At 48.3% G+C, this 101,586-nt stretch overlaps 4 protein-coding genes across 4 annotated transcripts; 3 read left to right on the plus strand and 1 right to left on the minus strand.

Moving 5' to 3' along the window:
• Positions 1-9,022: 9,022 nt before the first annotated feature.
• Positions 9,023-19,473, plus strand: RAD51AP1 (RAD51 associated protein 1). Its single transcript, XM_048515152.1, has 8 exons — positions 9,023-9,182; positions 10,429-10,481; positions 11,346-11,475; positions 11,889-11,998; positions 13,080-13,220; positions 15,197-15,349; positions 15,926-16,042; positions 16,706-19,473. Exons 1-8 carry the CDS (start codon positions 9,172-9,174, stop codon positions 16,831-16,833), a joined length of 843 nt encoding a protein of 280 aa, XP_048371109.1. The 5' UTR covers positions 9,023-9,171; the 3' UTR covers positions 16,834-19,473.
• Positions 19,474-20,396: 923 nt separating this feature from the next.
• DYRK4 (dual specificity tyrosine phosphorylation regulated kinase 4) lies at positions 20,397-58,946 on the plus strand. The gene is given in 28 exon segments (XM_048515977.1): positions 20,397-20,695; positions 22,250-22,352; positions 23,936-24,020; positions 25,293-25,384; positions 25,584-25,721; positions 30,133-30,276; positions 33,136-33,207; positions 35,517-35,660; positions 36,574-36,691; positions 38,651-38,660; positions 39,110-39,161; positions 39,163-39,201; positions 39,203-39,279; positions 40,044-40,048; positions 40,051-40,115; positions 40,117-40,149; positions 40,152-40,177; positions 42,709-42,810; positions 42,812-42,850; positions 43,304-43,326; positions 43,329-43,406; positions 43,409-43,443; positions 50,404-50,491; positions 52,168-52,340; positions 53,583-53,643; positions 54,681-54,810; positions 57,207-57,388; positions 58,247-58,946. Coding segments are annotated over 28 exon segments (2,670 nt in total). The 3' UTR covers positions 58,504-58,946.
• Positions 58,947-60,601: 1,655 nt separating this feature from the next.
• AKAP3 (A-kinase anchoring protein 3) lies at positions 60,602-72,468 on the minus strand. Its single transcript, XM_048515903.1, has 5 exons — positions 72,238-72,468; positions 68,310-68,418; positions 66,537-66,629; positions 63,271-65,376; positions 60,602-60,883 (listed from the first exon to the last, which is right to left on the minus strand). Exons 3-5 carry the CDS (start codon positions 66,627-66,629, stop codon positions 60,728-60,730), a joined length of 2,355 nt encoding a protein of 784 aa, XP_048371860.1. The 5' UTR covers positions 68,310-68,418; positions 72,238-72,468; the 3' UTR covers positions 60,602-60,727.
• Positions 72,469-74,411: 1,943 nt separating this feature from the next.
• Positions 74,412-91,732, plus strand: NDUFA9 (NADH:ubiquinone oxidoreductase subunit A9). Its single transcript, XM_048515742.1, has 11 exons — positions 74,412-74,563; positions 77,689-77,853; positions 78,335-78,432; positions 79,500-79,591; positions 80,689-80,830; positions 82,913-83,015; positions 85,271-85,338; positions 85,443-85,519; positions 88,242-88,337; positions 89,644-89,710; positions 91,474-91,732. The coding sequence occupies exons 1-11, from the start codon at positions 74,503-74,505 to the stop codon at positions 91,645-91,647; spliced, it is 1,143 nt and encodes a 380-aa protein (XP_048371699.1). The 5' UTR covers positions 74,412-74,502; the 3' UTR covers positions 91,648-91,732.
• The last annotated feature ends 9,854 nt before the right edge of the window (positions 91,733-101,586 follow it).

The following is a 101,586-nucleotide window of genomic DNA, read 5'->3' on the forward strand; positions in this document are numbered from 1 at the left end:
CCCCCCCCCACCCCCCCCCCCCCCCACCCCCCCCCCCCCCCACCCCCCCCCCCCCCCACCCCCCCCCCCCCCCACCCCCCCCCCCCCCCACCCCCCCCCCCCCCCACCCCCCCCCCCCCCCACCCCCCCCCCCCCCCACCCCCCCCCCCCCCCACCCCCCCCCCCCCCCACCCCCCCCCCCCCCCACCCCCCCCCCCCCCCACCCCCCCCCCCCCCCACCCCCCCCCCCCCCCACCCCCCCCCCCCCCCACCCCCCCCCCCCCCCACCCCCCCCCCCCCCCACCCCCCCCCCCCCCCACCCCCCCCCCCCCCCACCCCCCCCCCCCCCCACCCCCCCCCCCCCCCACCCCCCCCCCCCCCCACCCCCCCCCCCCCCCACCCCCCCCCCCCCCCACCCCCCCCCCCCCCCACCCCCCCCCCCCCCCACCCCCCCCCCCCCCCACCCCCCCCCCCCCCCACCCCCCCCCCCCCCCACCCCCCCCCCCCCCCACCCCCCCCCCCCCCCACCCCCCCCCCCCCCCACCCCCCCCCCCCCCCACCCCCCCCCCCCCCCACCCCCCCCCCCCCCCACCCCCCCCCCCCCCCACCCCCCCCCCCCCCCACCCCCCCCCCCCCCCACCCCCCCCCCCCCCCACCCCCCCCCCCCCCCACCCCCCCCCCCCCCCACCCCCCCCCCCCCCCACCCCCCCCCCCCCCCACCCCCCCCCCCCCCCACCCCCCCCCCCCCCCACCCCCCCCCCCCCCCACCCCCCCCCCCCCCCACCCCCCCCCCCCCCCACCCCCCCCCCCCCCCACCCCCCCCCCCCCCCACCCCCCCCCCCCCCCACCCCCCCCCCCCCCCACCCCCCCCCCCCCCCACCCCCCCCCCCCCCCACCCCCCCCCCCCCCCACCCCCCCCCCCCCCCACCCCCCCCCCCCCCCACCCCCCCCCCCCCCCACCCCCCCCCCCCCCCACCCCCCCCCCCCCCCACCCCCCCCCCCCCCCACCCCCCCCCCCCCCCACCCCCCCCCCCCCCCACCCCCCCCCCCCCCCACCCCCCCCCCCCCCCACCCCCCCCCCCCCCCACCCCCCCCCCCCCCCACCCCCCCCCCCCCCCACCCCCCCCCCCCCCCACCCCCCCCCCCCCCCACCCCCCCCCCCCCCCACCCCCCCCCCCCCCCACCCCCCCCCCCCCCCACCCCCCCCCCCCCCCACCCCCCCCCCCCCCCACCCCCCCCCCCCCCCACCCCCCCCCCCCCCCACCCCCCCCCCCCCCCACCCCCCCCCCCCCCCACCCCCCCCCCCCCCCACCCCCCCCCCCCCCCACCCCCCCCCCCCCCCACCCCCCCCCCCCCCCACCCCCCCCCCCCCCCACCCCCCCCCCCCCCCACCCCCCCCCCCCCCCACCCCCCCCCCCCCCCACCCCCCCCCCCCCCCACCCCCCCCCCCCCCCACCCCCCCCCCCCCCCACCCCCCCCCCCCCCCACCCCCCCCCCCCCCCACCCCCCCCCCCCCCCACCCCCCCCCCCCCCCACCCCCCCCCCCCCCCACCCCCCCCCCCCCCCACCCCCCCCCCCCCCCACCCCCCCCCCCCCCCACCCCCCCCCCCCCCCACCCCCCCCCCCCCCCACCCCCCCCCCCCCCCACCCCCCCCCCCCCCCACCCCCCCCCCCCCCCACCCCCCCCCCCCCCCACCCCCCCCCCCCCCCACCCCCCCCCCCCCCCACCCCCCCCCCCCCCCACCCCCCCCCCCCCCCACCCCCCCCCCCCCCCACCCCCCCCCCCCCCCACCCCCCCCCCCCCCCACCCCCCCCCCCCCCCACCCCCCCCCCCCCCCACCCCCCCCCCCCCCCACCCCCCCCCCCCCCCACCCCCCCCCCCCCCCACCCCCCCCCCCCCCCACCCCCCCCCCCCCCCACCCCCCCCCCCCCCCACCCCCCCCCCCCCCCACCCCCCCCCCCCCCCACCCCCCCCCCCCCCCACCCCCCCCCCCCCCCACCCCCCCCCCCCCCCACCCCCCCCCCCCCCCACCCCCCCCCCCCCCCACCCCCCCCCCCCCCCACCCCCCCCCCCCCCCACCCCCCCCCCCCCCCACCCCCCCCCCCCCCCACCCCCCCCCCCCCCCACCCCCCCCCCCCCCCACCCCCCCCCCCCCCCACCCCCCCCCCCCCCCACCCCCCCCCCCCCCCACCCCCCCCCCCCCCCACCCCCCCCCCCCCCCACCCCCCCCCCCCCCCACCCCCCCCCCCCCCCACCCCCCCCCCCCCCCACCCCCCCCCCCCCCCACCCCCCCCCCCCCCCACCCCCCCCCCCCCCCACCCCCCCCCCCCCCCACCCCCCCCCCCCCCCACCCCCCCCCCCCCCCACCCCCCCCCCCCCCCACCCCCCCCCCCCCCCACCCCCCCCCCCCCCCACCCCCCCCCCCCCCCACCCCCCCCCCCCCCCACCCCCCCCCCCCCCCACCCCCCCCCCCCCCCACCCCCCCCCCCCCCCACCCCCCCCCCCCCCCACCCCCCCCCCCCCCCACCCCCCCCCCCCCCCACCCCCCCCCCCCCCCACCCCCCCCCCCCCCCACCCCCCCCCCCCCCCACCCCCCCCCCCCCCCACCCCCCCCCCCCCCCACCCCCCCCCCCCCCCACCCCCCCCCCCCCCCACCCCCCCCCCCCCCCACCCCCCCCCCCCCCCACCCCCCCCCCCCCCCACCCCCCCCCCCCCCCACCCCCCCCCCCCCCCACCCCCCCCCCCCCCCACCCCCCCCCCCCCCCACCCCCCCCCCCCCCCACCCCCCCCCCCCCCCACCCCCCCCCCCCCCCACCCCCCCCCCCCCCCACCCCCCCCCCCCCCCACCCCCCCCCCCCCCCACCCCCCCCCCCCCCCACCCCCCCCCCCCCCCACCCCCCCCCCCCCCCACCCCCCCCCCCCCCCACCCCCCCCCCCCCCCACCCCCCCCCCCCCCCACCCCCCCCCCCCCCCACCCCCCCCCCCCCCCACCCCCCCCCCCCCCCACCCCCCCCCCCCCCCACCCCCCCCCCCCCCCACCCCCCCCCCCCCCCACCCCCCCCCCCCCCCACCCCCCCCCCCCCCCACCCCCCCCCCCCCCCACCCCCCCCCCCCCCCACCCCCCCCCCCCCCCACCCCCCCCCCCCCCCACCCCCCCCCCCCCCCACCCCCCCCCCCCCCCACCCCCCCCCCCCCCCACCCCCCCCCCCCCCCACCCCCCCCCCCCCCCACCCCCCCCCCCCCCCACCCCCCCCCCCCCCCACCCCCCCCCCCCCCCACCCCCCCCCCCCCCCACCCCCCCCCCCCCCCACCCCCCCCCCCCCCCACCCCCCCCCCCCCCCACCCCCCCCCCCCCCCACCCCCCCCCCCCCCCACCCCCCCCCCCCCCCACCCCCCCCCCCCCCCACCCCCCCCCCCCCCCACCCCCCCCCCCCCCCACCCCCCCCCCCCCCCACCCCCCCCCCCCCCCACCCCCCCCCCCCCCCACCCCCCCCCCCCCCCACCCCCCCCCCCCCCCACCCCCCCCCCCCCCCACCCCCCCCCCCCCCCACCCCCCCCCCCCCCCACCCCCCCCCCCCCCCACCCCCCCCCCCCCCCACCCCCCCCCCCCCCCACCCCCCCCCCCCCCCACCCCCCCCCCCCCCCACCCCCCCCCCCCCCCACCCCCCCCCCCCCCCACCCCCCCCCCCCCCCACCCCCCCCCCCCCCCACCCCCCCCCCCCCCCACCCCCCCCCCCCCCCACCCCCCCCCCCCCCCACCCCCCCCCCCCCCCACCCCCCCCCCCCCCCACCCCCCCCCCCCCCCACCCCCCCCCCCCCCCACCCCCCCCCCCCCCCACCCCCCCCCCCCCCCACCCCCCCCCCCCCCCACCCCCCCCCCCCCCCACCCCCCCCCCCCCCCACCCCCCCCCCCCCCCACCCCCCCCCCCCCCCACCCCCCCCCCCCCCCACCCCCCCCCCCCCCCACCCCCCCCCCCCCCCACCCCCCCCCCCCCCCACCCCCCCCCCCCCCCACCCCCCCCCCCCCCCACCCCCCCCCCCCCCCACCCCCCCCCCCCCCCACCCCCCCCCCCCCCCACCCCCCCCCCCCCCCACCCCCCCCCCCCCCCACCCCCCCCCCCCCCCACCCCCCCCCCCCCCCACCCCCCCCCCCCCCCACCCCCCCCCCCCCCCACCCCCCCCCCCCCCCACCCCCCCCCCCCCCCACCCCCCCCCCCCCCCACCCCCCCCCCCCCCCACCCCCCCCCCCCCCCACCCCCCCCCCCCCCCACCCCCCCCCCCCCCCACCCCCCCCCCCCCCCACCCCCCCCCCCCCCCACCCCCCCCCCCCCCCACCCCCCCCCCCCCCCACCCCCCCCCCCCCCCACCCCCCCCCCCCCCCACCCCCCCCCCCCCCCACCCCCCCCCCCCCCCACCCCCCCCCCCCCCCACCCCCCCCCCCCCCCACCCCCCCCCCCCCCCACCCCCCCCCCCCCCCACCCCCCCCCCCCCCCACCCCCCCCCCCCCCCACCCCCCCCCCCCCCCACCCCCCCCCCCCCCCACCCCCCCCCCCCCCCACCCCCCCCCCCCCCCACCCCCCCCCCCCCCCACCCCCCCCCCCCCCCACCCCCCCCCCCCCCCACCCCCCCCCCCCCCCACCCCCCCCCCCCCCCACCCCCCCCCCCCCCCACCCCCCCCCCCCCCCACCCCCCCCCCCCCCCACCCCCCCCCCCCCCCACCCCCCCCCCCCCCCACCCCCCCCCCCCCCCACCCCCCCCCCCCCCCACCCCCCCCCCCCCCCACCCCCCCCCCCCCCCACCCCCCCCCCCCCCCACCCCCCCCCCCCCCCACCCCCCCCCCCCCCCACCCCCCCCCCCCCCCACCCCCCCCCCCCCCCACCCCCCCCCCCCCCCACCCCCCCCCCCCCCCACCCCCCCCCCCCCCCACCCCCCCCCCCCCCCACCCCCCCCCCCCCCCACCCCCCCCCCCCCCCACCCCCCCCCCCCCCCACCCCCCCCCCCCCCCACCCCCCCCCCCCCCCACCCCCCCCCCCCCCCACCCCCCCCCCCCCCCACCCCCCCCCCCCCCCACCCCCCCCCCCCCCCACCCCCCCCCCCCCCCACCCCCCCCCCCCCCCACCCCCCCCCCCCCCCACCCCCCCCCCCCCCCACCCCCCCCCCCCCCCACCCCCCCCCCCCCCCACCCCCCCCCCCCCCCACCCCCCCCCCCCCCCACCCCCCCCCCCCCCCACCCCCCCCCCCCCCCACCCCCCCCCCCCCCCACCCCCCCCCCCCCCCACCCCCCCCCCCCCCCACCCCCCCCCCCCCCCACCCCCCCCCCCCCCCACCCCCCCCCCCCCCCACCCCCCCCCCCCCCCACCCCCCCCCCCCCCCACCCCCCCCCCCCCCCACCCCCCCCCCCCCCCACCCCCCCCCCCCCCCACCCCCCCCCCCCCCCACCCCCCCCCCCCCCCACCCCCCCCCCCCCCCACCCCCCCCCCCCCCCACCCCCCCCCCCCCCCACCCCCCCCCCCCCCCACCCCCCCCCCCCCCCACCCCCCCCCCCCCCCACCCCCCCCCCCCCCCACCCCCCCCCCCCCCCACCCCCCCCCCCCCCCACCCCCCCCCCCCCCCACCCCCCCCCCCCCCCACCCCCCCCCCCCCCCACCCCCCCCCCCCCCCACCCCCCCCCCCCCCCACCCCCCCCCCCCCCCACCCCCCCCCCCCCCCACCCCCCCCCCCCCCCACCCCCCCCCCCCCCCACCCCCCCCCCCCCCCACCCCCCCCCCCCCCCACCCCCCCCCCCCCCCACCCCCCCCCCCCCCCACCCCCCCCCCCCCCCACCCCCCCCCCCCCCCACCCCCCCCCCCCCCCACCCCCCCCCCCCCCCACCCCCCCCCCCCCCCACCCCCCCCCCCCCCCACCCCCCCCCCCCCCCACCCCCCCCCCCCCCCACCCCCCCCCCCCCCCACCCCCCCCCCCCCCCACCCCCCCCCCCCCCCACCCCCCCCCCCCCCCACCCCCCCCCCCCCCCACCCCCCCCCCCCCCCACCCCCCCCCCCCCCCACCCCCCCCCCCCCCCACCCCCCCCCCCCCCCACCCCCCCCCCCCCCCACCCCCCCCCCCCCCCACCCCCCCCCCCCCCCACCCCCCCCCCCCCCCACCCCCCCCCCCCCCCACCCCCCCCCCCCCCCACCCCCCCCCCCCCCCACCCCCCCCCCCCCCCACCCCCCCCCCCCCCCACCCCCCCCCCCCCCCACCCCCCCCCCCCCCCACCCCCCCCCCCCCCCACCCCCCCCCCCCCCCACCCCCCCCCCCCCCCACCCCCCCCCCCCCCCACCCCCCCCCCCCCCCACCCCCCCCCCCCCCCACCCCCCCCCCCCCCCACCCCCCCCCCCCCCCACCCCCCCCCCCCCCCACCCCCCCCCCCCCCCACCCCCCCCCCCCCCCACCCCCCCCCCCCCCCACCCCCCCCCCCCCCCACCCCCCCCCCCCCCCACCCCCCCCCCCCCCCACCCCCCCCCCCCCCCACCCCCCCCCCCCCCCACCCCCCCCCCCCCCCACCCCCCCCCCCCCCCACCCCCCCCCCCCCCCACCCCCCCCCCCCCCCACCCCCCCCCCCCCCCACCCCCCCCCCCCCCCACCCCCCCCCCCCCCCACCCCCCCCCCCCCCCACCCCCCCCCCCCCCCACCCCCCCCCCCCCCCACCCCCCCCCCCCCCCACCCCCCCCCCCCCCCACCCCCCCCCCCCCCCACCCCCCCCCCCCCCCACCCCCCCCCCCCCCCACCCCCCCCCCCCCCCACCCCCCCCCCCCCCCACCCCCCCCCCCCCCCACCCCCCCCCCCCCCCACCCCCCCCCCCCCCCACCCCCCCCCCCCCCCACCCCCCCCCCCCCCCACCCCCCCCCCCCCCCACCCCCCCCCCCCCCCACCCCCCCCCCCCCCCACCCCCCCCCCCCCCCACCCCCCCCCCCCCCCACCCCCCCCCCCCCCCACCCCCCCCCCCCCCCACCCCCCCCCCCCCCCACCCCCCCCCCCCCCCACCCCCCCCCCCCCCCACCCCCCCCCCCCCCCACCCCCCCCCCCCCCCACCCCCCCCCCCCCCCACCCCCCCCCCCCCCCACCCCCCCCCCCCCCCACCCCCCCCCCCCCCCACCCCCCCCCCCCCCCACCCCCCCCCCCCCCCACCCCCCCCCCCCCCCACCCCCCCCCCCCCCCACCCCCCCCCCCCCCCACCCCCCCCCCCCCCCACCCCCCCCCCCCCCCACCCCCCCCCCCCCCCACCCCCCCCCCCCCCCACCCCCCCCCCCCCCCACCCCCCCCCCCCCCCACCCCCCCCCCCCCCCACCCCCCCCCCCCCCCACCCCCCCCCCCCCCCACCCCCCCCCCCCCCCACCCCCCCCCCCCCCCACCCCCCCCCCCCCCCACCCCCCCCCCCCCCCACCCCCCCCCCCCCCCACCCCCCCCCCCCCCCACCCCCCCCCCCCCCCACCCCCCCCCCCCCCCACCCCCCCCCCCCCCCACCCCCCCCCCCCCCCACCCCCCCCCCCCCCCACCCCCCCCCCCCCCCACCCCCCCCCCCCCCCACCCCCCCCCCCCCCCACCCCCCCCCCCCCCCACCCCCCCCCCCCCCCACCCCCCCCCCCCCCCACCCCCCCCCCCCCCCACCCCCCCCCCCCCCCACCCCCCCCCCCCCCCACCCCCCCCCCCCCCCACCCCCCCCCCCCCCCACCCCCCCCCCCCCCCACCCCCCCCATGTGAGTCCATTTATTTGAACTTACTTTCATATCAGCTCATATTGAACTGCTGCCTTAATTTATTCAAGCATCAATTAGTCCAGACCACAGCAAGCCTTACCAATTACGTCAAAAGTATTTTATTATAGCACATTAACAAACAGTCAAGCAATGTATGGTAAAAGAGGCATTGATATAAATACCACAATATCATCTTTTAAATGATTTTTCCTAGTTCTTACTGTTAGAGAAAACGTTGAAAATATGGCAAGTATATCCAAAACACTAAGGCTGTTGCAATTTCATGCAAACTGAAGGTAAAGTCCATTGTCATGTTAAACTGTTTCAAAGTAAACAAACTAGCCTGCACATCACACACAACAAAATTGACATCTTGGCATGTAAAATTATGAACTGGTTTAATGTTTTCATTCGCCAAGCAATCACAACCTTCCACTTTTACTCTTGTATGCCAGCAGCTGCCCACTCAAAGACAAACATGTATGAGTCTGGTTATGTACACAAGAAACCCTTACCATTTTCAATAAAGCATGGCAATTCATGAAGGAGCATCAAACGTCCATGAAGATGGTTGGCATTTTCTTGCACTGGGAATTGCAGTGGAACTGTCAGGACAAAATGCTGGTTTCCAGCAGTGAACTGATACACAAATTCTCTCTCCTTAGTGCTAAGTTTTTCTTGGTCACCTTTTTCTTGGTCACCTTTCATGTTAAATGCTTCCTGCATTCTAGACAGACAGTTATGATCCTTAACCTACGAACTTTCCAACCTGCAGTTGTCAGTCAGACAGAGAAACAAGGAAGGGGGGAGATAACCCTTTCTTTAAATTCACGGGGAAAAAAGAGCTTAGTAGAGGTTATTTAACCTCAGTGGCTTAATTCTGTTGCTAGGGAAAGTGAGACCGTCTAGTCTACACAGAGCCCTTCGTCCAGTTCCTTGAACTCTACTTTCTCTTCTGTCACCTCCAGCAGCCACCTGTCTAACCTCATACCCAGGACTTCGTCATCAGCAGATCCATTCTCTGTAACGGTTTAGACAACCCAATTCATTTGTTTATTTCCGCTTTCTCACACGTCTGCGCTTCACTTCCGGCGGGAGGGACCAGAAAGGCGCAGCCCAAAGGCGCGCGCATACAAGGTGTTGAGACAGGAACCGTCCTATATGCTTTTACGTCACCATCACTTTTCCAGCTCCTGTCCAATAGAAACGAATGAAGCTTTCCCGGTTGCTTCTCCGTCCCGAGACCTTTGAAACGGTGCCTCGATCGGGAAAGCGTCATACGCCCCGCCCACTCCCATTCCTGAGACTGCGCAGTACGAATGGTCAGTTCCTCACCCGCCGCGCTCGGAGAGAGCGTTAGTTCAGCTCTGGGCGCATGCGCCCTGTAACTGTATGTCCGGCTTTGGCAGTTTGCGCGGGAGATACGAACTGGCAGCTGCCTGAAAAGGGTTGGGGATGACGCGGAGGTGGGTACATGTCTTCTCGGAGGGAGTGGGGAAATTGATCGCAGCCCGTCATATATATGGAGGCGAAAAAGGGGTTGTTTTTAATGAGGGCTAAAGAGTGTCATGTCTGAGCATGTGCAGAGTTCTTTCCTCCCAAGGCAGAAAGGCTTTTACTTAAAAGTGGGGACTAAAGAATGTCATGTTTCTGAGCATATGCAAAGTTTTTCCCTTACAAGGAAGTGAGGCGTGGAGTTTGGGCAGGACCTGAAGTATTGTGTTCTGCAGGAGGAAAGTGCCCCTCATCAAAGCACCTTAGGGCAAGGAACTTTGTTGTGGGGGTGGGGGGGTTGACCCTGTGAGCACAACAGCCAGAAAGCCTACATTGCCTAAGGATTAAATGCAAAGAATTGACAGCTATCAGAAAGCAAAACTGTATGAGTGCTTGGCAAGGCCACTGAAGGTCTTTGGGAAGAGTTGTCCAGCAACACTCATACCTGGACAATGGAAAGACATTTTGGAAGGAAGGGCAGAACTCTGAATGTTAATGCTAGGAGGCAGCATATCTTTCAAGGGTAGATAAGTATGTAATCATGAGTATTCTCCTGCCCCATTTATCTGGCAAGAGGCTGTGGCTTGCTGTCGATGTGCTACCCATGCTATTTTTTTGCCTACCTTTCTAAAAGACACCAAAAACCTCTTTTGTGCTTCCGACTATTGAATCACTGTTATTGTGTGTTGTGTTTAGAGTTCTGTCCTTGTTTAAAGCAACAGAGAAAGTTGTGTTGACTTGTTCATTCTGTGGTACCCAATATTTTTGTTACCAAATATCAAGCCAACAATTCCAGGTCAATTTTTGACTTCAGAATCAGTTCATCTTGCTCCATTTGAATTTTGAATAGTTATTGAAAACAACCAGCTCAATGCATACCCATGTTGTTTATAATTCTATGTTTATAATGTTGTGTTTATTGATTCTCTGTTTATTGATGTTTTGTTGCTTGATGTTATGATTACTGATGTTTGCTACTATGCTGTTGTTGTTCACCGCCCTGAGCCCTTCGGGGGAGGGCGGTATACAAATCAAATAATACAATACAATACAATACATGTGCAAATTGTGATGCTATTAAAATATTACCTAGGGTCCTAGGCTATTAACATTAAACATTAATAGCACCTGTCTTTGAGGATGGCCAACTAAGTGCGATTTTTAAAGAAACTTCATATAATCTCAGGATTCTGAATGTGATGTGTCTGTTCTTCCTAGGAGCAAAAAAGCAGTAGATTATTCTCAGTTTGGAGATGGCGATGATAGTGATGGTAAGTGTCACTTTCACTTTGTGTCACTGATGGGTCCTTTGTGCTGTAGGGGGTTGGGTATTAAGAACATAAGAAAGAACCTGCTGGATCAGACCAGAGTCTATCTAGTCCAGCACTCTGCTACTCGCAGTAGCCCACCAGATGCCTTTGGGAGCTCACATGCAGGATGTGAAAGCAATGGCCTTCTGCGGCTGTTGCTCCCGAGCACCTGGTCTGTTAAGGCATTTGCAATCTCAGATCAAGGAGGATCAAGATTGGAAGCCATAGATCAACTTTTCCTCCATAAATCTGTCCAAGCCCCTTTTAAAGCTATTCCAGGTTAGTGGCCATCACCACCTCCTGTGGCAGCATATTCCAAATACCAATCACGCATTGCATGAAGAAATGTTTCCTTTTGGTACTGGACTGGGAAGTAACTTCAAGTGTGAGGCAGCTAACAGATTTAAAACATGCATAATAAAATACTTGCTTTAAATACTGTCAAAACAAAAACACATAATTAAAACAATTAAAATCAAAGCTGGGAAACGTATACAAAAATTAAAAACAGGGCAGAAAAAAGGAATCTGTGTGAGAATGGCAGTGGAAACAAAACAGTCTTCTCCTGATAGTGCAAGATGGCAACAGAAGAGGACTGTCTTTTGTGGGTATGTGTTAATCTTACAATAGGCATTTCTCCCCTACAGCAAATTCTCCTCGTCAGTTTAATGTAATCATATCAAATTACATTAAGAAGAACTGAAGCTCTAGACTATTTAACATGCTACATTTTGTGTAAATATGGGATTCATGGTGGGTGAAAGAACTACCGGTAGTTATTGCATTGAATGGAGGCATTACTAAAGTACTTTTTAAAAAAAACAGATGAAGACTTTACAAGTATTGCTGCACCATCACACAAAAAGTCAAAGCGGGAGACAAAGAAGAAAAAGGAACCACAAAATAAACTCCCCAAAGAGGAAGTTCAGTTGCAGAAAAGAGCACCAAACAAAAGGTAAGATGAAGCAAGAAAAAAATCCCTTGCATGACAAAACACTGACAATCATTCATGTTCTTTTAAGTATTTGAAAGAACTCAGTGGGAATACGGTGCAGTGATTTTTTTCAAAGATTTGTTAGTATGTTTGGAGCCTTGTTACTTATAGTTAAAAGTTAAGTGCCAACCTCAGGGATGGGTTTACCTTTGCTGGTGAAAATTCTCTTCATCTGCCTTAACTGAAATCAAACATTTTGTCGACATTGTTGTTAACAGTAGTTAACACTGACTAAGGGGTTCCCTTTGACCAGGTTCTGAAATTGTGGTAAATTGGCTCCAGTATGAAGATAAGCTATTTGCTTTCCTTGAGGGTTGTAGGAAATACAAATATATTGGAAATGTGTTCCTAAATTATTGTTTGAAATATTTCAGGGTTGCCTTGGATGACAAGCTTTATCATAGAGATTTAGAAGTTGCCTTAGCTCTGGCAGTGAATGAACCAGCGTTAGGCACCTGCAAAGTAAAAGATTCACAGGAGCAAGGTTAGTGAAGTTTTCTTACAAAGAAAACTCCTATTGTCTGTGCTTCTTGTAATGATGTTTCCTATTGGGACTGTTTCATTCCTTGTCCTGGCATTGCATTCTTACAGCAGTGGCGTAGGAGCAGCAGTGGCGTAGGAGGTTAAGAGCTCGTGTATCTAATTTGGAGGAACCGGGTTTGATTCCCAGCTCTGCTGCCTGAGCTGCGGAGCCTTATCTGGGGAATTCAAATTAGCCTGTGCACTCCCACACATGCCAGCTGGGTGACCTTGGGCTAGTCACAGCTTCTCAGAGCTCTCTCAGCCCCGCCTACCTCACTGGGTGTTTGTTGTGAGGGGGGTAGGGCAAGGAGACTGTAAGCCCCTTTGAGAATCCTGCAGGAGAGAAAGGGCATATAAATCCAAACTCTTCTTCTTCTTACACTGAAGCGCAAACTATATGTTATCGTGAGCATATAGCAACTGCTGCCATTTCTTCCATGTTTCCCCGATAACATTTGGGTAAAGATAATGCGTCAAGCATCTTTAAATATCATTGAGGAGGTATGCACTGTCAGTAGCCGTTCATAAATATGCAGTTCTGGATTCAGTGAGTGAATGCAAACTTAGTCTAATTTATTTATTTCATTTATGTCCTCCTTTTTCCCCAGCGGGGACCCAAATGAATTTGCATCACTCTCCTTGCAACAGCCCTGCAAGGTAGGTTAGGCTGAGTTTGTGACTAGAACAAGACAGAGTGAGGGACTGAAACTTAGTCCGCCGTTTTGAAACAGCAGTTTTATCCAAAGTGCAACTCCTTTCCTCACTGAAGGTATTTTAATATATTGGTGTTGGAGGGTGCAGTGGAAGAACTAGCAGCACAGACCATATAAGCATAAAGCACCATGGAACAGGAAAGGGTAAATTAGTGTTCTGTTTAAAGAATTTCCTGTTGGGTGAGCAAATATGGCAACTTCTGCCAGTACTGAACTTACGGAGGCTGAGTTAATTGTTTGGAAAAGTTGTAACAAAGCATAAAACTGGGATGTTTTCTCCCATTTTCTCCATGGTATTTGGTGTGTGATTAGTGAAATGTTCAATTTCAGTCCTGCATGAAAGCGCAAATCGACGTGATGGGACTGTAAAGGATTCTCAACAAAGAACAGCAGCATCCCAACAGAAGCCACTGAGTGAGAGTCAAGGTAGCGGAAGTTCTGCTCACAGCTATGAGCCAGAAGCCATTTCAAGTAAGCCCTTCCTTTTATGTTCTTTCCAGAATACACATTCTAAAAATTCAACTGTATTGTGCAAGAACCACACATTAACACAACTTCTAAATGCTGTGCTTTCAGTTCCTATTCACCAAATTATGGTATCTGTAATATTTTCCTCTTAATTATATTTTATTTACTTAATTGGAACATGCTGTCTTTCGCCATGCTATCCTCACAACAGTGACCTTGTGAAGTAGGCTAGGCTGAGCGTAAGCCGCTCTGAGCCCTTGTGGGGAGGGCAGCATACAAATCGAATTGAATAAATATGTGACTGATTCAAGGTCACTCAGCAAGTTTCTGTGGCAGAGCACTCTAATAGTATTCATCTTATTTTGTAGCATGTTGAAACACACTATTCATAGTTTTGAAAACACAACTGTATGCTTAAGCTACCTTTCCCCTTGGTCCCAGTCTGTATTTGGTGCTTATATAAGCCTGGGAATTAATCTCTAGGCTAAATAAAACAACCCTAGAGCACCTCAAGCAGGAGCCAGACACCTGGAAGACACCTGGGGCCAGACACCGGGAAGGCACGAGGCACGAGATTGCCCGCTCTGCGCTAGTAATAAGAGAGCCAGTGTGGTATAGTAGGTAGAGGATGTGGGTGGCCAGGTTCAGAATCCTCACTCTGCTGTGAAAGCTTGTTGGGTGATCTTGGGCCAGTCACACACAGGGCTGTTGTGGGGGTGAAATGGAGAGGAGACCAACGTAAGATGCTCCAGATCCCCATTAGAAAGAAAAATGGGATACAAAGGAAGTTAAAAATAGCTTTCCAAGGGAGATTTTAGCTCATCATGTGGAGAAATGTAAAAGACAGTTCAGGAGAAAGGAGAGAGAGATGGGTTGTAAACAGTTTATCTTGTTTCAGAGTTTAAATGTTCCGTAATTAATCAAAGCAGCTAGGCCTACAGGGACTGCCGGTCCTTGACTAAGAGCAAGGAGGAGGTGTCTTGCCTTGCCAAAGATCTTCACCACCCTTAGTTACTGCAGCGGACCAATAGCAAGCAGCTTTTATAAACAGATGTTCAGAACCGATTTGAGAACTGTGTTACCAACAGGATTTATGCTCCTTTCTGATAAAATAAAAATGGCTAAGCTTCTAAATAGCTCTAGTGTTGAAATATCTGAAGCTGTTGCTATGTTTTTGCTCTGTGTACTGCAAGTAGAGCAATAATGATCTTTTATTGTATTTGAAATTCTTGGCACTGGTTTTATGCCTAATAAAGGTTTTTTGGATTTGATAAACAGATGTTATAGATGGGCCTGACAATGCAAAGGAGCTCATGGTAGCATCTGGGGGGCAAGGTGAGAAAGGAAGAATGTCGCAGACAAACTGGGATTTATGAACAGGCCAGTCTGTTGTAAACTAACTAGGATTGGTTGTGGTGGGTTTTCCGGGTTGTGTGGCCGTGGTCTGGTGGATCTTGTTCCTAATGTTTTGCCTGCATCTGTGGCTGGCATCATCAGAGGTGTATCAGAGAGGGAAGTCTATTACACACTGTGTCCAGTGAGAAGGGAATGTTTCAGTGGGGTATAAATTGTCATGTCCCCAGGTGGGGAACCAATCAGGTGGGGATAGTATAGTATTGCAGGTGGGTTTTTTCAGTCCAGGGAGTGATTCACATTTGCATTCCCTGCAGCAGAAGCAGTATTGGTGAATGCAAATCCTGTGTTTGGGTGGAGTCCATAACTATGAAGATGGCAAGGTCAATAGGTGAGGGCATCTGAATAGAAGTAGCCTGGCCTTTGTTCCCTTTGATTGTTTATTGTCTATGTGTTTGTGTGGAGCTGATTAGTCACTGTCTCGACTCTAGTGTTTTTCAATACTGGCAGCCAAGTTCTGTTCATTTTTTCCTGTTGTCCATATCTTACCATTGCTAAATCTTAAGGCAGCACTGTCTGTCCGTAACCACTTTCACCATTCACCTGTATATTTTCTGTGTTTTCAGCTGAAGAATCAAAAGCTAATTCCAGTTTTAGTGAAGACAGCGATGATGAATTTCTTGAGAAGGCAACTAAAGAAAATGGAAAGAGAGGAAAGATGCTAAGTGCTCAAAGTGAACAAGCAAAGACAACTTCCAAATTGAAAACAAGCTCTGTGGGTGAGCAAATTTGTTTCATGTCTTCCCGAACTCTGTTGTAGCACTAAGCTTTTTCCCATGGGGTTTCAAAAAAGTTCCATAATTTTGGTTTTGTGCCAGGTGTCCCCTGGTTCTAACACTGTAGGATGCCAGCTCACTTGTGATGGCTTCACATGTTTTGGTGCACTTGTAGTCATGCATCTTTCTAGCATTTTTATTTCTTAACATTTTTGCTAGTTTTCCAGTGTCACTGATGTTGAAGTGCAGTCCAGAGAAATTTAGACATGCATGTAGAAATCCCGCTGACATGAATTTGATTTTTGTGCAGGTGTTAAAACTGCCTTCAAAGGGATTAAAGTGTTAAATTGCTACTGGAGTGTAAGTGTGGGAACTCACTGAAATAAGGCATCTGTAGCTGGTAGATTCATTGATGGAAATATCAGAGAAATGTTTTAGTTTTTGCATTTAAACCATCAAATTAATCCACTGTTTTAAAAAGTAACTTCTGAACTAACTACAGAATTCATTCTGTTGCTAATCCATGAAAGGCTGGGAGGAAAAACAGTTTTTTTCTTTTTTCTTTGACCACGCCATTAGTTCAAGCAAAACCTCAGCCAACTTTGAAAAGAGACCCAAGATCTTCAGAGCCAATGGGAAAGCCTTTAAAAACATCAAGCCCCACAGCACCCAAGAGGCCCAGCTGGAAACCACCAGGTATATTTTGTATATAGCAATTGAACTCTCCTACCTGTGCAGTTTATAGCACAAACACAGTGGGTTGCATCCAACCCGTTTTTCTCCTGGTGAAAAAAGAAGGAAGGGGTCTTACTGGACCACCCATAAAGGCTCAGCTGAGGGTCTTGGGACTTTCCTGGACAAAAGCTTCATTAAGGAGGGGAATTGGGCAAGGCTGAGTAAAAGCTGGCTCGGTCCAACCTGATAATACAGAATGCAGTCTTGATGAAACCTTCCTTTTATCTTAGGAAGTGTCTTGTGTTTACTAAGATCTAGTTTGCTAAGAACGCACGTATTCTCACAAATTCCTTAGCTTTGTCTACATCATTGGTTATGATTTGGGCAACGATTTTAAAAAGAATCAGCTTTGAATAAGGCTTACAGGAGCTTGATTAAATTGAGTAATACTAGTTGGGATGCAGAGAGCCCTTTAACATGGATCTATTTCTAGAGATGCAGGGTTCAGCTCTGAAACCGCCTCTAGAGATATGCCTTGTGTTAAGATTGGGCATTAGAAGTGAGCCATGCATCTTGCTTGGTCTTGAGTACTGAGTATCACCAGGAACAAAATTGTTGAGTAAAGAAGAGATTGTCTAAGAAGCCTGGAATTTTTCTTAATACACATCTTCACCCATCTTTTAGCTGCATCAGGAAGAAGTAATAACCCACTGGGAGGAGTCCTTGTGAAATCACCCACTCAGAGTCTCAGACTTGGCCTTTCCAGATTGGCAAGAGTGAAGCCCCTGCACCCCAGCGTTACCAGTATCTGAATCGCCCTGTGATGACTTTAGAGGTTGCAAACTCAGATTTTAAAGAATTGGTGGAGGTGGGGAACATTCCTAATTTTATAAAACAAGAAATTGGAAAACCCATGGACCACAGACTGATAATTCAAGGCCAGAAGAAGTATTTGTAAAGGTTTCGTAAGATGTAAAGTGACGACAACAATTAGAACCTTGTGTGATCTTGCATTTGTGATCGCTCCTTAACAACTGAAATTTTTACATTGTTGACCCATTCACTCATTGTTATGAGTGGGTGGCAGACAATTGTGGTCTGTGGAAGTCACTGAGCCACCACCACCAGGCTGGGCCAGATTCCTCAAGACCTGCAATATCTGTCAACAGATCTACGGGTTGGATCCAGAGTGGAGCTTCGCAGATGGAACTGAACTTTCCTGTCCCCCAGAATTCTGTTCTTGGGCAACAGTTGATCCTCAAGAAGTATTGGTGGTAAAAGTGTGGATCTACAGCTGGGACAGTATTGCTAAAAAATCACCCCGTCTGTTGACAGAATGGCCTTCCACCAGTTGAAGACAATCTTCGGGTGTAGTTCATGATTTTTCAACATTGCAGGGGCTCAGTACACACAAAGAAGCTTATTTGGATATCTTGGTATTTAAGTAAAGGCCAGCTTCCAATCACAATCTGGTATTTTCTTCATGCCACTGGAGTTCATTCTACTAAATCTGTTCTGCTTGATTCAACTCAGCAAGCATTACTCCTGCTCAGATCTTGGCAAGAACTATTGACACGTCTGCCTTTACGTATTCATTGATGGATGTGTGTGTCACTGACTTTTATAAAATAAATGTTTTTTTTTTAAATAGCACAAAGCTTAGCTGCTTCCTTCAGTTCTAAGGCTTTTGTTTTTCATAGAATTCAACACTGAGCCCTAAAAGTAAACTGGTTCAGGTTACAGTTGGGTCTCTGGGAAAAGTACCCAAACTGGCCCATGTAAAACAAACTCAGGAGCTATTTAGAACAACCAAAACGTTATTACTGCTGTGGTCTTTTGTCATTTTTTAAAAGTGAGGGAAGTGGGTGTTCCATTAAAGGTTAAGTGAGATCAGCTTCCCAGCACCACTCCTTGCCCAAGTTCATGAAGTTCAAAGCCATTCCAAAGGGTTCAGAAACTTGGGTGGATACCTGGAAAGGTGGAGGGCGCACAGCTGTCTTTCACAGAGTAGTTCTGCTGGGACCCTTGACGGAAGGATTGGTCATCAGCATCAACTATAGGTGATTCTCCTCCATCCTTGCATGTAGGCCTGTCTGACTTAGGGTGAACTCATAGGGTTTTCAAGGCAAGAGATGGAGCAAAAGTGGTTTTGCAACTGCCTGTCTTTGTAACCATCCTGGATGGCCTGGGTGGTCTTCCATTCAAGCATGAACCTGGCGTGACCCTGTTTCGCTTCTGAGATCCGATGAGATCAAACAATCAGCCTGGGATTGTTAGGGCCGATTCCTCAGCCCTGTATGTGTGTGAAGTGCTGTCAATTCACATTTGACCAATGGCAACCCTGTGAATCAATGACCTCCGAAAGGTCCTATTGCTAGCAGCCTTGCTCAGGTCTTGCAGACTGAGCCTTCTATTTCTGTGAAGCCATTGATATCAGAGCTAGAGCTGATGCATCCTTTGCAAGGGCAGTGCTCAGTGCTCTCTTGAACGCATGGACTGATCTTAGAGCGGGTTAGATCACTGGTATATCACAGTCAGTTTTGTCCATTCTAACTGGTTGCAGATGCTCCATTGCTGTTGCATTGTGCCTTTAGTTGAGGCTGCTGTTGAATCTGGAATCTTGAACAGGTGCAGAATGTATCCGCTAGATGACTGACTGGGATGAAATGTTAGGAATGCTTATTAAAACCTTGAATTCCCACTAATGGTACACGTGGTAGACCTAGGTCCTAGAAGATGAAAATTGCTGAGGGTTAGCGATTGAGGATCACTTTGTCAAAGGCTTCATTGCATCGATTTTGTCCAGTTGATTCACATACTCTTCGTTTCATCGAAGCTGCATATGGTGCCCGTATAGGTTTGCCACCCACCAAATGGAGATGGAGTTCTCCTAGAATTGCAGCTGATCTCCCAACAACAGAGTTCAGTTACCCCAAAGGAAATGACAGTTTTGGAAGGCAGACTCTATGGCAGTGGTGGCGAACCTATGGCACGCATGCCAGACGGGGCACTCTTTGTGGGCACTCGGCAGTGACATAGCGGCAAGGGGGCGGCGATGCACCAGGAGGTGTTCAGGGCGGGGCGGATGGGGGCATGGCAGGGGCACAGGGCGCATTCATGTCCCTCTCAGTTCCCCCTCACTCTGTCCCTGGTACTTGGTCTCTAAAAGGTTCGCCATCACTGCTCTATGGCATATCCCTGGCAACCCTGCCTTCCCCAGTAATTTCTCAACCTAGAGTTGGCAACCCTATGCCCAGAGTGCCATGGTGCACCCCTTCACCTTTCCTGGGCACTCCAGCCAAGTGCTTGTTTTTTAAGTGGATGGGGCTTTTGCTTGGGGGCGGGGGGGCTATGACTGTCATTTTGGAGATCAGGCTGGTTGTGCAAACTTTTAAATACATTGCTTTGGATTTTCACTGATTGTGTGTTGCAGAATAAACAAATAAAAGGCATACTGAGTAGAGCTTCTTCCTGAAACAAAGATTTACAAAGACCGGCAAATGTCATCTCACTCCCTGGCATGTTGTGGTTGCCCTTGGCCTGCTGAGGCAACCATTTTGTGGTTGTGTGTGTGCCCACTGCCATGTGTCAGAACTCCTAAGGTGCCCATAGGCTTACCACTGTGCTAGCTAGGTAAAGGTTTGGTCCTTCGTGGTTGGTACCTCCCTGATTGACAGCCATAAAATAAAAGACCTCTGTGTTCAGAGAATTTATAATCTTCCCTTGGGAGAGTCAGTCATTCAACCCCACCTGGCTCAAGAGAAAGGGTTTAGAATCTAACAGTTTGGCTTTTAGTAGTCTACATTCCTGATATTCTAATATGGTGAGAGATGATAAACCATGGTCTTCAGCCAGAGTAATTAAGCACCCTGGACTTGAAGCAGGCTGGCTCCCCCCTCTGTCCTGTCAGCTCTAAGGCTGCAGCTGCATTTGATCACAGAGACGGAGTGCAGTCACAGTGACTGAAATATGGGGGTGAATTCTTGGGCAGAAGGCATTCCTCCGCAAAAAGATCAAGCAGAGCTGGATCTGCTATGCATCTATAGAGCCCTGCTGATGGAACTTGGTTCTTCTGTGAAGCTTCATCGACACATTTCCAGGCATTCCAGTCTCTCATACACGACACTGTTGCATCACAGATGGCATCATCAGTAAAGTTCCATTGGCCCATCATGTACCCACGGTGTTCCATTGTAGCGTCTGGGTGCTGTAAATACTGAAAAAAAATTGGCCAAACTCAAAAGATTACAATAGGATGCTACTGCTGTGACTTGTTCACACATCAGGTTGGTTGCCTTCCTTCAGCGGCCCACCTGTTTACGCCTCAGTGGAGATTGCTGTTCTTGTGATGAACTCTCCTTGAGTATTGTGGGAAATGCCACAAAAGAGGAAACATTCTCTGTTGGAGTCAAGCAAGCAGAAGCCTGGTGCGGAGCACAAGTTAGAGACGGGCGATTATCAAGACAGAATCGCATGTTCAGGTGCTACGGGGCCTCTTGTTTGTCCTTCACCATGCAATCCAAGTCTCCCTGGGGCTTCTGTAGAAACAGGTGATTCACTAGAAATTTCTTGGAAGACATTTCTGTCTGTGTTAAGATCCATGGAGGAATGTTCGGAAAGCAAGATGAGCACCTTGGTTCCGCAGCTAATAACATCGCAACCAATTCTATTGAGGTAGGGGAATCAACAATCATTCATTACTTACAGATTGTGCCAAAAGAACGTGAGTATCTCAGGAAAGGCCTTTTCCCTGTAGGACTTCCCCCACCCTCTTTGAGATGCCGACTGGAGCTCCATTTAAGGGTTATCAGCCATTAGAAAAAGGGCTCTGTTGGGTCTCTGTTGGCATTTCTGGAATTCTCTCTGGAAAGAACCTGCTCATTTAACCAGGCGAGTCAGGTGTAATCCTTTGGTTTTATCAAGTCTGGGAGCTCCTGTTTTGTTGAAATTAATTTTTACAATCAGCCATGCTTAATGACATCACAATACTACTGTTTTATTCTTTAATGATTTTTAACACTGTTGAACAGGAAGTCAAATAAACTGAAACCAGTGAGCCTTGTTTTTTTTTTGTACAACATAAATGAATGGGGACGCCCTAAAACCCAAAGTGAAATGAATGAAAGACTCTCATCCACATTTAGGTTTCCATTCATTTTTTGGTAATTCAGAACAGAACAACATTTCAAATTCCCAGAAAGGGATACAGGGAAGTGTGAGAACATCTAAACTGAGAAACTCACAAGCTCTGAAATTGCTCCAGAGTCCCTTCTCTCACTGGCTTTTCTTCGGTTGCCCCACTCTGTTGAGAACATCCCTGGGAGGGATGCTAACCTCTAGAGCAGTGGTTCTCAACCTGTGGGTCGGGACCCCTTTGGGGGTCAAACGACCCTTTTACAGGGGCTGCCTCTCTGCATCAGTGTTCTCCATCTGTAAAATGGATCAATGTTAGGGTTGGGGGTCATCACAACATGAGGAACTGTATTAAAGGGTCGCGGCATTAGGAAGGTTGAGAACCACTGCTCTAGAGGGGACCTGGGGAACCCGGAATTACAGCTAATCTCTGGAAGTCAGTTCTGGGGGAAATGGATACTTTGAAGGGTCGACTTTCTGGCATTGAACCCCACTGAGGTCCCTGTCCTCCCCAGCCTCCATTCCTGAATCTCCTGGAATTTCCCATCCTGAATCTGGCAACCCCCCCCCCCCCCCCCCCAGTAGCTGGAGGGACCTGGATACTGTAATCTCTGTTAGATTACATGTGGTCCTGTTATTTTTTTTCCAACTATGGCCTACCAAAATGCCCTTGGAAAGACTCACCAGCAAGGATATAGGGGCCAAAATCTTTGCAAATAACATTGTGGTTTTCAGTACTTGTGCCAAAACAGTTGTCTACCCTGCATTGGATGTTTCTGTTCTTCAAATCCCACCCCCCTTCACCCTGCTGTAGAAATGTAGATACTTGACAATATCAGTGCTTCATTCTCATGGGGTTTTCCTTGTGATTTTGGTAGCCATTAGACAAGTATGTATAATCCTTCCTAAAATCTTCCCCTGGACTTGGTATATAATGATCAAACATCACTTTAGGTCATTTCACTGATAATTTTGTCCCCTGCAACATCAAAAAATAGAATGACCTAAATAATTTTCCATGCCTATATTGCCTTTGTTATCAGTTCATACAGGTAATGTTTTCTCCATGCGTATTTCTCTGTTGTAATTCTCTAGGAAAAAAATTGCCACAAAACCTGAAAAAATAAGAAAAGGCCGATCAAGTGCTTTCCCTGTTATACTGAGACCTGGTGAAAAATCAAATGCAGTACTCCAAAAGGTGAGCAAAAGGTATTTTAGGGCAGGTGCATGCTTGTCTTTTCCCACTTGTAGTACAGAATATGATGATGGTGAGGGTTGTGTCTTCCTAAAAATCTTAACAAGATTTTAAAAATCCAGTCTGGGGGGTGGGTGGGGGATTGGGTGGGTGTTTAGCCTGTTCCCTGCTTTAAGTGACACAAAGTAGAATTAGACAACTGGTATCTGGTTCTCTTCTCAGTTTTGGGGGAATGAGTAATTTCATCTTGCTAAGGGATGATTTGGTTAAATGCTAAATCCAGTAAATAACTAATCCTGGACTTGGTCCTGGAAGGAAAAGGTGACTTAGCTAAGCATCTATTGCTGAAGACTTTACTGATCCTCTTTGGTGCGGCTGATATTGGCTAGATAGTTGGTGCAGTATGGGGATGGGATACAGGTAAAAAAGGTAAAGTTTTCCCTTCAGTCGTGTCCGACCTTGGGGTACCACTGCAAGCAGTGATTTCATAGGCAAGCCGTTTTTGTGGGTTACCGACCAAGGAATGGATGGATGGCTGAGTTGACCATGAGCTAGCTGCCAGGATATCTGACCCACAGGGGCTCGAACTCCTGACCGTGTGAGTGGCAGTGCAAGCACTTAACCACTACGCCACACAGCTCCTGGGACAGAGGTAGAGTAGCTATAAATTTACACAGATTCCATCTGATATGTCACATACCAGATCTAATAAAGCCATTTTGGAGAGTGCATACATAAATAGTTTGCTTATGAGGGATATGTTGCCATACAATTCTGTTGCCATACAACCACCCACCTTGCTGCCTGATTGAGCTTATGAAGGTGGTCTTGGGTTTCGTATGGAAACTGGTTCTTAGTCCCAGGAGAATGCCCCTTCCAGCACCAAGGCCCCTTGAGCAGAATAGCTCAAGACTTTGTGGCTGTCACAGCAACCATGGGGCTGACCATGTATGTTCGAAGGTCATAGTAGATATTTTGTACTTGGTTGGAAGAGGGTGGACCATGGACAAGGAAGTCTTCAATGTCACCCGTGTCATGGGCAGATCATTACCTGCTGACACCTGTAGAACTTCATTAATTCAAGAGCAGCAGTGGCATAGTGGTTAAGAGCAGGTGTACTCTAATCTGGAGGAACCGGGTTTGATTCCCTGCTCTGCCGCCTGAGCTGTGGAGGTTTATCTGGGGAATTCAGATTAGCCTGTGCACCCCAACACATGCCAGCTGGGTGACCTTGGGCTAGTCACAGTTCTTCGGAGCTCTCTCAGCCCCACCTACCTCACAGGGTGTTTGTTGTGAGGGGGAAAAAGAGATCGTAATCCTCTTTGAGTCTCCTTACAGGAGAGAAATGGGGGGGGGGGGTGTATAAATCCAAACTCTTCTTTTACTGCAAGCCAACTTGGCTACCCACCTGAAACTATGTAGATGTTTAAAAGCCTAACAAGCAACCTGTTTCCTTCCCTGCAATAGTGATTTGGAAACTGCTGCTCTGGCACTCTCCCTGTACTTTTCCACTTGATTCTTATTTCCAAATTATATTTCTCCGTAGCATCCTGTGCTTCTTTTCTCCCTTCTGTCCTTTTCCTTAGGAAAGGGAACTGAGTGCTGTCGTTCACAACTCAAAGCAAGACATGGAGAAAATTAGAATTGGCTCTGGTCAACCTGATTCTTGTGGTAAGCACAAGATTTAATCAGCATTCTTCTCAGCAAAGGGGAGAGAACAATGTCTTGTTTGCAGGTCAGGTGGGTGACCGCACAGGCCAGGTGTTGCTCAGAGCATCAAAACAAGATGACACTTGGCAAGATCTGCTACTTTACCCATCCTCCTTGGAAGATGTAACTTACTTATTGGCAGGCTGACAAGACATTCCTCTAGAGCCAGCGTGGTGTAGTGGTTAAGAGCAGGCGCACTCTAATCTGGGTTTGATTCCCTGCTCTGCTACTTGAGCTGTGGAAGCTTATCTGGTGAACTAGATTAGCTTGTGCACTCCAGCACATGCCAGCTGGGTGACCATGGGCTAGTCACCGTTCGTCAGAGCTCTCTCAGCCCCACCTACCTCACAGGGTGTTTGTTGTGAGAGGGGAAGGAAATGGAGATTGTAAGCCCCCTTGAATCTCCTTACAGGAGAGAAAGGGGGGATATAAATCCAAACTCTTCTTCTTCTTGGTAGCTTCAGAGACAGACTCAGGGTCATGTGGTTTCTTTACCACACTATTGTAAAGGTTCAAGACAGATTGACATTTAGTGTTGTTAGTGGTAATGAATATGGCCAGCCCCATTCAAAAACTGGGTGCCCTGCCATGGTCCCTGGCCACTGTTCCCAAAGAGGGTTCCCAGTGGTGTGGGGAGACTCAAAAAGTTTTTTTAAAAGCTATGTAATAATAAAGTGGTGTTAGCTATTCCCTTCTTTCAGGAGCAGTGGCGTAGGAGGTTAAGAGCTCGTGTATCTAATCTGGAGGAACCGGGTTTGATTCCCTGCTCTGCCGCCTGAGCTGTAAAGGAAATATCTGGGGGGGTCAGGTTAGCCTGTACACTCCACACACGCCAGCTGGGTGACCTTGGGCTAATCCTGCAGCTTCTGAGTCTCTCAGCCCACCTACCTCACCGGGGTGTTGTGAGGGCAAGGGAAGATTATCAGCCTTTGAGTCTCTGGGGAGGGGGGGATATAAATCCAAACTCTTCTTCTTCTTCTTCTTCTTCTTCTTCTTCTTCTTCTTCTTCTTCTTCTTCTTCTTCTTCTTCTTCTTCTTCTTCTTCTTCTTCTTCTTCTTCTTCTTCTTCTTCTTCTTCTTCTTCTTCTTCTTCTTCTTCTTCTTCTTCTTCTTCTTCTTCTTCTTCTTCTTCTTCTTCTTCTTCTTCTTTCAGGGATGCCATAATACTGAACTGGTTTAAAAATGCTACGCGTGTAGTGTAAATATACCCTCTGCTTCTCTTCTTCCAAACAGGAAAAAATTCTAAAGGAGACATATGTCACTCAGCAAGCAAAACTAAGGGAGAGCAAACCTCAAATGAAACAAGTTACACTCAGCTACCGTTGGTAAGCCACCAGATTGTAGCCATTCATATCCACTCCATATAGCCTAAGTGATTTTCAATACTGCATGTATGTGAGAGGCCACTTTCATAGGTATAAAATCTCGTCAATTTCAACTGTTTAATACACACCGAGATACAGATTAGAACCTATAGAGAGAAGAGATTTTAATACTCAAAGTACTTTGGCTTGCTTGTTGCAGACTCTACCTGAGCCCAAATCTACAGTCCAAAGACAACGTGAAGTACCTCCTCTCATTGCACAAGAAAACACAGCCTTGCCACACAAGTTCAAAAAAGGCAACTTAGGGCTGGCAAATCACAAAGAGTGGCATCAACAGGTGAGAGGAACATTAAGCATTTTCATTTATTTTAGTTGTATCCTCTGTGTCAGTGAGATGCTAATAGGGCAAGAAAGGCCCAGACAGTACCATACTTACTGCCCAAGATCATGGGCTGCACCCTTTGGCAGTTCAGTGCATTCACTGCCTGACACGCCCGCCCCCCTGGTCTCTCCTGCCCTGGAGCTGAAGCAGGAAATGCTGTTTTCCTTTTCCTTTTTCTGATGTCTTGAAACACTGTGTGGCAAGTCACTCATTCCCAGCAGTCTTTATTGAACTCTTGCCTCTCATGTTTGGGAATCTTGATTGAGTGTTATATCTAATTTAAGAGTTGGTACAGACACAGGCAAGGAGCCCCGTGGTGCAGAGTGGTAAACTGTGGTACTGCAGTCAAAAGCTGTGCTCATGGCCTGTGTTGGATCATGATGGAAGTCGGTTTCAGGTAGTCAGTTCAAGGTTGACTCAGCCTTCCATCCTTCCGCAGTTGGTAAAATGAGTGCCCAGCTTGCTGGGGGTAAAGTGACTGGGGAAGGCAATGGCAAACCACCCTGTAAACATAGTCTGCCTAGTAAATGTTGAGATGTGACATCACCCTATGGGCAGTCATGACCTGGTGCTTGCATGGGGGACTACCTTTACAGACACAGATGTTCTTATAATATACAGAGTATATTAGTGGTGAATTTTGTTGGTAGACCAGAGGAGGCGATAGAGTACTCACTCTCTGTAGAAGGTCTAGTTCTGGGGTCTGCAACCTGTGACTCTCCAGATGTTTATGGACTACATCAGGCAGGGGCTGATGGGAATTGTAATCCATGGACATCTGGAGAGGCACAGGTTGCAGACCCCTGGTCCAGTTCAAAATGAACAAGTTGTTCTGTTACTGAGGCCTGGTGGTTCACACTTCTTTATGAGACCAGATACATTATAGCCTCCATTAGCCTATGATAGCTCCTTAAAGTTTTATTGTAAGGTCATTTATGGGTCCAGGATCTCAGAGTAGGAATGTATCTAGTGCAGGGGTAGGGAACCTGCGGCTCTCCAGATGTTCAGGAACTACAATTCCCATCAGCCCCTACCAGCATGGCCAATTGGCCATGCTGACGAAAACTGATAAGGAAGTATAGTTCTGGAAAACTTGCGATTCCTGATCTAATCTCCCCTTACAATAGAGGGAGTTTAAAGACATGGGGGGAAAGGAGCAGAGTAAAGGTGTGGCATTAATTGCCATGGTGTGACTCAGGTGTGGCTTTAATTGCCATGGTGTGACTCAGTTCATGCTATGGCAGTGAAAACCCAGTTGCAGAATAAGGGTTCCTGTGCTATTCACTTGCCTGCTCTTTCATGGTGCAGAAACACTCCGAAGCATTTTAGGACATTGTTAAAAGGAAGATTCACAAAAAGAAGTGAGACCTATTTAAAGTCCTTGCTTTGACAAACCCCTGTGGGAAAAGCAGGCTGGTCTTTTTTGAGCCATTACAGCATGAAAAATGACACTGGCCACTTCTCATTTGTTAAATCTTCCTTACAAGGTGGCAAGTGGTCGGTAAGGTTGCTGAAATAACTGAAATACTTTGTGATTCATAGTGAAAGAAAAATACTAAAGGGGTCAGTAGATGGTTCAGCTATTGATCTTTAGCCATCAGAAGACACAGGAAACCTGAGAGTTTTGTTTTTCTTTTGACAGGGTGACGTTGGACGCAGTTGGTTGCATAGGGCCACATATGTTGGGTTGGGCCAGTGGATCCCAAACCTCTAAGCCCAAGCTACATTTTTATAAGGAATTAAAATCCAGAAATACTTTCATGCCTGTGCTAAAAAAAGGATGACTTTTATAGTATGCATGAGAATTAATCTCCCTCAGAGAAGACCACAGCCTTTTGGTTTTTGCATCTGCACTTTCTCTGAGGGCAGAGAATTCTCCAGCAATCACTGTAACAGGAATTACAGTGTCATCCACTCACAGCCAGTGCACAGGAATTTACAACCCCTGAGTGGAAGATGGTTAAAGAAATGTCAAGTGTTAAGAATGTTGTGAAATTCTTGCTTTGGTTATAACTTGGAGGAACCATCAGCAACAGGTTTCTTTGACCTTTGAAAAGCGCAATGAGACAAGGTTAAAATACTGGGGCAAGAGGCATGGCGTAAGAGGAAGAGCTAATGGACCATTCCGAAGCAGGTCTTGGTGACAGTCAACATATAGGCATCTGTTGTTCTATGTATTGTCAAAGTCTTCCATGGCCGGAATCACTGGGGGGCTGTATGGCCGTGTCCTAGCAGCATTCTCTCCTGACGTTTCGCCTGCATCTGTGGCTGGCATCTTCAGAGGATCCTCTGAAGATGCCAGCCATCTGCAAACAAAACTTATCAGGAGAAAATACTATTAGAACAACCCTTTAGCCTGGTTTCTTTATATATTATTCCTGTTTCCTACAACTACTTAGGATTGCTCTGTGGTCTGGACAGCAATACCACCAATGTTCTTTCTATGATAGAAACGTCAAAGTCCCAATAGTTCCAGCTATATCTATCTTGCACACTGACATGGGAGGTGGAAATTCAGTTTTTAAAAACATAAAATCCCCCAATATTGTGATACAGTCCTGCCTGAGACCTTAATCTAGCCCACTCATCTGTCTTGAGCAGCCCAAGGGCTCCCTATGTTTTGTCCCTTCTCCCTTAATGCCCCTTATGACTGGTTTTATGTTCTGTCTGTCAAAACCTTCAGGCTGCCCCCTGTCCCTCAGTCACAAAACTCTGTCTTTTCATGAAGCCTCATGGGCTTAACCTCTTAATCTTCACCTTTGACCAAACTGAAGTCTCTTTCTTGTTCAAACCACCTTTCATTTCCCTCAAGCCTTCATTCTCAGGTAAAATGAAGTCTTGTTATGCCAGATCTTTGGGACAGGGATTCATCTTTTATTCATATATCATGGGCACTAGAGCCATTTCTCTGTTGTATCATACAGAGGAGTTACCTTAAACCTAGCTGGTTTGCTATTAATGTAGTACTGTCAATGTACCATACGACTTTACAATAGACGGATCTATGAGGAAAACCTTAATTTTTAGCTTATTCCACAGACACTAGAATACACATACTGTTAGAGCTGGTAAGAAGCTTCTAGAAGTTTGTTAGTCCGTGAGGAAATTAGTGATTTTTTTCCATTTCTTTGAAGTCCACCTGGAAACACCTCTCCTTAACAAGGGATGTTAGTTATAGCCCTGCTGTTGGAATAATATTGTCAACACCAGCTTGGGAAATTCCTAAAGATACTGGCGTAGAGCCTGAGGAGATTGGGGCTGAAGGGGTATAAAGCCACAGAATCAACCCTCTGAGGCTGCCATTTTCTCTAGGGCAGAGATGTCCAACTCTGGTGCTTGAGATGTTCATGGACTACAATCTCCTACAGGGGCTGATGGACATTGTAGTCCATAAACATCTGAAGCGCCAGAGTTGGACACCCCTGCTCTAGGGCCGTGGTGGTGAACCTTTGGCACTCCAGATGTTATGGACTACAATTCCCATCAGCCCCAATTGGCCATGCTGGCAGGGGCTGATGGGAATTGTAGTCATAACATCTGGAGTGCCAAAGGTTTGCCACCACTGCTCTAGGGGAACTGATTGCTGGAGATCAGCTGTAATTCTGAGAGACGCCCAGCCACTAATGTGGGGCTGGCAACCCTGTGTTGGAACTCCACCTCCATACATTTGAAATGACCTCAAATTAGGAGAAGGTAGATTTAACAAGGGAAAAAGCGATATAAAATAAGCCTTGGGAATCTGGCTGCAAATTTCCGCTGGCAGAAGGGGTTTTTGTTAGTGGAGCAGTATTTCCTTCCCTTCTAAAGCTGCTCCTGGGGGATGGGGGTCACCAGGAACAGGATGGAGGAAACTGGTAGTCTGCAGCAGGAGGGGATAATCATCAAAGATTGCACCCCACTTCACCCCCTTGCAGCACTGAATAAACAAGTGTTACTGAGTTTCTCAAAGTGCATCTGACTGCAGTCGGGTCATGCACCCGTGACCCAACTTGTCAGTTGTATCTTGGCCCTTAGTCAAAATGCTGTAGTTTTTACAGGGTGGGGGGAATCTCTCTCTCTTTCCTCTTCTTTCTCTCTTTCAGAACTGTACACTTTATTCCTCAGGAGATAGCTTTACAGAAACGAGTCTCACTGATGAATTGTGTTGTGTTACCAGTTAATTCCTCAAAGAATTCAGCACGTCAGCAAATGGGCTCATTTCATACTTAGCTTTGTAGCTACTGCAGTCTTAAGGGTGTATCGAAACCAGCATTTTTAACTGCGCTGTGAAAATGGTCTATGACTTTGTGCTTGTCGTATTTGTAGAGGCAATCCCACTTTTGATGCCTTTGGATTAGACAGAGTGGTGTTGGATTTAACTTTTCAGAGTGAACATTTTAATGGAGACAGGTCTAAATCATGGAGCTCTATCATTATGGGGGGTGAGAGACGCACGCAAATCTGTTGTGATCTCAATTTCTTCAGCATCTGTTGTTTGCCTATGAGAAGAAACCGAAGAATTCAGCCGAAGGTAACTCTTATGGGAATTTCAGTGTTTTTCACCCTGCAAAATGAGTTCATGGCCACTGGCTAATAAGAATGTTGCATTACAGTCACAAGGCAGAAGTGAATTTGAGCTGATATATTTTAATCAAATGAGTTCTGTGTTAAGTTGCTTGTTAGAGTAATCTGTGAAATTTGTTAATCTGAGATGGAGAAGGGAGACATCCCTTGGGAATAGGAAATATATAAGCCAACATTTAAAACACCCAGAATGCATTGTTGTAAGCAGTGAGACTTTAAAAAATACATTTGGTTATTTCTAAAGGGTAACTATCATGGTACTTAACCCAAACTACAATAAAATTGATTTGGATGCTTTTAAATATGTTATTCACCGACTCTGGAATTAAATAAATTAGAGACTTGGTTTAAATAGTTGCTTCAGTGAATCTTGTTGGACTGGATCATTTGGGATATTTGGGATAATAGGTAGTCTTCAAATGTCAGGATTATGTTTATGATCATCACTTGTAGTCACCAGGTGATTGATCCTTACAGATTCCTGAATGTTACACTTCTCTTCCCTCACCCAATGCAGTGAAGGGGTAGCAGTGTTTTCCCCACACTATAGCAACACAAACATGAGCAGATTTCGGATTCTTTAATCGTGTCGCTGTAGCTTCACGGACATCCCCCTCAAAACAAAAAGAAAGATAAAACGACATGTGCATCGAGTCACTATGCAAAACAAATTTTATCCATCTACTTTTTATAGTGAAATAGTAAACAAATGTGTTGCAAGCAGTGGAAACCTCCATGGAGAATCTCCATGGAGAATCTGCTGCACCACATAAAATGGCATATGCACTACTGTGAAACTGACAAGAACTCCATGCAGCAGGCGGGAAAAAAGATCTGTTTTGACTGGCAACATTTGTGTTCTCCCGTGCCGTGGGAACACAAAATGCCAAAACACATTTTTTATAACACCCTAAAAACATTCCATTTATGCAGTGTGGAGTCTATTATTGTCTGTCTTGTCAAGAAGTTGCAAGTCTTCTGTATTTGACAATCCAGAGGGTTTTCAAATTAATCTCTCTCTCTCTCTCTCTCTCTCTCTCTCTCTCTCTCTCTCACTCACTCACTCATTCTCTCTCACTCTCTCTCTCACTCACACACACTCACACACACACACCCCCCTTTGAGGTTCATCGGCTAGAGCAGGGCCACTAAAACATAAACATATCAGCTTATTGTGGACTTGTACTTGTGTACTGTTTGTTGGCTAGAGAGACTGAGTTTGCTAGGAACTACAAAGCCCAGGAGACATCTCTGTAGGTCTAAAACAATAAATTATTCCCAGAGCATGAACCTGAAGTTGCTGTTTGTTCTTGGGCAAGCATGAGCTGTGGATGCTTAAAGGAAAATATAAACTAGGTGAATGTGGAAAAAAATGTTGTGGTATGGTGGTAGTTCATCAGTGTAACCACCATAGATTTAAGTTTCAGATAAAGTAACAACAGAGGGTAACCAACTATACTGCTCAAGAGCACCATGTGTCTGACGTTTATACAGTTAGGTGGCCCAGAACTATGCGGCTCATCCGTCCTTTGTATAATAGAAAGATGAGCAGAGGAAGTTTCTTAACAGAACAAAAGACCCCTCACAGCAAAGCCATCTGAGTGGTGGTCCCACAGATATGAAGGCTTCAGCCTGTTTAGGGCTTTAAACGTTAATACCTAAACTTTGAACCTTATTCCACCTGACGCCAACGTGGCTAATGGATCTGTGCTCACCGCGGTGCGGTAAGGACCCATGCAGCTGCATTTTGAACCAGTTGGAGTTTCTGGATCAGTTTCAAGGGCAGCCCTGCACATAGTAGTTTCGAAGTCTGTTGCATGAATCACTGTAGCTAGGTCAGCATGGGACAGGTAAGGGGCCAATACCTTCACCAGACCTGGCGAAGATGGTAAAACACCAGCTTAGCCCCATTTACAACCTGTGCCACCTTGGATAAGGAGTAATCAAGATTCACCTGGCATAGATGGGCACCCTATCAAAAATTGCTTTTTGAATTCCTTCAGCATTGCTGATAATTAATGCAGATCCATCTTTTATGTGTTTGTACATTATTATTTTACTTTCTTTTTTATGTTATGTTCCATTACAGGGATGATCTCTCTCTCTCTCTCTCTCTCTCTCTCCCTCCCTCCCTCTCTCTCCTTTCCTCTATCTTCAGGAGGCAGGTGCTTTAAAAAAATCACTTCCTGTGCTGCCCCTCTCCCCCTCACACTCCAGTTGCGTTCCTGCTTCTATCAGGAGAGCAGTGCTTTGCAGAGCTCCACAGAAGTTGCTTTCAGTTATAGCGAGCTTAACATTTTCTCATTCACTCTTTCAGAACTGTACACTTGGCCCCGCCCTGTCAGGCTGCTCCTTTGGCCAGCAGAGGCTCCGCTGGCTGAAGAAGCAGCCTGGCGGGGGGGGGGGGGCGGCGGCGAGGGGAGCTGGCATGCACCTGGGGACAAATTACCCTGTGAGTGCTCCACCTCTGACAGTGAGCTGCCTATTGCAGAAGTTCATGTGACCTCAAGATCTATACCAGAAGTCCATGTGACCTCAAGATCTTGTTCCTGAGCAGGACTTGGGGTATCAGGCACACTGAGCTCTGTTTTGTCATCTTGAAATAGGAATCCTTGGGCAAGAAAAGATTCTATCTTTTAAAATCATAATCCCTTTGGTTCCCCTTGCATCCAGAATCTCTTAAACGTGTGAGCAAGATCCATCTCTTTATTTTAGGTGCAGATCGTAGCCACTGTGGGTGCTTTAGGAGTAATAACAACAGAAGTTTCACTTTTACTGAGCTTAATCATGACACTGTGTTTTCCAGTCATCCCAAACAGAGACTCAGCTGTCATCTCGGGAGAGCAATTGCGTGGGATCAAACAAAGTTTTCCGTCAGGTACCTGTACCATAAATACCTTGGAAAGAAGGTTCCATCAGTGTGAACTTCCAAGGACCACCCAATTACTGAAAAATAGGCCTAGTCTCAGCTGGCCTACTCTTTAGGTAGGGTGAAGTGGATTGGAACATGTGGCTGGTCTTGGAATACTATAAAAGGACAGCCAATTATCAATCACTGTTGGGTTTGGTTTAACTATCTTTTTACTGCTGGGGAGGAAACTGTTGAATTTGCATCCCCAGTTATGAAAGTCTTCAGGGCTATCTTGCTGATGTTGCTCTCTTCTCACTGGATATGAAAGTTTCCCCTGTGTACCCAGCACTTCTGATCCAATCCATTGCATGAAGTTGTTTTCTGAAACCTAAAATCTTCCCATCAGTTTGTGGTCTTAAAGGGGGAGAAGATTATCTAGGAGAAGAGTTTTTGGTCATGATAAACTAAAACAGCGTATCAAATGCCATCTATTTGAAAAAGGGAGTTTAATTTTTAACTATTTTAAATTAATTTTTATCCACATATATATGTGTGTGTGTGTACAAAGATATATATCCCCAAATCAAAATAGAAAAACAAATAAAAGAAAAAATAACTGACCGCATAACAAACAATACAACAACAGGATGGATCTTAATATTCCATAAAATATAAACATGATACAATTTTGAGAGATAACCTTCTATCCTACTTATTTCATCCAGCATTCTGCTAATTTATTAATTAACGGCTACTGATATATATCAACTTGACAATTACTTACAGCCTTAACTTAACAGAGCTCTCTGTGGGTGGGCGGTATATTAAATTGAACCAATAAATAAATAAATAAACTACTGATATGTTAATAACATATTAATCTGTTCAATCAGTTCCTCTGAATCCAATTTTGATCTCCATTGATACCTAATGTTTATATAACAAATAAAAAAGAAGGAAAATGATGGATACAATCCAAAGGTATTACTTCTAAGCTGTTGCAAAGATGCCTTATGAGTGATGGAAAATATTAACAAACAGACATTTTGCACCAGAAACAGTACCAGACACTTATAGGAGGCAGAAGATTAGATGTGTCCACAGATTGAAAGCCCTCAGGAGCAGTTTCTACCACATTAAGAGAATCTACCAAAATTTTGCTGCGGGAGGGAATTCCACAGTCTTGGCATCAAGGCTGAAAGAAACTAATATGGACGTCTACAAAAATGGTTTGAGCTATTCCCCTCCCAAATAGAGCTGCCAATCACCAGGAGCTCTTCTGAGATTACAACTGATCTCTCAATGACAGAGATCAGTTCACTTGCAGAAAATGGCTGCTTTGCGAGGTGGACTCTGTGGCATTATATCTCATTGGGCCTTTCCCCACTTACCGTTCGCGGCACGCTACTCTCAGCGCGAGTGATTTCTGCCGCGGGGTCGTGTTCAGAGCGCGAGGCAGTCAGAAGGTGCCGTTTCTTCAGCGCCGGAAATTACGTGTGCTGAGGGGCATGATGAGGCGGCAGAGTCGGGGCAGCTGCGTTGTCGCCGCCCGGACTCGTGGGGAGCGCCGCTGGACCACATGCTATTTGGGGAGAGTAGCGCGCAGCAAACGGTAAGTGGGGAAAGGGCCTTTGAAGTCCCTCCCCTTTCTAAGCCTTTGGGCGTTTCCACACCCATGGCTTTGGGCGTTTCCACACCCATGGCTGGTAATCCTATCCCCAGAGAGGTAGTACCAGAAAGAAATTGAAGTTGCTTTCACACATCTTGGTGCCGCTACTACTATGAAAGGTCCTTTCTGCCCACATGCCAAACATTTGAAGGTGGTAGAGTCCAAAGCAACATATCATCTCAGCATTAGGACAGGTTTGTGTTGGGGAACAGGGGTGGACTAGTTGTTATAGCCACTGGGACTTTTCCTGGTGGGCTGAATGGAAAAATGAGAAGACTGCTTCCATCTTCCTAGCTAAGTGGCCCAAGGTAAGTGGAGCAGCAACAACCATAAATAATGCTTGGCTATAAAGGGCAGCTAAAACTTTTTTTAAAAATCAATTTGCTTTATCATTTCCTTTATGTGCCTTTTGGGCAAATATATTTTAATATATTGTCAAAGGCTTTCACGGCCAGAATTACTAGGATGTTGTGGTTTTCTGGGCTGCAAGGCTGTGTTCTAGTAGTATTTTCTCCTGGCGTTTTGTCAGGAGAACATATTCCTGGACATGGCCGTATGACCTGGAAAACCCACAACATTCTACACATTTTAATATTTTGTGTACGTCATAAAACCAAATCCACGCTATTGGTGGCTGGACTAATTTTCTTTTCTTTGTTCCCTCTAGAAAGTAAATAGCAATGTTAGTGCACTCCCTCACTTGGAATGCCAAACGAAACCCAATTTTCTGTCCAGTGCTGTGAAGCACCAGCCACAAGATGGTACCCTGCCACAAATAGCTACTAAGAACTCACAAAACACATTGCATCAGGTAAACTGAAAACATTTTACTGTTAGGCTTTTGTATTGCATTATTGTAATTCATCATGCTTTTGGATCAGCATCAAAAATTTGGTGCATGTTGACATTTAAGAGCTGCAGAGGGAGGTGGCAGACAGTTTTGTCATTTACCTGTGAATATGGTAGTCAGTTGAGCGCCTGCAGCGGATGACCAAGTGTTGCCACTAATTCACATCATTTACCAGAAGAAAAAAATTCCCTTGCCATGCTATGATCATAACATAGCCAGAAGCTTCATGATGGCTGCAGAAATGGATTTATATCTACTCCTTCTCTCCTGTAAGAAGACTCAAGGCAGCTTACAAACACCTTTCTTTTCCTCTCCCTGCAACAGATACTTCGTGAGGTAGGTGGGACTGAGAGAGTTCTGAACAAACTGTGACTAGCCCAAGTCACCCAGCAGGAATGTAGGTGTGGGAAAACAAATCTGGTTTACAGGATACGAGTCTGCAGCTCATGTGGATGAGCGGGAAAGCAAACTAGTTCTCCAGATTAGAGTCCACCTGCTCTAAACCGCTGCATCACTCTGTAGCTCACCTACAGAAGAAAAACTGGAACTTACAAACCAATACTGCTAGTGGAGGCACTTTATGCCGGCAGGAGGAAAGGAGCAAAATATTTTGCATCGGATTATGGTTCCTTCCACTGGAGCAAACCACCTTTGTCTGCAAAATGGATTCACATGATCCAACCCATCCTAAGATGCCCTAGGAATATATACTACTGTACTAGAGATGGCGAATGAGACTATTCCTCTAGAATTGTTTTATGTTTGTGTTTTAGAATGGGGGGTGGGTGGGAAGCAGGAGATGGGAAAAGAAGCACATAGGCTGAGGTGTCCCTTATAAATAATATAATATAATGTGTGTGTGTGTGTTTCTTAGCAGGAAAACAAAGCCCCGCCATTTTCTTCAGCATTACCTGAAAGCAGCAACCGAGTGCTGTCTAGCAAAGCAGAACTAGAAAAAGCCCATAATCTCAAACTTCCTCTGACTGCAGCAGGTACAGTGTGGACTCTGGAAACTGAGGATAGTCTTGTAGCAGACACTTGTGCTTTTAAAGGGTCTTCTATAAGAGTAGGGGTCTTTATAGTGTAAATGGGTAAAAACATGTAAATGCGTAAAAACGTGGGAATGTCTAAAAACGTGGGAATGTCTAAAAACGTGGGAATGTCTGTGACCTGGGGGTCCACCTGGATTCGTCTCTTTCCATGGAGACCCAGGTGGCCCATGTAACCCGGGTCGCGTTTTACCATCTCCGACAGGCCCGGCGGCTGGCCCCCTTCCTCTCCCAAGCTGACCTGGCCACTGTGGTCCATGCAACGGTCACCTCCAGGTTAGAGCTAATTGCAGCTCTTTCGCTCTCTGCTTGGAGCCTTCCCTTGCGTCTGATTAGGAAACTAGAAAATAATGGTCCAGGAGAATGCAGCTGCATTTCGTATGCCCACAGGAGGTGCAGCTAGAGACCACATCACACCTGCAATGCTCCGCCCGTCTGCACTTTGGATTTACCACGACGTGGAATTCTGAATCATTTTCAAGGTGTTGGTGTTAACCTTCCCAAAGGCCTTGCGCGGCCTGGGACCTCCGTACCTGCGGGACCGTCTTACCCCATATGTCCCAAATCGGTCTCTGCGGCTCAGCAGAGAGCCAATTTACTGGTGATCCCTGGCCCTTCCAATGAATGCGGCTGTAGCCTCCACCCGGGCCAGAGAGGCAGCTTTACAGCTCCTGGCCCGGCCTGGTGGGCAGCTCTTCCCTCCCAGCTGTCCGGGCCCCTGCCGGGATCTTAATGAGTTCAGCGGGGGGGCCTGCAAGGACTGAGCTGTTCCGCCCAGGCCTTTGGGGGAGAACCCTAGCGCTGAGGGGGCCCTCCCTCTTTATACTATCAAATGGATCCTGCCGCCCCTTCCACTCCTGGTTTTAAAAAGGGAATTTGATAGTAGAAGCCATGCGCTCTTTTATAGTAGTGGATTTTAATAATGCTGCATTAATGGGGTGGGTTTATTTTATTAGAGCCTATATTATTTGATACTGAACAGATTTTAAAGTTGACATATGTGCTCTATTTTATTGTTCACCGCCCTGAGCCCTCTGGGGGAGGGCGGTATATAAACCTAACCAATAAATAAATAAATAAATAAAAACTGGTTCAAACCTCCGTGCAGCCCTGAACTGACTTATTTCTCAGGTATTTACATGGATTTTATTTATTGCGCTTATGCCAGCATAATTCTCTTAGACCTTCTCCACAGAAGTTACATGCTTTGGGTTCGATACTGTTGAGAAGCAGAATTTGTGTACCTCTTGAGATTTCCCCAGCTTTTCTCTGATCTTTCCCAAACCTATTTTGCTGTGAAGGCTTGAGGGAGATTGCAGCAAAGCTTAGGTGGTGGTTGTAAAGCTTGGGTGGTTGGGCAAAAAAGTTTGGATGTCCTTGTTTCCACCCCAAGGCAGTCATTTTCTCTTCCTCCAGTTCTATGTCAACCATCCGCCACTTTACCTGGGACTTTTTTGTTGGTGTAATCAGCAGCTATGTTATAACAACGTGACATGTTTCCCCCTAACATCTCTGCTTTGAAAGTGGCCCGAGCCTTCCGTTAAAAACAGACAGACATGAAAACTGGGAATTCAGTTTTGTTAACAACTGAACAACCAACTGAATTCCCAGTTTTCCTATTTGTTTTTAATGTAATGGTAGTGAAAAGTGTGATTTAGTCACAGTTGGCTGATGGTTGACCCTGTAGAGGCAAGAAACGTTCAGAGGTGGTTGCCTCTGCATAAAAACCTTGAACTTCATTGACGGTTTCCCATCTAACCAGGGGCGATCTTGTTTAGCTTCTGAGATTTGATGTGGTTGGACTACCTGAGCTAGGGGTCTGCAACCTGTGGCTCTCCAGATGTTCATGGACTACAAATCCCATCAGCCCCTGCCAGCATGGCCAATTGGCCATGCTGGCAGAGAGCTTGAAATAAGTTGGCAATCCATGGAAAGCCAGGTCTGAAGCAACCCTAGGCACCATCCAAGGGCCAGGACACATATTGCTATAATGATACTCAGTTCCTGAGCAAAAACAACGACAACAGCTTCAAGAGAGTCTTGAGTGGCACAGGAGGGGAAAGGCCCTGCCAAAAGGTACGTGGCTGTGAAAGTGCAGAGAAATAGCCAGCCCAATGGGGGGGCTCCATTGCCATTAATATTAGCAACAGGGCCTGTTCGATATGGAAAAAACTCTGTAGCTCCCCTTCTACACTGTACGAATAATATTGGCCTTTTTGATGCTAACAAAGGCCTTTCAGCTCAGCGGCATTAGAGGTGTTACTTCCTGCATTCTGATTTATTCCAGTTGCTACAATAAGCCAGTCATGTTCACATTCAATGAATTGTCTTCTTCTCCTAAACCAGAAGCCTTGGGGAGACATTTTTTAGAAGTCAACTAGCTCTGTATGAACAACAAGTTAAAGACTACAAGGGCTGTAGTATCTGCCGGGCTAGGAGCTAAGAAGATCGAAGACAGGACACCCTGGCCCTTGAGAGAACAATAATTCCCTATGGCCTGGCGATCACGAGCTCTTACAAAAAAAAAGTAGGTGAAAGCAGCAATTGTGGCTGGGTTTGGGGTTTTGTTTGCCTTGCCTTTGTGCATGGTGGATGGAAGAACTCTCTGACCTTCATCTCTAGCGCTGCTTAGTAATTAATGTATCAAAGATTTCCAAGGAGAAGTTGTAGATGTAACAATTCCCCTCCAACCCCTTGGAGTTAATCCCATTTCTCTTTGCTTCTGCAACAGCCAGAGCGCAACCAAAAGCTGAGCTTTTCAGAGGTTGAATAAAGAGATTTACCAGAACAAAGCCTCTGTTGTTCTTTGTGGGAATTATTTTGCTCGCGTAAGCAGGGGCTGGAGCAAGGGAACTGTGCCCGGGCATCGCTGCCCTACGCTTGCCCAGCCCTACCACACTCCCACGATCCTGGCAGTGCCTGGTGCATCGCGCATCCCTTGCGCCTTGCTGGCTCATGCCACTGTCGCCAAGAGGTTGGTGTCAGTATAGTGTAGAGGTAAAGAGTGATGAATAGAGTATTTGGAAGAGCCAAGGAGTTCAAGTCTTTGCCTCTACCATGGGAAGCTCGCTGTAGGTGATCTTAGCCCAGTCGCACTCTCTCGAAAACTTAACCTACCTCCTAAGGGGAATTGATTCACGAGAGATAGCACAAAAAAGAGAAGGATGATGTAAGCTGCTTAAGATTCCCTTTGGGGAGAGAAGTCACGGTATACATGAATTGAATAAATACATGAAAGTATCATGAAACAGAAATGCACAACGCAACCTCTGGTTTCCCCGTTTAGATTATAAAGTGACCATGTGCATACAGATCTGAAATATTGGCTATCGTTGGGGAAAGAGATCGTTTAGGCAATATGGTAAGAGTGTCTGGATCACAAGACAGGTGAGAAAATTGGCCGATGAAAATAATCTGGAATAAAGAGAAGTGGAGCCATGACCACCATTTTTAGTGTCCAAAATCGAGGACAGTTTATGGGAGCAAAGAAGGCGGCTGTCATGTTTAAGTAATCTGTTGGAAGTGTTTGATTATTTTAACTGTTGGTTTCTAAAATCCAAATGTCATATATAGGTATATCCAAAACAATCCTTTTAACTGGGATAGAAATCTGGCTATAAAGAGGATAGGATTCACAAGCTGAACTAGTAAAAGGCGAATAGTTAAGCATTGAAAACATAACATGTAAGCTGCTCTAATTTAGGCTGAATTGAAGACCTCAATGGATCTTATTAACCTAAAAGCAAAGAAAGATGCGTGTACAATGCAAAGAAGGCCTGAATGAGGAGGGCTACAAAATGGCGCCCTCTGTTGTTATATCAAGGGGCATACTTGCCCAGGAGGACATATAAGGTCAAATGTTCGGGCTGCAGCCATTTAATCTTGTAGAGTGAGGAGAATTACCCTCACCCCTCCTCTCCCTCCCGCCCCCCCGACTTTGAGATGACCTAGTGCAAAAATGTTGTTTTGAACATGTAGTGGGGAGGGCAGCCATACACAGGGGCAGCGGGAGGCGGAGCCGGAAAACTAAGATTTTATGCACCGAGCTACATTTTCCCCTAGATATGCCTAGTTGTTATAATATAGGGTGCCGCACTGGTAAGAAGTGAGATTACCAGCTCCAAGGTTAGGAAACTCCAGGTGAAGCTAGGTAGGGACAATCCCATAGAGACCTTCCTCAAAACCGGCCCTTTTCTCCTGGAGAACTGATCTTATCAAGTCACAAATCAGTTGTCATTCAGCGAGGGGATTCCCAAGGTTTTCTCCTGGAGGGTGGCATCCCTATTATATGAGGGCTATCCAGTTCTGCTGTATACACACTGGATTGGATCCAGGCTAAAATTTACCAACAGCAGCACAGAACTTTCCTTCCCTCCCACTGTGAAGAAAGTTTATGCTTATGCCTTCAGTTTTTCTCAGAATGCATTCATCCCAGTGCTTGCAAACAATTTGGATCTTCCCTTGGTATTGCTAGGTTATAAACAATGCAACCTGTTTGGCCCTCATTAAGGGTATGAAACTATGTTTGTGTTTTACACAAACTGAAGTCAACTTTGCAATGGCAACATCTAAAATCTGACAGATAGGTATTAATCACAAAGAATGATTGGGGGTGGTGGTGAGGGTAATCTGCCTCTTCCTGAACTAGAGAAGAGATGCCATAAAAACCCCTGACTTGTGACTTAAGATTCATTCATTCATTCATTCATTCATTCATTCATTCATTCATTCATTCATTCATTCATTCATTCATTCATTCATTCATTCATTCATTCATTCATTCATTCATTCATTCATTCATACTCCAGTCTTAGAGAGACTTTCTACATTCTAAAACTTATGCCTTCAACTGTATCGGTTTTTCCAGTGGTGGGATTCAAATAATTTAACAACCGGTTCCGAAAAGGGCTCAGTGGTGGGACTACAACCAGTTGTCCGAACTAGACAAAAAATTTAGCTACCGGTTCTACCGAACTACAGATGCTTGAGAATGGAACTGAATCCACCACTTCTTGGAACAGCTTAAAGCTGGGAGATAAATCTGTTTGTATTTTCTTTTCTTTTCTTTTTTAATAAAAGAATTTTTAATAAATTCCAGCCATATGATAGCATCTGGATTAAAAGGACCTGTTTCTCGGCGTAAGGAAAAGAGCAACCAGCCCCTTTTTCCTTCACCCCATCTGCCTGCAGCCCGCAATTTCACAAAATACCTGCTCCTGCAGGTAGCCACAATTATCAAACTTCGTGCCTCCAGATGTTATGGACTACAGCTCCCATCATCCCCAGCATCATGCTGGCGAGAGGATGATAGCAAAGAGCTGTAGTCCCTGGAAGATGCGGAAGACCCATTTCTCTGAGAATGACTTACAGGAGAATTACGGCAACAAGAAGGAAAGTCAGTTAGGCGGCCCATCTTAGTATGGCTCCAGCGTTTTCACAGGTGTGTGACGAGGGCTGTCAAATCCTGCAGCCTGACTGATGGTGATCTCTTAAGGTTTCAAGCTCAACAAATGTTCAGAGGTGGTTTTGCCATTGTCTTCCCTCTGCGCTGGCAGCTCTGCTATTTCTTAACCCGAGTGGTCTCCCATTTACATATTGGCCCGCACTGAAGGCCCTGCTTGGCTTCATAGATCACAACCAAGATCAGGTTAGCCTGGAGCCATCCAAATCAGGCCAGCCATACAAGCATTAACATTTTGTATTGATTAAAAGGTTGGCTATGGTCTGGGGCCAAGGTGCTTTCCTCCGGCAGAGGTCATCTTCCACTGACCGCATGAGAGACTCTTACCTAGGCAGTAAGTAGCCTTCTGCCAGTGGCAGCAGCACCTCCACTAATGGAACAAGATTCACAGGATCAAAAGCGCTGCTTAACGTTAATTCAGCAGTAGTAACATACTTAGGAAGATCTGGCTTCTTGCATCAGCTTACGTGTAACCTTGCTTCCTGATCTTGTGTTTTAGATTTTATAGCCAGGCCCTGGTGGGGAAGTCAGCATTCTTGACACCCTTAGCGAGGATGAAGATTAATCACGTACAACGTATGATCCACATGAAAGAATATTTTACTTCCGTATCACTTCTGCATTTCTTTTGAACTATTAGGGTAAAGCATGTTTTTTATTATCTGTACCTTCGGGGTTAAAGTGTTGAGAAGTGAGGGGGGGGTGTTCTTTACACACTGTCAAAAATTCTTTCATTTCCCCATAAGATAGAAGCGGTATTCTCCAATTAGATTAGGAATATTTGTGTTCAAAGCTGGGACATCTCAACACTGGAATGCTGATCTATTTTGTTGCGTGTCGCATCGCATAATTGTTCATCCGGACATTGTATCTGATCACTGATAGCAGACAGAAGGGAAGTTTCATTCAGTCTTCACTTTCTCCTTTCCTGCCAGTCTCCTTGCTTACCAGTGCCTGGGGGGGGGCCAGGGCAGGTCACAGAAGGCAGCTGGGGAAGAAACCGAAACTCATTTTCCCGAGCAGAAGTCCCTAGGGAAAGGGTTTCAGGGTATATTGTCCACAGAGTAAAATATATGCTTGTTCTCATCCCACAGTATAAATCTGTATGAATTAATCAAGAAAATAATTTCCAAGGCTTCACCTTGAGTCTGGGATTAAAACCGGTTCCTCAGTGTATATTAAGATGTTTACAATTTGCTGTATACAGAAAATTATCCACTGTGATCTAAAATACGTAAGTATGGCTTTTCAATGCTGGTAAAATTTCAGATGTCTGTCTGTGATTAGGTGGCGGCTTGGTTATGTTGATGATGGGTGAAAGAGCTTTTCTGCCCTACTGAAGTCTTACAGGATTATAGAACTGTGCAGTGGAAGCATAGTTGGCTTTAGGAAAGCTTAGAAAAATGCATCTTGGTGTGCTAGTGACCACTCCACAGTTACAATTATTTCTCATTTCTATATTCCTGGTGGGGATGGGAAATCCCACCTTCTGGCATTTCCACCGCTGGTCATGGCTTTGGTAGGAGAAATATAGCTCAGGTATTTGGGAAAACTGGAGACGGCATCGTGCTGCAGGATTGAACTGGCAGGACGGCGGACAACGGGCGCGGCTCGCTCAAAATTGTTTGGAAGGATAAAGCCTTATCTGAAAGTACGGTTTGCTGGAAGGTCAATGCGAAGTTGCCACGATAAAACTATTCCGTTGTTCGGAATTGGGACAGAGTCGCGTACGGGTTTCGCGTACCGTATTTAACGTTTGAAGCGGGCTTTAGAAGGCGGGATGTTTGTTGGTGAACATTTTGCCTGCACACTAACCCCATGGGTTGGAGAATTTGCTGGGCTAACACTTCCGGCAGCGTCATTGGAAGCAGGATAGGCGGCTGCCAGGAGCATAAGACCGTTAGTCACATTAGGGCATACGAAGGATGTAGTCACACGTGCAGAGGTGGGATGCAACCGGCTCCGAAGGTGGTTACTCATTTTTTTTTCAGTGCCGTGAAGGGGTTGCTAAGAGGGCTAGCCACCGAACTCCCCTTCCCCATCACCAGCCCGCTCGCATCCCTGCCCTGCTCAAGAACGGGCTTTGGCGGCACCTTCAGGGGGGTTTGGGAGCAGCAAAGAAGGAAGTTGAAGGTAAACAAAGGAGGGTGCCGAGGCAGCGGAGTGTGAGTCGACTCAACAGTCGACTTTCAACTCCTCCACCCTTTCCTTCCACGGGGCTCTTTGGAAGCGGAGGCGGCCGAAGCTGCGCCTGGCATCGATAGATTGAGAAAGATTACAAAAAAGGGAAGGAACAGAGGTGGCAGAACTTCGGTGATTGAAGCCGAGAGATTTGCTTTTCCTTTCAGGCAAAGTTGCTTTCCTCGGTTGCAAAATCCCCGCACCTGCCCATCTCTGCATGCTGGACGCTGCATTTTGCCGCGGGACGAGGGCGGCGGAGATGCGGACTCGAGGTGGTGGCAAACCGAGACGAAGGCGACTGCACTCCAGTGACGCCTGCAACAGGCAGAAACTCCGCATGAAAAAAGTTTCCATTTCGGGCCGCGGCATTGCTTCACGGAAGGATCATACGCCCTTCCCGCTGCTGTTGCTCAAGATGGGCTGCTGTCAGCGGGTCTGGAGGAAGGATTGTGGCATCGACCTGGATTTTTGCTGATCGTCATCAACGATTGGGTTTCCATTTCTGTTACCGCATTCTGGAAAAAGCCTGCTAAATCCATTTGAATTGCTTGCTTTCAAAACAAATTTTTTTAAAATACTCGACTATAGGAACTGCCAAAAGGTTGCAAAATGGGAAAGGAAGGTTAAGAAGGCGACCTTTAAAACCAGAATAAAATTCTCGCCAGGAAAAACGGCATTTCTAAACTTTGCTTGTTTGCTATTTGGAAAAGAATTTAATTCGTGCCTGAAGAGCTTTCCTCGGACGGTAGGACTGGCCGCGCCCGACGGGGGGGTGGGTGAGGATGGCGGCGGCGTTGGAGGCAGCGCGGGCCGTGCGGGTGGGTGGAAAGCAGGTAGCGGGATTTTGCCGGGCGGGGTTGGAGTGCGGCATCAGACTGGGATGGGGCGGGATGGAGGGATGTTGGTGGGGCTGAAGGTTTCTCTGCGGCTGCGGTGGGATTTCTGTTGGTGAGGAAAATAACAGTTCATTTGGGGACTTTTGTACCTGGATTTCTGTTAATGTAATGGGTCTAAAATTCACTCTTTAGTTGTTGTCCTTGCAGTGGGTATTCACAAGGTGATGGCTATCACTAAACATTCTACTTCTGGTTGTAGTGGGTTTTCCAGACTGTGTGGCCTTGGTCTGGTAGATCTTGTTCCTAGTTTCACCAGCATCTGTGGCTGGCATCTTCAGAGAGGTGTATCCAGAGAGCCTTTAGTTGTTGTAAGGTTTTCTGGAGAAACATTGTGGCGTGGTCTGGTAGATCTTGTTCCTAATGTTTATTACCATCTGTGGCTGGCATCTTCAGAAGGTGTATCTGGAGAGCTGAAGTTGTGAAGTAGGTTTTTCCAGGTACAATGTGGCGTGGTCTGAAGTGAATCTAGTGAATGAGCCTATAAGGTATTATAGTGGATGAGCCTAATGGCTTAATTAATATCGCTACGATGTATCTGTGCCTGAGCCTGTGTGTGAATTAGCGATCTCGCGCGTTTTTCCTGTTTATCCACTGCTGCACATCGCCCACCATTGTTTGGTTGTTGGTATTATTGAACAATTGTAAACGAAAACTTTTGGTTTCTCTCATACTTAGAACATAAGAACCCAATATAGCTGGATCGGACCAAGTCCATCTAGTCCAGCATCTGCTACCATGATGTACCAGGTGCCTTTAAGGAGCTCTCTCATGCAGGAGGTGAAAGCAATGGCCTTCTCGGCTGCTGCTCCTAAGCACCTGAGTCTGCTAAGGCATTGCAATCTGAGATCAGGAGGATCAAGATTGAAATAAATAAATCGACTTCTCCTCCATAAATCTGTCAACCTTAAAATATCCAGGTTGAAGTGGCCATCACACCTCCTGTAGCGGCATATTCAAACACCAATCACCGTTGCATGAAGAAGTGTTTCCTTTTATTAGTCCTAATTCTTCCCCAGCATTTTCAATGAATGCCCCTAGTTCCTGGAAATATTGTGAAGAGATTTCATCTCTGTCAACATTTTCTACCCCATGCATGAATTTTATAGACTTCAATCCATATCCTCCCTCAGCCGTCTCTACCAAAATAATAAAGGAGAGTCCCAAAGCGGCCTCTCCTCATAAAAGGAAGGTGCTGCAGTCCCTCAATCATCCTCGTTGCCCTTCTCTGCCTTTTCTGTCTCTTAGATATCCTTTTGAGATGGCAATTAAGAGACTAGACACAATTACTCAAAGTCTTGGTGGCACCGCGTGTCTTTATATAAAGGGCATGACAATCCTTGTAGTTTTATTATCAACTCCTTTCCTAATTATCCCATAGAGTTGCCTTTCAAGCTGCCATGCATTGAGTTGAGCATTCAATGGGACTATCAGCTTCAGGCGCCCAAAATCCCTTTCCTGGTCTGTGACTGATGCTTTTTTGAAGCCCTTATGTAATAATGAAGTTTGGATTTTTTTGCCCTATGTGCATCCTTTGCATTTTCCTACATTGAACTGCATTTGCCATTTCTTAGCCCACTCACCTAGTTATCAAAGATCGCTTGGGCTCTTAATCCTTTGTGGTTCTCACCACCCTACATAATTTATTTATCATCTGCAAACTTAGCCACCACACTACCCATACCCCTACTTCCAGGTCATTTATGAATAGGTTAAAGAGCACTGGTCCCATATAGCGGATCCTTGGGAGGACACCACTCCCTATATCTCTTCATTGTGAGAACTTCCCATTTATACCCACCCTTTGTTTCCTGTTCCTCAACCAGTTTTTTAATCCATAGGAGGACTTCCCCTCTTATTCCTTCATTGCTAGGTTCCTGTTGATCTCTGAGTGAGGAGCACTGTCAAAAGCCTTTTAAATCAAGAGTAGACAATGTCCACTGGTTCCCCATTATCCACATGCCTGTTTACACCCTCAAAGAACTCACAAAGTAGAAGTTTGTAAAGACAGGACTTGCCTCTGCAAAAGCCATGCTGACTCTCTTCCTCAGCGGAGTCTCTTGCTTTCTATGTGTAATAATTTTATCTGTAATGATAGATTCTACTAATTTACGGAACAGATGTAAACTGACTGGCCTGTAATTTCCTGAGTCCCCTAGGCCTTTCTTAAAGATTAATTGTGACTTCGGCCATCTTCCAGTCTTATTTATTTATTTATTTATTGTTTAAACTTTTATACGCTCCCATCCCGAAGTCTGGAGTCTTCAGGGATGGAGGCTGATTTCAGGGATAAGTTGCATATTAAAGTGAAGATCAACTTGATTTTATTAGCGAAATCTTTAAGAACTCTTGGATGAATGCAATCTGGGCCAGGATTTGAAGTAGCATTTAGTTTATCAATGGCACATAGAACTTCTTCCTTGTCTACCACTATCTTAAGCTAGTTCCTGGATTCCCCCCCCTCCTAAAGCTTGGTTCAGGTGCAGGAATTTTCCTCCACCCTCTTCTTGGTGAAGACGGATCTAAAAGAATTTGTTCAGCTTCTCTGCAATCTCCCTGTCATCTTTAGCGCACCTTTTATTCCTTGTCATCTATGAATGGCCTACCTTCCTAGCTGGCTTCCTGCTTTTGATGCCATGAAGAACTGTTTGTTACTGGTCTTGATGTTACGCGTATCGCGTTCCTCATAATTCTTTTGTCTCCTTACAGCTAACTTGGCTTCTCTTTTGCCACCATTTGTATTTCTCTCCACCGTTATTCTTCATCAGTTAAGTTGGACTTCCATTTTTTCTAAAGACATCTTTTTCCCCTAATAATTTCCTCAACCTCCTTGTTAACCATGGTGGCTTTCTTTTGGACTATGCGCTGCCTTTTCCATTCCTGGAACACATTCAGCTGAGCTTTGAAGACTGTATTTTTTAAATAACCTCCAAACATCTTGGACAGTTTGATTCTCTTGATTTTTCCTTTCAGCTTCCTAAGCACTATCCCCTCATCTTTGAAATTTCCTTTCTGAAGCAAATGTAAACTACATTAGTAGTTGTCCTTGTTCACATGCAGAGATACTGAATCTGTTGACAGCGTGTAGTGCTTCTGTTCCCCTGCTCGGCTCAACAGCACTGACTTCCATACCCAGGTCCTGGGTACCACGCCGAATTAGATCTAGGATCACCTCTCCCACATAGTTGGTTCCACAACCATCTGCTCTAAGTCACAGACATTTAGCATATCAAGGAATGTTCTCTCATACTATGACCTGAGGGATGCATTTTTCCTGTTTATATAGGGATAGTTAAAATCGCCCATTACCACTACATTTTTGCTTTATTGGCCTCTCCTGATTTCTTTTTCCATCTCAGAATCCTCTTGTGTGCACTTTGGTCCAGGGGGGGCGATAATATATTCCCTAATGTTAAACTATGCTTCACCCTGATATTGATATCCCACAGTGCTTCTGTAGAGGAATCAAGCTCCCCTGCATTGTCTATTTTATGTGACACTATGCTCTCTTTGATGTAGAGGCCACCCCACCCCAATACGCCCTGTCCTATCCTTCCTGTAAGAATGTAACCTGGGATAACAGCATCCCACTGGTTCTCCTCATTCCACCATGTCTCTGTGATGCCCACTATATCAATGTCACTCCTTCAAAACTCTGTACTCCAGCTCCCCATTTTAGGTGAAGAAAGCTTCTACTAATAGCATAGAGACGCGTATATTCTGTCTCTGTCCTAACCTGGGATTTATGTGTTTTTCCCTCTAGCCTTTGTAGACACTATCACTTATCACATTGCTATGTCTCCTTGCTTGTATGTGGTTGATTTAGAAAAACCTCTCTCTCTGTCTGCATCCCCATAGATACTGTATTCTGACCGAAGTCACCCTCTGCTCCTGTGGCTTTCCCCAGGGATCAATTTAAAAGCTGTTCTGCCACCTTTTTTTAATGTTGGCCAGCTCTAGTTCCTCTTTGGTTGGAATGAAGCCCGTCCCTTTGTACAGGCCTGCCTTTGTCCCAAAAGGTTCCCAGTTCTGAACAAATCTGAAACCCTCTGCACCTTACACCACCTTCTCATCCCACACACATTGAGACCCTGTATCTCCGGCTTGCCCTGGCTAAGCCTGCTTGGCGTGGAACAGGTAGCATTTAGGAGAATGCCACCTTGGGGTCCTGGATTTTAACCTGTTTCCTAGCAGCCTAGAATTGGCTTCAGAACCTCCGGCTGCATTTCCCAATGTCATTGATGCCATGTGGATACAACTGCTGGCTCAGCTAGCACTGTCACAACAGCCTATCCTGGAGGACAGGCGTGACATCGCAACCTTCGCACCAGGCAGGCAAGTCACCATCTTGGTCATCATGCCTCTCACAAACCCAACTCTCCTATATTCCTAATGATCAAATCACCCACTACAAGGGCCCCCCCCTCCCGAGGGGGTATCCTCAATCGCGAGGATATCTGACTACCAGCTAAGGAAGGGGTCCATCTAAAGAGACTTCTTCCACCACCTCAGACTGGCACCCTCTGTCTCCGCAGGGCAGCTATTTCCAAAGACTAAGTTATTGTTGTTGTATTTTCTAAAAGTTATTTTCCCACCAAAGCACTTTTCACAGTAAAAAAATTTTTTTTAAAGCATTTTTTATTTCTGCTGTGTTGCATGGCCCATTGCTGTGCTCAGATTTGTGAGTTGGGGCATATTCTATAATGTGATGATTTAGAAATGACCTGGTGCAAAATTAGTGCGTGGTGGGAATTTGGCGCGGGGCATACAACTCAGGAAGAGTTTGCCCAGGGCCTGAGACAGTTTGCCTGAGATTCGCCCTGTGACTGGCCCAAGATCACTCAGCAGGCTTTAGGCGGAGGAGTGGGGAATTGAACCCAGTTCTCCAGATTAGAATCTGCCGCTCTTAACCTCTACACCACACAGGCTCTCTTGAGCTTTCGCTTAGATACTAAGAAACACCTTTTCACATGTGACATAGTAAACACTCCACAAAACCAACACACTTCAACACAGGACTATGCCCTGTCCTGCATCTGCCTCTCAATTGCGCTTGGCTCATTTTTTCCCCTTTTGTTTGCTAACCTGTTAAAATTTTCTCTTTCCTTTTTTCCATTTAGGAGAACATACTTATAAACCAACCACAACCAGGGCAAATTTCGTTTAAAGTTATCGACTTTGGATCAAGCTGCTTTGAGCACCAAAGAGGTTTGCAGAAAAGTCAAGTAGATGTAATTTCCTTCATTAGATTTCTTAACCTTTTAACTGTCTGAGTATTTACGATATAGCATACGCACAGATCGTGTGTGACGTATGGCACTCTCTCTTCAGGACAAGAGAAGCTGCTTAGTTTGGACAAGTTAACAAAAGCACCCCACCCCTTCTTTAAATAATAAACCCACTTCCGATCCACTTAACAGTTGCCCAGCTTCTGTTGTGGACAAGTGACTGGGCCAATGGCGGGGCACAAGAACATAGGTGGATCAGTCCAAAGATCTGTCTAGCATGCTGTTTCCAACAAAATTCAATTATGTGCCTCCAAACTGGGCTGCAGTGGCATAGCTATAAGGGGTTGGGGGGCTGCACTGTGCCCTGGGCATGCCTGTGGATCACATGGGGGAGGGGGGAAACCTTACAAGAGAGAAAGGGGGGATATAAACCCAAACTCCTCCTCCTCCTCCTCCTCCTGCTGTTCTTCTTCTTGTTGTTGTTGTTGTTGTTGTTGTTGTTGTTGTTGTTGTTGTTGTTGTTGTTGTTGTTCTTCTTCTTCTTCTTCTTCTTCTTCTTCTTCTTCTTCTTCTTCTTCTTCTTCTTCTTCTTCTTCTTCTTCTTCTTCTTCTTCTTCTTCTTCTTCTTCTTCTTCTTCTTCTTCTTCTTCTTCTCCTTCGTTCATATCATGAGACTGTAACTGTTGGTAAAATAACCAGGGAGAGATATTAATACGCAATCAGCTGAAGGACCACAAGCAAACTGTCTAATTTTCACAGCAACACAAAGATACAAATAAACCAAAAATCTCTGGTGATGTTCCAAAAACCCAAGTACTCTGTAATATCTTTTGATGGAAATTCCAATGCGGTCTTCCCCTTTCCCGGGACCTGCACTGTCCTGGTGAAATTGACATGAATATGCTGAACTTGTAAATATCACAGAACACAACCTGCAGTAAGCAGTGTTTCTGGGAACAGCCTTCCTCAGTGTGTAGGTTAATTCAGTCAGATTAATTACAGGATTCTGATGATAAATAAGGATTTAGCCCATACCCACAACTATAAATAGTTTTAAAAAGTCAATGATAAATATCCAATGAATAGTTATAAGTTAATACATAGAAAAGGCTGGAGTTATAAATAGCACAATGTACATTATAATAAATATTGTTGGTAAAATAATGTGACTATATGAATAGCACTTACAAGTTTATAGGATAAAACTCTCACGATCCTGCTATGGCTGAAGTTCTGCCATTATGTGCACACCTGTTTTTAATTAAGGTCTTTAAATGGATTTGTGGCCGGGGAGGGGGGCATTACTTGGATGAAAGGCCAGTGGAAGCCGACTAAAGTTAGCTCTATCCCTGGCCCCCTCCCCTCTGTGCTGGCGTGCTCTCCATGTTGGCATAGCTTCGGAGTAGTGGGCCTTTCTGGGTTTGGGCGCCGCACAATTGTGCAGTGCCTGTCCGCCACTGTGTTTGCTCTCTCCACTGGCATAGGTGCCCCTTACACTGATGGGGTGGGCAAACACGACTCAGTTCATCTCACCCCCGGATTGGGCTGCAAGGAACAGTAATTGCATTGCTTTTGCACTGTACCGTTCCACTGATCACCACATTTTGGTTACTGTTGTCCCACTGGGGTTCCCCCCTTTTGTTCTTTCTCTTCCAGTGTACACGTATGTCCAGAGTCGGTTTTATCGTTCCCCGGAAGTGATTCTTGGCCACCCTTATGCAACTTCCATTGACATGTGGAGTCTGGGCTGCATCATGGCTGAGCTCTACACAGGGTACCCCCTCTTTCCCGGAGAGAATGAAGCGGAGCAGCTTGCCTGCATCATGGAGGTAGCTTTGGCTGTTAAATTTGGCAAGGGTGCTAGTAACTGAAAATATATTGTATTGATTAAATTTATGCCCGGTCTTTCTGTCCTCATCAAGGCCGCTGAGGAGGCTAACAAAATTGCAAATGCGCACAATGAAGGCACATCTTAAAAACCATTTAAATCACCCCGAACCCCATTATTAAAACTATAGTTTGGAAATTTTCTCCTGCTGCTGAAGAGCATGAAGCTGTAAAAATCTGCTGCGTGATGTTCATTATCTTTTTAAAAATTATAAATGGCAATTTTTGAAGTTTAACATCTGTAGTGAATTAACAATGTACATCTGTCTAGCATGCTGTTTCCAACAAAATTCAATTATGTGCCTCCAAACTGGGCTGCAGTGGCATAGCTATAAGGGGTTGGGGGGCTGCACTGTGCCCTGGGCATGCCTGTGGATCACATGGGGGAGGGGGGAAACCTTACAAGAGAGAACAATGTACATCTGTCTAGCATGCTGTTTCCAACAAAATTCAATTATGTGCCTCCAAACTGGGCTGCAGTGGCATAGCTATAAGGGGTTGGGGGGCTGCACTGTGCCCTGGGCATGCCTGTGGATCACATGGGGGAGGGGGGAAACCTTACAAGAGAGAAAGGTGATGTTGCGAACCATGATGTTGCGAAGTGGAGACCAAACTACATCCCAATATTCAGGTGGCTGAGCTTGAAGGCTCTAGTGACCATCTTTTTACTGCAATGGGGGGGGGGTCTTATTTATTAATTATTCAGATGGCTTCAGAATTATTCAGAAGCTGCTGGCCGGCCCAAGCACATGGCCGGCACAAAGGCTGACCAGGACCTTTATAGGTTCAGGCCAGCGTCCTTTCCTGATGACGTCACGGGGTAAGCGCCGCGATGCCAGTCTGCCCTGCCATGGCATGGCTAAAAACCCACTTCTGCCCTTACCAGGGCTGAAGCCGGGGACTCCTTCCTGCCCATCCCAAGCAGCAACTGCGGCCGCGCTGATTCACAGCCGCTCTTTATTAATTATGCAGATGGGTTCAGCAGCTCTGTGTAAACCTATCTTACAGTTTTATCCCACCCTCCTTCATGTTATTCTCACAGTCCTGTGAAGTACCTCAGTTTTTAATTATCACGTGTATTCCCTTATTTTGAAATTTTGCATTGATGTTGCACCAAGTGAGTTCAGCAGTGATACCACAACTGTTCATTTTTCATGTTTTTTTTTTTTTGGTGTGTGTTAAAGATACTTGGCCTCCCACCAACCGATTTCATTCAGACGGCATCAAGAAGGAGAAACTTCTTTGGTAAGCACTTGTGATTGACTGTCTGAAGAGTTCTACTAACTCTGGATCGAGAGAGCGAAAAAACGTGATTTTCCCTCTCTCACATTGGACTGTTTCTCTTCAGCTGAGGTAACGTGTTATTCTGGTGTGGTCTGTCCAAAGAGTTGGCTCTCTGTTTGTCCACTACCAATTTTTTGTAGGGCAAAAAAACCCTGCCAGTTTCAGAGAGCCTTTTGTGGGGGCTAAGAAGTGATAATAAAAACAGAGACCCTTTCTGCATGTTTTGCAACATTTTCAAAACATTTTCAAAAAACCCTGTTTGTCTGCACTCACCCCCTTGAAAAAACTTCCTAGCTGACATTTTTGGTCATTCTGGTTTTTTTTCTTTAACTCTGTGAATCTGATGCTATGAAGCTTCAAATCTTTGTGCTGCGATTCTCTAGAACGGGTAGGGAACCTGCGGCTCTCCAGATGTTCAGGAACTACAATTCCCATCAGCCCCTACCAGCATGGCCAATTGACCATGCTGTCAGAGGCTGATGGGAATTGCAGTTCCTGAACATCTGGAGAGCCGCAGGTTCCCTACCCCTGCTCTAGAAGTTGTGTCTGGATAGCTACATAGACACAACTCCCCTAATTTTTTTTAAAAAAACTGATGTAAATTCACTATGAGATGTATGTTCGTGTGCCTGTTCTAATACTGCACTCCATAAATGGAATCCCTTAGCTGCTAAATGGCATGAACTATGTTACGAAAGTCCGACCATAAAAATGAGAGGTTGGACATGTCTTTGACCATCCTAAGGGTGTAGGCCACAGGTGTCAAATTCACAGCCCTCCAGATGTTATGGATGCTGGCAGGGGATGATGGGAACTGTAGTCCATAATATCTGGAGGGGCGCGAGTTTGACACCTATGGTGTAGGCTAACCATCCTAAAAATGTTAATTTTTCACTTTCTAGACCCAAATCCTATGCATCTGTCCAGCAAGCTCCTCATCTAAGTATAACACAGATGTATGTTTTCTGTTATAACTTTTTCCTTTTTCTGTCTTGAAGACTCTAATGGTGTCCCAAAGAATGTAACCAATAGCAGGGGGAAAGTACGAAACCCAAATTCGAAGGATCTGAGTATTGTATTGAAAACCTACGATGTTTCGTTTCTGGATTTTCTGAAGAAATGTCTGGTGTAAGGTGGCTTTTGCTACTTTTGATAAGCATATTACTGGGTTTTTAAATCTTCAAGATTTTTGTCCTGATGTATCTGTCAATGTGGAAATTAACAATTATTTCCTGGATAATTTGCTGAATAGAAATTAACTGTACCAATACATATTTTGTAGACTAATCTCCTATAACGGTATTACAGTCCTGTAAGAGAAGAATTCTTTTTCAAACATACACATGGAAGCAAAAGGCTTCTTTGCCTGTTCCAAAACAACACACTAACCTTTAAATCACAGGACTACATTGAGGTGGCTACTCTCTTCAATAACCGGTCTCTCAGATTACAGTCCTATGACTCGAGAGAAGTCAGAATATTTCCAGGTATCAAGTGAAAATCTTGTATCCCAGCCAAAGATCTCTCATGTTTATCTTTTATTTAAAACCAATCTAATCATTCTTGAAATGAGTAAATATGAAAGAATCGCTACGATATAAAATATAAATGAAATATTATATAAATATAAAATATAAATGAAATCAGAAACAGAAATATATACATATCATTACTTATCCCATATCCTATCTAAAGATAAGATACAATTTCTGAAATTTTCGCCAAACCACTTTTTAGAAAGGTTAGATCAGGGGTAGGGAAGCTTTAACACTCAAAGAGCCATTTGGACCCGTTTTCCATGGGGAAAGAAAAGACTTGGAGCCGCAAATAAATATTGACATTTAAAATAAAGATAACACTGTATATATTGGGTTTTTTTACCTTTTACTCCGCTCATTCTGAGAAGCGCATGGATATGTCCACCCTGCTGCCTGCAGGGTGGGCAAGGATGGGGCCAGCGGCTCGGCTTTGCCGGCTGCCAGGAAAGCGCCCGCCCCGCTCCAATGGGGCAGGCGAGAGGGGAAGCCCGCGGCACGGCCCAGCCAGCTGTGGGCAGTTGGTGCGCCCGCCCTGCTGCCTGCAGGGCGGGCAAGGATGAGGCCAGCAGCTCGGCTCGTGGAGCCACAGTGCAAGGGCAGAAGAGCCGCATGCGGCTCTCGAGCTGCAGGTTCCCTACCCCTGGGTTAGATGTTCTCCCTTAGAGCCAGCTTGATGTAGTGGTGGACTCTAATATGGAGAACTGGGTTTGATTCCCTGCTCCTACACAGGAAGCTTGCTGAGTGACCTTGGACTAGTCACAGCTTTCTCAAGAACTCTCTCAGCTCCACCTACCTCATGAGGTGTCTGTTGTGTGTGTGTGTGTGTGTGGGGGGGAACGGAAGGAATTTGTAAACCACTTGAAGACTCCTTTAAGGAGAGAAATGTGGGGTATAAATCCAAATTCCTCCTCCCCTCTTCTTCTTCTCATATAACTCACATCTGAGAGATTTAAGGGTTGGTTTGGGTTGTGGCTATCATAGGCCCAATTACATGAAACACACATGGCCATATCAAAGCTTCCTAATTCTTCACTGCTGATGGTATGAGGTGAGCGTTTCTGAGCTTAGAAAAAAAAATTTCACATAGAAATTTCATGTATTAAAACTGTCAACTATTAGGTAAGATTTTATTCAGAGATTTTACAGGACATCAGTCCATCTGTTCAAAATTATCTCTCTTCCAAAGCTGAGCTGAAAATGTAGTTGAGAGAATAGAACTTGTTTTGCAAATCTGAAAACTAAAATGAATTCTCAGTTGTGTTGTCATCTAATACCGACATTACCTGAGCTAAAGCTAAATGTTTCACAGAAGTCATCAAAACAGAAATAGCAGGAAAAATCAATAGAGTGCTTATGAAAACATCCCTATGTGTTTTAGAAGAATACTAAAAGAGAAATGAAAGAAAAAACGGGAAAGAAGGGGGAGGGGGGTCTAGGAGCCTAAAGGTTAGCACACATTTACTGATCCTAGGTGTTTCCAGAACTGGTGCATCTATTGACAAAACCCAGCTAGTCCACCTGTTGAACTGAAGTTCTCCAGGTGTCCAAATTCTGGGGAGAAAAGAGCTAAGCTGTGTTTGTTCCTCAAGTCCGTGAGAACACCCCTTTCTGCAATGTGTGGCAAGGATCTCTTAGGAGCTCAAACCAGCTCAAGTGCCATTTCTCCAGAAGTTGAAGAGTCCTCAATAGCTTACAGTTCTTAACACCCCCCACTCCCAGTGTCTGGGCTTCCACACTTCACCCATCATGCAAAGGAAGTGATATATGATCAACTTGTGTGCACGCTGTCCCTTTTTGTATGCGTGTACAAACAAATGGCTCATTTGGTGCTGATTACATGTGGTAATCTATATTGGTGAGGGGGACGTGAAGAAATTCCTCCCACATTTCATTATGGAGTGTGTGCAAACTAGCTCTTAGTTCTTTTCTTGTTCATCAGTCATAGTCAAGAATTTCATCACCATGTCCTTTCTGTTTTATGTGAAGATGGAAGCCTGCCTCGCGGATGACTCCGGAACAAGCGATGCACCATGCCTGGATGCAGGACCCATTGGTACATAAAACAAAACAAAAACCCAAGATGGTTCCAAAGTCCAGCGAGGGATCCTTCGTCACCCCTGAGAAGAAAAAGGAGATCTTTCATAAAATCCCACAGCCGGAAAGAGGAGGTACTGTGATTCAATGCATCTGTCTTGTTTGCCTTATTTTCACACAGCTTTCTTTAAACAGGTCTGTTTGTAAGGTACATAAGCCATGGCCAATTACCCACTACCAGCTGTTCCCGCCCTGCTCTGGTGCAAAACGTTGTGCCAGAAATGCTCTCGCTTTCCATAGGGAAAGCGAGAAGTACATGGGGGGCAAGAGGCAGTGTGTCGGGACAAGAAATCCTGCCCTAATGCGCTTCCTCTCTCACTGTGCCTCGAAGAGGAAGCATGTCGGGAACAAGATTTTTTGCCCCACCACGCTTCTGGTCCCACCAAACGTCCCAGCGCTGGTGGATAATTGGCCCCCGGCAACCATGCAATGTTCTACTGGTAGCATAATTCAAGTGGCAAAGAATCTGTTTCCCTTTATCAAAAGAAGCAAGTTTCCAGTCCTGATGGAAACCGAAGATGTACTTGAAAATGTGAGATAATTTGCTGGATAGAATTTGCAGTGGCTTGATAGAATAGGTGGGTAGGTTCATCAATAAACACATTTCCCATTCTTCTTGGACACTGCTCTGGAAAGCCGCCTGCCTGTCTACCTGTTCCTCATGCCCAAACTGGGCAGGCATGCAGCCATTGCTGTGTGAACTTGCCATCTGTGGCCTAGTAGTGTGTCCTAAAGAAATAAAATGTATCAGATTTTTTGAATATGAAAATGTTAAGATGGCAACCTGTTCCTCTATTGGAGAGAGTCTAGAGTCGTGGTGGCAAACCTATGGCACTCCAGATGTTCATGGACTACAATTCCCATCAGCCCCTGCCAGCACGGCCAGACTGAGGCGCCCTTCTGAGATTAACTGTTTGTTATTCTTTCTGCAGACGAAATCTGGCACCCGCCCCCTGGAGAAATTAAATGCGAACCCCCTGAGAAGTTGCCTGTTGCTAACCAAAAAATGTCTACCCTGGTTCTGCCCCAAGAAACAAACAGAGATGAAAGCCAGGATGCAAACCAACAGGACACTTCCGTGAAAGAGAGAGAGACCCCCATGGACAAAGCTGTAAAAAGAGACCACAGGACTGAGAAGGTCGCACACAAAAATACAAGCATCTTTCCACCCATTCGGTACAAGCAGTAACTTGGCCCTCTTTCCATATCTTTGTGGTACATGGTGTGTGTTTGTGTGTTTTTTAAGGTAAATATTTTGCTGTACTGTGTTCAAGAACAGAAATTGAATGTATAGCACTCTGCATATGGTCTGTGCGCCCTTCTTGCCATTTTAACAAGGTTGTGGAATAAGATTGAATGAAACGGAAATGTGTATTTTCTGCCATTTGGATGGGAGACCCTTCTGCTACCTGACCTGGCAGAAAGGTTTGGCTGGAACAGGGGAGAAGAGAACTACTATGTGTGCTCTGCAAAACGAGGACTGGCAAAAGATGACTGATGCTGAGCCTTTAAAACACTTCTTGCGGCTTCTGGGATGTTTCAATCAGTTTAAATTTTTTTTTAAAAAAAATCCGGCACTCATGATTTCAGGACTCCTAAAATCTCAGAATATTAAAAGCAAATCCACAGTCATTATGTCTTCCAAATCTCATGATTTCTTTAAGAATTCAGACATGTGCCTTAAAGCTGCTTGTGTTTCCGTTAATGCAAGTGTAAAAACTAAATGCTTCTACCGTGCTGCGTTAATAACAATCCGTCATTCAGAGAAATAGCAGGAGAGTGTCAAGTTCCACATGCCACACGTGAAACGGCTCTAATTTGAACCAATAATTTTGCCAAGAACGGGGCTAGGAACAGCCTCAAGAATCTGGCCACATCTCCAAGGTGCCCTATTGACACTTCACGGGAGGAAACGGGAGACCAAACTTCAAGGATTTTAGACATGCGGCCTCTTCCTGGTCAGAAATAATTCAGTATGTATGAGGTCTGAGTCCTTTTATAGATCAAAATGCTGATTCAAGTCCTCTGCCTCCAAAGCTGGGAACAATTCCTAGGGGCAAGGAAAGCTGATTGCATCAGAGGTGCACAGTGAGCAAGAAGAGATGCTTAGACCTTTCCATTCACATAATGTTTCCAGCCTGAAAGGGGCCTGAGGATGCTTGTTGTCCTACTGATAGCCTTACAGGCTTTGATGGGGCAAATAGTGCCGACTGTGGGCATTTTGAGTTGGGAAAATAGCATAGAGGGAAGGTTCTAGTTTCTCACACCTGGGAATTGACTTAGAGCTGCATTGTAAAGAAACCTAGGCTCATTCCGCACACGCAGAATAATGCACTTTCAAACTGCTTTCAGTGCTCTTTGAAGCTGTGCGGAATAGCAAAATCCACTTGCAAACAGTTGTGAAAGTGGTTTGAAAACGCATTATTTTGCATGTGCGGAAGGGGCCCTAGTTAATAGGCAAGCCGTTCCATACCAAATGCTTTTCTTGCTTTTTTTCCAAGGAGTTCAGGATGGCATGCATGGAGCTCTCAAAATCTGCCTTTTTAACAATCTGTTGTATGAACAACCTACACAAGTCCACCTAATGAGCTTCATGGCTAAGATTCACTCCTGGGTGACAAACCTCCAAAGAAGGAGACTTCACCACCCTCCAAGGCAGTGTATTCCATTGTTGAACAGCCTTTATCATCAGGAAGTTCTTCCTAACATTTAGGTGGGATCTCTTTTCCTGCACCTTGAAACCATTACTCCTTGTCCTAACTCTGGAGCAGCAGAAAACAAGCTTGCTCCATCTTCAGCACGACATCCCTTCAAATATTTAAACATGGTTATCATGCCACCCGTCGGCCTTCTCTTCTCTAGTACTAAACATACCTAGCTCCCTAAGCTGCTCCTCTTAGGGCAGGGATCTGCAACTTGCGGATCTCCAGATGTTCATGGACTACAATTCCCATCAGCCCCTGCCAGCATGGCCAATTGGCATGGAATCATAGGGCGTGGAATCCAGACCTTTCACCATTTTGGTTACTCTTCTCTGGACCTGTTCCAGCTTGTCAATATCCTTCTTGAATTGTGTTGCCTAGAACTGGACGCAGTATTCCAGGTGAGGGCTGACCAATGCAGAATAGAGTGGTACTATTACTTCCCTTGATAGCTGTCAAAGGTACCACAGCATTGAAAACATCTGCAATGGTGCAACGTGTTCAATGAGAGACCGGAAAGGCCTACAAATGACTGCTCAACCAACGTTTTAAGTATTTCCTTCTTTTATTCATATGACTGCTCAGCAGGGGTGGGGTCACTAAAACTCACAATATCATCTCTGACAAATGAGTGCCGTGGTACTTGCAACAGACGCGGCTGTGGGCGGCGGCGGAGAAGCCTTTGCCGTTGGAGAGGAGGGGCCGTGGCACTCACAGGTTCTCGAGCAGCCAGTCTAATACTGGCAACCGCATAAAGTTGCCCAGGGCCTCCCCCAGCTGTCGTTCCTTCTCGTATTTCAACACGGCTTGCATGACTTCCCCAACGCTGTAGCCCCTTTCCACCGCCAAGGAGGAGAGCTGTTGAAGCTATTGCAAAAGAAAAGAGAAAGCCAGGAGGATAGCAGCTGGCGTGGCAAGAGCTATTTGGGGCCCCCTGCCAAGCCTCTCCAATTCCTCAACCTCTTTCAAACACGCATCTAGTACTAAAGGTGCCCAACTCTGGCACTTCAGATGTTCATGGACTACATTTCCCATCAGCCCCTGCTGGCAGGGCTAATTGGCCATGCCAGCAGGGGCTGATAGGAAATGCAGTCCACGAACATCTGAAGCACCAGAGTTGGGCACCCTTATTCTAGAGTCGCCAGGTTTCAGTCTCTTGACAGCTGAAACTAAAAGAAGGAATAACCTTTTGTTCCACAAAATGCGAACCGCATTCCACACAAAGCCTCATGTTTCAGGGGAATATCACTTGAAGTAAATAAAATCAGAAAATTCTTAGCGTTGGAGCACCTCTGTGAAATACTTGCCTGCTAGGTATGCCTCCCTTTTCTCTGCCGTTTCACCTAGCCAGGGTGGTTTAGATTCCATTGGCTGCCTGTCCATATGGTTGCTGGTCACATGAGGCTGTCAGCTGCCCAGTGAGGCCTGGAGATCGTCCTGAATTGCAACCAGTCTCCAGGCAACAAAGATCAGTTTCCCTGGAGAAAATGGCTGCTTTGGAGGTGGACTCTACAGCATTGTATGCCATTGATGAAGTCCCTCTCCAAACCCCACCCTCTCAGGCTCCATCCTCTAAATTTTCAGTTATTTCCTAACCCAAAGTTGGCAACCTAGGCAGGTGCCTGGCTAACTTCTCTGTATGCAAGCAGTGGCCCAGCTAGGAGCTGTGACTAGTGAAAAAAACCAAAAAGCACAAAGAGGCAGCCGGCATCATTGCTTCCAGTAGCTGCAGTTGCCTGCCCCATCAGGTAAACCAACAGGTGGGCAAGTGGTGGTAAAAGGTCACTGAAGTGCACCCAAGAAGAGCCACAACTTGGGGGATAATCAAGTGGGTAACTGGCAGCTTCAAGAAGCAGCAACCAATATTTCCCTGATCTTCTTGGGGAAGAGGAGAAGCGTAATGTCATGGAGGGGATGAGGCTTGGAGGGACCCAATGTTTGCCACTGCCCAATGGGAGAGGAATGGCCATTGGGAGCTTTTCTGAATATCAGGCTATGATATGGGCAGTTTGTTGTGGGTTGGCAGCAGTTCCCCCCGCCCCAACAATGGTCTCAGCTTACAAAGGACATCAGGCCTGGTGTTGGCCCTCTCCGCCTTCCCTCTTCAAACCCACTTTTAATGAAAGGGTTATCTTTTAGCATCATTTTCATAGTCAGGCTTTAGCCTATGAACTGTTTATATGAGACTCATTTTAAATTAATCAGTGTTTTGTCCTGTTTTATGTTCCTGCTGGGGTTTTAATTAACATTTTATCGTGTTTCATTTTGTAAGCTACCTTCAACAGATTCTCCAGAAAGACTGCATAGAATTTTTTTTAAAAAAAGCTGTGGAAGTTTACCAAACTATTACCTACTCTGTTATATCACAGAAATAGAAAAGGTCAGAATTGGGGATGCTTCTTGCAGGGTGCTTGGGATTTTGAGAAGGCATGGTGACTACCAGCCCAAAATGGATGCCTCAGTAGGTTCATCCAAATGGAACATCTTCCTCCTCAAACCTTCTAGGAAAAAGGAAAGCCTGAAGGGGGAATGGAACCACACACTGACTGAGGATAGCTGAAGCATTTACTGGTCCTGCTGATCCTCCAAGTGGAAAACCATTTCAATTAGGGCAGCCAATAACAAGCCCTGCTTTATAATGGCACCACTTGCTATCTGCAAAGCTCAGTGGGGAGCCCTACTGATTGAAATACTATTGCATTCTGCTACCCTTCTGCCAGAGGCGTATCTACCTAGGGATACGGGGTAAACCATGTCCCTGGGCGCAACTAATCTGGTCATGTGGGGGGCACAAAATTGGCTCCACACGTGACTAGATACCTTCCAGGAAAACGACAAGGCAGCAGGACTTCCTGTTGCCTCATAGTCTTCCCAGAAGGCATCTGGTCATGTGGGGAGCCAATTTTGTGCCCCCCACATGACCAGGCTCCTTCCACTCAGGCTCCCTCTACTTCAGGCTTCCTCCACTCCACCCATGTTGTTGTGGACATGGGCATGGAGTGAGCCCAAAGACCACACCCTCTCTCCTGGGCTCCCTGTAGCCTAGCTTCTCTCCCCAGAGCCTGGGGAGAGAAGAAGCATGGCCTCCAGCTACGTGCTTTTAAAACCATGGGGCTTGGGGTGGTGGTGGCCATGCCTCCTAAGCCCCACCCCCAGGGGTGCAGGGGGGTGCCCGGGAAAGGAGCTGTCTCTTGGTGCCATCCCCCCACCCCTCGTATGCCTCTGCCTCTTGCAACCCATTTTTCATTGCTTACCTTATTCAGGGTGTCTTCATCATCATCCATGAAGTACAACACAGGCACGTTTAACTGTGAGGCCGCCACCCACTGAAGGATGGCTTGGAGCTGTTTGTGGTGCACGTTCTCTGGAGCGTTCTGGTTGGTCACAACCACTTTGCGACCAGATACAGAGTCTTCGCCGGACCCGACACGGCTTTCCCCTGTCTCCGAGCCCTTGAAATACATTGTGCCACTGGCATCTTCTTCATCTCCTATGTCTCCAATACCTGCCTCAGGATTGCTGTATTTGGCTATCATGAGACACAGCTTTGTAACTGTATCGACCAGGTGCTCAATGAAGGGGCCACTGCCTCCTTCCTGCCTGTCAATGTCAAATTGATCCAGAATCATTTTGGTAAGTCCGGAGATGGCTCCATCGTACGAATGGTCTGTTTCCGAGAGGCCAGATGGCCCGGGTCCATCATATTTGCAGGGGTTCCTGCTCACTTCTTCGGCCATCATACCCCCTGTGTTTCCTCCTAATTTGTTAACCGTCTCATTGATAAGCTTCTGGATAACAGTCACTATCACACTAGACATGTCATTTTCGGCATTCACCTCTGACTGTTCGTCGTCACTTTGCTTGGTTTGGTCACCCAATCTCCCTGAAATTGGGGGGGAGCCACCACCACCTTTCTCATGGGACAGAAAGCCAAATGTCCCACCTGCCCTGCTGGACCGGCCACCTTCTCCTTCCTTCATGGCATTCTCCTGCTGTACTAGATGATATTGTATCAGAAGCAGCGCTGTCACAATCAAGTCTCTTGCCCAAGAATCTGTGGTGGAGTCCTGGCTGTCTGGATTCCAGAGGGCGCCACCTTGGATGGCCTTGGATGACTGCAAATTAGATCCTCCGGGGTCATTCTTTTTCTGCCAGAAGGTGAGGCCCTCCTTCAGGATGTTGTCTCCAACCGTTTCGGCACAAGTTGTTTCTTTTTCTTTACGCATTTCTGTTTTCGCAGCAGAAAACCTCATGTTCTGAGACTTCCCCTGAGCCCCTCCCCCCGTCTTGACACTCGCAAAGGCCATGCTTTGGGACCTGGGCTTGTCGGCCGCGTGCTTTTGCACAATCAAGGCGCTATGCAAACGATTCAGCATAGCTTGGACAATCTCAGACACCTTCTGGCTTCCTTGGGTGAAGAGGCTCCGTTTCACCGCCGAAACGAAGTCGGAGTCGGTCATGAGGGTCCCTGTGACATCGTGCAAGTTTTTCATGCAGGAGTCTATCAGGTCAGAGACCACCTCCTTTGAATGCTTCAGTAGTACCTTTTTCAGGACTGCACACGCAATGTTGGAATCGTTCACTTTAACTTTCATCGTCTTCATGACGGAAACCATCATATCTGAAACAACGTTGTTGGCATAAACCAGTATGCCTTTGCTCAGGGAGTTGGTATACTCGTCATGGCCCATGCGTTTCCGATGGTGGCCACCTCTAGTCCCTTCTCTGCATGGTTCACTTCTATTAGGTATTTCCGTATTCTCCTCTTTGTAATACATGGTCCTGTGCTTCGTTGTGGGGCTCCCTTCATATTTGCATTCTCCCATCTTGGATGGTTTGTGCTTCTCCTCTGCACCCACCCCGACAGACCTGTGGCCGTGGTCCCCGGCTGCCGTAAAAATGGTCTTGTGGATACATGTGTTTCCATCTGCATTCTCGTTCATTTCCTTGCGCGCCATTGCTATGGCAAGGTTGGAAAGCCTATTGCAATAATAAGAGACTTCGTCGGGGTCAGGATTCCTGTTTGGCGAAGGAGACCTGTCACTTTCCTCGTCCCTTGACTCCTTTTGGCAAGAAGCCTTCATCGCCATGTGGAAGTTGGGAGACCCCCGGTTGGAGCTGACGTTCATGCTAAACTCCTCATCGCACATGCTGTAGCCGCCAGGGGAACGCGACTTGCGCTGCGGCATGGCTTGCCTCGCACTTGCCGACGGGTCTTTTGAACTGGCGCCCCCTGCGTTGTTACTGGAATTCAGCACATTCTGGAGCCCGACTGCACACTTTTCCAGATCTTTCCGGAGCCAGCTCAAGACTTTGAGTGGGTCGGAGGCAGTTTGCTGGAAAAGTTTGGCGGAGTCAGTCTAAAGATGGGAAGAAATTGCAGTGCTCACAGGGGTGTAATTGAATTTGGTTAACCCCCATCCCATCCCACCCCAACAAAACAAAACCTGTCCTCTTTCAAAGCTGCGAAAGAGATTCAGTGAAGAGTCTAGACACCATTCTAATGAGCATTGCCTGCTCTAGGCAGACTTGCTGGTGTCGTCATAAGCTGCATACCTGAGCATGCTAGGGGAATGATGTGATGCAATACTTGCTGAATTGTACCATTTCAGCTTGTAGGCTAAGGGTCGTGACTTGAATCCAGTGATGAACAAGCTGCAAGGGAGTGCTGCAAGGGGACAGAAGGAGCTTCCAGCCCCCCCTCTTACTTCAAGGGGATGTGGAACCAGAGAAAACAAACAGCCACCCCATTCTTTCCACTAGTGAAAGTGGAGTGGGAGGGAAACTGGATGCACCTTCTCCGCCCTTGCAGTGCTGAATGAACAAATGCCTTTTAAAGCGAGTTCCCTCCATGGACATCTGACTGAATTCAGTCGTGCTCCTTGTGACTCCACACTTGTCTGGCGTATCATGTAGTTTGGGCCCAACACTTGCCTAATCCTGCCAGAGGAGATCATTACAGCTCTCGGGTGGGAGCTTCCTCTAGCCCTGCTGAGATTATTTTAGCTAGAGCTTGAACCCAGCCCACTCTATGCACTGAACTACGGGCCTGCTCTACCATGTGTTAGACATGCGAGCTGTCGGATCTCCTCACTGCTTGAGTATGCAGTGCATGATTAGGATCAAGGTAATGGTATATTCAGAGGAAGAACTTCAACCTCCCCTCCCCGCATTCCATTATACCAATATGGAAGTGTTCATAGGTGGATCTCAGAGCTACCATTTGCCCTATTCAGTTTGTGTTAACAACCTGACGATTTGTACAATATTTTTGAGGATGGGAAGCTGGCACTTTATGTGAGCCTGTGCAAACAGCCTGCTGTTTTCTGTTTTTGTTTAAAACGGGCTTCTTTTATTTCTGTATCTAATACTTGAATAAATATAAACATTCATACCCCATCTTTCCTCTTTCAAGGCGGCCTACAATCATTCTTTTAAAAATTCCAATTAAAACTAGAATGAAATAGCAAAACGTCTTATGGAAGTAATCAAGCTGGAATAACGGGTCAGAACTTCTTACTGTCCAGGTCTTTTCCCCCTCTTCGGTGGGAGTATAACGATCGACTTTGCACAGTCCACTTTGGCTCTGTAACCAGTCAATGTTATCGGTCATCTAGGATGAGAAGAAATGACAACCAGAGTGAGGCTGACAGCCCTTTTTGCCTTAATGGTGCTGTTCTGAATATACTTCTTCACACTGGATAGTTCTCAACAACAGAAGAGATGAAGCTTTGCAAGCTTTGCCAAGTATCAGTATCACCCCAAGCAGAGTTGCGCATCTACTGCAATGGTAGGGTAGCACAAAATGGGGGACTGGATACAGAAGCTAAATGTTTATGTTTTCTTCTTTCCCCCAAAAAAGCATGCACGTTTCTAGCCTTTGTGGATGCAGGGGGGTGGCTGAAAGTCTGCATGCAAGGCCTGCTGAAATCTGAAGGTCTTCTGGGCCCATCCAGGAGGTTCCTGAACAAGGGCGGAGCGAGAAGGAACTGCGCCCGGGGCACGTGTGCGCCCCGCGCCCCTGCCATGCCCTCGCACTCCCCCGCAACGCCCCTGCACAGGTGCGTGCCTGGGTGCGTTGCGTCCCCCCAGGCCCATTGGCGCTACACCACTGGGTCCTGAACAAGACAGCAGAGTTTCAGAGTCCTCCCCACTTCCTGTGATGATCAGAGCTAGGACACTGAAATCCTAAGAACATTCTCCTGTGTGTATATGCAGCTGAATAAACCCAAGTAGGGTTCCGAGTAAGCCTGCATGCTAAATTAGGCAAGGTTGTAAAAATTACAGGGTGAAATATACAAAAAGGAACAGGAATTATGCAAATATAACCTGCCATTATTTAAACAGACTGCAGCAGCGTTTCCCAAATGGTGGGTCGTGACCCAGCACCGGGTCACGAAAGCAAAATGCTGGGTCATCTAATATCTGGGGCCGACCACCCCACCCCTGCCCTTGCTTGGAGGGTATCACCCAGCTTGAGCCAGACCAACTGGGGTGATACAGGAGCTTCGGGGCTCCTCTCCGGCCAGCTGACCACCCAGAAAGAGATCAAGGATGGAGCCGTAGCTCATGGCAGACGCTGATACCGTGAGGGAGGTGGGGGCAGAAGCAGCACCCCGGGGAGCCTCCCTGATGCCACCTCTTGCAGATAAAGTCTAGCATGGGGCTGGGCTCACTCCTACCGAGCCAGCATGGGCAGGTGCGTCACAGGGTGACACTCAAATGTGTTTTATTTTACTAATAAATAGGACATGAACATTTTAGTGCGTCACGGAGAAGTATTAAAATAACCGGGCCATGGAATTAAAAGTTTGGGAAACGCTGGACTACAGAATTCCGTTTTTCTTTACATAGGATTTTTCTTTCAGACCACAAACAAAACATCTGCTTCTCCCAGGCTCAGTCTTGCAGAAAGTTTCCTTGTGCCCTCAGCCCCACGGAAAAAAACGGAAGCTGCACAAGTGCATGAGCTGCACAAGTGCGTGAGCCTTCCACTCATGCGACTTGTTGACGCATTATAGGGGATTGCAAAGTCACCTTCCCACAGCCTGTTCCAGTTGACAGAGAAGGTTTCGAGTGTGGCTTGTGTTTTTCTGCTGCCCTGAGAAAGAAGAAGCAGCGTCCAAAACCAGATTCACCATGTCTAAAAACGTCCAAAAACAGATTCGCTTCTGAGGGATACGATATGATTCACAGCAAACAGTGTCCTTTTTTTTAACCGGGAGGATCTCCTTGCAATTTTTGCAATTAATTTCAATAGCCCCCCCGCAAAAAAAACAAAATCCAAACTCACTGTTCTTTATCACTCATTTGGTAAGCCCAAGGGACGTCTCTGAAAAGCTGTAACTGACGCTCACAACTTCCAGTAATGTCTTCCATAGGCTGCCATATAGAATCAGAATCTACAAAACAGGAGCAAAATGTACTACTGGTTGAGAGGTCGTTGTCGAGTTGCCGCTCTGCTTTCAACTGTCACCTGCCCTCAGGTGTCCTTTGGGCCACAAAACAGTTGGAAAATTATCCTTTGCCAAACACACTGAAACAAAATGATTTTCACCACTTTCATTTTTTCCCTTTTCACCCTCAGTGGGGACCCCAAGCAGTTTACATTGTTCTCCTCTTCTCCATTTTACCTCAGCAACCTTGTGAGGTACATTAGGCTGAGAATATGTGTGACAGGCCCAAGGTCACCCAATAAGCTTCCATCGCACGAGTAGAGATTTGAACCTGAGTTTTCCAGTTCTTGGTTTGACACTACACAATATTGACTCTGCCACTGTTGAACTGGTGGGGCATAGGGGGGCACGGGAAGGGGGCTCAGAGCAGGTTTTGCCCTGGGCACCATTCCCCTCCCCCTGCCTCTGATAAAGACATTTAAAAAATTAAGAGAGTGAAAAATAGCTAGTCAGGTTGGTCCATAGCAGAACCCAAAAACAAAAGGCTTGCAATATTTTCTAAGAAGAGCAACCAAAATAACAGCCCATTGTGCATGCTTTGATATTTTTCCAAACTCTTCAGAAGACAGGAAGTAAAAAAGTAATCAGAACAGAAATGGGGGAGGGGGGGACAAGAAAAAAGCATGGCCCGGACAGAGGACTTCCATTTCCCCCCTTTTTCCTCTTTCAGAGTTTTGTTCTTCTCCCAGCCCTCCAAGGGCACAACTTGATACCAGCTAGCCACATTTTGTATCCTCTAAAGCCAGCGGAGCATCCTCTGCAGGATACAGACGTAGAAGTATTAAGTTCAACTTCCACTTCTGTTCTTTAGCATCCATCCTGTTGAAGAGTTCTGGAGAACTTAAAAGCTTGCTGTGTTATTTTGGTTGGTCTTACTCAGAGATATTACATAACTTTTGGTTTCACACCTAGTGGTTACAGTTTACAACTTCAAACAGATTTCTCATCCATGGCCACAAGGAGCTGACAAGGCAGGGAAAATCCCCGCCGAATTATGGACAGTGTTCCTTCAACATAACTGCTGTAGTAGAGAGTTGCAGTGATCTCCATCAGTGTGCATAGTTGACATTTCTCCACTGTTTAGCAAGATAGACATTTTCCATCTTTATAATACAACTCTGCTATTGTGAATCTAGTTAAAAATCCAGCTGTGTTTTCCGATCCTCAGAAATAAATATATGCATTTCACTAAACATTCTTATTTCGCAGAAAACATGGCCTCCAGAGAGTGTGGCCCAGGACAGAGTGAGCATGTACAGAATCCTAAAATACTGCACAATTGAGATGCAAATAATTAAACATCAGATTGGATCCAGCTAGCGTTTTTGCTCAGTTGTGCCCAAATTCCACTGCTTTTGTCCCTGCAAGCCACATGAACCCAAAATAGCCCTTTTGGGTGGTCAGAAGGATTCCCTTTCTCCCCTTTTCACCAAGAGAAAAGTTGGCTGGATTCACTGCATCTTGACTGTGGCAGAAATGTTGAGGCAGGAATCACCAATGGGACTAGGATTGGCTGGAAAAAAAATTAAGATAATACTCTATTGATATTGTGTTGTATTTAGAATGGAAAAATGAAACAGAAAACAATGGAATGTGACAGGTTGACTGTGTGTGACTCTGCAGAAATGCGTCCTGGTAATGTCTGGGATGTGAAACACCATAATGAGCAAAAGGGAAAGGTATACAACCACAGGGTGAACAAGAGACAATATGTACTAACCAGGCTGAAACAACTTCCTTCAACGTTTGCGAGAAGCAGAAAAAACTAGCAGAGTGCAGTCCGATTGACTACTATTGTTATTACACTGAGAGTCTTTATCTCAGTTCTACTTAGCAGCCTTGAAATTTCTTAACGAGGTCGGCACTTGTCTAGATTCTGACTGGCCTTGCTTTATTGCTCGTTTTGTATATTTAATTGTACATTTGTGCATTATCGTTATTGTTACTTACAAGTAAAATGACTTCACTCCAATGGGAGGTATTTGCTTTTGAAGCAGTTGTTTCAGCCTGGGTGGTACATATTATCTCTTGTTCACCCAGGTGAACAGTCACGTGGAGCCAAGCTTAGAATTTCACATCAGCACATGTCTACAGCCAAATGGCAGTATAGCAGCCAAACAACTGCCTACTGTAAGCCGCTTTGTGTTGTAGAGATATGGTGGGGTATAAATGGAATGAATGAATGGATGGATGGATGGATGGATGGATGGATGGATGGATGGATGGATGGATGGATGGATGGATGGATGGATGGATGGAATGGCAGAGTGAGGAGGAATCATGGCAGCTGCAGGGGCTCGACTCCTTCCCAGCCATCAGCTCCCTGGGAGACATCCGGCACTTCCTCCTGGACCTGTGTCACTGCTAGTCACATCTAAGCCAAGCCCAGCAGATGAAGGACTTTGCTTGAACTCTGCTGGAGACAGCGCAGGCCCAGACAGGGAAGGTGTCTCATGTTAAGGGAACATGGCTCCTTGGTAGAACAGGTCAGTTCCCCAAGGCAAAGCACTCCAACAGCCTTGTTGACTCTGTCAATTCTGCCTGCACCCTGTCTCTCAGAGGAACTTTGACAAACTCATCGTTTCCCACATACTTGTTTTCATCTTGTTTCAAGATTATTTCATCCATACGTGGACATTTCAGGCTTCAGGAGGCAGGAGTACCACAATGTCAGGGCAACATCAACAGGGGACATCTCACTCAGAATGACAGAATACCTTGAACTGGTCTTACCCTACGGATGCTGTGTGCTCTGATAATTTAAAAGTATGCTATCATTCCCCAAACTTAAACGTTCCATGATTTCTTCCTCAGGAGAATGCGAAAGAGATGTCAGTATCTTTCAGGGCTCTGCCGGTCCCTCTATTTGCTGCGATAATTTTCTTTTAAAAAATATTTATAGCACATTTATCACCACAAGTTCAACATTCACCCAGCCACATTTTCAGAAAGAAGCGTTGTGCATTTAGCATGCATTCCTACTATACCTACCCGTCCTCTTAATTTTCACATCAAAAGGAATGAACTGGTTGGAGGAAAAGGTACTGGTAAGGGAACAAAATAATCACAGCTAGTCTCAAGTGTGAAGAAATCCTGACGAACGTGAAGATAATGTCTTGTGTCATATTTCTGCTCTAACCAGGCTAGCCGGAGCTCATCAGATCTCCGAAGCTAAGCAGGGTTGGCCCTGGTTAGTGCTTAGATGGGAGAGACCACTAAAGAAATTCAGGGTTGCTATAAAGAGGTAGCCAATGGCAAAGCACTTCTGAATGTCTCTTGCCCTGAAAACCTTGTGGGGTTGCCATAAGACAGCAGAAACCTGACTGTATTTTCCACCACTACCATGATCATCGTTTTATCATGAAGAACTCAGGAATGATCCTGAAGAGGAAGGAAATGATCTTTTCCTCTCTTCCTTTCTTATCAAAGGCTTGAGAGAATTCAAGCCACCTGATCAAAGGTACAGTCTTATGATGGATATAAACACAGAAAAGAACTCTTAATTTCTCTCTGTTTCTCTCAAAGGCGGCCTCATCCTTAAGGGCGGATCTGACCCTCTCAGTCTTAAGTTTGCTGTAAAATGTTTCAGCTCAAATAGAATTGCCTACCTCTACACCATCAAATCAAGGGTCCATAAGGATCCTTCCCCTCCAGAAAAGCAGAATATTTGGGCAAAAATGGCCACAGTGTTCTTTGAAGGCTCCCAACACCTCTGCCTCCTCTCATCCTCCACCTGCCAGAATGTAAAATGATGTCACAATATACCTGGAGACAATTGCGTTTCCGTAGCAACGGCTAATACCACGAAGAGGAAGCCTTTGCTGCAGGCCTGGCCTGAAATCTGCTGATCTGAAATGAGAAGCTTCTGTGATCATTCTTGTGGATTTGGGAGTTGCTTAAGTAAACAATCAGGGCATTGATCTTGGAGCAACACAACACAACAGTGGCTTGAAGCTATATTTCCTCCTACTTGGAGTACATACAATTATGGACGTAGATCTGTTTTTAACCAAAACCCTTTTCGAAGATGACCACACAGTGAAATCAATGTGTGTAAAGAGATTGAGCATGTATTGGCTCTATCTGTTGCAATAGCCAGAACATGAGTAAGATGTGTTCCTGATCATAACCTAGTAGGTTGAGAATACTGTTTGTGCATGTTCCAGTGACTGCGCATACGTGGAGCAGAGGGGACCACACATCCTTTTTAGGCACATTTATTTTAATGTTTGGATATTATATGAAGAGGGTTTACCTTACGTAAAGGTATGTCCTTCTAAATCCAAGGACGTGAAGGATGTACATGAGAAGAAGATGGCACCCAGGTATCTCTACAAATAGTCTTCTGTAAATCAGACCTGCTCAATTTGAGGACCATAAATCATCACACAGCTCACCAGGGCTTCACTGTGGCCTGTTAGATGTGTAGCAGCTACCAGACTCTCTACGGTCTGTTTGACACCTCCAGGCAGCTAGGCTGGACTTGTCCTAAGTAGGTCTTGCCAATAGGATTGTCAACCTCCAGGTAGTGGCTTGATTGCTCCTGGCATTACACTGATATACAAACAACAGACATCAGTTCATCTGGAGAAAATGGCTGCTTTGGAAGGTGGACTTTATGGCATTTTCTCCCAGCACTGAAGCCCCTCCCCTCTCCAAACTCCACCTTCCTTAGGCTCCACTCCAAAATCTCTAGATATTTCGCAGTCTGGAGTTGGCAACCCTACTTGCCAATCTCCAGGTGGGGCCTGAAGATCTCCTGGAATGACAACTGATCTCCAGACTACAGAGATTAATTGCACTGGAGAAAAGGACCACTTTGAAGAGTAGACTCTAGGCATTATATCTCAATGATGTTCTTTCCCTCCATAAACCACATCCTCCTCTGATTCTATCCCCAAATCTCTAGGAAGTTTCCAATCCAGAGCTGGCAATCCTATTCCTAAATCCACCATTGACCTGAATGTCTTGGCTAGTAAACTGTGCTTGGGCATCCACAACACTGTTCAGGTCCACTTGGAACATCTACAATTACATTAGGAGATTGAAATCATATTACCCTCTCAAGGGGCTACTCCCCATTTGTAATTTGGAGTGATTTGATCATGTCTCAGATATTCCACATACAGCAAATAAAAAGCTTACAATGGATAGTTTATTCCTTCTCCCACGACCCAGTTTTAGTTACTTGTAATTAGAAATGAAATCCACACGGATAAAAAGAAATATCACATTGTTGAATGCTTTGCTGAAACTGAGATGCATTACAAACGACAGAATTTCTATTATTCACAAATTTCCATTTATTAGTCTATGTAGCAGATGACAATTCAATATGCCACTCTGAATCACCATTTTGCCTGCCCACAGCTTGGTGTTTCTGTGCAACCTCCATTTGGGGAGAGTGGCTGCCACCTTTTTGGGGAGGGTTTTTTTTTTGCCATCTTTGGTCTAGCATTACTTTGCTGGTCAATTTCATGTCAGTTTCACAGCATTAAAACAAAGAGAGAGAGAGAGAGCTTCTGATTCTGAAAAGGATGGTTGAAAAGTGGGAGGAATTGCTGGGTGTGGGCAAAAGAGCACATATAGATCAGGGGTCGGGAACCTTTTCCCCTCAAAGAGCCATTCGGCTCCCCTCCCCCCCCTCCCCCCCACTCGCTCGCCCCCCCCACCGCTCCCCCCACTTGCTCGCTCGCCCGCCCTGCTGCTTGCAGGGCGGGTGAAGATGGGCCCGGCGAGCCGCAGAACAGCGGCGGAAGAGCCGCGGGTTCCCGACCCCTGTTCTAGACCCAGCCAGCCAGCCAGCCGCCTATTTATCCAATCAGTATATGCAGCCCCGCCCCTTTCAGTTTGAGGGCGGCGCTGTAGGTTCACGTTGAGAACAAACAGAACGTATCAGCACCTCTTCCCCGTCCCCTTTTCAGCGCATGTGCAATGCATGCTTAATTCTTTTCCGCGCGAGACTTTTTGTCCTCGGGTGGCATCCGTAGTCCCTGAAAGGTCGGGGCTGAATGTTGAGACTGGGAGAAAATGGCGGCCTCCGTCCGCTGCTATCGAGTCCCCTGCCGGCTCCTGCTATTGCCGAGAGCCGGTAGGTGCAGCGGGGCTTGCCGTTCTGTTTTCTGTTGGGTCACGCTGTGGGAGGCTTCTTACCCTAATTGCCGCTGCGGGGGTGGGGAGACTGCTTTGCAGAAGCGAGGGTGGTGGGCGCCGTGCTCCTCCTAGTTAGGAGCGCACAAAGATTCAGGAAGGTCGCCGAGTCTTGTTCTGTTTATCTCTCCTTACTGAAATGACTTCCAGCAGCATTTTAAAAAAGGTTTCTAAATGGCTCGTGATCAATCGGAGTGAGTCATTGTATGAGGGTTAAGTTGTAAACTGGGCGACCCGCCCCAAATCTCAACCCGTTTAGAGGCAAAGGTTGCAAAAAGGGCATCCTACAGGAACTGCCTAAAACATCCCTAACACGCATTTTTGCAGCTGCTGTCTGGAGACGGTCAGTGAGGGAGAACTCACCAGCTGCCTAGGTGGATCAGTCTGAATCCATTGGCTGCTAGCGGTGCATTATGAGTTCTGAGCCCTTGGAGATACTCTTGAGTCTAAACAGTACTAGAAAATGGCTAGACTAGACCTTGATCTGTGAAATTGTGAAGGCATCCTTATTATGGCAGCAATAAGTTCCGAGTCACAACAGAAAACACTGGTGGACTCTGCACAGGGCAAATGTAGCAGGTATAGGACACTATATAAACCATTTTTGAGGGGAACTTCGCACAGGGTCCCGTCCCCAAAATGAGTGTGCCCTCTTTTATTTCCCTCAACCTGGTATTTTAGAAAATTGCTCAACTAGCAATCTTTTTGCAAAATTCTGGGTTGGAGCTGCTTCTGCATGGATGACCAGGCAGGAGGCGCTTTGTTTTCCTCCCTTCCACTGCGCTGTCCATGGTCAGGGTGACTCTGCCTGCCATTACCCTGCCAGTGCAAGGAGCCCTCTTTTTTTATTTTGCATGTTGCACCTGTGCAGCTACGCAGGTATTGTGGGAAAATCAACATGGTTGCAGGGTTCATCTCTGCATGCCTGCATGGCTTCGCATGTGTTGCAGGAATTTTTTAAAAAAAAGAAAGAGCAGCATCTCCGTTCAAAGGCGTGAAAGCAATCTGGATTGTTTCCACGGGCTCCAGCCGCTGCCTGAATGGCACGTATGTGAATGGGGGAAAGGAAAACGGGTACCTTTATAACAGCTGCAATGTGTTATACATTTGCTGTGTGGAATTGACCTGAGAGACATAAACCCTTCATTCAGCCACTTTTTTGAGATAGACGTCAGAGTAGCTCTTCATGTAGCATTGTGTCCTGAATGACAGATGTTTAATCACTCAAACCAATCCTGTGTTTCGTAATAGCACTTTAAGATGTGCTATTTTGCTTCCATTGCTATTGGGGTCTTGCTGGCTGGGAGTGGGACTCCAATGAGGGATAGACCTTAACTGAGTGACACCCCCACCCCCCGAACCAGGGCAACCCTCCTCCTTCCCAGTTCAATATCTCATCTTAGATGAAGAATAATATTTGGTTTTTATACTCTGCTTTTCTCTATGATAAGTGGATTCAAAGTGGCTTGCAATTGTCTTCTCTTCCCCTCTCCTGTTGTTTGTGTGAAGAAAGATCTAGGATTAGCAATTCTTGGTGTTAAGACAGAAACATTGCCAAAGAAGCATAGAAATCTCATATCAAATTTACTGAAGACTAATAAACAGTTCATTCATATTGGAATGTGTAAACTGTACTTAGCAGTTGAGACTGGCTACAATATGTTTGGTGTGTAATTATAATGAATGAACTTAGTATGAGTAAATATTTATGGGGAAAAATCAACACTACAGATTTTTATTCAACAGTGATAATTGTTTGTTAATTATTGGAATCAACAATCAGTAATAATATAGGCAGATAAACTCTATTTAGTAGAATAATATGTATAGGTACCTTTTTAGTCTTCTGTTTTTGTTTATATAATTTTTGAAGTCAACACAACACAAGCCTTTATTGACATATAAAACAGGACAAAATTTTAAAACAAAACAAGGTTAAGAAATGCAGTTAAATCTACTAATTTGAAGTCTGTTACAAAAAACTGATTGGTTTCCTTTGAGATTGAATCCAGTGAGAGCAATTTAATAATTTATATCTGTATTGCAGTGAGGTTTCATTTCTAGTGTAATGGGCTCCTGATTTTCTTAAAGATGTAAAGTTGTAGGGCGAATTGAAAACTATGTATATTCACGGGATGTGCAAGTTTATTTTATTTGAATCCATACTTTGTGCAATTATAAATGGGCTTCACTCGCCATAGGATAGCTTGAAGGTTTTTGTCCAAACTGAAATGTAATGGATTGAGTGAGTCAGCCATTTTTATGTGGTCATAGTTACAGTGCATGACCTCTTGCATGTGTAAGTGTCTCCTCTTGCATGTGTAAGTATAGATGAAAGGGTTGCTTATACCTGTCTTGCATTGCATCATGGGATCATCCATTAGGATAGTCTCAACGTACAAAAGGACATTTTTGGTTTCATATAATATTTGGCCACTAGACCAGTGATAGCGAACCTTTTCAAGACTGAGTGCCCAAACTGCAACCCAAAACCCTCTTAGTTATCACAGCAACACAGCAATTTAACCTGAATACTGAGGTTTTAGTTTAGAAAAAACAGTTGGCTCCGCTCTGTACCTCTCTAGCATCTCCGTCTCCTCTGCTTCTGCCCCCATTTTGGGCAGCAGCCACCCAGAGCACAGGCACCAGGCCCGCCAGTCGAGTCCTCCCTGTTCGCTGCGGTGCACGCACGTTGTGCCTAGCGGCCCAGACAAGCCTAGATGTGTGTGTGTGTGTGTGTGGGGGGGGCAATTTTCTTCCTCCCCACATGATGAACTCTGTGTGCGCGTGCCCACAGAGATGGCTCTGAGTGCCACCTCTGGTACGCATGCCATAGGTTTGCCACCCCTTCACTAGACCATTGGGCCAGGTATGGGCAACTGAAAATTTGCCCATTTAGCTGTTTGGTAGCTATTTTGAGCACCTAACCCTAACCCTATTCTTTCTTAGCCAAAGCTACCTGGTGAGATTATTTTCAGGATAAAATGGGATTGTTCTCCTTTGTCCTTTGGAGAATTGAAAGACAGCTACCCCCTCATGAGCATCCCGTGTTTTCTTCTATTTTAGGCTATAACGTTCCTCCGTCGACATCTCCTCTTCTTCAGCAACAGCGTGACGTTCATCACTCCGTAATTCCTCATGGGAAGAGCGGGCGTTCATCCGTCAGCGGCATTGTAGCCACTGTCTTTGGGGCCACAGGATTCCTGGGTCGCTATGTCGTCGGCCGCCTGGGTAATTTTGGGGGGCTTGGTGATAAAGCATGAACCTAAAGTATGGTGGTTTCTTTCAGTATTTAAAGTAACTTGAAGGTGCTTCTGAAAACCTCGTATAGAACTATTGCTTGACCTTGGAATCCATGGTTCACAGCTGTTGGTTTGCCCCATCGAGTTGGAAGAGGGTGAACTGACGAATTGGTGCCCTTACTGGGCCTTGGTGGCTACGATGAGTTTGTAGGAGCCTGGCCCATTGCTGTGTTTCAAGGTTAATGAACAATGAAAAAAATACTGCCATACTTAGTGTGGAATTTGTGAATACTCACTCTAAAAAACGAGTTTTTTTAACTTAAGTTTGTTGCATTAGATGTGCATGGTCAGGAATGAGTGTTTAAGTGTCTGGTGACAACTTTTATGAGTTCCAGGAATTAGGTACTCTTCTTCTCAGTTTTATGTAGCAGTTCTACTTCTAAAGAAATCCTCCTTCCTGAATATTTTAGGACGGATTGGCTCCCAAGTCATCATTCCTTACCGCTGTGATCCATATGACATGATGTATTTACGGCCCATGGGTGATCTTGGACAGATTCTGTTCATGGTAGGTCTTTCTGGCCTTTGTGTTGAAATTAATGGCTAACATTGGGTTCTCAGAAGACTACTTGAGAAGCCTTCTAGCCAAATTTTCAATAACGCAAAGATTGTTAGACCAGAATGCTTAAGCCAATGTTGGATTAGTAGCCATCTTGAGAACAACACTTTATTTACAAGCCAGTACTTCCTTCTGCTCTAATTCTTCTAGCATACTTCCCTGTCATAATGAATTATGAGTACAGAAGGGCTTTCCCGAAGGCAAACCTAGCTATGTTACCATTTGCAGTTTTAGAAGACTTCTTCATTGCGATCTTGTATAGCCCTACCCTGAAAATAAGCCCTAGCATGATTTTTTTGGGATTTTTGGAGGATGCTTGAAATATAAGCCCTACTCCAAAAATAAGCCCTAGTTACAGATTCCCTGGCGCAGCTGATCTGGTCATGTGAGAGGTGCAAAATCATGGAAAAAAATAAGATATCCCCTGAAAATAAGCCCTAATGCACCTTTTGGAGCAAAATTTAATATAAGACCCTGTCTTATTTTCAGGGAAACACGGTAGTTGAAGAGTCTGCTCCTGTGACTATTGGTCCACTGAGGATTTCCAGCCCCTGGTATTTGAGGCTGAGCATAAAAGACTTTTGAGGAACGTTATATCTCATTTCCCAGGAAAGTCAAATCAAGATAAGTTAGTACTAGTACTGACAGGCAGGGATAAATTCATTACTTTCCAAATGGCAAAGTTTGTTTCCGCCATCAGAAAGATAAAGATGATATCTAGGCATGTCAGTGTAGTGTGGTTGACCTGCCCTCCAGCTCCTCCATTCTGGGTCTTTAGCCCTTTGGATTGTAAGGTGTTTCTTATTTTGAGATCATTATGTCTTTTAATCTTCCAATTGAAAATGTGTTCAAATTCCCTGTTTTTATTATATTGGAATTGTTGGCATGGCTTTTGTGCTGATGTGCTGAAGATAGATTGGCTTGAAGTAACAAATGGTTCTGCTCTATAAAGTTTTTGCGGGTTTGTTTTTTTTGCATGGTTTAATTTCACATGCAGTTTATGTTGTGGCTACTAGGAGTGGGATTCGCGTGACAAAGATTCTATCCGAAGAGCCATTGAACACAGCAATGTTGTCATCAACCTTGTTGGAAGAGAGTGGGAAACGAGGTATTTGCCTTCTTTCTCTTGGATTTGTTGAGATAGCCTTTACACTCAGTAAGACGAAACTGAAATCCCATGAAAAGGGTTTTTGAGTGGTGGGGTTCAGTATTTGGTACATCACTGACCTTGTTCTTTCAAGGAAAAATCTTACTCTTTGCATATTTTTGTGATGTTTTCTCTGTCTTTCTCCTCTTGATCCATTAGCTGTCTGTCTCTCCATTGTGAGACTGAGAGACCTCTGGGTCAGAAAGCCTTAGGCTGAAAATAACAGTTTGAGGCAGTTACAGTTTCCATGCCAGAGTGAATTTAGCAGTGTATCCCCACCTATAGTTTGTACATTATCTTCAAGGACAGCCCCATGTAGAGTGTGATACAGTAATTAGCTCTAAGGCCGCTGAAGCATGGATCTGAATGACCAGATCAGACATCTGCAAAGAAGGCGCTAGACACAACTGGCAAAAAAGCATTTTTTGCTGTCATGGAACATGTTCTTGCAACGGGAGGCCATGATCCAGTAAGACTCCCAAGGAGCAGCAGTGGTGTAGTGGTTAAGAGGAGGTGTACTCTAATCTGGAGGAGGCAGGTTTGATTCCCTGCTCTGCTGCTTGAGCTGTGTGCTGGCTTATCTGGGGAATTCAGATTAGCCTGTACACTCCAACACATGCCGGCTGGGTGACCTTGGGTGAGTCACAGCTCTATGGAGCTCTCTCAGCCCACCCACCTCATAGGGTGTTTTGTTGTGAGGGGGAAGGGAAAGGAGTTTGTAAGCCCCTTTGAGTCTCCTTACAGGAGAGAAAGGGGGAATATAAATCCAACTCTTCTTCTTCTTCTTCTTCTTCTTCTTCTTCTTCTTCTTCTTCTTCTTCTTCTTCTTCTTCTTCTTCTTCTTCTTCTTCTTCTTCTTCTTCTTCTTCTTCTTCTTCTTCTTCTTCTTCTTCTTCTTCTTCTTCTTCTTCTTCTTCTTCTTCTTCTTCTCCTCCTCCTCCTCCTCCTCCTCCTCTTAACAGAGTCTTCCAGCAAAATCTACAAACTGGTGGGGCAGTCAATGTGATATTTATCAATGAATTAAAGCGCATGTGTAATAATTTTTCTCCTTCTTTCAGAAACTTCAAATTTGAAGATGTCTTTGTTAACATCCCCAGGGATATTGCCAGGCTTTCCAAAGAAGCTGGCGTAGAAAAATTCATTCACATGTCTCACCTGAATGCACACTTGAGAAGCTCTTCTAAATACCTTCGGAATAAAGTAAGTGACAGAGTTTCTTTCTCAGGTGCTGCAGTTACCTTCAGGGTACTAGGGACAGAATCACAGCCTCTTCATCTTTCGCTTTCTTTGCCTCTACCTGAACACAAAATTCCCTGCATACTTCCAAGAGATACAACAGGATGGCAGAGCTATTGAATCCAAACTTCTGGGTTCCTAAGGATTATTTTGGATGTTGGAGTAAGATGAGACCTTGCCCTTCTTTTGAGGTTTGGAGTGCGCATTTGTGTGTGTGAACACACTTGGTAATGGTGCCATGGGAGCAGTGTCCATTTCAAACTTCTTTACAGCATCTTTTTAAGTGTCCCCTTATGCAGACACTGGCTAAGAATTATTACAGGGGATCTCTTCTATACACTATAATGATTAAAAACAACTTTAACCAGAATTTTGAGAGTAGGTTTGAAATGCTGCATCTGAACAAAAATGGTGTATAAAATGGTGCGATGCTGGCTGCTGTTCCAGTATTGGAAGATGGGACAGGGCAAGGATAGTTATCCAGCTGAGGATTTGTCATTACCATATTTTTCCCATTACATATTTTTGGCGTATCATTGAGTAGTATTGTGCTAGCTTCTTGTGAGCGAGGGGTGTGCCATTGTTCAGTTTTGGTTGCTCATTTGTACAGTTTTATTTGGAATTTAAGAGATTCTTTACAAAGAAGGGACACTGTAAGCTCCCCCCCCCCCCCAATATCCTTGGGTTGGGGACTTTTCTTAGCAAGAATATCTTCATGCATTATTGAGGGAGCTGTTTGTCGGTTTCTCAAAAACATCAGGCTAGCCACTGTAAAAAATGGAATATTGATCCAGTGGGTGCCAGGGGTGTAGCTTGCCTAGGGCAGGGGTCTGCAACCTGTGGCTCTCCAGATGTTCATGGACTACAATCCCCATCATCCCCTGCCACCATGGCCAATTGGCAGGGATGAACACCCCCCCTCCACTGCTGGGAAGGGCCAAGTGGCCATGGTGGCAGGGGCTGATGGGGATTGTAGTCCATGAACATCTGGAGAGCCGCAGGTTGCAGACCCCTGGCCTAGGGTTAGCCTTGGGCTAGCCTTGAGTGGGTCACCATAACAAAAAGGTTGGGAATTGCTGTTGTAGACTAACTCTAATCCACAGGCTGCCACCTACTGGCTGTTCCCCCAATTCATGTAGCCTGCCTTTACTAGAGCCTTTTCCGTCACCGCTCCCACTTTGTGAAATGGGCTCCCGGAGGAAGTAGAAGGGGCACCATTGCTAGAAATATTCATGGTTGTTTTATTTGCCCTGGCTTTTTATTGTGCTTACACGGCTGGCATCTTTTACTGTATGTGTGTGATATTATCTGGGACTCTGTTTTGTATGTGGTTTGTAAGCTTCCTGGAGTCACAGTTTGTAAGCCTCCTGGAGGAGGAGCAGGATATAATACAGGCAGCTCCATCCAATGGACTGGGTGCCTGGCTGTGGCATCATTGCCACGCGGGCTACCCCCCCCCCCCCGGAGGCTTTCCAGCAGCGTGGGGAGGCTTAAAATGCAAAAAAGCCTCCGCACTGCTGGGAACCCTCCATTGGGCTTAATAGACTTTGTTTGAAACCCTTAAGTGTAGACTTCATGATCCAGTTCCCAGTGGCAGCTGTGTTGTCTTTTCTGCCTCTGCTTCCACCTCCCCACCTCTTCCTCTACTGGCATCCTTGCTGTCTGCCTCCCCAGTGAACTGTTTCCTGGATGTCTTTTCTCTTCCTGGATGTCTTTTCCTGCTGGTGCAACGGGGCCAATGACCAGGAGGCTAATGGCCTGGCCCTGCCTTGCTACAGCAGGAGTGCAGAGTCTGTGGCACATTGTTTTGCACTGCGTCCCACTGCTGGGAAGGGCCATGCTCTTCCTCTGGTGCAGCCCCATGTCGCTCCCACCGGTGGATTTCATCCCTCTCCCGCCACCTTCGGATGCAGCTGTTAGCATAGCAGAGGTGATAAAGCCAGGATATAAACTGCCTGTTAGAGACATTTGTAGAGGATAATGTGAAACATCATCTTATGAAGTATTTATATTACATTCGTTTTCTGTTAAATGCCTTGCTAACAGGCTGCTGGGGAAAAGGCTGTGCGAGAAGAGTTTCCAGACGCTATCATCATGAAGCCTTCAGAAATGTTTGGAAGAGAGGACAGGTTTTTCAACCACTACGCAAGTATGCACCCACTGGAGTGTGAAATCTGCTTTGTGAAGGGGAAAGTAGTATTGGAGAGAAAGGGATGGAATCTCACCACAGATTGCACCTTTGGTTCCTCATCCCGGCCCAGGTCATGGAAGAATCAGTGATTTAGTATTATTTACTCTGATTGGTAGTTAGCTTTGCAGAGCCTCAGGTAATGGACTTTCACATCACCTCCTACCTTGTTCTTTTAACTGGAGATCCCGGGGGAAGGAGGTGGGAGGATTTGAATGTGTGATCTTCTGCATGCCAAGCAGATACTCTGCTTCTGAGCCGCAGCCCTGCCCCTCTTTAAAGGTCATCTTCCTCTTTAAACTGGTGCTACAGTCTTCTGGACATATAGTTGTCGATCTGAAAATGGTTGTCTGTCACACATGTTTTTTGGGGTTTGTGACTCCTGTATTATAACCATGAAAAGCTTTGCCAAGTCTGTTTTTTGTTTATCACCACTACACCATCTCTTTTTGGGGGCAGCCGAGGAACCTCCACTGTGGTTGCATTCATTGAGAAATGAACAGCAGACAGCCCCATCTAAACGTCTGGATGCACTGCTCTGCTGTTCCCAGGAGGGCTTTCTGAAGGTGTAGGGAGCCAAAAAGGCACCCCCCCCCCACTGGAAAGCCCTCCATAGGGCTGCCATGGACCTTTTCGGTGGCATAAATCTAGGAGAGGGGCGCCAGTGTTTCTAGCAGTGAAGAGGGGTAGAAGCCGACTAATATTGACCCAGCCCTCGACCACGCTCCCAGAACGCCCCCACAGTGCCGGTGTAATACAGGAGCGCTGGTGTGGCACATGCCATCATGTCCTTCTGTTATGGCAGGCCACGGCGGCTACCCTGCCAGCACATCCACCCTACTCTGGGGCAAGTCCCCTAGAGAGGGCAAATCTGATGGCATAGGCCCACACTGGCTCCAGTGATGAACACCCCCCCTCCCCTGCTTTGGATGGGGTCATTACTATTTCAGACTTGGGCAGTCATAGCACTCAGTGTCCAAGTTGGGTTTTTTTTTGAACCAGAGCTGAAAGCGAGTTCAAGAAACTCAAAGTTTTGCACTTTGGGAATTAAAATCTATCTTTTGGAAGTTTGAAAGCATTTTCCTAAATCTGAAACGAAAGAATGTTTTTGTAAAGTTTTACTCAACTTTGATTCATGCTTCATTTTTATCTTTGTGCATTGGGTATGGGTTCAGGACAACATTCTCTTCCAGGGTTTTGGGGGAGGGTTCGTGGCTTCGTGGTGGAGCATCTTCTTCGCATCCAGGTTTAGTCCCCAGCATTTCTGGTTGAAAGGCTCAAGCAGGGAGGGTACATGCAAGACTTTGACCAGAGACCCCGAAGAGCTGTGCCCCCAAGACCGAACGTGAGGAACTGTGGGTTTGGCTTGGAATAAGGCAACTGTGTATGTATGTAATTGTGCATCATCATTAACAACAGATATGACACTTGTAAATAACTGCAGTAAATACAACCTGAATTATAATTTAGTGAAAGCAAATATTACATCAAATAGAGCATAAGCATCATTATTAATTGATTACATTTATATCGGCCAGCATGCCAAAATCTAGTGGCTGGGAATCCAGCAGCCTCTTCTGGACATTCTGCAGGGTTTTTTCATCCTTTTGGGTAGAAGTTCATAAGAACATAAGAAAGAACCTGCTGGATCAGACCAGAGTCCATCTAGTCCAGTACTCTGCTACTCGCAGTGGCCCACCAGATGAATTTGGGAGCTCACAGGCAGGATGTGAAAACAACGGCCTTCTGCTCCTGCTGCTGCTCCTGAGCACTTGGTCTGCTAAGGCATTTGCAATCTCAGATCAAGGAGGATCAAGTTTGGTATCCATAGATCGACTTCTCCTCCATAAATCTGTCCAAGCCCCTTTTAAAGCTAAGCTTATTTGTGTTTATAACAGCCCACAGTCTGTACACCCATTTTTTTAAAAACTTTGACAACAAACTACAAAACAGAATTTTGCCACATCTTCTACACATTTTGACTGAGACCACGAAGAAGCAACTTTAATTTTGCAACATCAGGAAAAAGTGCAAATTTAACTATTGGGTATCTGTAGGAGTTGCCTGCCCTGAAACATGTGCTTTAATTAATTAATTGATTTTAAAAATGTGATTGATGTTTTTATTTGAAAGTACTGAAAGCATCCACACAGCTTTTCTTCGTTGCCTGGTAACTGTGTTTGTATTCGTCAAGTAACCTGTCCATCTCTCTCTAGATATGGGCTGGTTTATTGGTGTGCCATTGATTTCCATGGGCAAGCGAACAGTGAAACAGCCAATCTATGTAGGTATTAGGCAAAAACATGCATTTTAGAGCGGGTTTTTTTAAATAAAAAAACAACCATGCAGTTTATATTAATGTTTGTTCTTGAAAATTTTATCTCACAGGTGGTTGATGTAGCCAAGGCAATACTTAACTCTATTAAGGATCCTGATGCCAAAGGCAAAACCTATGCATTGACTGGGTAGGTTAGTCTTTTAATCATAAACCTCGGAATCTTTTTCTATCTGGTGTCTCTTCTCAGTACCTCAGAATTACAACGCTACAGATAGTGTGTGAGAGAGAAAGGAGTGGGTACATGGGCTGGACTGTTAATGCAGATCATCAAAACCCAATTTAGGGAACATTTGGAATTATTTGGTCACAGTGGATTTCCAGTCTTGCTGCCGTGATAAAAACATATTGGTTTGCACTACATCAAGCCTTCACTCTGTCTCTGAATCTGTTTTGATCAGACAGTTAAATAGGATCATTGACAATAAGGCTGGAGTGTTCAGATGTAAGAAGAGGTAAGAGGGTGAAAGGAAATATTTGTGCCATCTGGCTGATAGAATAACACGTGTCCACAATTCAGAGAACTCTTAACGTGTTGAAATGCTTCAGCGATTAGAAAATGCTAGATAGGGTTCCAGATTACTCAGGTAGGTTCATGAAATAATCCTGGCGAGGTACAGAGTTGATCCTAGGGCACTGATGCTTGCAAAGCGGAAGCCGTGATTATCTGTTGTTGCGAAACAGAAGACCAGTAGCACTTTAAAGACCCACAATGTTTAATTTCAAGATGAGCTTTTATAAGTCAGAGCTCAGAAGAAGCGAACTGTGACTTGCAAACGTACAGATTGGAATAAACGTTGTTAGTCTTTAAGGTGCCACTGGGCTGTTTTACTGTGATGATGGTGCTTGTCCCTGGGTCCGACAGGAAGCTCCATGAATGCTGAATGAAATCAAAATAGAAATGATCAGTTTTAAAGCTGGACTTCAGGAGTTAGTGGTGGTTTCACCAGACTTTTATCCAAACATTTTTTTTAAATGATGGAATGTTAGGACTCAAATATGAATGATAACTCTTTATATGTGTGGGCGAGAGGGGTTAATGAGCCAAGGAGGAAGAATTGGGTGAAATTGGAGAGGAATCTGTGGCCTTCCCATAGCGTGTGAAATGGCTGTGAAACGCAGCCTCTTGCTTAACCTCTCCTGTGTGCTGAGCTGCATTAGTAGCAGGGGGCTGGTTCATTTACGTATTTGTTCATTTACTTCATTCACCTTTCTTGTTAAAACTTGAAGATTACAAAAACAAAAAGGAAAAAAATCAATTCAGACAGTGTATTGTACTGCAGAGTAGTCCAAATACTTGATTGGATATATATTTTACCTTGTGTTAGAACTATCTTATACATACTTCAAACTGTTGATTAACTACGTAAGAAAACACACGCTTTTTAAATGTATCTTCAACCTGGGTTCCTGATGGGCCTTCATATCACTCCTTGAGATCTCTTACTGTCTCTTACTGTCTTTAATTTCTGACACACCAAGTTCTTTTGTGGAAAGCAAGATGCAAATGCAACAACATTGCTTTTTATGTCCCATCAGTTAGTGTGTGTGTGTGTGTGTGTGTGTGTGTGGTGGTGGTGGGGGGGTTGGGGGAAGAAGTTGAGGTCCAAATATGCCGCAGGGTTTCATTCCGCATTGACTTAGTTTTAGGACAGAGCCACTCTGGCAGATGCTTTTGGCTTCAATTTCCTGTGCACTTTTTGATTCTTTCCCTGCTCATTTGAGATTTTGAAGACTTCCCCACTGGGTATATAAAAGAATAGTCCTTACAGTAGTTCCACTTAATCGCTCATTGAGGATCTTTCCGCACAGCGGAAAGGGCCCCTCTCCACCGGCAGAAATTATGCCGGTGGAGGGGGGGGGCCCGTTCGCACGGGAGCGTGCGAGCGGCCCCACAGAAGCCGGCACAGAAGAGGTGGCTTCGCACGGAGCCACCTCTTCTGCGTCCCCATCCACTCACCTCGTCCTCCAGCGTGCTCTGGAGGCTGTTAGGGAACCGTCCATGCTGCCCTCCGATCCCTGGAGGTCGGAGGGCAGCGTGTGCCCAGTCCCCTGATGGCCTCAGAACGCGCTGGAGCCCTGAAATAGTGAACTGAAGATAAGAAGCGCCATCTTCCAAGCGGTGCGGTTCGCCGATGGGAAGATGGCGTTTTAGAATTGAGCGAGGTTATTAGGAGCGGCTTGACGCCGGGTGGCCAGGATGGCGCTGCTGCGATCCAGCAGTGCCTCCTGTGTGAACAACTGCCCAGGGACGGCTTTTTTGCCATCCCTGGGCCGCTGTAAATGGCCTGTGTGGAAAGGGCCAAAGAAAGGGCCAAAGATTGCTTCATATGCCTTGAACTCTCATGCTACCCATAGCGTGCCCTTTGCAATTGGAGCCATTTTCTATCTTTCATCAAGGATATGTCTAACTGAGATATAGCATGTTTTAATACTTGATGAAGCCAGAACAGGATTCAAATATTCAAGTCAAAAAGCATTGTTGTTGCATTTGTATCTTGTTTTCCATGAAAGAACTTGCTGTGTCAGTAATTAAAGAAGCATGACAGTAAGAGATCTCAGGGAGTGTTATGAAGTAGGAACCCAGGTTGAAGATACATTTAAAAAGATAAGGGGTGTGTGTTTCTTACATAATCAACGGTATCATGTGCTGGTTTCCATTTCTGTATTCAAGCCTCTTCTTAAAGAGGAAAATGTCACGTTCTATGGCCAAATCATGTGTGATTTTTGCTGAAAAATAGGACTTAGGTTTACCTTCCTAAATTTGTTATCCATGTTGTGCTGTATGTGCATTAGTATGTGTAAGAGACACAGCTTGACTGAATGGATACTTTGCTTTTTTCCCCCTGCAGCCCACAGAGATATTACCTTTATGACTTAGTAGCTTATCTTTATGCGGTGCTCCACAGAACTTTTCTCCCATATCCATTGCCTCGACCTCTGTATCGGTATGTATAGTCTCTTTTTGTTTTTTTTTTGTTTTTTGTCAGCCATGTCACTTTTTAAACAATAGGAACTTGATTCAGATTTTGCAGTTACTGGGTTCAGTCAGGGCTGTGGTAAGGTTTCCATACATTCCACTGTAATTGGTAGACCTAAAACACAGACGACTTACACTTGCCAATTTAATATATTTTGATAACAATAACTTGCTTTTCTTCATAGTGGGGACCCAAAGTGACACCCCACATCACTTTCCCCTCCTCCATCTTGTTCTTACAAATACAACAGCCTTTTGAGGAAGGTTTGGCCAAGAGAGAGGCCCAAGGTCACGCAGTGAGCATGTGTCAGACTGGGGATTTGAGAAGGGGAGGGGTAGAGCTTATTAAAATGGGAAAAGTCCCCAAACTACACTCTGTTCCACATAAAAATCCAAGGAGATGTGTGGATTAAACTGCCCCATCTTCCTGGACCTTTGCTATGAAGGAATGCTCCGCTGCGTCCTAGTGCCTGCCTGCATTTTTTCCAATTCTCTTTTAGCCTTAGAGAATCGTATTTCCGTCATTATTGCGTGCAGTATCAAACACAGAACTTTAAAAAAAGATAATTTATGTATTAATTGCCCTGGATGGCTTTTAGCAAAACTTGCCTGTCCGTAACTTGTCTTATATGGACGTATTTCTTCTAGCCCTGCTTTCACTTTCCACTTTCTCCACGGCAAGCAAAACTTGCCTGTCCATAAGCTGCACCCGCCATTTCGTTTCCCAACGCCTGCCATTTCATTTCCCAATGCTTCTGTGGTTCAGGGGGATGATGTATAGAATATGTAACATGTTCTGTAATCTGTCTATGAGGAAGGTCCTGTGTAAGAGGGGATTCCTTTCTAAAGCTGAGTGCTCGTTCAGGTCCTAAATAAGGATGACAGCAAAAGAATATTCTTGAAAGAATTTTCTGCTCTGTTTGTCTAACACAGAGGTGTCCAACTGTGGCGCTTCAGATGTTCATGGATGACAATTCCCATCAGCCCCTGCCTGCAGAAAGGAATAGCAGGGGCCCATGGGAACATCTGAAGTGCCAGAGTTGGACACTGGTCTAACACATTTTGAGAAAAGGATCTCCTACTCCATGGGGCAAGGGTACGCTGTGGGGTATTGTTACCACTATCTGCTTCCTTCTTTACCTTTCCATTGCCTGGCCAGATGCTCCAGACTGGTATTCCTTTCTGCATTTTCCCTACTCCCTAAGGAGTGGGGAGTGCAGTGCTGTCAAAACCTGTAATTGTGATGAGTCTCCTTTGACTGCTTTGGATTACAGCTTGGGTGCAAGATTCTTTGAGGTAAGCCCGTTTGAGCCGTGGACAACCAGAGACAAAGTGGATCGGGTAAGTGTGAATTCGCAGTTGCTACTTCACACATGAGCAATAGAGAACCTGTGAAACATCCCCCCCTCCCCCCGACACAAGCAAAAAGCCAGTTGATGGCTATCGTCTGCCCTGCTGCAAACAGGGTGGTGGGTAATAATGCCAAACAGGTCCCAAAGCAAAGACTCCCCAGCCAATTCTCTTTGAAGTGCTAACCATAGCTAACCATTTCTGTCCCTCCTTTCCCCTAGAAAATATATGCAGTTACACAATCAAGCTGTATACTGCTACAATGAAAGTTCAGTGTCAACAAACCAGGCCCACTATAAAGCCACTGGCAGAACAATGGCTGAAAAGCAGAATTCAAAACATCAGTGCAAACATTAAAACAGCCAGCAGCTTGATCTACACCAGGGGTCTGCAACCTGCGGCTCTCCAGATGTTCATGGACTACGAATCCCATCAAATCCCAATTGGCCATGCTGGCAGGGGCTGATGGGAATTGTAGTCTACGAACATCTGGAGAGCCGCAGGTTGCAGACCCCTGGACTACACAGAGAAGCCATTGAAATCCACAAGCACACGGACAATTTCAACAGAAAGGAAGAAACCATGAAAATGGACAAAATTTGGCTACCAGTACTGAAAAACACTAGAATCAAGACATAGACTAATGAACACTGCCCAGACAAAGGATGTCTCTAGGCAGTAAGCAGTCAAAGGGCTAGTGAACACTACCCAGAACACCACCCATCACTAGGCAGTGAACAATCTGGGTGTTCACTAGGCAGTGAACATGCTGGCAGGGGCTGATGGGAGTTGTAGTCTATGAACATCCGGAGAGCCGCAGGTTGCAGACCCCTCATCTACACAAAATGGTTGCAAGCTTGGCTTGGCACCAGAATTTGTAAAAGGAAAGGCAGCTGGGAGCAGGAAAGGGGGAGGGGAGGCCACCAAAAAGACCTCCCTCATGATCACACCCCCTTCCTGATGTTAGGGCAGGGGTCGGGAACCCGTGGCTCGCGAGCCGCATGCGGCTCTTCCGCCACTGTTCTGCGGCTCGCCGGGCCCATCTTCACCCGCCCTGCAAGGAGCAGGGCGGGCGCATCAGTTGCCCAGCGGCCGGCCAGGCCGAGCCGCCGGGCCCATCTACGCCTGCCCTGCAGGCGGGGTGTGTGTGTGTGTGTGTGTGTGAGCGGGTGGGGGTGTGTGAGCGGGCGGGGGGGGCCCGAGCGAGCAAGTGGGCGGGGGAGCGGAGGGGGGGCGAGCGAGTGGGGGGGTGAGCGGGGGAGGGTGAGCCAAATGGCTCTTTGAGGGGAAAAGGTTCCCGACCCCTGTGCTAGGGCGTATGGGGGCAGCCTTTAAGGATCAGTTTGAGAACTGGTAGATTGAGAAGTGGTAGATTGAACATTGATGTTCAGTCAGGACTTACAGGGATCACTTTACAATTAGCTGGAGGGAGTATTTGTTCAACTTGGTGCCAGTTTGCTTGGAATGAGATCCCACGGTATTGTGCCTTTCCTCCTAAGAAAGCTCCAAAGAGATTTGGGAAGCCACCTTGTGCTGTTTTTAAAAAAATCAAGGATGCTTGCAAGCTTTTCCAGAATTTCCTTTGATTGATAACAAATAAAATAAAATGGACAGCCGTCTTGTGGCACCTTCAAAGCAGTATTTCTGACCTTTGATGACTGGTGGATGACGACAGCCTTGGTTTGAAGTGCTTTGAGTTGTGTCGAGGTAGGCACGTCAGATTAATTTACACAATCATCTCTGTGTCTTTCAAGTTCCATACTACGGACATGAGGTACCCTGATCTTCCCGGCTTAGAGGACCTGGGCATCACGGCCACCCCCGTGGAGCAGAAAGCCATAGAGGTGCTGCGCCGCCACCGCACGTTCCGCTGGATGGACACAGAGCTCGAGGAAGCAAAACCAGCCAAGCCTGTGACCGACATGTAAACCCTCGGCCTCTGCAGAGTTGCAGGCTGGACTTGTGTCGATTTTGTTTGTTTGAAAACTCTGTACATAACAAAGTTTAAATCCATCCTTGGTTGTGTGCTGTTGTTTGTTTCAGGATTTTCAAAGTGTCACGGAGAGACTTTGGCTTTTAAAAAACAACAGCTATGACTGGTCCTTATCCAAGGTGAATTTCAGTTCTCTTAACGTGATGTTAGTGCATGTTTGACTTGACCTTTAGGTTTTCAGTTTTTCATTATTTCAGAACTGGGGAAATGTCCAAAGAGGTTACCTGTCTTCACTGTGCCGGCGAGTGCTAGGATAGGCAGCCACCAAATTCACCAAGCAGCCAATTATAACTGAGCCCAAATCTCCAATCTGAGCCAAATCCTTGATGCAGATTTCATCCTGGTCACTTTCTCAAATAAAACTCACTGGCACCATTACTATTTTTAATATTGTGTGTGAACAGAACAAGCTATTATACAATCCGTTAAATAAGCAAACTATTCTCCAGATTGGGGAGCTGTGTGGTTTCCGGGCTGTATGGCCGTGTTCTAGCAGTGTTCTATTCTATTCACAGCCAGGAAACCACACAGCACCCCAGTGATTCCAGCCGTGAAAACCTTCGACAATACATATTCTCCAGATTATTAGAAGGGCCACATAATGACAAGTATAGCCTCTGTAATTGCCTCATTTCTTGCCATTTCAGTGATCCTGAACAAGCTGTTCATGTGCCATGGCATCCACCAATGGGCTTTTCTGGCACCCACTTCCTTTGTTCTGAAAGCAAAGACCAGGTGCTTGGCTTGTTCCACCTTACTGGATCACAAGGTAGTTCAGAAGAGTCCAGGATCAGTCATATTTGTGTATTGTTGAAGGCTTTCACGGCCGGATTCAACTGCTTGTTGTGGGTTTTCCAGGCTTTGTGGCTAGTAGATCCTGTTCCTAACGTTTCGCCTGCATCTGTGGCTGGCATCTTCAGAGGTGTATCACAGAGAGAAGTCTGACTCTGTGATACACCTCTGAAGATGCCAGCCACAGATCCAGGCGAAACGTTAGGAACAAGATCTACCAGACCACAGCCACACAGCCTGGAAAACCCACAACAACCAGTCATATTTGTGTTTGCAGTGAGTGTCCATTTAGAAATGGTTGCCTCCAACATATGAGAATGCTTGTCTTGGAACTTCCTAATAGACTGTGGAGCCTCCATTATTCATTAGATTGAACCCACTTTGTGACAGCTATTTGGTCACAGCGCCCATTATCGTTTCTCAAAATTACAAATGCAACAAAATTCCAAAGTGCTTATGGGCTGGGGACCTCCCTGTCCTGTCTTTTGTGACTACTGTAAGCTGGCCTCTGGCCCTCAGCAGAATGTAAGTTCTTCCAATGTTTTTCCAAGCCTGTAAATTTTAGGCCGGGTATGTGTGGAACAAGGTATCTTCCTGTCACATGGGAAACCCATAAAGAGTGAGAGCCGGGGGGAAATGCAAGGAATCCATGAAGTAAACAAATCTTGGAACAGAGATGCAGCAAGAATGCCTGTCTGGGCTGAGAAGATTGTATAATTGTATAATTTATTGTTGTTCAGCACTCTTGAGCCCATTTGACCGGGAGAGCAATTTACAAATTGAATAAGATAATAAATGGATGATACCATAACTACTAGCACTCTAAGGGAAGCTGTAATCTGTTCCCCGAATCTAGAAGCAGGAATTATGAATGGGGAGATTAAGACTGGTTGATTGCATTCCCTGTACACAAAAACATATGGAAAAAGTAGAAATGTGGGAAGGAAGGACATAGACAAATTGCAGTAGGTTCTGAGGAAAGCAACATGGGCGATTAGGAACCTGGAAACTTAGGTTGGTGAGGAAAGGTTGAAAGAATTTGTCACATTAGGATTAAATACGAGACAAGGAGAGAAGGTAGCATAAGAGGGGAGCAGAGGTGTGGCTTTTCTCTGAAATTTCAGTTTGCCCACCCCATCGGTATTGAGCAGGTTCAATTGTGTGATAATTGTGCGTTTTCTCACTGCCTTATGGTAACTGCAGTTTGGTCCTGTAAATTCTGAGCTCCTGTCAGGATGATGAAACTCACCCCCTGCGTAGGTGCTAAAGCAATGTGTGCAAGGACCTGGGAAATACGTAATCCACGCCAGTTGTCGACGTGGATCAGCGATGGCTATCCTGCAAGCTACCATGCTGAATGCTACCATGTGTGTACACACAAAAACCACTTGAAACGCTGCTCATTTTGAATTGGGAGCATACCCTCGAAGTGCTCGTATGAGGCACTCGCCAGCAAATGAGTTCTGTGAACAAGCCAAGGTCAGTGTTTGAATGACTATTTTTTGGACACTTGAGTCGCCCCAGAGAAGAACCCAAACAAAAATCATAGCGAGGTAAAGACAATTCAAGGCTAACATATTTTATTCATGCTTCTGTTGCCCTAAGTGAACCAAGGAGAGAAAGGTGATACTGTTTATACAGGCCCATTCTGTCAAGGTCTGTGTGGAAGATTTTGACCTTCAGAGTTCTTGGGAAATAACTGGATGCTATTTTTAGCCTCTTGGTTCTTTCTTTAGGATGAATTTGAACTCTTTGTTTAAATGCAGGAGGACCAACAGTTTGCTTACTGAGAAGCAACCAGATTTGCTGGAGAGGAGAAGGAGGTGAGGCGTATCCTTGCCTGCTCATGCATATAGGCAATCCCAACCTGTCCTGTTCTCTGGCTTTCAAGAACAGTTAGATATGCAGAAATCAGAAAGTGAAACTTTTCACATCATTAAGATAAACAGGGTGGTACCCAAGCAGAAGCCAAGTTTGCCTTACCTGTGGCTCAGGTATATTTGATCAAGACTATGACCCTTTCCACAGAAATGACAACTGATATCTTTATAAAGGACACACATTTATTTATTTTACTTCATTTACACCGCAAATTTCTTCCCAGTGGTGTAACTCCTTGGTTTTATCCACACCACAACCCTGTGTGGTAAGTTAGGCTGAAAATGTGTGACTGGCCTTGCGTAGAGCAAATTACAGTAATCCAGTTTGGAGCTGACCGTTGCATGGATCACTTGACCACTACACTCTGGCTCTCATAACCTCTGGACAGTTGTTGCTACCTGTAAATGTGATGACAGTTGCATTACAGTCATTCAACATCGCATGTTAAAATTCAATTCCCAGTACCCACTGGTATATATTTCTCCAGCTGCATGGACTTGAATTTGAGCGTGTGTGGTCAGATCTGGTAGCATCTTGCAAAATGATTGTGCTTCTCACAGTTCCAACAGTTTTCCAGATGCCTGCACAACTGAGAAGCAACCTGCCTTCCACAACGGCTGGTCTCTTTCCTATTGCTTGTGAAGAATGTGGATCTATTTTTGAAGGTGACTTTTACACTCTTGGCTTTTGAAGTTGAAGGATGGCCAGCCCCGTCAGCTGAATCCAGATCATTCATTTATGCGTTCCCAATCTCTGAGAAAGATTTAGTAGTCATTCTCCAAGGACACGATCACTGATACCACAAATGACTCCATCCCTTATTACATTATGTCAAGTCGCCAAAGCCACAATTTGTGCAGAACTCTTAATTCTGTGATATATTGTCATAGCTTGACCTGCTTTTTGTGTTCCTGTAGAATTAAAGTTCTTTTAAAAGTTTCATTCTTCTTAGGCATGCAGTATTCTTCACATTTGTTCAATATCGCATAAACTCAGAGCTTTCTCTTCAGCGCCATGTAGAAAAATGGAAGATGTAATTGTATTATGCTTCTCTGGTACTACCAGTATTGCTACCAATAGGATTGCCAATTCTGGGTTGGGAAATAACTTGAGATTTTGGGGGTGGGGGTCTCAGGAGGGTGGGGCTTGGGGAAAGGAGGGACTTTGACAGGGTGTCATGCCACAGAGTCCAAAGCAGCCATTTTCTCAAGGGGAACTGATCTCTGTCATCTGGAGACCAACTTTAATAGCAGGAGATCTTCAGGTATTACCTGGAGGTTGGCAACCATGACTAAGTCCTTTGTCTAGTATTCTCAGTTGTCAGCAATATCCTCTGACAATAAGCGTAGCCAACTTTCAGGTAGTGGCTTATGGATTGGCTGCTATTATAACTAATCTCCAAGGGACAGAGATCATGGAGAAAATGGCCACTTCAGAAAGTGGATTCTATGGCAGTATACCCTGCTGAGGTACCTCCTCTCCCCAAACCCTGTCCTCCTCAGGTGTCACCCCCCAAATCCCCAGGTATTTCCCAACCAAGAGCTGACAGCCCTGTGTGACAGCTGCAAATTTGATGGTGACTGTTACATCTCTCTCTTTCTCTGCCTTACTATGGTCCTTTCTGCTCAGTAGTATCCACAGGGGCTTTCCAGTTTTCTTCAAGTAGGTTTCACACCTCCCTTATCTTTTCTACCTGTACAACAAAGAAATGGCTTTCAATTTAATCTCAAACGCTCTTGATTTTCCACGTCTGATTTTCTGTAATATTTGTTCATCCACTGATAGAAACATGTTTTACAGCAGTGATGGTGAACCTTTTTGAGACCGAGTGCCCAAACTGCAACCCAAAACCAACGTATTTATTGCAAAGTGTCAACACGGCAATTTAACCTGAATACTGAGGTTTTAGTTTAGGAAAAATGGTTGGCTCTGAGGCGTGCGTTACTCGGGAGTAAGCTTGGTGGTAAAAGGTGGCTTTGCTTTGAAGCTACCATGCAACTCTTCGAATGGGTGACTCACGACCCTAGGAGGGTTTACTCAGAAGCAAGCCACATTGCCAGCAACTGAGCTTATTCCCAGGTAAAGGATCTCGCTTCAGTTCTTTGCATGAAAATTAGTGGAGTTTAACAGTGCTTAACAGGGTTACCTATACGGCTTCCCCAAAACTAGGCCTTAGGTGTAATGCTAATAATCGAGCCCAGCGGCCCAGGCCAGCCTAGATGTGTGAGTGGGGGAAATTGCATGATGAACTCTGTTTGTGCGTGCCCACAGAGAGGGCTCTGAGTGCCACCTCTGGTACCCGTGCCATAGGTTCGCCATCACTGTTTTACAGCATCTCCAGAGTCCAGACTACAGTGATCGGTTCCCATGTATGGACAGTGGACTCTATGGTATCACATTCCTGCTGAAACTCCCTCACCCAACCTCCAGGAATTGCTCAAACTGGAGCAGGCTACAGGGAACTTTACTATTCTTTGTGACACACTATTGGCTATAAACTAAACTGATATGAGGGGACCAGGGTTGCTATTTAATTTCATTTCTACTTGGCAAATAAAATACACCAACTATTTTACTTAAAAAGTGAAAATCCAGCCATGTAACCAGTGCTGACAATCACCACAATCGGTGATTTATTAATGACATTTACGTTCTGCATTGAGTCTGAGGAGACATGATGGACAGAAGTATTTTAAAGAAATACATTTATATTCAGCCTGCTTTCTACAAATCTATTCTGAGGTGGCTCCCAGAAGAAACACATAAAAGAAATACAAAGTTTTGAGCAAATCAATAAAACAATGAAGGGGGGGGGGGGGGCAGATGAATTTTTTCAGCAATCAACAACCAGTCACATGAAATGTAAACGATTGTGCATAAAAGCGGGTGACAGAAACATCAATGGACATACACCCAATAGCACCTGGGAATTATTCTGCCTCATAGTAAATTGCTATTACTATCTACATATCAATCCATCTATTAGTCTGTGTGAGGTGCAGGTTTTCTAATCACTCTTCCTCTGGAGGTCATAGTCTCGTGTTTGGTAATAAAGAGGAAGTGGTTGTTACTGACTGAGCTTGAATTGGATCCAGTGTAGGAGATGCAATTCCAGTCTGATTCTGGTTCTGAAGTCTCTGGCTCTAAAGGTACTGGTTCTGGAACCAACTGGAGGCGTTTTCTATTTCTATGAATAGTTCCAGTACTGGTCTTCTGGAGGTATTGTTACCCACTGCCCAGGTAACAAAAGTGATTTCTCAGCAGAGTGATTTCAGCTCAGGCAGTGAACAGAGACCGCAGGAGCAGGGGTTTCTTCAAAAGCAAATGGATTCTTTATTTTGCATAAGAAGCTTTCCAGGGAAGGACCGCACACATAGCTGTGCGCTGGCCCCTTTTATACATTTTCCCAGTAACCCAGAAAAAGGGGTGTAGGGCAGTCCCACCCGCATAGTGCAAAACCAGGAAGGGGGTGGTCCCCTTCCATCTAATACAGAGAAAATATCCTAAAACATCAAAGGGAGAAAACAGTCCTTTTGCAAATGTTGATGAGATCAAATCCCAGAAGAAAAGGTTGCATCTTTTGCCTGAGGTGCTTCCTTGAGAGTGTTAGACAAATAAAAGTTTAAATGATCCAATGAATTCCTGGATCCTGAATGTAAGAATATGAACAGTCCAATGAGCTTCTGGATCCTGAGAGTAAAACTTCAAATAGTCCAATAGCAAAACAGGGTGACATCTTCCAGCAGTCAGTTCACACTCTGAGTCCATCCTTTGTAAGTCAAAAGGTCCTTTTGTTAGTGATGATGAGATTACCTGAAGGGCTGGCTGCTGATGAATCCAGGCCCAACCCCTGCTGATGAGGAAATACTAGCACAGAGAATAACCCTATACTATTTTCTCAAATGAATACATAAAACACATACAAAAATACTACTTAAAAATATAAAGGATCTATGCTAATCTATTCATCAAATTCTATCTAGAGAAAACCCATCAATATAATACCTAAGAATCTACACAGTGTCTAAAGTCAGCCTTTAAAACCAAAGCTGAGGGTTTTGTGCATTTTTACAGAGTAATATTACTAGAACATCAAAGAACCTACAACACAGTTAAATGTTTCAAAATATACTATCCAATAGGATAAAGGATCTACCTAGGTTACATTCAGGGGTTCATATTTAAGAAACACCTTGTTCCAGAAGGTGCTTGCTTACAAACGTTTTAAGGGGAGCCAGGAGGGGAATCATAAACTTCACACATTCTTTATTAATGCATACACATATACTTCTATTTTGAGGCTTGGCCAGGCATATTATCATAGAAAGATGGATTTCTGGGAATCCATGGGTAACAGTATGATCATATTGTTGGGTTTTGTTCCACAACTACCGCAGGGTTGGACCATTCTTTGCCCTCATCCAGCTTTACTCTTACTTGTGATCCTTTTGGAAGCCAGGGCAATGTGTGAACTCCATTATGTTGGTCACAATGGTTTTTGTATTCTGCTTTGACTTTCTTATCAGCAACATGGACTGTCTTTAAATTTGTCCATTTTCTGCTGTCAGTTTTCTGCGCTCTCTCTTTCAGGGAGAAAAAACTGCAGATCTTTGCAAACAGCTGTGTGGAGTTGACTGGAATTCAAACTCCTGAAGCCATGTCATGATGGATGATAGGACGACCATAGTGGTTTAAAACAGGTTTATTTACAGTTAACAATATGAACAATTAGAACAGTTAACAGCTAATAGAAGCTTTTAGTCTTAACTCTCAGCTACATTTCCCGGGTTTCTTAACTCCTGTCATCAATTCAACACTAGTTATAGGTTTGCAGAGGGAGCCTCGCAAAGTGAGCACTGTGTGTTGCCTGCCTGCCTCGACGCTCCTTGGAGTGAGGAAAGTAAGGTGAATTTTAAAATTCACCTTGCTTTCCTCTGTCCAAGTTGCACAGAGGCTGGCAACACACTGGGGGTGGAGTCAAGGTCAGGGAAGGAACCAGTGGTGGGATTCAAATAATTTAACAACCAGTTCTGGTGGTGGGATTCAAACAATTTAACAACTGGTTGTTTACAAGTACCATTTTAACAACCGGTTCTGCCGAAGTGGTGCTAACCTGCTGAATCCCACCGCTGGAAGGAGCACACCCTCCCTTGCCTTGTCCCTGCCCCTGTGTCTTGCTGACCTTGATGCGCTTGAAGAAAAATTCACCTGGCCTGGCTTGGCCTGAGGAAGAGGGAGGGAGGGGACAGGGGCTGGTGGCCAAAATGTGCCCCCATGTCACTCATGAAAGTGGTGCCTCGGTCATCTGCCCACTCTTGCCCCCAGTACATCATGGATTTCACCTGACAACTGTTTGTGTCAAAGTTCTTAGCATCTCCAATCTAAAGCCTTGCCTAAATAAGTCAGTTTTCTCTTACAAGGGAATATAAACCCTATCCAGAAGAAGCAAAAGCTCATTCCGCACTTGCAGAATAATGCACTTTCAAACTGCTTTCAGTGCTCTTTGAAGCTGTGCAGAATAGCAAAATCCACTTGCAAACAGTTGTGAAAATGGTTTGAAAACACATTATTTTGCCTGTGCGGAAGGAGCCTAAGTGTGGAAATCTCAACTGGCCTTGGTATCATCTCTTGTCTATCTTTTTATGGACCATCATCCAGTCAAGACACGATTCAGCTGAAAACAGGGTTGTGTGTCTCATGGATGAGGAAGTACCTTAACCACATTGGCTGCACACTTTTCCTGGCGGCTGCTTTGAACTTGAATCCCACCTGTTTTTGACTCTACCCACCTTTTCCTCGTGGTTTTTAAAATCAGTCTGACTGTACTGAAAATCAACTTTCCCCTCAGCCTGCCAGTCCTGGAACCTGACTATTGCTGAGCCTAGGCAATATTCTCCAGGGAAATTTAGTAATACTTGATAAGGCTGAGGTAGAAAACCTTTTAACAGCTAAAATATAATCTCTTTCAGTTAACTGCTGCCAGTTATAATGGCTTTTAACACTTTGATCAAAATTCTGTGACGCGTAAATGAGGCTGCAAAAGCCGCACACTTTCTAACAAGCAGATCCAATAAATGTATGCCACTAAAGGCAATAAGGCATTTTAAGTGCAAGTAATATTTACTTTTCTCCATTAGATAACTATGATCAGTTGTTGCTGTAATCCAGTAAACATTAGCTGCAACGAATGAAGGCCAGACATGCAATGCATGAATTCTTTGCTGAAACCTTTCTTCTCTTCACAACAGTTGGGAGGGATGTGGAGGCTACAAGTTGGATTAGCTCCCTGTGCTCCAAAATTGTTTTCCCAGTGTGGTGTAGTGGTTAGAGAGGTGAACTAGGATCTGGAAGACCCAAGTTCAATTTCCCACTTTTGTCATGGAAGTTCACTGGGTCATCTTGAGCCAATACCTCACAGGCTGGTTTTTGTGAGGATAAAATGGAGTAAAGGAGGATACTGTTGTAAGCTGCTTTTGGCCCAAGAAAAACAGGCTGTAAAGATTAAAATAAATTAAATTCACACCACACGTGGGTCCAGTTTGGACAGGGAACACAGGGCATGAGGAGAGGACCCCAGTCTTCCCAGTCCCTATGCTATTTTCCTGACCTGAAATAGTCCAGAGGAGCTATTTGTTCTTTGGGGAAATGTACATGTACTGTGAATCTCTGCACATATCTTAGTGGGGCAAATGGTAATTCTTCAGAGCTTTTTCTGGCTTGCTGAATGGTGCAGGAGGGAAGATAGAGGCTTCTCTTCAAGGACCATAGTGCCAGCCTAAATTGGGCCTACATGCATCTGGGAATTGGGTTCCTCGCTCAGAACTCCACACAATCTGAGCTGATATCCTTGTGACAGCCCCAAGTTCACTGTATGGACTTCATAACATATGAGTCATTCCCAGTAAGAGGCTTGTATCCTGGCTGTGTTTAGATTAATGAGAGCTTTTCCACCAGACTTCTCCTCAAGAACTTCTCAGGAATAATTCATAATGTGCAGAAAAATCGGATGTGCTAATGTGTCTGCATTCTGATGTTATTTTTAGCCAAGTATGCCATGATGCACATGTAACCCCTGTGTCAGAATGGGATGACCCAGAAAGGGGTGGAGTCTGAAAAGAAGCAGAATGCTGCAGAACTCATGAGGTTGGAGGAAGCAAGGCTACCAGGCTGGGACCTTGATTGATTTTATTAAGCCCTTAAC

Source organism: Sphaerodactylus townsendi, linkage group LG14 (assembly GCF_021028975.2).
Source record: "Sphaerodactylus townsendi isolate TG3544 linkage group LG14, MPM_Stown_v2.3, whole genome shotgun sequence".
Classification (NCBI taxonomy): domain Eukaryota; kingdom Metazoa; phylum Chordata; class Lepidosauria; order Squamata; family Sphaerodactylidae; genus Sphaerodactylus; species Sphaerodactylus townsendi.

What these genes read in the sequence shown, in the direction of transcription:
- RAD51AP1 (XM_048515152.1), top strand. An exon ending in TGAGCCAGAAGCCATTTCAA is followed by an intron (nt 13,221 to 15,196) that starts GTAAGCCCTTCC and finishes CTGTGTTTTCAG; the next exon opens with CTGAAGAATCAAAAGCTAAT. An exon ending in GCCCAGCTGGAAACCACCAG is followed by an intron (nt 16,043 to 16,705) that starts GTATATTTTGTA and finishes CCCATCTTTTAG; the next exon opens with CTGCATCAGGAAGAAGTAAT.
- AKAP3 (XM_048515903.1), bottom strand. Translation starts at nt 66,629, where the DNA reads ATGACCGATAACATTGACTGGTTACAGAGCCAAAGTGGACTGTGCAAA. An exon ending in AGGGGGAAAAGACCTGGACA is followed by an intron (nt 65,377 to 66,536) that starts GTAAGAAGTTCT and finishes TCCCATCTTTAG; the next exon opens with ACTGACTCCGCCAAACTTTT. An exon ending in ATGAAGACACCCTGAATAAG is followed by an intron (nt 60,884 to 63,270) that starts GTAAGCAATGAA and finishes CTTTTGCAATAG; the next exon opens with CTTCAACAGCTCTCCTCCTT.
- NDUFA9 (XM_048515742.1), top strand. Translation starts at nt 74,503, where the DNA reads ATGGCGGCCTCCGTCCGCTGCTATCGAGTCCCCTGCCGGCTCCTGCTA. An exon ending in CTAAATACCTTCGGAATAAA is followed by an intron (nt 80,831 to 82,912) that starts GTAAGTGACAGA and finishes CCTTGCTAACAG; the next exon opens with GCTGCTGGGGAAAAGGCTGT. An exon ending in GTTTTTCAACCACTACGCAA is followed by an intron (nt 83,016 to 85,270) that starts GTATGCACCCAC and finishes ATCTCTCTCTAG; the next exon opens with ATATGGGCTGGTTTATTGGT.